Source organism: Ixodes scapularis, unplaced genomic scaffold (genome assembly GCF_016920785.2).
Source record: "Ixodes scapularis isolate PalLabHiFi unplaced genomic scaffold, ASM1692078v2 PGA_scaffold8__174_contigs__length_109621045, whole genome shotgun sequence".
In the NCBI taxonomy this organism is placed as follows: Eukaryota; Metazoa; Arthropoda; class Arachnida; order Ixodida; family Ixodidae; genus Ixodes; species Ixodes scapularis.
The window spans coordinates 46,181,769-46,325,947 of NW_024609883.1; the positions used below are offsets into that span (position 1 = coordinate 46,181,769).

Consider the following 144,179-nt stretch of genomic DNA (forward strand, 5'->3'; position numbering starts at 1 on the left):
TGCGACGTCAAGTTTCTGGGCGAAATTGCCCCATCTGAAGCGTGCCTGAGTGGCGTGAGGGCCATGAGGGTTGTGAGGGGCGTGAGCGCGAGAGGGGCGTGAGGGCCATGACTGCGTGAGGGGTGTGAGGGCCGTGAGGTTCAGTGAGGGTGAGTAAAGGGCCGAAGTTGTGTGTGACTGTGAGGATGAGGGTAAGTGAGGGGCTGAAGGTAAGCGTAGCTGTGAGAGTGAGGGTGAGTGAGGGGCTTAGGTGAGTGTGGCTGTGAGGGTGAGGGTGAGTGAGGGCGACCTAAAATGACGATCTCTGCTCGCAACGCCCCATAACCTGTGCGACGCTGTGGCTGGGGCGGCGACGCAAAGACAGACCTTTTGCGGAGACTCTCGTTAAACTTTAGTCCTTCTGGCACTAGTGGCGGGTCGGAAATCCACTAACAATGACGACCATGCGCGGGCCTTAATTCTCTTCTAGGTAGCATTCCAAACTTTCACGGCCAATAGGGGACGGGCTGGTTTTTATCAAAATGGCTGTCATCTGGATGATCATCGTAGACGAGCTGTAGGAGTTTGGGTGTGCAACGCTTAAGTAATTCTAACTTTGTAAAAAAAAACATTTAGTGATGTATAAGATCCGTACTTGACTCATCGACCATAGTAAGAGTTAGGCAAGCACCTTCATTCGGAAGCCGATCGTCCAGGATCATAGGTGGAGCGCGACTCTCACACCGCGGTACCACCATCGCCGAAAGTTGTGAATGCCCCCACGATGTGCATGTCTTAGAAGTAGCGTCAGATGCGCCAGTGTAAGAGGTGCATGCCTCGTGCGACTCTTTGAAGGAAATGGCGGCGCAGCGATGAAATAAGTGGTCGAAGCCAATGCCGGCGGAGCACTAGGCTCGTGGCACGTGCCTTTTGCGTTCCCAGAACAATCGTTGGCGGTACCATAGCCTCCTCAGCCATGGCAGTTCGATGACGGAGCCACAGAATGCCCGGTCGCAGATTTGGAGCGCGAGAATCTGGTAGCACAGAGCATTTCGCGAGGAGTCTGGTATTCAGCGCACATCTTTTGCAGCGGCGAGGACCCGAAACATGGTTTTCAAACCCGACGAGAAACGAAGCGGTAGCTCGGGGAACGCGAGAACCACGGTCGGACATTCCATCGCTCGGGACAAGTGTGTGTCGGTTTCTCGCCGCAGCGGGGCGCCCGTTACATGACTCTTGTCTTTTCACTTTCGGCGGCCGCGTCACGTGACGATCTGCCAGGCTTTGTCAGTATAGAGAAGGCTATGGCGGTTCTTGTAAGATAAGCGAAGCATAAATTTTATCGAGGGGCTTTAGTTCGAGTCCCGCTTTAGCGACAAACGGAGACTGCCGACAAGCCTCAAGCAGGTGCAGCCTCTATGTGAGGGTACCTGAGGCAGCCTTGCAATCTCTCGGTGCTTGTGATATTGGCACGAGTGATAGCAAGTCTGCCAAAGACACCTTTAAGTACACGCTGCACGTGTTTCAGACGGCTGGTCGGTGTCCGTTGTTTCTGTTTGTCGCTCTAGTGTGTCACGGGTATCAGGATTTCAAAGGTCCAGGAATAATTAAATATAGTTTTATTCGTAATGCTTGAATGTACGTCTACTCATATTTGTTACGTTACATCAAAATTGTGGCGGTGGCTATGGATTGGAAGCAACCATAACTGTGCGGATGTTTTGTTTATTCACCTAATAAATAGACTCCTGCGCTCATGTGGAACACCTACAGATCCCATGAAGGAAACCGTGCTTGTTTATAGACCGTTTTTGTGTGACAGTTGTCATGTTGAAGTGTGACGTAGCTGGGTTGGGCGACAAAAACTAAAGTAAATAGTTTAAACATAACTACAATAAAAAGGTATAGGCAAGCGAAAAATATACCTAGTTATTGGCACTAACCATTTGTAATTTAGCGCCTTGCAATCGGCGAATAAAGCGATCTGGTTTTTTGGCCCTACTCAGCTACGCCAGAATTCAACATGGCGGCCGCCACGAAGAAACGGTCTACAAGGAGCGAGTTGATCTACGAAGATAATTAAGAAGTTATGCGCAATCCGGTTATTCTAATGCTTTTGTTAGTCGCACTGTCTTAGAGCCTTTTGTACGACGTCGCTGCCTTTTCAGTCACTGCTGTGCAGGTTTGAAGTCTGAACTTGTTACGTCAGTTGAGCTGCGATTGCGGTGAGAGAAACCATGGCTGCCACACTTGTGATTTGCTCAAAAGAAGAGCAGCGTACAGTAATCAGTTTCTTGTGGTCTGAGGGTCTGCCTGGTGCAAATATTTATCGAAGGTATTTTCCCAGTTTGAAAAACAAAAAAGCGTTTTGTCCAAATAAGTGTGTTCTCATTTGAATTCTTACGAAAGCTCAAGAAAGGACACAGAAGTGTGAGCCATGGAGAAGGAATCGGACGCACCCCCTCGCCCAGGACCGATGACAACATTGAGCGGGCACGTGAACTGATTCTGTCGGACAGTGGATGATGAAATTGATGACAAACTTGGCTTTCTAAATGTTTTCATTATAAATTAAATTAAAGAGACAGAGTGCGGATCATTTTTACTCCCCCATGCATACAGTGCCTAAAGTAAGTTTCTCCCATTTCCTAGTGAACAAAAACTATATAAAGAACCTACTAAGTGATCACTGAATCTTGCCGCTTCGGGTGGACTTTGGGTCGTCTTGACTATAGTACCGTATACAAGGCTATCGCGAGATAAGGATGCCTTGGGCAGAACGAGTGTTCTCCCGCGGGTTTGCACAGACGCACAAACACTTATCCATCAACAATCTTTCTGGATGGATAAACGCTGGAAGGGTATATAAGAGAACGCAAAACTGGCCTGCCTCGTCGCAGTCTGCTTGGGTATTTTGCAGGTAAAAGAAGAGACATTCTATTCCGAGAGGGTAACCGTATTAACGTCCTTTTAAGATTGAAGTCATGAATAAGGTTCTCGTAGTCCTCTGCTTTATTCTCCTGGTGGTGGCGGCGTGGCCGGATGACGATAACATACAGCAGGTGGCCACAGGACCACGAGGACAGGTGAGTTGGTGTCCTAATTGAGGCGGAAAGACGTTTCGATGATGTCTTTTCTAAACCAATTGGCCATTATCATGGTATGATTAAACTGACAGGTTCTTGCGCCCACAACATATTGATAACAAGCTCTAGAAGAACTTGAGAAAGAACCTGCCTGAAGTCCCAAAGCTGCAGCCCCATGCTTTTTTTCTTAAATAAGCTTTAGTACGGTGTAGTGCTCCTTGCTCGAGTCATGGACTTCCTTAACCAGAATGTCCGCATATTGCACATGAAGCAGTACAACCCAGTCCCAATGAAGGGATATTGCTAGTCAAATGATCGAACTTGCCTTAATCACACACTTCTTCGTGATCACTAATGCGCTGTGCTGTAGGCGTTACCGAAAAAAGTAACTCATTGCGTTACTCGTTACTTGCAGATAAAAGGAACGCGTGACCGACCTACGTTACCGTAAAGAAAAGAAGCGCGTTACCGTCACCGTTACAGATAAAAGGTAACACGTTACGTTTGCGTTATTACATATGCGTTACGTGATACTGACGGCGACGACGTTTCTCAACACTGGGACAATGGGCGTGCGCTTTGGAGTCTCTCTAAAGTTGGAGTGTTTGTGTGGAGAAAAGGGAGGCAACATTTTGAACGTATGTAGCATGAGCGGAACTAACGCGTTACCGGTAACGCCGTTACCTTAGCGCGTTACCGCCAACAGTCCGCTACTGTGTATGTGTGTTTCTGTGAGCTGAAATGTTAAAACGGGGGCTGGGCGGGCATGCGGTTCTGTGGCCGTCAGTGTTCACTCCGCGCTAAAGAAAATAAGCTTAGCGAAACGTTGGCTGTTCTTTCTCAAATCCGGCTCCACACGAAGCTCCTGTGCGGCGGATCGTATAAAACCCGGCTCCTGCCGGGTTTTATACGATTGAGCGTCGTAACTTGTGCATATTCGTGTAATCGCTACTACGCGATGAATGACACGTCTGTACCGGCCAAATATTCTGTAAAGCTCTGAATAAGAACATGGAAAGCTTTTCGCTCCATATGGACGTCCACGCAACCTATTTGAGTGTTGAGAATGGCGGAGGGGGGGAGGTGAACTCGGCAAGCGAGCGAGCTTTCGCTTCACGGGCTGTTGCGTCTGGGTGAATCCACGGGTTCAGCAGCGGAACGCCCAGCGTCTCTAGTGCGGTCTCTCGCTCTGGTTTTAGAATGCCGTGTTCCACTCTCTCCTGCACAGGACCTGGCAGATGGTACGATCTGCTCCACGGGCGACGAGTGCGCCAGCAAGTGCTGCCTGAAGCAGTTTACCGTCACGGGGAGCGATGGTCCTGCCCAGTGTCACGTTAAGAGTGATCTCGGAGAGAGCTGCTCTGACGACCAGGTGAAAGGCGGTGCATCCGTGAACCACTGTCCTTGCTCCAGAGGTATGATCGATTCCTCCCATTCCCCCACCATATTCTATGGAACGTTCTTATCTGATCCGTGAAGAAGCAACTCCTGTCGCGCAATCAGGGTTGACAGTGGAGTTTTAATTTAACCGGATTTGCCTGGTAGCAGACAACTTTTATGTAACACGGCACAGCAGAAACAAAGCAATGTAAAAAATGGCGAAGATTGATGATGATGATGATAATAATATTAACGAGAAAAGAGTCAAGGTACAGGCTAGCTGGTGGAAGTCAACCATTTCGTCGTTTACCCTGAGTCTGGGTTTTTTTTAGAAGAGCAGAAGTAACAGAAACCTTTGAGACCTGTCTGTTTTTTCTGTTACTTCTGCTCTTCTAAAAAAAACCCAGTCTCAGGGTAAACGACGAAATGGATGATAATATGTTGGACAGTACAGCAGAAAGGAAGGAAGTATACTTGAAGCTAATCTGTACGTCATACAATCTTTGGTACCGCCGCGTGATTACCGCCGTCTGATTAGCCCATACGAGCTAGAATACTAAAAGCTGCGTTTTTCCTCCTCTAACGTCGTCACTAACGGATCCACATACAACTCAGTATCTGGCGTCCGCGTCACCGCCAGTGCGTCTTGCAGTGTCTTACAACGAGCGTGATGGTCGCTTGCGACGACACCAAGGGGCACGCGTCTGCCGCTATGTCGCGTGCCCTCGTCTAGCTTTCAGCGTGTTTGCCGCGCTTGAGGTATAGGTCTGAAATGTAGTAACGATGACGTCATGCTCAGGCCTTGTCCTCCACGTGACCGTTGTGCTTGACACTGGCTCGACTGTATACGCAAAAGACATGAATTTCGGTAAGGTGACTAAAATAATAATAATAAAAAACATCATCTTGGCTACGCGGACAATTTCCTGCGGTACAGTTTGTAAACAACATTGTTCGTTGAACAGTTAATGATGCTTAAGTAAAAAAAAAAAAGACTACTAACAAAATATATATCTCACATGACTGTGACAACTATCAGGTGTTTTTCCTGTGACGAGGCCCTTAAGGCCCGTCCACACGCTTGCGACTTCTTGGAACCGAGTTAAGGCCGTTCACACACTTAAGGCCCATGCGCACATTCGCGTTTGAGCGCGGTGCGTTCCGTAGCGGCAAGCGGACGCGTTGCGTTGCGAAGACCGCTTGCGCCAAACTTGTACGCACAGTTGCGTTGACACGCAGTCAACCGCAGTCAAGAGCCAATAAGAACGCGCTATCGTCGCTAGTGGCTCACCAATAGTAAGCGAAATCCAAGGCAACATGGCGGCGCACAGCGACAGCGTCGAAGTGTTCGATCTTGGGACAATCTCGCCGGCTTCCCCGATGTTTTGTCAAGCTTGAACCATCGCAGCCTTGGAAAATACAGTCCCCACCGCTCCCCAAAACGAAAAAGCAAGCTCTGCGACCGGCGAACCGGATACGTCTCCAGACGTCTCGCCGAGTCGGCCGGGTGGGGCGAGCGAACACGTCACCCCCTCTCCTCTTTCGGCTTCTGATTGGTCGAACGCACCCGAACGCACCGCAACGCTTCGGAAAGTTGAACGAGTCTCTACTCGCTTGCGTCGCGCTACCGAGGGTTGCGGGGAGGCGCGCGTCGCTCTGCAAGCGACCGCGCCTGGCCGCAAGGACTCCGCAACGCACTCAAACGCGTTCAAACGCGAATGTGCGTATGCACCTTTACAACCCAGTAGGACGGAGAGAGACGAGACCGGTTTTTAAGCCTCTTGCGACGGCGTAGGACCTGGTCCGCAACAGCGCATCTGGGCCCACGCCGTCGCAAGAGGCTTAAAAAACGGTCTCGTCTCTCTCCGTCCTACTCGGTTGCAAGTGGGTGAACGGCACTTTACAACCTCTTAAAATCTCTTACGACGAGTGTACACTCTGACATGCTGGCACCATCTATGCGGTGATCGTGGAATTGTACCTCACTAGAGCGAAGGTTTTCCGGAATTTGCGATCATGGCTCCCCCCTTTCTCTTCACCCCAAATTAAACAAACAAACAAACAAACAACAATTTGCGAGAACAAATGTATTTACTACCTATGAGAACCGGTTGTTCATAACACGCACAAAAGTTTTTTGAGCCAAGAAAGAAAGAATGACGCGCGACAAGATATAAAATATATGGGACCGCCAACTGTTTCAATGCTATCCGATAGGTAGTGCCAGTGTGTGTCTTCTGGTTCTAAGAGATTTTAAGAGGTTTTAAGGCATACGGTTCTAAGAAGTCGCAAATCTGTGAACGGAGCTTAACAGACGTGTGCAACCCTTTTTGCAATGTAAGGAAGCATGCTCTGGGTACTTTTGGACACCACTGTGGTATTTTAAGCTCAATAAATAAATGGTTCACCCCTTGTTGTAAATAACGAAAACCGACTTTTTTTTTTGTTGTTTTTTTTACAGGGTCTTGCGAAAACAACATCTGCACTCTCGAAAACACCGACGAAGATAAGGACGATTGAAATATAGAAAGAGATCGGATTTCAAATGTATATAATAAGTAAACATACCTTTACTGTCTTAATCCAGTACTAAGAAACTTGAAGAAACTACAGGGATAATTGTTTCTACTCGTTAAAAGAGAGCTTCCACTCTGTTTACGCCGAGTGCGTGACATATCATGTCACCGACAGTATGATGGTTAATAAAAGTGGCGGTGTCCGCATGCTGGAAAATGCAGTCGGTGTCAGTTTCATGGTATATCGGTCTTCAACATGAGCAAATGACCAAGAACAATATAAAAAAATATTATTAAGTTGTTAATTGTTTTTATTGTTATATTAAAAAATTGTCTCGAACCTTTTTTTTTTAATATAGGGTGCACAAAGTTGCTTCATGTGCGCATCGCTCACGATATGATTCGTTTTGCTTTGTCACAGGGAGCGTTGAGTGGTATTGGATCTGTTGCACACACGACAGACACGCTCATGGGCTCACCCGGATTCATCGGAATGATCGAGACGATTTATCCGAGGGCTGAGTGCGTTAGGTAGGAGTTTGCTTTGATGATAAGTTTCCACGGGTTATGTTTCTTTCGAAGGAGGAGCACTTTCCGTTCTTGGGACCTATAAATTGCGACGAGACCTTCGTGGTAGCTGAAGTGATTGCGAGAAGGAAGAGGTGTATGGCGCCCGCCTTTGATAACGCATCGTCACACACGCAGTCAAAGCCGGGCGGAAGGCAACGAGCGCATGCTGGGAGTGGAGCTTCTGCAGGGTTCGTAACCTGACACCGACTATGCGGAGAGCAAGTCGTCTGCTTCATGCGCAGGAGTTGGGGGGACGTCAGAACGACACCTAGCTGTGTTTGACTTTGACTGAAAGAATAATGATGCCTTTAGGGCTACCCACTATTTTTTTGTATCAGCCAATCAGAGCGCGGCGTTCTGACATCATCGCAACCCCTGTCCAAGGAGCAGACGAACTCGCGCTCCTCATATGCACCAACACACTGTTCAGAAACAAGCCCGCTTTGATCGCGCTAGAGGTGGGTAGTGCGCGTGCGGAGAAACCAAATTCGTCTGCGCGTGCGCAGTGCCGACAGCAGCGCAACCGCAGTGGTGTGACGTCAGAGAGCTCGGTTGGTCCGTAGCCGCCAGCAGCTTCAAAAACGCAGGGCGCGGCTTTTACGTTTGTACTTTTCGCCCCGTGTTTTGTTCCACGTACTCTGCTCGTATCGGCGAAGGCTGCGATCTGGTTGGCTGTTGGTAATATGTTGCTCGGGACTTACCACGACCTGCCTTTCTTATGTTTTTATCAGTGGCTATTACATAGCTTTTTCCAAAGAAAAGGGCTCCTGGCCTGTTCCATTTTCAGTGTTCGTGCGTATATGGCGCGTGATTTGCACGTTCTGCGAAGCGACGCTGAGGAGCTGAGGAGATCGCACACTGGGCTGAAGACTGCTGTACATTGGAATGGTGTACACATTATTAAGGGGGTTTGGGAACCAAATGACGTGAGCGCGAGCTCTCTTACTCCTCTCTTTTAAGTTGGCCAGCGAGAAACGCAATGCGTATCGCCCTCGTGACGATTCGTGCGTGGTCAATAGTACAGTAGTTGCGAGCCTTGTCGCTTGGTGGCCTAGTATTAGCGACGAGATGTTTCGGTGGCGCCGTCGTTCGGTTACCTTTCGTGACGTCATTACCTTGTGAACAACAAGTTCGATGGTGTTTGTAATGGCATGGTGGAAGCCTGAAATTGTAGCGCTCCCAAAGCAACACTGCCAACACCGTCAAAATTGAAGTTCTTACATTCCTCTTATTTCCGTCGATGAGACATCCTTTGCTGACGTCATAGTCAGCATTCAGCCAATTGTGGTGGGTAAAGCCCCTCGATATGATTCCGTTTGTCTTGCAAGTAGCGTCAAATGCGCGAGCGAACGTGGCCCGTGTCTCGAGCAGCCCTTGGAAGCAAATGGCGGCCCAGCACTGAAATGAGCGGCCCTTGGAAGCGAATGGCGGCGGAGCGCCCGCTCGTGGCACGTGTCTAGCGCGTTTCCACAACAATGGTTGGCGGTACTTGTAAAAAACGACTTTATCAAGGAGCTTTAGTGGTGGGCCGACCACAGCGACGCTTTCGTTCGCTCACGTCGTCAATAGTAATATACGACGATTGTAAGTACACCCTATGGCCTACACATAGCTTGCCCGTAACGTCAATGGCGGCATACTGATATTTTCTGTTCCACGAGCGTTCGGTTCAACGTGGTATTTCCACACCGAAAAAGTAGGAGCTCTAGGGAACCAGTAAGTAAAAATAACCGTCAGTGCACACCAGTGGCGACACCTGCAAGCTATGCATATAAGGTATCCACTGGGTGCCGCATTTGAGCGCGCATACGAGGGGGGAGGGGGGTGCGGTTGGCCTGGCTTAGTCTGGCTTAGTTCAAGCTCCAATACCTAAAGTCTGCAAAGAACAACAATCTTGATGGTGTGGAATGCACGTTGCGGAAGCATTGTGGAGTTGAAATAGCAGCCAACGCCACAAACACGAGAGCTCAAGGTCGCTGCTTTGAAACGTTTTTTCGCACAAGCGCTCGCGCTAGAAATGCACGTCTCAAAGCCAGGAGCGCGTACTAGCTCGCGCTTGTGGCTTTGGTTGCAGTCTCAACTTAAGGCCGGTTCAGGCACTTGCGTTTGAGTGCGTTTGACTGCGTTGCGTCGAGAACCGAAAGTGAGTCACCGCCACATCTGTGCTTCATATGAAGCGTGGAATTCAATTCAAGGAATCATCTTGGCACGCGATATAAGCAGCAGGAATGTCCTGGTTTCTCGCTGCCGCAACGCAGTCAAACGCAACTGTCTGAACCAGGCTTTAGAGGTCAATGGAGTATTGAGGAGGATCGAACAAACACCCTAGCTCTTGCGGCACGCCTCAGCTGTGGGGAAACACAGAATTTTCTTGTTTCCAGCTGTGGGGAAACACAGAAATCGAAAGTGACGATTCGAGGGCCGCTCCTCGTGCGACTAAAGCACCGGTCAGAGCGAAGCGCTCGTGCCCAGACAGTGCTATACTCTGTTTCACCTTATGATGTACCGCAGGGAAGGCTTCGAGCGCGAGCTCTTTGCTCTAGTGTGCATCTTGGAGGCTCAAGCTCTCGTACATAGCTGCCAACGCTATAAGCTCGCGCTGCTAGCCTTCACTGCGGTACAACATAAGGGGAAACGGAGTATAGGCGAGGTTTAATTCTTTTTTTATATGCTGTGCCAGTAAACACCGGTCTGTGGGGACAAGTAGGGACAAGTAGGGTGCCTACATGTCTGTCTGTCTCAGGTTGAAGACGTCCATTGTTGCCCTGATTGTGCCATCGCGTGATGCCCTCGCGCAGTCGGTGCCTGACTTGGGCGGTAAAATGGCGTCTATGCATTAGCTAAAGCTACGCGCTCGAGCTGAGTGACACCGGATTGCGCGCACTGGAAAATGCATAAAAAAAATATTGGGTGGAAAAATGGCTGAGATGTCACCACTCAAGCAAAAGCGCGCGTGTGTATGAAGATATAGGACAAGCTCGATGAAGCGCCGCTGTAGTTCGATATCCCGCTCAATAGTAGACGTGTTAGCGAATTCCACCAAGTCACATTCAGGACCAAGGACGTTTGAATAGGGCAGGACCCGACATAACGTCTTGCCCAACGACCCTAAAAAAAAAAAAAAATGCATTTTACATTGCTTTGCGCATCGACGCGCTCTCATCCAAGTTCCCATCGTCTGCTCGCAGCTCGGTCGACTACGTTAGGCTTATGCTACTACGTGTGCTCCGTTCCTGCGGTCTGCTCCGTCTGCTCCCTGCCGCGGCTGGTTTTCGATACGATTGGCGCACCAAAAGAAGTTTCAATGTAGGCTTGCATTCTCATGACGGCGGTGGGAAACGAGCACCTACTGGAAGCAGGGCTTGTACGGTTTTGTCGACCCATGATGCATTCTCAGCGTGTTCATACGTACGACGACTGACACGCTCGCTTTCCAAAGTCGCGCTATGACGACTTGCTCTAGACGAGGCTCCCGGCGCAGTGTCAAGAGCGTCCGCTACACGCCGACTTCCTACTGGTCAGGCAAGTGTTGGGCTCCGAATCTCGCCTCTTCCACACTGACTCAGTGGACACCGCCAGGAAAACATGGGGTAAACAATCGGATGTTTGCCCCATATTCTCATGGCGGCGTCCGTTAACTGAGTTTCCCAATCACGATGAAAATTACCCCAGATTGTGGGAAAAGATGGGAACTTAGTAAAAGAAAAAAAGACACAAGGAAAGAATCGCCTCAATGCAGAACGCAAGTTCGTCTGCTTCTTGACGGCTTGTGATGATGTCAGAACGCTGAACTCTGATTGGCTGATTGAAAAACCAGTGGGTAGACTTCAAGGCATGTAGCACTGAGGTCTACCCAGCATCATTTCCATCAAAGCCAATCAGAGTTCGGCGTCGTTCGGACGCCACCGAAACTCCTGCTCAAGAAGCAGACGACTTGCTCTCCGCATAGCCGAGAGGACATTTCGTGGTCACGCCTACTTTCATTACACTTCGCTCCATCTGTGCAGAATATGGACGCCCCTTCCTGCCCACTATAACCTCGTTGTTCATGACTAAGTAACTCCATGAGCGAGCCATATTTCCGCGAACTGGCGCTACTTCTTAGGAGCTCACAACTTGAGGTATTTTAAAAGGAATAGACCCTTCCCGAAATTCAGTGACATCTGGTGGCTATAATGGCAGTTTAACTTTTGCCGTATTAATGGCGGCAATGAAAATGGAGTCTGCCGTATTTTATCGGGCACCGTCACTTTGGCACGCAAGCGGCAAACGAGAGTGTGCGCTTCACAGTACATTTCCTTCTCAATCTCTTTCAGTGACGACAGAAACAAAGATGCAACCAGTCAGAACGAAGCGTCAACCCACGTACACGGCTTGATAAAGTTCTACAAATCAAGGGGCTTTGGAGCACCTTGATGCTACCAACGGATTGGCTGGGCCCGAGCTAGAAATGAACGCTTACGCAAATCTTGCTTTCATTTCCTGCTTCGCATCGTGCTAACGTCACGAATGTATAAGCCTCGAATTATATGCCGAGGAGAATCTTCAACTTCTTCGTTCATCAGTCAACAGAAGGCAGCCATTAGTACGGCACATATGCCATTTTTCCGATGATGATGGTGATCAAACTGGCCAGACTGAATTTCGGAAAGGGTCTATTCACAGATCGCCACCCGACGCAATTTTGAAATCCGTTAATTCGTCTTAAAATTAGTTTTCTTGACTTCTCTGCCTGCAGCCCAGAAATACTAGTCTATAGGCTAGTGTTTCTGGGCTACCGGCACAGCGTAGACCACATATGAACAAAGAAATAGGTGCAAACATTTCGTTTCCGTACCCCCCCTAAAAAGCAAATGTTCTTTGTAGACTTAAAAAAATAGACAGTACATTTTGGATTTTGAATTATAAATTATAGATGATTAAACCTAACTATGTCTCCCATTTTTATTTTATTTTCATATTACAGTTTGTGTGCGATCGTAGAATTATCCCCCACTTCATGTTCGATTTATGATCAATTTGAATAGTTTTCTTTTTCTCCTTTTCAGTTGTGCGCAAGGATGTGATGCATTCATTCGAGCGAATCGTTCACTAATAGTATCGTATGCCTCGACTGCTGTATGGTGCTGGAAAGGGGGATGGAGCCACGTCAGGTGACCTTTTTGCTACGCCCTCCCAGACGCGGTTGTCTATAATCGTTGCCAGCTAAAAAAAAAAAAAAAAAAAAAAAAAAAAAAACTGCAGGTTTTTGTTTATTATGTTTACGATTCTTGCTTCGAGATTAGGTCTTTGGCATTTTTGTCGGGTATTGTCGCAATTTCGTTGTCTCCGGAGCGATACTAAAGCAGTCGGGTCTCGAGTCGCCACGCCACGCCTTTGTTAAGATGACAGTGACTTTAGGAAACAACACATTCGTTCATACCCTTCACATGTCCGGGACATCTGATCTGGTTCAAGAGGGCCATGCTGCTGTAAACGTAAAACATGAGGACATCTGGATATCCGACTCAACGGAGTGCGTGAGTTACGGCTTCGCGAGCAAAATGTCTGCCTCGCTTGCATCTCTTCTGACACAAAGCGCAACTCTGACTCGGCACTATATATGGACGTATATCGCTCACTTTTACGCGACATCAGGGCCGGTTTTCTCGAAGTGATGGTAAACCCATTTTGGTAAACCACGGTGCCTAGGAAGGAAAGAGTACCTAGGTACTGTAATAAACGGCTGGATACAGAACAACAATAATTATTTTTCATTGGGCAGTAAGATGCGCCATCTATCGGTGAAACAAGCCAGTGATTTTGTTTATCCTCTTTTTTCGCTGGTTGTTATCGATCTAGTATGGTATTTTAAGTCGAAATATAGTAATGTTGTACTTGAAGACCAATTTATTTGCTTCAGAAGGTACGAAGAAATTTTAGCTACTATGCTAGAGTTTGTCGACGAATATTCGAAAATGTAAGAAACATTTCCTTCAATATGTTTCGCCATAAACAACGCATAACTTTCCCGTGTGCCTTCCAGTCTGACAACGCCGGTGCTGTAGTCTCGTTTTTGTTCCTTGCGACTACTTGCGACGCACGTTTCTGCGATTCCTGCTGATCTTAAAGGGGTCATGAAACGATTTTCCTACTTCTTCCTCCTTAGCTTTAATACTCAACTCAAATGCGAATTGTGAAATCACGTGGTCGTGACATTCCTTCGGCACCGGTGCGATGACTCCTAGCTTCCACCGTGCTTTTTATGCACACCATAGAACTTGTCATTCCCCAGTGACAATAAATTCCGTCAGGGCACTCATTGGCCACGAACGCGAATCCAAATATTCGTCGACGGATTGATTGCTGACGAGCGCATACGTCCGAGTGACGCAGTTCTCGTGTCTAATGCGTGAGCTGGGCTCTGCTGACGTCAGTTTGGCGCCGGTGACGCGCTTTTGGAACCGCGGATGTATCATAGGGAAAAGGCGGAGAGCTTTCGAAGGCAAGAAGGTACAAAATAGTCCGCTATATTTTCAAATGTTCGTACCGAAAAGCTGGCTTTTGACTTTCTAGCCTCTTTCTTTTGGCCAACTAAACGATATGCGATTAGTAAAGTCCCAATTTAAAATCATTCATCCCAACCCAAAATTCGTTTCATGGCCCCTTTAACTGTTTGCCCTCTCTTCCGTTTGCCCAACCGATCCACCGGTAACGAGAAGTTAAGCTTCTCGTCACCGTTGAATTGCTGGCCACCGGGGATATGTAGAAACCTCGATGCTGTCGGCATACTGTCAGCGCACTGCGTGCAAAAAAATAGTACAATGTCCCAGCTGTTCACCCGAAACGAGGACTTTATGGAGGATAACCCCCTTTTTCCGCAAAGTAATCGCTGCTCACGAGTTGGCGTGCATAGTGTAACGAACTAAACGTGTTAGTATAAATATATACCAACACTCGTTCGCAAAGCATTTTTTTTACTCACCATAAAAACACTTGCAAGGCTTATGTACCATCATATGTCTTGGATCCCGGACTGCTAAAAAGTGATGCGTTCGCGGAATGCTGCCGTCGGTTAGTTTAGTAGTCCCTCTGAACTACCGCTTTGCTTGATGTCCTAATAGGTTGATGGTGCGTCATTTATAAAACAGCCGGATCGAAATGAATGTTCAGCAGAACCAAGCAGAACTATTAGCCCTCATTAAGCGACGTCGCGGCCATTTTGCTTGTAGGTACTGCTCCTCCCTCAGCGCCCCTGCTCTCCCAGTCACGTGACCTAGAATTCCCCCTTCTAGGGACAATAGTTAACTTTAACCCACAGTTTGCGTTCGAGAAAACGGGCCCAGGGCTATGTCAGCGCTCCGCTGCTTTCAGACGGGAGCAGATCGCGGCAACTCGTATACGCGCTCACATCGATGGTCTCCAAGAGAAAGAACGAGAGCAGAAGAGCGACAGAAAAGCGGAGATAGGAAGCAGAAGTATATAGGTTAGTTGTGTTCGTCGTGCAGCGACGGGTTAAAGTTGCTCGAGTGCTTGTCAACGTATTTCTTTGCATGCACATATATCGCGCGATGTCGTCGTCTTCCTGCTAAATAATGCTAGATGGTACAAGCTTACAAACAAAATTTAGCTTTTTTTTTGTTTTTTGTTGCGTATGTTAGAACGTCGTTAGTAATATCGGACTATCGGTACCATTGATTGATGCCCACGTCTATGCCCCGCCGTTTTGAAGCAGACGAAATGCATGTGCACGTGATTAACTTTTTCCTCTGGATTATAATATCGATTCTATGCCTGCATGTGACCCGGCCTTCGTTTAAACGCATCGCTAACTCATCGTTGACCCGACGCTGGCAGCGCTGACGCAGAGCTAACTTGGCGGCATCTCAGTGCTGCATATGTAAAACGGCATCATGTAGCTTCCGCTACGCTTAAAGTTAGTGACACAGATGCTTGCCAGATGCACCCGAATTGTGCGTGAAACGTCGGAAATGCGCCACCACTGGGAAATGCCGACAATGCTTGTGTTCGCGCGTGGCCTCGGAGGCCATTGTTTATTCATACAGAATTTGTCCGCTAACCATTGATAGACAAGGTGATATTTGAAGTTTTTACTGGCCAAACCAATGAAGGACACCTGGCACTACCCATTGGAGGTAGTGCCAGGTTTCGACCATCGCACACCATTCGAAGGACCAGTAATGGAGTCTCTTCAAAAAAACAATGCAGCTCATTATATGCCGATTCCTTATCGTTCCTTTATTCAAGACCGACTCAAAGCATCGACTCAATGGTGATTCCAAACACACAGAAAAAAGAAAACAACAGAGCATATATTCATTCGGGAGTCTCCGAACAATAGACAGATAACACAACGTGGGTTGTATTTTTGACGCCGCCAAAAACATGTTTTTTTGTGTGTTTTTTTGCAGGCGCTGAAAAGCCTTTGTTTTAATTGCAGATGGCGTCCCCATCTTCCTCGCACTTAGTCGCAGCCGACTACGATTGATCTGATATCTTGATTAGTGTGGCAAGGTTAACGAGCCTTAACAAGGTGAGTTAGGCGTGGCGCTTCGCTATTAAGAAGGCCATTCTACCGCTGCGCCCATAGAGGCCAAGTTAAGATATAAACCCATGGGGACAACATAAATCACCCTATGTTCTGGCATATGTTACGGATTTTTTTAACCAGACCCATTGTCTGTGCGTCAACTTTTGCAACTGTGCGATGTTTGTTTTCGTTTTAAAGAGGATGAAATTTAATAGACTACTTTCGAAAACCCCTGCACGCAACACGTTGCATTATGGGACTCAGTTGGCAATGAAGAGGAGTAGCGTAGTTTCAGTTTCGATCGTTCCGTTGTCGAAGGAGTGCATCTCAGCACTGCAAGAAAATATAGTTAGCGCTCCTTCGCATCGGACCCATTCACCTTCTTGAGAGCCCTCGTTGAAAGTTGAAACACGGGCCTTAGTGGCCGTAAGGACCTACCTAGGCTTTGCGAGCAGTAGGAGTACGGCCTGCCGCGTCCCACCTACCTCTTCGGCGGCCAGGCTAGCACTGCAGAAGGTAACATGAGACACCACGCTCACGGATTATTTAAAAAGCCCGGGACATTGAGGAGCCAATGGTACCGGATGGCCAGCCTGCTTTTTTCATGTGTCATCGTCGTCCCTTGTTTACCTGCACACAAACTCCGGCACGTCAGGAGTCAGAAAAATAATACGCGCCGCAGAATTCCATTTGTATTGGTAGGCAACACCCCCAATATTACAAATTTAAGAAATGTCGAATATTAAAAAAAAAGAAAAATAGCAAGCAGGTCGTCATCTAATGTCACGAAGTGAGGTTGACCAACCGAAACCAAGACTTGGTGTCCACGTAACCGGTACCCAAGATTCCTCGCGTGACATTTGGCCGCTCTAGGAACGCTTAGAGAGTAGAAGAGGTCCATTGTGTAAGATGCGGGCCTTATCGGCATTCACTAAAAAATAGAAAAAGGCAAAACACCCGCCGATGGCCCGCTTTTTCGGTGGTCCGATATGACGGTCCGAAGTCTCGGCGGCATTGGAACCGCGGCTGCAGCTGCGACTCCGCGTGCCATCCTACACACCGCTCCGTGCCCTATGGGCAACTCATATACACACTTCGTCAAAAAAAAAAAAAAAAAGAAAAGAAAAAGCGCAGTATAACAGCGCATTCTTCGTGCGTGATTTCGGTTAAGCCGGTGATAGGAAACGCAAAAAGACGACGAGCGCTCTGACGAGGCACTTTTGGCCCGGCTTGTTCGACTTCATAGGATTGTAGTGTTGGCTGCGGAAACGGAATATGGACCAGAACAGAAAACACGGTTTTTGAAATGTTGGTGATAGGGACGCTGAGCTCCCCCCCCCCCCCCTTTACACGCAAATATGAAGAAAAAGAAAAGACAAAATCATTGAGCCATTCTACTCTGTGAAGGTAGATGACCAGCGAAGCTGTTAGCACACGACACAGACGTGACAAAGAATTTTGAACAAAGGTTCGAACACATTTATTGCCTCGATCGGTGGCCATCATGATAAAAGGTACGCACACACATGTTGAGGAGCCGGAGGAAACTAGACACGTGCGACGGGACCGCCACCTGGCGGAAGCAAAGGAAACTAGTTAGAGAAGCGGCTTGGAACGACGACAAAGCGAGCCCTTTCTGATTTTTTTGTTGACGCACACCAAAAATCCACGGAACCCTAGCCATAATCAGCTTCGCTGTAATAAGATCCAAGATGTTTGATTTTAATTCGTAAAAAAATATTTTAAGACAACCCGGGAATTCGCAACTTGCAAGATCTATAGGGGGCGCACTGGCGCCTATCAAAATGGTCGTCATCTCGATGATCGTCGTAGAACAGCGGTACGAGGCTGGGTCTGCAATGGGTAAGTAATTCTAGTTTTGCTACATATGAAGAGTATTAGAGCCGTACTTTATTTTATATCTTTTTTTACATCAGGAAGGTGAAGGCAAGTACCTTTATTGTGAAGTCCATCACCCAGGACCAGGAACTAGAGAGCACGATTCTCACACCGGTACCACCATCGCTGGAAGTTGCAAATTGTACACCGGTGCTATCTGTGCAGGTGAGTTAAAGCAATATACGAGCAGGGGGACATGTTATTGAGAGTTATTCCTCACCTTACGTCGGATAATTAAAGGGGTCGCGAAACGATATTGGGTTGGAATGTCCGTGACTTTGCATAGACAACAAACCTTTCGTCTAACCTAAAAAAAAAAAAAAAAAAAAAAAAAAAAAAAAAAAAAAAAAAACGTAAGTGACGTAAGTGACGATATCGCATCTGATGGGTTAAAGATTCAAATGACGAAAGTTCCCTCTTTCGTCGTTTGAGCTTCTAGCCAACTAGACGCGATATCGTCACTTCCGTTTCTTTCTAGGAGAAATGAAATATTTCTCAAAACATAGCCCCCCCCCCCCTCCCCCCCGCCCCCCCTGTCCTATAGTCTGGCCCAAGTGTGTATTCTCGCAGAGACCGCCGTTGATTTGGAAGCTTCTTTGTCGCGGTGAACTGGCGAAAATAAAAGAAGACTATTTCTTTCAGTCTTCCATTCGCAAGAGCTTAATGATGTAATTGTGGGATCGAAACCACCCGCTTGCCGGCAGTCGACCGCGGCTCATGGATTGAACACGAGAACCGTGTGTGCACCCGACTTCGTCTCGTAACAATCCATGCTTCCGTGGACGCTCGGGTACTGTCCCGTGTCCAACCACTGCGGTGATAAGAATAGACGCGGGCTCTAACAATGCCTCGAGCGCAGCATGCGTTTTCTACTTTGCCAACCCCAGCGCGTGGGTATGATTAACATTGGCGCCATATGGTAGGTACCAGGGCACGTGACCGGTTGTTCTGCATCCGAGGGGGGGCATGGACGATGATCACATTTTTCGAATTTGTTTTGGCGACTGTCTTTACATAGAAAGAAAACCTAAGTGAAGTTCATACAGTTATTAACGTTAGGGAGTGCCCCTAAATAGTATTTAGCGAAAGTAGAAACGTTGTTTCATGGTCGCTTTAACTAAATTTTGTTGATTCACTTTTTTGTTAGGAAAAATAAACGTATGGTTATTATTAAAAACCTTGGGAGCGTCAACGATAAACCGATTAATAAATCAATTTTACATGGACTTGAGGCACGGGGGAAGTGTTGGGCTGCGCTCACGTTAGCGCTCCTGCAACAGGCAGAAGGAAAGCTTTTGGAAAATCGCGGATGATTAGGTACTATCTGTTTTTTTTTTTTTTGCACCGCTATCCTTGCGCCTGTTCCACGAGCGGTAACTTGAGCGAATTCTAGCGCTTACCACATGACTCGAGTTCATCTAACAATGATTGATTTATTGGCGGTCAATCAAACGTCGGACGACTGGCTAACTCCCTAACAAAGGTCGCTTTCTTTCTTTATTACATCTACAGTGGAAGTGGCCGTTGATACAATCTCGTAGACAAAGCAAAGGACGAAGATGATCGAAGCACGTAAAAAAACTTGAATAGACCGATCTCACTAAGCGTTCCACGCATGCGCGATGCAGCAAAGCACTCTGGAAGCCAGCGAGCTCGCGCTGAAGGCAGTGCTTCCAGTCTCAGCGTAAAGGGGCGATGCAACAATTTTTGTGTTAGCATAAATACCGCTTAGAACGAATTCCTGACGTTAATGATCTATGAAACACGCGTTCGTTTTTCACCACCTGCAAAATAAGTAGCAAAAAAAAATTAAAGAAAAAGGAGCGGCGTTCTCCACCTCAACTCGCAGCCAGAACAAATGGCCACGTGATCTGGAGCCGATTATATGCCGCCAATATTGATTATAGCCACGCGCTGGAGTTGGCAAAACACGACACGCGTTGAGTCCCAGACATTGTTATGGTTCGGTTACTATCGTCATTGCCGCAATCGGACACGGTAACTACCCGAATGCTTGTCAAGCTACCGTTTATCACGAGCCCAAATGGAGTGAACACGCAACGCTCGGACCGAATCTATGACGTAGGTGGGGGATACTGCGATCCCCCACCAACGTCATTAAGTTTTGCGAAATAGAGACTGAAAGAAAATGCTGGCTTTCGTCCTTGAAATGATAGGGCAACAAAGTATTTTCTTGGTCAATGGCGTTGCGTGTGAGTGTACTTGGGCCACGGCGGAAGAAATACATTTGTATTTCTTCCACCGTGACTTGGGACCACTATAATGCCAGTCAGCTCGTGCAAAGTGAAAAACACTCTAAGCGGATATCGTTGCACGGCCACTTTAAGGGTGAACGGTTTATAGTGAGACCGGTCTTTAAGTGTAAGATAGTTAAATTCTTAATTGGGAAGACACGTGCCAATGGGCAACGCGTATCATTGAACTCACGTACAATTAATGCCATCTCTTAACCTACAAACAAAAAAGAAAAAAAAGAAGGAAGATAAAAAAAAAAAACACCCCAGAACGTTGCTTGAATTTTAATCGAGGTAAACGGCTGATAGCACAACTCAAACACACTAAGGCAAAAAAAAAAAAGAAAAAAAACAAAACAATTTACAACCTTGGCTCAACAAAAACATGAAACTTTATATCGAAGGACGCTGAAAAAGAGTCACGTTTTTTTTTTTTTTTTTTTTTGTTTGGTTCAAAGAAAGCTGTTTCTTAAAGAAGCGATACAATGCTCTACTCATTAAGAATGCAGGCGTCCGGGGTAGTTTCCATCTCCTTTCCCTCACTATAATTTACACTATAATTAGCATCATCATCATCATTTTTTTTTTTTTTTTTGAGAAAGCTAGAGAGCGCAGATATAAGAGAATGAGCAAAACAAACCACGGATAGCGTTTGCAATTTAATGGCTGACACCTTCCGCTCAGACTGGTTGTTTGTGCACGTGCTAGCCTTGCCGCTTGGCGAGGAGGACGCCGGGTGGAGACTGAGTAATGCTGGAGAACCTTCGAGACAATCGACGCCTTCGCTTTCTCTCCTCGCGCCTCGTATTACAAACACGCAACCCACAAACCACGTGACCTCGATCGTGCGGTTGTGTGCACTCTCAAACCTAGGCACACCAGAAAAACCAGACGACCGTTGCGGCGGTCGTGGGCAAAGGTCTGACGTCTCGGATGTTCAGACGCGCACTCGGGGAGACCAGTTTATTTTGCGAACGCAGCACGTATCGCTTCGTGTGTTTCCGAACGAGTTTGTGGCTATCGTCGAAAGAGCTAGCAGAATGTACCCGGTTTCGATCGTCGCCCTGATTTTTGTCGCCACGGCGGTGGTTGCTCTTTCCGACCGCGCGTCGGCGTTGACGCCGGACCCAGGTGATGTGCAGTACGACATACTGTTTGGAAGGGAACCAAGGGTGAGTGCATATGCTTTTTAATTTTTTTTTTTCAATTCATGATTTTGTTTTTAACTGGCTACGTCTCGTTTCGTCTCGAAAAGCGGAAACGCTTTTCGCTTCTCTCGAAACAATAGAACTGTCCGCAGCAGAGCAAGGCGATATCGCCTTACCTTTCTGACACCGCACCTGAAGCTCAGAAAGTCGAATATTCGAATCGCGACGATCGCTAATGGCGCGTGCGCACTGCATCAGGTACCGGAATGGCGGCGCCCGTTAGATACGCCGGGGAATGGAGGGCCGGTGTTCTAAGCGTATATTGCAGAGGCTCTTGCCGAATCGTAAAGAAGGTAAACTTTGACATGTCGCTCTAGCATGGCCAGTAGAGCAGCACAAGAACTGCGGGACAGGCTCGTCTTCCACATTCGCAAAGACAAATTGAGTCACTAGGTAACTCGGTACGAACGCAACATTTGCTGACGTCACGGAAAGAGAGGTGCACTTGCCAGCTCTATTTTGTCCTAAAATAAACCATTCCCCTAAAAAAGTATATATTCACCAAAATATTAAGAGTTAAGGGAACCTTGTGTGTGTGTGTGTGTTCTTTCGACGATGTTGCAGGGACCTGTAAGGGAAATTTGGAACTTAACCATTTGACCACAATACTACGCGTCAGCCGATTCTGACTATGTTCATGCTGGTGAATAAGCTTATCAGTTACGCCTTACAAAAATTTGTTTCGTAATATAGATTTTTTTCGTAAAGAATAGGGTCATTACGAAGTTTTATAGGAATATATAGTGGGAATACGGCACATACATATCGCTTCTCTAGTCACTGCGAGATTAGAAAACGCGGGGCGTGACCTATTACGACCACGCCCCTCGCCTCGTGATTTCTTGCTCGACCTTCGTATCGTGTGATGCCGCGATCTGACTGGCTGTCGGGCGATAACAAGATGGTCGGGACCCATCTCACTGTGTTCAATAGCTATTAGCGACGTGCGCGATCAAAAGCGTCGCTGTGGTCGGCATTCGCGATTGGCCAGAGCAGATCTTACCGCTCATTCACACATCGAGTGCGCGTGCAATTGTACTGGATCTTTATACAACCGCGTTCGAAACCGCTTTGCGAACGCGGATCCGCTTCCAATGTGAATGAGTGGTTATTTTTGACTGACTAATGCCTGCCCAATCGCGGGTTCACGGCGAGGCAAATCCTGCCAATCACAGCCAGGAAAATCTTGGTCATGACGTCAGGGAAGGAAACCGTAAGAGGACGCCACCGCGACATCTCGGCGCTAAGAACCACTTCTCTACTCTGTGTCAGACGTAATAATCTACCACGTCGTTAAATCAACTGCAGCGAGCGAGTGACTGCAACTGGCGTCTCACTTGCACGACATCGCATGCGTATTAAAACCTAGATAAACGGTATACTTCTCTGAGGAATTCTGGCTGACGTCAGTGTTTTGCTGTAGTCCCTCCAATTACAACCTTTACTCGCCTGTCAGAATTGAAATACGATTCCTTCCCTGTAGCGACGAGAATAAGGAAAATTCCAAACGCATCAGAGGCGTCGAAAGCGATAAAGAACCATCAGCTATAATAGTCGGTTTCATGTTAACGCGGAAGGTGCTCTCGCGTTTCTTCCGAAGCTGTTAAAGGTACTTCTAGAAAGTAATAAAGGTTACAAGAGCTGACTGCTAAGTTACCATTAAACATGTTTCGTTTTTCTTTTATAGCGACAAACCCCGAAGTAGGGCGTCGTGTACAAAGTTTAACCCGATTAGTCGTCACGTTTTAATCGATAAATTAATCGATTAATCGGTCTTGATCATTCCCCGGCTTAATAGTTTAAAAAGAAATTTAAACTACTTTTTTTTTTGTCTTTGGTGGATATGTAATAGCGGTGCAATGCACAATTTCGGATTTTTAATCGACCTTTATCTGTAGTTGAGAACATTCGAGACATCCAGGCACAAATTATTACTGCAGCCGTAAAGCCATAGAGGTTTGTTGATGATCTCCGGCAACAGGGAACTCCTTTGATTGTTCGCAATAGTTGGTGCTGCGCTTTACGTACACTCGCACGGTGTTGAAGTGGCGGGGCCAGGTCCAACGTTCTCCACTTATCTGGAGTTGACTCTACAGTTGACTTTAGTCAAAACTTCTCCTAAATTTTGCATTCGTTCAGGTGTACTCGTCCACGTCTGCGTGTTCAAAGCGTTTTAATTTTTATGTTTGTACAAATTTAACCGATTAACCGCTTAAAACCATGATTTAAGATTAAAGTGTTAATTGATTAATCGGTACGCTAATCCATTAGGTACCCAGCCCTAAATGTTACCGATCAAAGTGATTTTGTCAAAATCGGAAAAAAAAAATCGAAAAAAACCTTCATTTGGGGCTGTCGCCGAATAAGAGAACCTTAACGGCGTGTTGTCTATTACATATAGCTTTTTTTATTTTTTGTGTGTTGACTCGGAACACACTAAACTTTTCGCAATGCTGCCCTCTTTTTTTTTTTTCGGAAACCACATACTTTTTTAGTACCGGGGCCATCTTTTAAGTATTCAAGTAACGATCATATTCATTGAAAGTCAGGGTACCCTAAGCCCGTATCCTCGATTCTTCGACGTAAATAACGAAAAATGGCGAGTTTTTTGTCTGGAACCCCCCCTTCCCCTTTGTAGAGATGGTCGCATTCTTGCGCCACGCCGAGACGACATTTTGCTTAAAGAATTTGTTTACATGTTAGGGTAAGTGTTGGACCTATATATTTTGTAGAAACGGCGAGGTTGTGTCTCTTCCACGGCGGGTCATTGCCCCCACAAGTCTTCCTCCTAACTCAAGGGCCGATGCGTCCGGACATACAAACCTACACAGCCAGCATAACTCCTAAGCGCACTTGTCAACGGGCAGGCTTTCTGGTAAACAAGACGAAGTGCCGTGGACGCGAGGTTTGGGCGGAGGCCACACCGGGGGAGACCATGGATCAAGTGGCAGCGGTTGTGGGGGCTGGCTGCGGGGGTCCGTGCGCGACAGAGGTTTACGCACATGCGTCGATGCAGCATCGAATAAGCCCCGCCCCCCCCCCCCCCCCCCCCCTTACACACACACACACCCCGTGCCCCCTCCTAGGTGATCCCCGTATTCTTAGAATCCAGTGTCACCTTTCGCTGAGCTTGTGTTCGCGAAACCTCTATGTGTTGTGCCTGCCAAGTTCTCCGTTTATCTATTGATTTTAACGTACCCAATGCTTACACTCTGCGGGACGGTTTCCCCCTGAGGCACGTCCTGGCGATTTTCGCTGGAAGCGTAAGAACCAATTAATTTTCTCTGACCATAAACAAACCAGGGCTCGTGTCTCAATGTTTGGGTTCTAGCCGTGGGACCTGTCCTTGCGACCTGACCATTTGGCCTCCTGGCGAGGGTGGGTTTGCCCGTCCGATTGGTTGATGGAATGCGTCGGGGCCTGTACCCAACGGGATTCTCAATAGACCCCGATTGGATGAAACAGATTGCGGCGCACTCTAATAAACCCCGACCGGACGCAAAATTGTCGAATTTGGACGGGCCCGAGTGACCCAGCAGTTCTCACCCGTGGTTCGCCGCCTTACTCCCGTTGTGCGCGACAGCCCCTGCTCTGCGGCTTAGCCGCCGTCCTCAACATGCGCACATGCGCGGGAAAACAATTGACGTCGAGGCTTTCGTTTTTGTAACTGCTGAACTATATGCAACCCGTGAGCGGCAGTTAGTTGCGGTGTCATTTCCCTTTGTGTAACAGTTTTTTTTTTTTTGTTGAAGTAAAGATTATTTTTATAACTTAAATTTATTACAACTTCGTCTCCAAGTCTACTGACTCTCCACCATCGGCCACCACAAAAAGAAGCAAGAAGGCAGTCTTCAGTCCCACCCAGCATCCTGACCCACCTTCCACGATCACGCCTCGGTCCCCGACGGTAGACACACTCTAAGGTGTCCATCGAGGTCCGGCACCAAAACAACCTAAACAACCTAACATCTCTACTACCCCCGCCCCCCCCCCCCCCCCAATACACACACACACGCACACACACAATAAATACACCCGAGATCAAAGAAATATAAAAATCCTTCAAAATGTCTATTATTGATGTACAGTCGGGGACAAAAGTCTCCAGGACACGCGAACTGCGACTGAAACGCATTGCTCTGCCATCTGCCGGCGGGTCGCCTGGTTTCGAGATCAGAGAAAAGCGCATGCGCGTAATGTGCCTGCCAACATGTGCGCTTTCCCGCTCTTCTGCGACGCGGCGCCCAACTCGGAATCGGGCGCGTTTTACCACCTCGGAGATAGCGATTACTGACATGGCACCTATACAGCAAGAAGTCACGGCAGCTCAACTGAGCGATAAGCTGAACTGGTTATAAAGCAAGGTGTGCTGACACGGCGAAATGCGGCGCAATGCCCCAGGCGGTATCTTCAGTTTTGGAATGTGTAGCAGACGCTTGTCAGCCGCCAGCGCTATCTCCGAGGCGGTACCACCTGTCCTATTCCTAGTTAGGTGCTGTGCCGCAGAAGAGCGGGAAAAAACACATTTTTGCAGGCAGAGTAGGACGCGCATGCGCTTTTGTGTGATCTCGAAACCAGGCGACCCGCCGGCAGATGGCAGAGCAATGCGCTTCAGCCACAGCTCGCACGTCCTGGGGACTTTTGTCCCCGACTGTACATTCAGATAAAACGTTACTAGGCTGCGAATCCAATTGCAATGGTTTTGCAAATGCATTAGTTGTAGTGAAATGACTCACAAAAACGAACTGAACGTTAGGTTCCATTCCCTTTTAAAATACTTGATGATGTCAATAAGGGCTAGGGTTAGTGACCAACAGGTTCAGTTTTCTGCGCGGAAGAGGTAATCGTACAATTCTGTTTTGATTGGTATTCTATGTGCGGTAATTTAAGGCTTGGTCAAGTGACAGCACGAATTTGTGTGCTTGTTCAACAACAACCGAACTAAGCTGAAGTTTGCTTTAAAAACGTAAACGAATTACAGCGACACATACTTAAATTTGCGCTCGAATTGAGAAATAAATTATTTCACTGTGTCTTTGCTCGGAGCTTCGATCACACAATTTAAAGCACGCGGAGTCGCACATTGCCCAGCCCACTCATGGACACCGATCTCGTGTGCAACTATGGAATTTCAGACGCCTTTCTTCTTGCAGTCGTTTCACGTTGCACTTCCGCTGTATGAGCGTACATGAGCTCCGATCGTGTTCTTCAAGGTCCTGCGTGGGATTCTCGAAGAAGAAAAGGGCGCGAAGCTATACCGTGTGCGGGCCGAGGGAGCAGTCACTTCATAAGCTATACGCTTCAAAGTAATGACGCATCAGCCATCTTGGTTCTCAGTATCATGGTTGCCAGTTATCTGCAGTTTCATCTGAAATCGCAGGAAATGCCTTTTCGACCCTCAGAATTGTTAAAAGAGTCCGTGACAATGCAAAGCGACATCGTCTGAACTTCCTTACGCTGTATCTCAAGCTCAGGAAATCGCGTTTTTGAATTGTCACTTTCACCAGTTGCGCCCGATGTGCTCTAAGTACCAAAATGGCGGTGCCCACAACAGAATTAGGGAATGTGCCAATACTTTAAGCGTAGTTAGTATAGTAGCTCTAAAAACTGTGACAAAAAACAGTCCATCAACAATCTTCAGAAAAAAAAAAAAATCAAAAACACAAAAAATCATCGGGCTAGCAGCGGGACAGAACACTACATTTAGCGCCCAACGTGATTCGAAACGTAATGTTAATTAGTGGTACTTAGTAGTGCCATGCCGAACGTTTGACGAATCGAAAGTTTGGTGCCGAATCTTGGAATTCGGCAAAGCCGACATTTTGCCGAACTTTCCTAAAGATTCAGCAAAAATACATTGTTACGAGACTTAACGGTGATAATTAGATTTTTCTGTCGAAAAAAGATTTTATGTTTTTTTTTTCTTAACTTAAATGCGACATGTAATGCATATTGACACAGTTATTACTAAATAAGGTAATATTGTACAAGATAATTATATCGGTGTCGTTTTTGTGTGTTTACTAGAAATTTTAGTGACTGCTTGCAGTAGTGGCGTGACAACGAAGTTGAATAGTAGCGAGTGTGGCACAGTCACGAATCACGCTACGAGAGTTTCGGTTTTGAGGCATTATCAGTGCAAGCCTGCATCTGTGTGTATATTGTTAAAATGAAGGCAATAACGCTGCGTTCTGGTTTTCTCTAAGAATCACCGTTTTGTGCGTCAAAACGAATGCAACGGTTCCTGAGCCTTCCCCTGAAGAGATAGTAATATTGTCAATATGCATGTTTTTCAATTTTAATCACTTGACGTCAGCTTTGCATGAAAGTGGGCGTCCTATATTCGCAACGTCTTGTTTTTAACTCTTAAAATGCTAGTTTCTGGTGTTAGGACACACACGGACGTTTAAGGAGATACGGGGAGTTAGGAATGTCGTATGTACGTATGTGCAACGTCGAGCATTATAGTTATGTGTTTAGTTTTATGCAGATACAGGAAAATCGCGAAATAACGCTAATTGAAAAAAAAAAAAAGATTGTTTTGTTTTTGTACACACTACTTCTGAGCCGAAAACAGCATTATTATAATTGCGAGGAGTGCTTTAAAGTAATTGTCGGCCAATGTTTCAACTACCTCGTTGCATCACTGGAAATCTCAAATGAAAATCACGTTATCCAGACTGTACCGCATCATTTGTCACTTGCGCAGTGGACTGCGAAAACTACTGGTCAATCTCGCCGTAATCGCTGGTTGTACAACACTGCGGTACCGTGCACTGCGCGATGGTAACCGCACGACTGCACGGCGTCCATTTGCAATCCACGGTCCCGTCGCGTTCTCGCGCGTGCGCAGACATTTGCCGAATTTTTTTCCGAATCTTTGTCGAACTTTCCTCCCGACGGCATGTGCCGAACTTTGCCGATCCTGAAGCTCGGCAGATTCGGTCCATCACTAGCAGCTGTAAATAGGCCTTCAAATGAAACGTTAAGCGCTTAGGCGTTAAGAGTCCGCTTCTGACATATGGCGACACTAGTTCACGTTGTAGACGGGCACTGTAACCGGTGTGGTGCGACCGAAAATGAGGAGTGTTTAACGTGCGTCACCCTCACGGTCGGGATACGACCTATACAGTGACAGCCGGAGAGCGATAGGACGGCGCTTCCCCATCGCATCTATCGCGCATAGTATAACATAGTATTTCCTCAGTTGACTCAAGATTGCGCGTCTTGCTCAGTTGAAAGTGTCGCTACGCAAATGATCTCTCCTTGGGTTGCAACTCAAATAATAACAAACTTCAGCCCGAAATAGGTTTGTGAACGTCGTACCGGCGTGCGCGAGCGTGCAATCACTATTAAATAACTCTGCAGATTAACGGTCGTACTGCGTTGTCTGGATTTCCGACCTACAGCCTGAAGTATTGTCGCCGTAACTCAGTGGCAGAGCAACCTCACATTAAATTTCTCCGCTGGCTTGTCAATGTTCTTGAAAATTAATCGCTTTCTTGACGCGGAGACGCTGCTTGATGCATCAATTAAAAACCATTGTATTGTTGGGATTTGCTTTGGGAGGTGTGGGTAAAACGACGTCAAAAAAAAAAAAGAATTAAGCAAATGTTATATATCCACACTGAAGCGGCAATCTCAAATTTTAGATGAGCGTAAGTGTTGTAGCCTATAGGTGGCGCAAGTTGCCGCTCAAAACAAAGGGTTTCGCCGCTACAGTTTATCCATCCAGCCAACACGTAGGAAAAAAAAAAAATAAAATTAAAGAAACACGTACGTTGATGTACACGTAGACGCGCTTTCGTGTAGAATTTCTCGTAAAAGGAAACACGCTTTAGACAGCAGATACAACAACTACCTTTTGTGAAAGGACTCGCGTGGAAGGGACACGTCGACAGACAAAAGAACAACAAACGCAGAAAGTTCGCCGTAAGGACGAGCTGGCCGTAATGATGGCGCCCAAAATGGGTTCCGGCTCAAGGGCGCGTAATTATAGTACTTCGTGCGTTCACTAAATCTTCCAAACGTCTTTTGGCTTGGACCCAACGCTTAGGTGAAATCTACATTGATGCGATGGATATAATGTGACTCCTCTGCATTTTGCTTACACCAATGTGAAAGTTCTGCATATGCCCGTGCGACGCGGAACGTTTCATCTCGTTTTCAAATGTTCAAAAATGCACCACCCGTTGAGCTACAGATTACCAGTCTTATGCACGTTACTCGAAAAAAATCAATCAATTTAAATTACAATTACTCTTCGCTAAGATGTTTTCAATCAGATGACTTGATTACTTCAAAATAAAAGTAATTGGCTGTTAATTGAAAAAAAAAGTAACCGTTACTTACCCGATTACTTCAGATTATTAAAACGAACCATTTTCTGTCGGTTCAAAAACTTGGCCTTCGTACTGATCATCATTGAATTAAAATAGCCGAATTACAAGCTACTTATCTTCTTAATTCACCAATTCTGGTAAAGCTTCATCGACTTGGTTCTAGGATTTCTTGGCAGGGATTTTGTAGAAACTAAGGGTGCCATTAGAAAGGGGAGGAACAAATAGTAATAATTACGTGTAATTTTATTACTTAGAAAATTGATCACATCACTATTGTGATAACTTCCTAATATATGTGTTCAAATCATTTAAAATGAGTCCCAAAACCATCGATTACAAGTAATTTGATGACATTACCATTGGCCATTGACGACTGGAACTCACTGCCTGACGTAATTGTTACCTTATCTGATACTAAGAAATTTTCTGCAGCCATTAGCTTATTTTTTCTAACCCATAACTAGATTACAGCGTGTTTTTGTAGATAAATAGTTTTGTTACTTGTTTGTTTTTTAAGTGTTCACTCCCTTGTGTAATGCCCCCTGGGCCTTCAAGGAATAATAAATGATGATGATGATGACATGTAATGAGTACCGCATAAGTATGCGATTGGTTACTGACACCTCGATCGTACGAGTCATCCTATCTTGGTCATTGTACAACGTGGGCGTGTCTTCGTGTAAACCGAAACACAACATTGCCGTTAATTCAAACACCGCACCGCGCTTCCTTTAAACCACCTTGCAGCGTACACTCGGTGTTAACATCCGACAATAGTGTTCCTCATTAAAAAAAAGTCTAAGGAGTGTTAGCGTTATAGCATTTCGTTAAGAGACTTTTACGTTGTAGGCTTTGTTGTTTGTCGTTTGAATATTATTTCTTGTAGCCCCCGATCCCCTCTGTAATATCTCCCCGCACCTCGGATAGATAAGAACCAAACAATTAAATAACCAGAGAAAATAAGACATCGCAGAAAGGGTCACTATATACCAACTCATGTTTACAAACAAAACCGGAGCGCCCCTAGCGGACGCCACCGGCGCCGCGCATGCGCGGTGGACGGTGGGCAAGAAGCTCGCCGTCGCCCATAAACAAACCATTGAATTGCGTTGTTGTCGGCGTCGGCGTGCGTCCCCGTGCTCTTTTTCACGTTCGAATTGTTGATTCTACGTCCTCCTAACAATGGGTGACTACTTGAGCGGCTTCAGCAAAATTAACGAGGCTCGTTACACCGCAAAACTTTGCGTGAATAATGTGACGTGTTGCGATTCATTTCACGTGGACGCCGCAGAATTTCGTCTCGCTATTTTCAGTCGCGACGTCGCTCGGGCTGCAAAAGCGTGGCCCGTAGCTGAGATGGTGGACGTCGATACTGAAAACCGCAAGTAAAATCGGGCATTACAAGTCGGTGACGGCCACTGTTAACAATGATCAAAATCTTCTTGTATCTACCGTTTAAACTTAGCCTACTTGCCCCAACCAACCTTCAAAAGTGTTTTGAGGCCTGCACGTACTTCTTATTGCAATTACCGGGTCAACGTTTGGTTTACGGGCCGCTGTCGTTTGAACGAGCTGACGACAAAAAGCAGACAACTTTGAAAGAGCAGACGACAGTTCGAACGGATGCGCAATGGAGTGCGGGCAAGAAGCACCGTTTCCCGCGTCCCAAACCATTGGAATGTCACGTTGTCGGCGTCTGTGTGAGTCTGCATGCTCTTTTTCGCGTTGGAATTGTCGATTCTACGTCCTCATAGCAATGTCTTACCACTTTATTCGCTTGAGCGAAATTATCAAGGATCGCTACGCCGCTAAACTTTGCGTAAATAATTTAACGTGCGGCGATTCATTTGCGTGAACGCCGCAGAATGGACGCCAAAACCATGATGAGATTTTTCTAGCCATTTTTATCGCAACGTCGCTCGTGTTGCAAAAGTGTAGAAGGTAGCGGCGATGATCGACGTCGATAGTGAAAATCGGAAGCGGGAAAAGACTAAGCGTAACAAGTCGGTGATGGCCACTGATACCAATGATCAACATCTTGTATCTACTGTTTACACCGAGCCAACTTAAGTCTTTTGTGGCCTGCAATTACTTCTTAATGCAATCACCGGGTCAAAGATTGTCTACGGGCCGCTTTTGTTTGAACGAGCAGACGACAAAAAGCAGACAAGATCGAAAGAGCAGACGAAAGTTCGAACGATCAGGCGGCCGTGTGAATTTAAAGACGCATTGAACCCGCGGGTGGTCCGGACAACTTGGCAGTTTTCTCTCGTTCATGCTGGAACACAGCAACTACATCTGGCTAGCACAAAGTGCTGCGTCTGGTTTGCCCTTGTCACGGCTACTATTCACGTTCTCGGACGATCGGAGGGGGCAGAAACACATTAAAACTGATCTTCAAACCTTTCCAGATTCTCTAGGTACAACCCCGTCGCAGCATTTTGATGAGAAGGCAGGTTTTTTGTCTGGTTTCTCCCAAAAGAACGGAGGAATACATGTCTCGCACCGCGACTTTTGCCCACCACTCCAGACCGGAAGTGCGCCCGACGCACCACCACCGTGGCGTGGCGTAGGAGGGTTGAGTTCGTGCATAGCTATGGAGCCATGGAACGCGCATCCAACTGGTGTGTTTAGCGTCCTATCTCGCCCACATACATCAGATGTGGTTCCAAAGTGGCAACAAATGACGTCACAAAAACTGGAGTGTCATGCTAGACAGCCAGTGTTGTCAACTGCTGAATCGGGGTCACGTGGTTCATGGGCCGCTTTTGCAATATACGAGTTGCGAGGAAGTGATGAACGCGTGGATCGTCTGCGAGCGACTCCGCCTTTCCGCCTGCTTTCCTCCTCGCCACTCGACAATAGCGCATGCGCACTTGCGCGACCAATCGGCGAGGAAAACGTGCGCCATTAAATTACAAAACGCTCACAATGGTTAGAGATGGACCCTAGCTCTCTTCAATCTATATGCTCTCTATGTGTCATGCTGTTCAATGTCGCGATCGTGGCGACGGTAGAAATGCCGCCGAAGAATACGAGCGAACGCAAGTGCGGTCACGGTCGTCGCGGCGTCCCAACTCCTGCCTGCCGGAAACCTCCGTGGACTGTCAAGCTTCATAGAGTGTGACCCCATGCATAAAAAGAGGCAACTGCCACATCCACCACCGCTGCTGGGACACCGCCAGGATCGCGACCGGCGACAGCGTGATACTTGTATGACATATCCAACGAAAATCGAGGGACCACCTTTTTTTTTTTTTGGAGAGAAGGGAAGCTATAGCTTTAGGTCTTCCATAGCTTCCTCTAAACTCACAAAGCCTGGCAGTTTGACGATGGAGCCATAAAATGCCCGGTCGCAAATTTGGAGCGCGAGGATCTGGTAGAGCACAGAGCATTTCTCGGGGAACCTGGACGTCAGCGCACAGCTTCTGCAGCGGCGAGGACCCGAAACACACTTGTTCGCACGGGAGAAGTGTGTTTCGGCGTCTCGCCGCAGCGGGGAGCACGTGGCTCTCCTTTCATCCGTTGTCTGCCGCTCCACCTTTTGCATTTCGGCGGCCGCTTCTCGTGGCGATCTGCCAGGCTTTGTCAGTATATAGAAGGCTTTGGGTCTAACCACTATAGTCACTCCAACCAGAGCTCGTCGTTCTGACGCTCCCGTTTGCTCTTCATCTCCTCCTCTTTCTCAGTTTCTCTGCGCGTAGACACACGCTGCCTAACAAGCGCGGGGCGTAACCTGTCATAATTACTCTGCTGGCTTCGCTTTTTGATCTTCGGCGTTCTCATCACACCAGACTCTCATTGGAGAGCGATAATAATATGCTCGGGCTTGGCCACACCCTACGTTTCTTACGCTCTCAGTGAATGGCTCACTATTAGTAACTGACACTCTAAGAGCGCAGAGAGTGGCTTAGCTATATCTTAAAAATCCTCACTTCTTGATAAGTTTCTTTTCGGCGTTCTTATTGACGATTTTCGATATCGTATTGGCTGTTGTGCGATAATAGAGAGTTTTAGGGAACCGTCTTTGCACATCCGATACTGTACGACGGTCTTACCGATACGAACTGCGCATATGTGAGTCTTTTGCTGTAGCGCATGCGCAGTTCATACCGGAGTGCCCATCGTACTTTATCGGATGTGCCAAAACGGTTCCCTGAAACTCCCTAATGAGATGCTCGCAGCCCGCCACGCCATACGTTTTGTATGCTGTCCCATAGAGCGAGGATGTTAAGATACACCATTCCCGACATGACGTCATGCTCAACTACGCGAGAAGAAAATAAAATAAAAAGAAAGCAGTTACATCTTAAATTGCCTTGCGCACCGACGCTGCCCTCAACGTCTTCTCGACGCTCGGTCGGGTACGTTAGGCTTAGGCTACGTCTACTTCGTGCCTGTGGTCTGCTTCGTCTGCCAGCTGTTACGGTTGGCTTTCGATACGACCGGTGTATCCTAAGAATTTTCGCTGCGCACGCTGAAGTCACAGCAGGACGGAAAGCAACGAACGAAGGCTGGAAGCGGAGCTTTTATAACTGCATTCTCAACCCGGTGTCATTCTGTGTTTGTGCGTACGACATCTGATATGCTCGCTTTCCAAAGCCCCGTTATGGCGACTCGCCCCAGACATTGTTTCCAGAGCGCTGTCCAGAGCATCCGCCCGAACGATTCAGTGGACTTCGCCAGGTAAATATGGGTCAAACAACTGCGTTACCACGGCAATGCCAAGGTAACGCGAATATTTACAGCATATTTACATGGCGGCGCCCATTAACTGAGTTTGCTATTGACAGAGAGAGTCTCAGGGGGCATTTCGTGGCCTCGCCTACTTCCGATACACTTAGCTCCATATACGGAGAATACGGACGACACCACCTTGCCCATCGCAATGGTCACCACTGATCTGGATGTTGTAATCATGAACAATGGACGATTGAATCGAATTTAACAGGTTTGCTTTCCCCCTCCTTCTTTTCTAATGTCAGAACGGAAACGTGGGTGACGCGTGTCGGAACAACGACCACTGCAAGAAGAACCTGTGCTGCCTGGCGTCCAGCTGCCAGCCACGGTCACCGCCTGGCCATCCGTGCAGCGACGAGCAGATAAAGGGCGGGACCTACGTCAAGCACTGCCCCTGCCTCTCAGGAGACGGTGCGTATTGCTTGTCGCAAGCCTGTTGGGAATACCATCTCACTCCGCGAAAATTCAATGGCCTTGGCTTCGATAGCTCCGTCAGCTTTCGGATAGTTGGAACGGCTGGACACGCAAAGTCTCGGGGTTTTTCCCTTTGAATTGGGATGGGAAGCTGCCGCCATCTATCGTCGTGAAAACCCCTTGAGACAGCGGAGACAGCCGTCTCTGCTGATTTTGCGAATCCGGTATCTCTGTGCGTCGGCAGCAGCACAAAAGCGACAGCGTCGACAGTGCGATGCACATGCGTGCTCTCGAATGAAGAGTTTACCCCGCTGCTCGGGGAGGATTTGGCGCTGTCGCGCTGTCTAATACGATTGAGCGGAGAGTAAAATGTATTTACCGAGTAAAATATTTCCTCGCCTTTTGCTTGCTTGTACTGCGACAGCTGGTAATGGCGGGGTTTGGCAACGGATCATCGTGTGTGTTTCGTGTAGGATGGTCATTTCACGTGACGTCGCAATGTCACGTGATACCATGGTGTCACGTGTCGTTGCGTTGGTAAGCGCGCCAACTGTCGTCACAGTTTGTAACTCTCGCTACAGTTACTCTCGGGGGTAGAATTACTCTCGAGCTGAAGGCCAGTGTCCAGCATTGCGTTAGACACTGGGCTTCGTGTCCAACGTCACGTGACATCATAACGTCACGTGACATCATAACGTCACGTGACATTACACTGTCTCGTGACCACGTGACGGGGCGTCGCGTGGTACCATGAAATTTTGTGATAATTTTCCCGGCTAAATAGCGGGAAGAAACATTTCCCGCCAATTGTTTAGCGGTGTCGTGTTATAAAAACGGAATCACGTCAACATGTCAAAATTACGAGACATTAAATTGCGAAGCATCCTTCGATATTACAGTTTACAGAGCTTCCATATCGATATATTACACGCGAAGAATGTTATTACACCTCAAACTTTTCTCATTCAGTTACAGTAAGTTGCAGTTTCTTAATATAAAATACAGACGATGACACGCGTTCACGAATAGATTAACGTGCATTTCCCGGCATGTGCCGTTGGAAATGCCGCGTAAAAGACCGAAAAAGCGCCAGATGTTAGTGTGTCAGTGTAGTGTATGTAGTGTAGTTGAATGTAAGATGAAGGAACGCCGATTCAGTTGTACGCCTTTTTCATCGTCTTCTTCCTTTTTCATCTCATTTCTGCTTCGTCTTTCTTTTCTTTAAACACTACATTTCCCCCGTTTTTTAAAGGAAATGCACATACTAAAACAACCAAAGCAGAAAAGAAGCATCTAAATAAACAAAGTTGTCGAGTCAACGAAAACCCGAGTGCCTATAATGGCAATGTTCATGTCACATAACTTCCTAGTCATTCCGGAGGTTTTCGTTGTCTGCAACTCCTGCGAAGAGGTTGGAGTTGAAGTTCTTGTCGGTGGGTGTCTGTACCATTTGACAATGATCTCGATTCCGGTCGGTCTCCCGCCGGGGAAAACTCGTGTGACTGGGGCGTGTTTGGTGGAGGATTCCACGAAGTGGCAGGTGACAGCCCGTTGTCTGTCCCCGAAGTAAGTCGTGGCAGGACTTCTTGTGGTAGTTTTGAGAGTTTGCTTGCATTCCACACCTTGTAATCGTCGAGCACGAATGCATTCGATCCTCGACGCTCCAGTATCTTGCGTGGCTTGGAGTATCTCAAACTCCCCTTGGCGTGATGACCTGGCAACTTCACGCGAACGAAATCGCCTGGCAGAAAAGCTGGCGTACGTGCGCCTCTCTTCTGGTCTACGTACTCTTGAGCAGCAAGCTGCTGTCTTCTAATTCGCTCTCTCAGCTCCGTCATTGCTCCGGTCGGTTCCGTGAAAAAGATTTCTGATGGCCATCCGACGACATTCAGCTTGGTCCGCGGATGCCGATTGTGCAACAGGAATGCGGGCGACACACCCGTAGTTGAGTGTGGTGTTGCACGGTATACTCCGACATATTCGGTCAGTGTTTCTTCGAGGTTTCGTTGTTCAAGGAGAGCCAGCTGAATAAACCCCTTCAGCACTCGGTTAAATCTTTCAATCATACCATTTGACTGTGGGTAGTAAACGGATGAGAACGTATGTCGAATGCCACGTTCCCGTAAAAATTCTTCGAATTCTGCCGATGTAAATTGGCTTCCGTGGTCTGAGACGATTTCTGTCGGATATCCTTCACGGCTGAAAAGCGTCTGCAGGGATGCAGTCACTGTTTCGCTGGTTACCGTGCTAGCCAAAACAATTTCAGGCCAGCGACTGTAATAGTCCATGACGGTGACCACGAAACGATGTCGTTGGGGTGCTTTTTCGATGGGACCAACGATATCGATGCCCAGCTTCTCCCAGGGACGTGCGGGAAGCGGTATTGGTTGTAGTGGAGCAGGAAAAGTCTTTGCAGACTTATCAGCTGTCTGGCAGGTCAGGCAACCACGAACAGCGTGTTCCGCTGCTGCATCCATGGCTGGCCACCAGTACCACTCTCTCAATCGTTGCTTGGTTCGGACGATTCCCAAGTGTGAATCATGAGCCAGGGCGATGATTTTAGTAGTCATTACAGTTGGAACTACGATTCTCTCGCCACGTAGGAGCAATCCATCGACCTCTGACAGCTCGGATCTCACTTGGTAGTAGGGTAACACTTCAGTAGTTACCTTGGTCTTAGATGGCCAGGTTGTAACGACGAAATGCTTGATTTTTTTAAGTACCGAGTCAGCGGCTGTAGCAGACTGCAGGTCGTTCTTCGAAATGGGTTGTTCAGTTATGACGGAGATAACTTCCTCTTCAATCAGGTCAGGAGACGCATCAGGTAATGGTAGTCGGGAAAGTGCATCTGCGATGACGTTGTCTTCGCCCTTCTTGTAGTGCACTACAAAGTTATAGTTGAGCAGACGTGCTGTCCATCGAGCGATTCTGAGCGGACGGTGACCCGTGCCTTGAGAGCTCAGTAGGGTGGTAAGTGCTTGGTGGTCTGTGCAGAGGGTGAATGGTCTTCCCCAGAGATACACGTGCCAATGCTCTAGTGCCCAAACGCATGCGAGGGCTTCCCGTTCCCCAACAGAGTATTCAGATGCCTGAATGGCCGCAGTGAGCGAGTCAAAGAGATGTTAGAATAAGAAGCGCGAGGCTGCAAGTGCACTGCAGAAAGGTTTGAATTTGGGCTCTTTGGTTGGACATGTTTTGGGCTTGTTTAATGGAAGAGAAATTCAGGGCAGCATGCTCGCGCTTATAGGCTCAGCTGCGCTCGCACGGTGAAACCAAATACTTTACTGGTAAAGTATTTGGTGAAACAAAACTTACCTTCTGCATGTGTGCAATGCCTCAGTTCTCACGTGACTACACACTTGTTTATCATTATTGTTTTCGTTTGCCACTGCGATTGAGCTTGTGATCTTTTGTATGCGACATGCATTAGAGACCAAAGTAACCTAGGAAAAACATATTTCGTGGATTGCAAAAGAACCCATGCTACTTGCCACGTGTGCCAGAATCAAGATAGAATAGTCTAAACTTCACATGGGGTTGCTTGCGTGGGTAAACCATGTTGTTTGTCAAGAACAACGGCGATTGTATGAATGCGTGGAAAAGAGTCGTTGTCAGCGCGCGACCCTTGGCATGCAGTGAATACTGGCAATCGGCGCCAAGGTGATCGGTAGCTGTCAGCGGGTGGAGTTTTTTTTATCCACCCAGAGGTTTAATATTTTCTTCTGTTGTAAAAGTCAGGACTAATTCTAAAGGTAATAAATTACTATGAACAGTCAAACATTACTGCCTCAGCAGTATATGTGTACCAAGTTTAGCTTTCGATGCGCACTTAACTTTCGATACGATCAGCGCTAGTGTAAAATGCAGCTCTGTTTCAGTCTTAATCAGCCTGCGATGTGCGCACTTGCACCATATTTTATACAACCTCACACTCTACCCTTTGAATATTTTTAATTTTTGCGCGCCACTGCTTGCGAGAAAAGATCACTAAATTAAGTAATTACCAAATTACCTAAATTCTGTGAAAAAGCTATCCACAGACCCATAATCTTTGCCTGGCCAGTCAATGCATTTATCACTTAACTCACATTAAATTTGAATATAATCAGTTTATGCTGTGAGTGATTTTTTAACCATAAAAATATTTATTTAAGCGTCCTACTCCTACTTTGGGTTTATCAAATTCAGTATCTACACTTGGGTGTGATTTCTTGTGTTTTCCCATCTCGTATGGTTTTGGTCAAAATAAATATCCATTTACTTAAATAAGACAACAGACTACAGAAAAGCAGTTTATATGTTCTAATTTGTGAGGTATTTCACTCCTCAACCTAGAATTTTGGAAACTGATGTTTATTACGGTATCACGTTGTCTTTGAAATCCATAAAGAGCGTCCCGGCCGAGGTGCCCGCAATCTGACGGAGGCATATTGCGGAGAAGGCGCCGTGTAGCCGAGCTTTCGGTTGCACGTCAAAAGATCCCCAGGTGGTCGAAATTAATCCTCAGTCCTCCGCTGGGGCGTGCCAGATGCCCGTCGCAGGTTTGGCACGTAAAACCCCCGAATTTGACATTTTTTTGCGAAAGACATGCACGACAAAAGGGCGGCCCGTCGTATGAATCTTATCACATTCAAATACTGTGTGGGATCGGCCTCCGAAATCCCTAGTGTAGTAATCACACGCATGCCATTTTATATTTTTACTTGCGTCGGTTGTTTTGTCAGGCCATTAGCTCATGACGATTTGCGTTTTGTTCTAACCCTATTTGCTCGAGACGTGAACTCGGAGCGTAGGCAACTGGCCCCCACATGAGAACTGGCGCAGCCGTGCGCGTTCTACAGAAAGCCCGCGCAGAGAAAAACAAGCAAAGGGCCAAGGATGTCACTTATAAGGCCGGTTCAGACACTTGCGTTTGAGTGTGTTTGACTGCGTTGCGTCGAGTGCGGAAAGCTAGTCACCGGCACATCTGTGCTTCGTATGAAGCGTGGAATCCGATCCAAGGAATCATGTTGGCACGCGATATACACTCTAAGAAAAAAGCGTGCCAACTAGCACCTTTTAGGGTTCTTTCGCTTGTCCAATGGGCGGCACCCTTAAAGGTGCAGAAAAGAACCCACAAAAAGGGTTCTTTCTAATGAACCCTATTTCGGGGTTCTTTTCGGATCGTTTATTGGTTCTTCTTAATGAACCCTATTTTTGGTTCTTTTCAGAACGCTTCTGGGTTCTATTTAACGAACCCTATTTAGGGGTTCTTCTAGGATCTTTTTTTGGTTCTTCCTAATCAACCCTATTTCGGGTTCTTTCCCGAACCCTTTTTGGTGCTCTTGATGAACCCCATTTCGGGTTCTTTCTAGAACCGTTTCTGGTGCTCTTAATGAACCCTATTTCAGGTTCTTTCCAGAACCGTTTCTGGTGCTCTAAATAAACCCTATTTCAGGGTTCTTTTCGTATCCTTTATTGGTTCTTCTTATTGAACCCCATTTGGGTTCTTTCCAGAACCCTTTTTCGTGCTCTTAATGAACCTTATTTCGAGGTTCTTTACGGTTCCTTCCTTGGTTTTTCTTTATGAACCCTATTTCATGTTTTATTTGGAACCCTCCTTGGTTCTTTTAATAAATCCCGAGTTCTTTAGATTATGTTGGCGTTATTTTAGTAAACCATATTTTGTACTTCTAACCCTCTTTTATGACAAATGAGTTTTTTTTACATTCCTAGTTAGTTTTTAGTAAATCGTATTTCGTATTTCTTGCTTTACAAGGTGCATTTTTTTCTACCAACCAAAGTGTCTTTAGATTGTTCATTAATCGCTAGCACTGGGCCTTTTCGACAGGTTGACAAACATCAGTCTGGCCAGAGTCAACACACTTCATTCCTGTACGTAATTAACTAGGTGACAGACAGAACAGTAAACATCATGTCCAATCATATACTTTATTGGAGTAGCAAAAATTGATTCTTCTGTTCGCAGTAAAAAAGCTAACAAAATTCGAAACAGTTTCAAGACGAGACGGGTATCACTGCCAGCAATGTGCACACAGCTTCTACTGTCGTTCTGATGTCGCTCACTGTCAGGACACCGTCCAAAAAGTTGTCAAATTCATTTTCCTGGAGATGGATAAGTGGCATCAGTGTCCGGACTTCCTACAACAAGAAAGCAAGAATATGAACACATGTATTTTCCTCTGTATTATTATGCTGCGAGTTGCTCATTCGCCGCGCTTTCAGATCAATTATAATTGTATAGGTTTCACTAAGCATTTTATTTCTCGTTTAGCCTTACGCTCTAAAACATACCCGCAGATATGATTTCCTTCAAAACATTTAGTGGGTCAATCAGTGCGATCTAGAGAGCGCGACCAGCGGATGACGAAGCGTCCCCTTCGAAGCCCCCTTCGCTACAACAATGTGTAAAAGCGAAAAATGGTACGCAGCATCAAGCGTTCCCTTTCCATCCAAGAAGTAGTAAAGGAAGAAGATCGGAAGTCAATGAATTACAATATATGTGCAGTACACACGTAAAACAATGCCCAACGTGCCACCGAATTTTCTCTGCTTTTAAAAATGCCCGTGCGTCCACTCGAGGGGCCGATCAATGCAATCTACGAAGAAAACTCGGCCAATGGAGAAGCTGAAAATATGTTTGACTTAAAAATAAAGTCTGTAACGTGACACTGAGCATGAAGTCAGTACGTGAACCGCCATGCTCAGTGACATCTCTCGCTTCATTCATATGTCTAAACATGCTTTGGCCTTTTTATTCGCCGAGCTCTCTTCGTGGATTGGTGTGATTGGCTTCTCGAGTGTTCTGCGGGAAGTAGATGCACAGGAATTTTAAGCATGTTTCTAGAAACGTTGGTTCTACCCATATTTAATCCTTCTTGCCCTACAGTCAGTAACAGGTTAAGAAAAAATCTACGAGCTGGAGAGGAGGAAGCGGACAGAAGCTTGTAGGGGAGAGGAGAAACCTTCTCTCCATTTCAAGCGTCCATCGGCTTTCTTCTTTTAGATTTTTCTTAACCTGTCATTGACTTTAGTCGCTTATATTTCCTCTATATTATTTTTAGAAAATAAAGCAAGGATGTGTTTTATATTACTAGCTCGTATATTGAAGATATAACCCTGACAAGTTTGCATTACCATCTGTGACAATGCACTATACTCGGGGGTGACTTGGGCGACTTTTTTGGCAATGTGTAGTCGAAGTTAAAAACGCCCGCGCATCTTAAGCAATCAAGGCTATGCACACGCACTCTTCACTTCAGAAACGCCACAGAAGTTGTTTCTGAGTATAAGTTAACCCTGTATTAAACGAATGGCCCCGATAAGCGGTCATCAGTTCGTAATGATGTAGTAAGTTAACCCAGCATATTTATGGTGGACGAAGGTAAACCTCTGCGTCGTCGCAGTCTGAAACTTGTGCTAGATTACAAAAACACCAACTAAAGTATACCTTCAAGCAGCTCTTCGAGGTTCAGAGTGACGTTCTTTTCCTTTGAGGAGCACCTGTGTAGAAGCTGTAAATGCCTCAATCTTGGCTCCCATGTCCTCCGGATGTCTTTGCCGAACGGCAGTTTAACGTCTTGTAGTATAACTGAAAAATAAACAACGAATGGACAGTGTTGCTGGTTTACAAAAGTACATTTATGCGCTATGAATTTGTACACAATGATTGTTTACACACACACGCACACGCACACGCACACGCACACACACACACACACGCACACACACACACACACACACACACACACATATATATATATATATATATATATATATTAACTAAATGACCACTTACTGTCACTATAGTGGAGTAGGGCTTGGCGTCAATTAAAATAATTTCGATTTACGTTTTCTTTTATATTGACTAGTTAATCAATTTATAGGTCGCGCTGATCTCGAGGAAAGATATTGTGTCCAGAAAAGGCCTAGAACAACCGATTTTTTCTTTGACAAGTTTTTACTACGTCTTATAAGGCTTAGTACATAACAACTTGTCATTGTGCCTCATACAGAAGTAAGGCATGGCTAACATTTAAAATAAAATATATGTACATATTTGTACAATAACAAGTTCAAATATCAACTTGCCGTTGTGCTCATACACAAGAAAAGCATGGAAAACAATTAAAATAAAATATTTGTACGTTAAAACGGGTAGTAAGAAACTTTTGAAGTCCTGATGATCTGTAAAAATCTCGAAACTTTAAGACTAAATATAAAGAAGATAATATTGAGTTACCATTCCGGGAATCGTCATTGCCGGAAATTCCTCAAGGACTGTGAGGGCTCCAGCATCGCTGAGGATCCATTCTTGGCAGGACTGAAACGTCCGCATCATGCGGTCTTGTATCAAGTCGACGTTCAGGGGCGCTTTAGTTATCTCTTCGTTCATGAGCAAAACATGACGGCGAGCACTCACGGCGTCTTCACATTTGTGAGTATCAACGAATCCCTAAAACAAAAACAATTTGTTACGTTGATGCGCCGTTTACGCATGTAAGCTATTTACATAATAGTTGCAGCACTGAATATAGGACCAAATATAACAGTTATTTTTATCAAACATACGTCCACATTTGTGCAAACACAAAATGCACAAAACGTTCGCGCCTGTCGATTTCCGCACAACACTCCGAGAGCCAATCGTTGCAACCTGCGAAGTCCTCTCAGCGAATGACGACGCGGAACATACGTTTAGACCAAGAAATGCAATCTGCGCTGTTACATTAAGCAAAGCAAGCGGGACGTTTTGCATTCCCTGATGTCGCAGACAGCATCTTTGGGTCTAACCAAATGTTCGGCATCCTCATTAGTTGAGCGGTGCCGTAAATTGCAGTGATTGGCTCTCAGAGTGCCATGTCCCTGGCCGGTCAAAAAACAAAAACGTTTACAGCACCTATTCGCTCACGTTTATTGGGGCCATAAATACGGATACATTAGCTAATTAAAGCCCGGTAACATACGTTGTTACATTTACGAAGAGATATCATTGCTCATTTCATTCGCGCTGTAAATTCGAAGTTCTGTTCTTGAGATCTTTCTGGCGGAAAGCTTGAACTCAGCATTTTGTCATATTATATATAGTCAGTATTGTAGTAATGAAATCAGTGTTCGCTTCAAAAACGTTTTTTCTTGTGTAGTTCAACATACAAGACTGTAAAATAATGTTTTTTTTTTTTTTTTGCAACGTGCTTGTTTGGACAACTCCAAGTTAAAATAGCATAAAAACAAATTTCAAACGACAAGTAGCTTAATTAATAAGAAGCCGCCCCCTGTCCTACTTATTCTGCCTATGCATCAAACAATTTCCGGCCATTTTGAGCACTACTGTACTTATAGCAATTTTCAAGATAAATTATAAATATTGCCTGATTAGAAGAAGTTTTACCTTGAAATGATGAACAGGCCGATTGCAGTTCGTTTTCAAAAAGCCACCAGCAGACGTCTCCAATCGTCCATGTGCTCATGTCCGCTGACATGTTGCAAGTGATGGCTAAGAGGAAAGGGAGGAAGGTACTTCCTTCTAGAGCTTCAAACCCAAAGGGAGAGGAGGTCAAACATTGTTCCGATCCGCCACTCGTACGAGCGAGTGTGGCACTCCCTCGAGCAACGAAACTAGATCCTACCGAAGAAAGGGTAAAAGCACAGGCGAGCTGGTGAAGAACTTCCATCGTAAACCGGAGACACGGAAAAATAAAAAAACGGACAAAACAACAACTAGATCCTGTTGTCTCCAGTGACCTTCAGCGACCCATTCCTGTTCACCGCTAAGCTGACAGCGCGGTGGAAGCTACGTGCTTGCCGGACCAATTAGTCGCCTGGTTTTTATCACCTGACACCTTTCTCTGCGGTTGTGATCACATGGTGCAAGGCAGAAGGTTCACTGGTCAAACGAGCATGACGTTCCCAACGAACTGTCAGCCTAGTGGTGAGCAGATTAGCCCCCGAAACGTCGCTTTTGAACAGATTACGGCTTATCTTCTGGGGTGCCGTTGAGCTGCCTGAACCATGGTTCGCTGGCGAAGATAATATGCAGATGTCATCGCTTTTCCGTCCTTGTCTGCCAGGAAACACGGCGATCACGTCACCAAGCATGTCCGTCAGCCGCCGGTAAAATTGTTGGCAGTTCACTCTCTTGCCAAAAATAAACACAAAATAAACAAGAGCGAAATTCTCGATTCGGCGTGACACCTTCCGGCAACGGAAACAATCAACACACTGTGTTGAGCAACGCGTGTTGGCCTATTTGGTGGCTGAGCGACTTTTGTGCCGGCAGTACGACAACGCACCTAGATTCGATGATTCAGTGTCCGGTCAGTGACGTGTTTTTTATAGGAATTTATCAGAATAGAGGGCTTGGAAACAAGATTGAATGATAATCGAGCCTATTTTGGAACTCGAAGGAGAAGTGATAATAAATCAATCAGAGAGAGCGAATTGATGTCGCTGACAAAGAATTTTTCTTCCAATCGGAGCCACCTCCGAACCGTCGATTGCCATTTCTGAACAAATATTCGCTCAGTTAAGCGCCACGTCACGGAAATGCTGGGCGTGCAGGCGGCGCTTATCCCTTTTACACTAGAAATGGGAATCGAAAACATAGAACCAGCCCAAAAACCGGAAAAATGGCCCCGGACAAAATTTTTCGAATAGAAAACTCGGACAAAATGGTTCAAATAAATTTTTTTCGTATTTTTTCTTGCTCCTTATTTTTATTAGCTTTAATTGGTACAATCCCAACATATAAAAAGATAAATATTCGTATAATGCAATACATTTTTTTTGTGAAATAAACATTTCATTACACAAAGAAACTAGTTGTAAATGTGTGCTACGTTTGGCTTCACTCAAAACGTCTTCTTGTAGCTCTTTTCAACAGAGCTAGAAGAGGGAACTCCTTTAAAGTAAAACATCAAGTTCACAAAATGTAACTGTACGGCATCAATTTAAAGCTTCGAGCGGGAGATCGGAAAGAGTTGTATCAAACAGTAAAATAGATTGTTGGGCTAGTTGGTTGATCGGCATAATGAAAAAGAATGCAAAATAAACGGTACAAAGTCGAAGAAAAACACGCACGAGACAGGTGCCTGCCCTGTGTGTGTGTTTCTCCAACATTGTCGCGTCTATATTGAGCTTCTTTTTTTTTATAGTCTCTACAAAAGTTGCATTATAAGAGCATTGAATGTACTTAACAGAACTTCAGAGTAGCACCTTATTAAAAGATGAGTGTCTAAAAATCACTTGGGACCATTCTCTCCGGGATTGCACTTGGGACCATTTTGTCCGGGGCCGTTTCGTCCAGGGCCATTTCGTCCGAGGCCATTTGTTCTGCATCCTATCATGCCATATTGCTCGCGAAAACTACGAGAACAGCAACGACCACGTTTCTGTGTTGTTGTTTTTTCCTCATGCCATCCCATTCTCCTAACTCTTGGTGGGCGACCTCAAAGTAGCGAGCGGGGTTCAACGGCGGACGGAGCACTCATTTCTTACACTGCACATAAATTTGAACGCACAGCATATCGAAGTTTAGTTTTGCTTCACTCAAAACGCACTTATAGAATATGCCTATGGGATTATTTCGGGGTATCCTTCTAGACATAACTGCTCCTTGAAATCGAAAAACCACCATTTACAGACTGATTTATTTTTGAAGATAAAGATGACTGCAACACATCACTTGAACCTTCCGCGCAGCAGGATTTTTGATGCCCCTCGCGGGGTAACCGGACAAAAGCTCACCGGACAAAAGCTCACCGGACAGAAGCTCACCGGACAAAAGCTCACCCGTTTTTTCACAGACCCGGACAAAAGCTCACCTCATTTTTTTTTTTTGCTACCCCGGGTGAAACACGGGCTGTTATAAAGTACGGACGCGATGGACATTCCACCATTTTTATGACAACTGGCATCCCATTCCATGCAAAGGTGTCGACAGATAAGCCATTACAGGCAGTGAAGCAACTATTTGGGACCAACATTTTGGTCACTGAAATTGAATGGAGCTGTTAAGATCAAGCTACCTTGACTCAAGTTATGCCGGAGCACCCGTGTGCCACGCCCAAGAAACTTCGTGAACCGAAGTTTTTGAACCCGAAGAGTGACCGAAGAAGCGAAGTCACCCTTTCTTGACCTCGCTTTGTCATTGCGCTTATGTGACGCTAAACGCGCACATAAAGGTTAGGCACAATGCCACTTCATTACGAATGCATGGGTTTTCTTTAATTTAATTTATCGTTGTATTTTAGTGTCGTACGCATGCACCTAAGTTGTCCGCACACGTGTTAAGACCAACATGAAATTTTTTCCTGGTGAGCTTTTGTCCGGGTGTGTGAAAAAATGGGTGAGCTTTTGTCCGGTGAGCTTTTGTCCTGTGAGCTTCTGTCCGGTGAGCTTTTGTCCGGTGAGCTTTTGTCCTGGATTCCCCTCGCGGATGGGTCCCAACTCTATTTTTGCGGCTCGACGCGTGCCGCGAAACAATCAGAGGCGCCGTATTGGGAGACGGGTGGTGTCATGACTCATGACCACAAGCTAGGACAACTGCATTCTATACTAAAACAAAAAAACCAAAAAACGTTCCTCTGTTCTATTTTTTTTTCATTCACACGCGCAGTTATACGTATATTGTTTAAACACGAAAGCAAGTTAAAAAATAGCTTTTGTTACAAAAAAAAACACGACGCCGCTTAATCACCGTATCACTCATTCATCGCAACATGCACTTTTTTGTGTGTGTTGCTCATTCATCGACGTTTTGCACCTTTGAAAATTTGTATGCATTTTTTGGGGGTTGGGGGAAATAAACCACACAATCGATTTCCGGAGGTACAGATTTCTTCAAATAAACTTTAATTCAATGACCCGTTTGGTTTATACAAATGAGTACCTAAGAGTAGCTTTATACTAACATTTCTTATTAAATAAAACACGGCGAGCAGTTACGCTTGCAAACGAACGCCAGTGTTCCAACCGCTGAAGCAGGTGGCCCGGGAGTCAAAGGCATCGAAGCCTGTTTCATCTGTGGTCCGAGGCGAAGATTTTCTCGGTGTGGTAAACAACACAACGCGACTTGGTAAATAACTACGACATTCCACCTCTCTAAGCTTTCAAGGACTTGACAGCTCGCACGGGCAGCTTTGTTTCCACAGAATGGCGCACCCAATTTCTCGCGTGCAAAGCCTTTCGAGCCTGGTCATTGTGTCCCTCTATCCGGTAGAAGACTTAAGTGACCTCCTTTTTCCAAAGATCGCTTTATCTCTTTCCTGGCTGCAACAAGAACCCTTTTCGCTCTCTCCAGGCCGGAAACTAGCTCTGCATTTCTTTTTTTACTTTGCGAGGGGTGCTTTTGGTTGAGAAAGCACGCTTCTAAAGGATCTTCCCCGAAATCGGTTCTTGTTTAGCGAAAAGAACCCTTTTTTGCTCATTTGGCTCCTTTTTTTCTGAGAGTGTAAGCAGCAGAGATGTCCTGGTTTCTCGCTGCCGCAACGTAGTCAAACGCAGTCAAACGCAACTGTAGCGATGTGCGCGGTCAAAAGCGTCGCTGCGGTCAGCTTTCCACGATTTGCCAAACCATGGGCATATGAGCATTGTCAGATTGCCAACTTTGACGGTGTAAGTTTCGCATTGCGATGGCTCCTATAGCTTCTACTGTGCTTTTCAAACACACCACCGAACTCGTCGTCGCACCTGATGGTAAGTAGCCAGGATAACAACTGGTGACGTCACGGCGAGGCAAATCCCAGTCGTGACGTCACGGAGGGAAACCATTAGAGGGCGCCACCGAAACATCTCGGCGCTAATAGAAAGAGTACCACACGGAATTGAAGCGCCACCCCACACGATTTCCTGCATTGAGGTCTGGAAGGTGACCCTACGGCCACCTGTTGGTTCAGAATCACACTAACCAAGTGTGGGGTTAGCACTTCATAGGAGATATTCGAAGAATATTAGGCGGAGGCGGGATTCGAACCCACGACCTTTTGGGTACGAGCCAGACACGCTACCAACCAGGCCGAGCCGACAAACATTCACGGCTTAGGAACGAGCGAAATTTATATTTAGCTATCGCTTTCCACTCTCAAGGGCGAAGCCTACGCGTATTTCTGCAGTTTTGACGTCATCAGAGCAAGATCTAGCAATGACACGGGCTAGGCACGATTACTGCGTCCACGTACGAGTGTTACGACGAGTGGGGTTTGTGTCCATCAAACGCGTCGAAGGACTCTTGACATCGGGCTCGTGTTCAGTTATTGCTGAGTTAGCCCCGTCAGGAGGAAGAAGAGGTGTTTCGCAGGCCTTGATTATTCCACGTGGTTGGTACAGCAGGCTGTGCAGCGGCTCGTCTGTCGCCACATTTAAAGGTACCATGAAATTAATTTCGTTTAGTGCCCCAACAGAAAACTAGTCCACGAGGGTAGAAAGCCAAACGTCTGCTTTGCGATACAAAAGATTGAAAATCGTGCGGATCTATTTTGTCCCTCATTTCCTTCTAGAGCTCTCCGCCTTGTCATTGTGATGCATCCGCGGTGCCCAAGCACGTCGGCCGAACCCCACTCACGGATTGGAATTCGAACGCATATGCACTCGTCAACAATCAATCCGTCGACGAATATTTGAATTCGCGTTCGTGACGAACGGGGGCCGCGACGGCACTTGTCATCACTCGCCAAGGACAAGTTCGACGGTGTGCTTAAAAAGCACGGTGGAAACGTGGAGTCATCACATACAATGCCCAAGCACATCACGACCAAGTGATTTCTCGTTTCGCTTTTGAGTTGAGGATAACAGCCAGGGAGGGAAGAAATTGAAAAATAATTTCATGGTTCCTTTACATGCTAAGACACGGGCAGGGAACGGGAAAGTTTTGTAGTTGTATACGCATTAAGCTTCCCGTGCGTCTCCCCTCAATAGCTCATAGTATACGAGGACAGCTCTTTTCCTTCTCTATCGTCATCATGCTTGTTAACAGAGATGCGCTGCAAACTTGCACTTTAGGAGCGTTCATGGATTTTTTGCCGCACCCTAGATTTTGCTATGTCCACAAATGTGAACACTACGAGCAAACGTGATTGGGAAATGTTAGCGTGGCTAAATATAAAGGTAACTATAAAAAATACAGTGCGTGTATTTTTGTTTTAAATAGGGAGCCAATCACTGCAATCCACGGAGGCAACTCGACGAAGGACGACACTGAAAATATATTTCGACCTAAAAGAAAGAAAACGGTCTGCGTTGTGACGCTGAGCTTCGCAAGCGTTTGAAGCATGTGAAACCGAGACGTATGGTAATACGCCATAAATATTGCGTTCTAAAACACAAGTTTCGCACATGATTTAGGGAAGTTGAGCCTTTGCCGATGCATGTGAAAGCTGATATATACTGTAACCTGAAAGTACACTCTCCAGAAAAAAGGCTGTAAAAGGGTGTATCGTTACACCCTTTGTCCCATATAATACACCCCAAAATGTCAATTCGACGTACAGCGCCCTATAGTCGAACAGACGGCCCGAAATTTTACGATGGGCTTGATAGCCGTCTGGTACAACTTTTTAAATAGCTAAAGTACGCTTCAAAGACCACAGAAAGAAAACACCCAGCTTTTCCAATAGGGCCAAGAAAACCCCGATTATTTTTTTTTGTAGTCAGTAAAACGTACATTAGCTATTTTAATAAGTTGTACCACACGGCTATGAAGCTCCACGCAAAATTTGGGGCCGTCTGTTTAGCTGTCCGGCGCTGTACGCCGAATTGAAGTTTTGGGGTGTATTATATGGGACAAAGGGTGTAACAATACATTTTACACCCTTTTTTCTTGAGAGTGTACTCAAGGAAGCAACCCCTTATTTGACTCCAGTATATGAGCACGTTGATATACTAGGTACAAAATACGAAAGAAAAGAACGCGGTGAAGGAACATTTATAGATGCCGAACAGATGTGTACCATTGTCGGTTTTCTCATTTCTGTTGTTTTCTTGGCTTTTTCTTTTTACCTTACCTTATTTTGTCTGTCAGTTCTATTAAACAAACTGCAAAAAAAAAAAAAAAGACACGCACCGCGTCGCGTCATTTGATTGATTTGGCATTCTTCCGCATTTTTAGAAAACCGGAAACGACGGACGAGAAAAAGGACAAACACAAGTCTCACAAAACGTCTCAACATCTGAGTCCTTTCTTACATTGATTGTTACATTAAATCAACAGGCCCCTCGGCGCTTTGCCATCCGCCCTCGTCAACGGGCTTAGCGATATCACCAACCCATAAAGAAATGCAGCATGGTAGACGACAAAAACGAAACAAAACACTGCTTCTCAGCGGCCATTGCAACAACAGTCACTCCCGTAAAAGAGGCCGAGAAGGCCTCGAAACGTCGGGTCCTTCTTAGGGCTCGATTAAACGCCCCCCCCCCCCCCCTTCCCCCTTCCGTTTTAACTAGTCTAGCCCCACCCAGACAGGTCTCTGTCAAATGTTCACGTTAATATACATACATTTGTCACTAGAGAGAGAGAGCTAAACTAAACAATGGTATGGAAAATCCTCGTACATGCCAATGAATCATCTGTGTATGTTGTCCATACGGGCGCAAAGGATGCGGGAACTTTTCAGATTGCCACCGCTGAAGACACAACTAATGCCGCAACCTCACAGACAAGGGAGCGCTGACAGGACGCAGCTGGGGCTTGACACGCGCTCCGCGTTTTCTAAACGGTCAATGGATGTCGTCAATATCGGCCTTTTGGTTTATTTGGGACTAAGGTGTCTTAGTTTGTGCATGTCTGCTACGACTTCTTTCGGAAATTTTGAAAACTAAACAGCACCGAAAGTTTGCACAAAAAAAAGAAGTGGATTCTCAAATTGGAACTTAATCTACGGGCTCTATGCATCATGGAAAAGAAATCGAAATTTTATTTCTGAGCTTCAGATTCCCATACTAAATATCTAATCAAAGATTGTGACATATCCCTTTCCTCGCACATTGAAGCAGACTCCAGGGGGCGCCGTCAGAAGCGTTTTCAAGCAATAATTACTGTATTACGTTTCGTACACCCAAAGATTTATAGTTTTTGTCCAAATAGAATGCGCCTTGCGCCTAGAAAGAACGGTTATAGTAACATATTCGGAATCTACACGCGCAATTAACTATTTTCATTGGTCAAAGTTTCATTGGTCAAACAGAAAATAGTGCCCGTGTATTTTCATGGCTGCGAATCTTCTAGGACGTCTTACCATCTATAACTGGTCATTTTTATTGAATAAAGCCAAACAAACAATATGCCATCAAAAGCAAGCTTCTACAAAAAGCAAGTCAAAGAAGAATATTTATGAATAAAAAAACAAACAATACAGTTCTTAAAAAAAAAGCAATTTTGTTACGACAATCATTTAAGTGCCACTGTAATGATAAGCGTTTATAGACGGTGCAAATACGTGCACAATAATTTTTTTTCTGTATAAACACAGCCTAAGAAATATGAAGCGTCTGCTTTCCCACAAAGCACTTGGAAGAACAAAAATCGCCGCAATCTACGACGGCAAAGATATGTAGACCTAAAATAACACCAGTGTATGACCATGGCACTGAGGCTTTGACACTGAGCATGAAGCTTCGCCATCCTCACATTGCAAATTGTTGTTTTAAGTTTAAAAGTATTATCTGCCTCGCTATTGACCGAGCTCCCTCGTAAAGTGGAGCGATTTGCTGTCTCAAGTACTTCGTGGAAAAGCATATAAGACCAGTGCCTGCTCTGTTTCATGGGCGCCGCCATGTTTGTTTCTGTTTACGCCACGACAAAGTAGGGGGGTGCGCTTTTTTGAAGATTTCGTTTTAGCTTTTAGAACGTTCGCACATATCGCAGTGCAAGAACGTGTCAGGAATGCATTGTCACAAAGTTCCAAGGACAACACCAATGCCAAGAGTGCTGTAAAAAGCAAAAATGTTGTTTTATGCACAACAGCACCCCCCCCCCCCCCCCCCCCTTTTCAAAAGAGCCTGCGCTTGAGATTATAATTTCCCATTTTTGTGGCTGGCGACTAGGGTTTCCGACACTGGTCTATAGTCACTTCAAGTTCTTTAGAGTGGAACGAGAATAATGCTTTATTTAGTCTTGTGCCCAAAAACAACCAGATTGTTATCCCGTGTGGTGCGCGTTAAACTAACATCAAACGCAAAATCTCCATAATAGATATAAAGCAACAAACGCCAGAGAAACACACACACAAAAAAAAGAAGAAAAAAAAAACATGCTGAGTACGCCAACTGGAAGAAACCGTGTGCCTTGGAATTCACGTGAATCTAGAATAAAATCACAAAAGCAAGTAAAAATATCGAAGTCACAGCTCGATGTAAATGTGTATAATCTTTTCGAATTCTCAAAAAGGCAACATAGAAGAGGAGGTACGTGTCGGATAAAAAAAATTAAGACGGAATGGGTGAGACGAGACGGAAGATGAAAGCATATCGAAGGTTATAAATTAATTCATTTTGCTTCGACATAAATGACCTTGTGTCTTAGATAAAAAGAAATAAGTTCCTAAGTTGCCTTCTTCCAGCCAACTTAGACAATAAAAACAGTTGTAGCAACGTTTCACAATAAAATAAAATAATACAAACACGTACTTCTTTTGAAACTGTTACAAACTAGTATTTTTGTTTGTTTTCTATATTTTGAATCGAAAGGATTTCATATACGTTCGAAGAATTTCAAATGACGGAGCCAAACTCCAGCTGTGATCGAACTAAATATTTGTATAGGTGCAATGAGTAGAAAGGGCGTTGAAAATTGCCGACACAATCGTGAAATTACGCCAAAAATTAATTGCAATTGTACCATAGACATGGTTATTAAAAGAAAGTGAGCTGTCATCATTACATACACCAAGATCATTAATAAAAAAAAAAATCAGCGGGATGTGAGTCGCTTTCCAGAGTGTAAAGAAAGGAAGCGAATTCGCAGGTTTTTCGAAAATACGATAGATTTTGTTTTCTGGGGGTTTAGGGGGAAGCAATTTATCGCGCACCATTTGACAACCGCATTCTATGTCGGCTTGAAGGCAATATAGCAGTCAGGTACCAATTTCACACCTAAAAAGAGCTTAACGTAATCAGTGTAAGTTGCAATCGTTGTGGCACCGGTTCGAGACTTGACGAAGTATGAAGTTGCTTCACAGCCTATACTTCGGATCTTCAGGAAAAGACGTATGGCTACGCTTGCAGGGTAGCGTCTACCTTTGTGCGATACGAACATTAAATTTTCGACCCGGAACACGCAACTTCACGAAATTTCGCATGGCAGCGTATTTTCCCGCGGGACATTGAGCGCTCGTGAAACCCATCGTTCGAGGTATCTGCAGTCCTACATGCGTACCAGCTGCCCACTATAACCGTTCCCCGAACCAGAGGAAAACAGAACACAACGGGACGACAAAATCCCATATTAAACGAAGCCGACCTGTTCCACAAAGCGGTGTTATCCTAAGCAAGATCTCACCTGTTCGGGACCGGAAGTCAGCGGGAGTACCTGTGCGACGAGGACACGGTCCTACTTCCTGTAGACGAAGCGACACCGTGCGGAAGTTAGGGTAGCTTTTCACTCGCCTCCCACGACGAAGCCGTCTGCTTTCACCAGTCCACACACGGTGTCAGTCGCCGAAGCACGATGGTGATATGCCGCTTGGTGCCGACACCACGTCAAAAACTGTCCGAATCCTTAGGATTGTAAAAAGAAACGTATTAAGGGATAATGAACGAACTTTGTTTGTCGCATTGGTAGCGTAGAATAAGCTTACGACGCACGGCATCTGCCACAAGAGTCTCCGCTTTGCATGACCTGGTTTTGCGCAAACAGCCACGGCCAAGTCCAGGGAGGAAAGAGTGGGCAGACAAAGTCACGTGGGGCGGGACTTTTTTTTTTCTTCTTTTTTTTCGAAACAGGTTTTTATTGTCGGTTTTCTCTTTCGCTTCTCATAGCGGAGAGAACGGTGCTCGCATTAGGAGGAAACTCCCACAGCTGCTGGCGTTCGTTTCTTTGTTTTACTTGTCCTTCATGGACGTACGTCAGACGGGGCGTTACTCCGGTTTGTGGGAAACCCGTGTCACCATAACGGGAGTCACTTTACGCGTTGCTCGATGATGTGAAGCCGCTCGGAATTTGCTTGGATAATGCATACCCGACCGACAGGTGCTTCCTTTGGTTGAGTGGAATCAGAATTCCATTAATCCGGATGGATTCAGGGAGAGAGTGATTAAGTAACGGCAATCGAAGAAAAAAGAAAGGAAAATAATTATATATCCATTTACATCTTAAGAACCGAAATGGGAACTTAAATAGCAAGGCCGCGGCGCTGGATCTTTATACGTCACCTAGTGCGGGCCAGCGCGGGTCACATATTGTACACGAGTGCTGTGTCGACGTTCGGCAGGGACTCGTGTTCTCGCTGATTGGACGCGAGTTTCAGCCGAACGCTGACGTCATATAGCGCTTGAGACCAATTTATGATCCCCGCGTTGGCCTCCAGTTGGCGACGGATAAACTCCAGCGCCACGGCTTTCTATCTTTAAAGTGTAACTAGATGAGTGAGCGACTGACAAAGTGAGAAAGAGATAGTGAAAGGTTCCAGCGGACTATGCGAACAATAAAATCGAAAAGAGTGGGCGGGGTCAGTTTTATAAAACGTATTCCCCTATGGAATGTTTCAATGACGTTTCTTGGGTAATTGAATCAAAATCTTCCCTCTATGGGTATGTGAGTAGAATACGGATACACGAAGGTGTATATGATCGGTGTTTTGAAGACAAAATAACCGCGTTTTTCTTAGCTCAAGTATAAAATATTGTTTATTTTTTTCCAAATGTTCAATATCAATTGATGGGCTAGTTGTTTGAACTTCTAGACAGTGATTTAAAAAGCGCGAATGACTAAGAAGAGAAGAACGGGACAGGATAGACCGCTTGTCCTCTCCTCTTCTTCTCTTCTTAGTCATTTGCGTTTTTTTATATTCCCGAATGTTCATTGCCGAACGTGCGTTATCGAACGTTCAGTGTCCGCTGAATTGTAACTTGAAAGGTTGAGACCAGCTGCCAAAGCTTTGGAATTTGCCGTTATATAATTCAAAAGGTGTAAGCAAATTTCAATTATAATCGAGTAAAAAAAAAAAAATGGCGGCCAACAAATTTCACGAATACATGGAGACGAACGGCGTCGAATACCGCGCGAACAAGCACTATTTGCTCGTATAAAAATTAAAAAAAAAATATATATATATATATATATATTTCGTGGCTTTTTGTTAGACAACGCTAAGTTGTTAAACTCTGACTTTTCCTTCCAACGCGCAAGCATTACATTTGTGTGGAGGCTGGGCGTTAGGCAATATATAGCTTATTTTTGTAGTAAAGGAAAAAGCACGTGTAGCTTTTTTTTTTCTTCTTTTTCTAAAAACCCGGTGTATTCTGTTCACGTATCCGCACAGTTCGAAAGAAGGTACTGATCTTTCGCGGCATTTGAGTACTGCAACCGGTATGAGGCAAGGATGATCTTGCGTTCTCGGTGGCAAAAAGTGGTAGACGTCTTTCTGCTCTCGAGAGTAATTGACTATTGGGTTGTGATCACGCTACGTTTTAAAGCATTTAGCAATTAGCTCTCTTGGGATCAGAAGGTCACTTCGAGGTACGTTTCTCGCCTTTTAGTTTCCACGCTAGCAGGGAAAATGACGTCTCATGACTCGATGTTACGTGACCATTACAGAAATTCAATTTCCCCGCTAGGTTTATCGGAAAAAAATTGACGTTACATGATTTCAACATTAGAGAGTTTTAGTAGACCGTTTTCGGTTTCCCGCTCCGAACTATGGAAAGCGGAGTCGTCATCGCGCATGCGCGACCCGCTCTGGGATTTGAGCGTGGAGCGTCAGCTCCGCTATCGTCGCCATTTTGAGAAGTACGTTCCACTCTCAGTGAAGGTTCACTAGATGGTGCTTTTCTGGAAAGGTGGGTGCTCGCTTTTTGAAATCATGCTTGGGAGCGCGCTTGACCCTTATGAACCTCGCTGCACTAAGAAGCTGCGCAGACTTTGTTTGAAAAGGCGTCCCCCAGAAAACGTTTCACGGTAGTCAAGAACCTCTGGCTGCTTCGAGAAATCGCTGGCCGCAATCCTTTTACGGCCCCTGAACGATGGGAACAGGTGCTGCCTTGTCTAAGCCAGCGGGCTCGATTTTTCCATGCGAGATGACGACGACGACGTTGAGAGGATGACACACCGGGCGACGGCGGTGTCTCAATCTGAGCCCTGGGCCTCGGTTCCTCGGAGGCGGCAGCTTCTACTTCATCTGGACTACCTCCTTGGACCATGATTCTTTGACCCCAGTGGACCCCAGTGAGCAATAGCGCCATTATGTTCCTGGTGCTCCTTCATGCACTGATCGAACGGCGTGCAAGATCTTCATAGCTCGCTGCTCACCCGCCCAACCCGCCTCCACGAAGTCTGGACTTCTGCGAATCGGACTGCCACCCTCCCAACACCAACAACCCATGTCGTCGTCGTCTTGCACGTATATACTCATCACATTACCATGTTCCCTAGACGCGGCACCGCGGGCCTCGGTGGTACGGGCTGCTGCTTTCCGCGGTGCCACAGCTCTCCAGAGCCAAAAATTAAAGGTTAAAGACCAAAGACTAAAGCAGTCGGCAAACGGACAGATATTTTGTTTGGTTACTTCAGGCAGCAAGACAGTGAAAATTAGCGAAAGCGAGTGCTCCATTTATATCTCTACTTTTTTTTTTCCCCAATGAAATGAGTCTTTTTTTCTTCGTATGCTTCGGTTTGGGATATGGTGCCTTGGTGTTTATGTACACTGCGCGGCACTGTTAGCGGGAGCATTCAATATCCTGTTTTCATTTTTCACCTTAAATTCGAGGGGCTGACATTTGCCTATTGGTGTGGAATAAAGCGCTCGTTTGGGGCACCAATCTGAGCGACAAATTTTCAGCTTTTTCAATAGCTGTCAAAGAAATAAACTGCAAATAAAAGCGATTTTTTTCGTGTTCGTATTAACAGTGGAGCGCAGTGTATGTATCTGCTTTGGGGGGTGACATGAAACCATTTTGCTTCACTATACACTTCTTTTTATTTCTTTTGTGTGTTTATGAAAGTGCGTTTTTCAGCTTAAGCTCCTGCCCAGTTTCTGCCTCACTTGTGCTACGGTCTTTTCTTGCAATAGAAGGCCACGCAACATAGTCTACTCTTACAATGCTGAATTCAACAGTAACACTGTAATTTGGTTAGATGCAATATTCACACGCACATCTGAGAAGTAAAATGGGAGTCGTTAGTAAACGTTTTTTATTAAAATATTTCTAGATGCCTTTCAGCCGAGTTGGACAGGTATTTCGCTCAGTACAAATGCTTGAACATGATTTACTGTGATAATTTTATGCATTCTAATATTAAACAAACAAAAAAATGCCCATGGTCTTTGTAGGTTTCGTCCAGCCGTCAAATTATGCCGTCTGCGCACATCACTGCTTCACGACGAGCACCCTCTTGTAGTCTTCTTCTAATTTTTTTGATGGACGGCATATGGGCATGCTGTGCGGTCAACAAAACCCTTGTCCTTGACGGTCCCTTGTCCTTGACGGCCTAATAAAAAAGACAAAGAAAAACACTCTTACAACATGGCAGTATTTAAACACTACCAAAACATATGATATGGGACTTGTTACTCCTCTAAGATAAAGCGTATTTCCATTGTAGAATTGTAAAAAACTGGGTATCGTAAATTAATATATATATATATGGGTGGTTTCATCTCAAATCGTGCAGGCAAAAAGGGTCGAATTTTTAATTTCGGTGAAAAAAATATATGTTATGGCGCCGTTTCTAAAACCGCAGTCGACACAAACCGATGGTTCGTCGGATTTTTTGTTCTCGACTTATGAATTTTTAAAGAGGCCGCGTCGAAAAGCAGTGTTTTTCACACCCGTCGTGGGTCGGATGTTTCGCTTGATCTACCGCCATGGATTTTCAGTCCACATTATATTATCTTTTTTGAAGCACTCTGTGGACAAATTTAAAAGGCTCCAATACCATGAAATAATTTTAGGCCTGTTGCTTTTTTTCTGTAAAAATGTCAAAAACGCCTCCTCGGTCAATTGTTGACGAACTTTGACAATTAATTACTGGCGATCTACTTGGGTTACACTGATATTTTTTATGTCCACGGAGAGCCCAAAACACGCTCTTTATATTTATTATAAAATGCCTTGGCTGTATAAAACATCCTTTGCGGTACGTTTACGTTAATATTATGCAAAAACCAAAAAGTACCATTTTTGAAATTGTTTTTCTCAAAAAACCCATTTTTTATTTTTTTTATTTTTTGTTCAAATGTAGATATGATAGTTGTCTACACGAAAATGAAGACTAGAAAGTGTATATTTTGTTTGTATGTTTTACATTTAAGCATCACTATCGTACAAAAACGTGTTTTTACGGCTCGAAGTGGACTTGCGAATTGCGCGTGTTCACAAGCTTGGAAATAGTTTTTTTCTTTTTTTCAACGTTTCCACATAAAAATGAAATACAGTATTTCCACCCTGATATATTTATTGATTATTTAAATTTTATTGTAGGTGGCAAGCTACATCGGAGGAGTTCCAAAAAGAGAAAGCAACACTTCTTAACACACCAGCAGGTGTCGTAAATTTTTAACGTGTAGGAGTCGGCAGACGTCTTATTGATTCGGGGCCCTCATAGGCCTGCATGAACGTCCCGCCCTTTCGGAGCCAGCAGATGACCACGACCTTTCGCGCTCGTTGTGTTAGATGGGACGGCCCGTGACAGTAAAGCGAGCAGCGCACCCTGTGTCACCAAAAGTGAAATGGTACGATTGTGTCGTTAACGCGGCGAACAGTGACAGCCACCCAGGAGGAGTCTGTCAGAGTATTGCACAAGGGAAAGCAAAGGAATCGTTGCCTGAAAGGATGAGGACACCACGGCCTTAGAATGTCGACGGTCAACAACTGTTCTGCCAGCCAAAACAACGCCGCGTGCGCGCTAAAATCGGCGGCGCGGGACAGAAATCGCGCAAACGCACACACGAAGATGGGCCGGTTTCGTTAGGGATGTGGGGAAATTTGAAACCAGCCATCCGTGCATGCGTGAAACGATACCGCATGTTTGCCCTAGCTTCGAGCGCCCTATCCTTACCTTGAAACGGCCGTGCTCTCTCTTTCTCTCCGGGGAGATCCGATAGCACCGAAGGGTTATCTATTAAACTTGAGGAAGAAAACGAGAAGGGAGTGTTTAAGTTTAATTATCCCCACCAACCCGCTCGTTCTGTCCCTATAAAGGGTTATCTCTTTTGGAAACAGCAAAGCCCGGAGACTGACATTAAAACGAGCGTGTTGGTAAATATACTTGTGTTTGTATTCTGCCCGGAGACTAGTTGGGTCGAAGTCAGCCTCCTTGTCAACTATAACCGTTTGTGAAGAGTGGGCTTCTCCCGAGATGAAACGTTAGCGCCGGCCGACGTGTTCTTTTGAAAAAGGGAAGGGGAAAGAGAAAGTTTGAGTAACTGCAGAAACTACCTCGAAAGCTCCTCTCCCGATATGAAGCTTGAGGAATAGTCTCGGTTACCTTCTCGCGCATCGCCTGCTCGAATCTATTCTTCACTTTCTTTCGTACAGCCACTGTTCCGCACAGCCGTCGTAGATGTGCGTAATAGAGGGAGGAACAGATTCGAGCATCATCTGGACGCCGTCATCATGCCAGACTTCAATGTCGTGGGACCGACTCGTGTGTGTTTCTTCGCCCCGCTGAACTTTGTTTCTCGAATGCAATTTTTTCTGAACTTTTTTTTTTTTTTCAATGTTTTCTTATTAACTGTTTGTTAGCACTGTTCAGTTGTTGGGTTTATTTCGTCATGGCGTAGCGGCCTGGCGGTGATGTAGAGAGCGTGTTCGCACGCATTTGGTTGCGTCCCGTTTAGGGAATGCCCGGGGGAGTTGGTTTTTGTTCTTGCCATGTGCGGCTGAGTTTATTAAATTATTGATTTTTTTTTTTTTTTTACCTTTACGTGCCGTTGACTTCTTTGTCTGACTCTCCACCAGGCGTGGACCTATCGCCTTGCCACCGCTCGAACCTAAATACTTTATTATTTTTTTTAACGCAATTTTCGTTAAGATCGGAGTTGGGCAATTTTATTCCTATTTATTTATTTTTATTTCCTACCCCTCTCCATGACACACTCTCTGTGTGTTTCGGACCGTTTCTGTGTCACCACTTTTGTGTATTACGGAAGTGAAAGGACATTCCCTGGTGACCTGTGCGATGTGCGGTGAACAAGCCCCAGTGTTTGGTTTCGTAAAGAATTGTATATAATATATCGACGATGTGGTGACTTTCTTTGTCTTAGTAATATGACAGCTGATAGTCGTGCTAGTTTACTTTGAAAGGTTTATAAATCGAAACAATACAACGTCTGTGCCTTTTGGTTATTGAAAGTCTACTAGGCCTGCTGATTTGGTTAGATATGTATCTCATGGTTCCCGCTCTTATCCAAACATACATAAATATTCAATACCACAAAATCCGTTTATAATTGATTACAAAATGCAGAAGAAAATTCAAGAAAACTTTTTCACAATTCATAGCGACGCATGGGTCGCTATGTCTGACTTAGGTCTTGCAAAACATAGACGTCTTTTTCCGATATTGAGGCCTAAATATAAAACATGCAAACAAAATATACACTTTCTAGGCTTGATTTTCGTGTAGACAACTATCATATCTACATTTGGACAAAAAATAAAAAAAATAAAAAATGGGTTTTTTGAGAAAATCAATTTCAAAAATGGTACTTTTTGGTTTTTGCATAATATTAACGTAAACGTACCGCAAAGGATATTTTATACAGCCAAGGCATTTTATAATAAATATAAAGAGCGTGTTCTGGGCTCTCCGTGGACATAAAAAATATCGGTGTAACCCAAGTAGATCGCCAGTAATTAATTGTCAAAGTTCGTCAACAATTGACCGAGGAGGCGTTTTTGACATTTTTACAGAAAAAAATCAAAAGGCCTAAAATTATTTCATGGTATTGGAGCATTTTAAATGTGTCCACAGAGTGCTTCAAAAAAGATAATATAATGTGGACTGAAAATCCATGGCGGTAGATCAAGCGAAACATCCGACCCACGACGGGTGTGAAAAACACTGCTTTTCGACGCGGTCTCTTTAAAAATTCATAAGTCGAGAACAAAAAATCCGACGAACTTTCGGTTTGTGTCGACTGCGGTTTTAGAAACGGCGCCATAACATATATTTTTTTCATCGAAATTAAAAATTCGACCCTTTTTGCCTGCACGATTTGAGATGAAACCACCCATATATATATATATAGTTTCTTAATTCTGCTAAGGTTTGAGGCCGTCAAACTGCATGCGAGGCCCGCTACGCCGGAATTCGAAACGAAACTTCTGAAAACTGTTCTAATCTACCACTATTGCTTAGAAGTCCAGGGTTGTGTTTGCTAAATTTTGCATTGTTTATGCCTGTCTGGTTTTCACCAGACAAAAAATTGACGTGGAATATTCTTTCGACCGTTATTGGTAACTCTTTTCAAAACACCACCGGGTAACATATTCGGCCGCCATATTTTGGGCATCGCTTTTAGTGCGAGACTTGTGACTAGAACCCATTTCATATTCAGCATTGACGCAGCATTCGTGTCTAATACATTTAGACTCGCATCCGCGAGAAACAATGACGTAGCTCTCTTGCCCCCTAGACACTTGGCCAAAATAAGGCGGCCTCGAAGACTAGCGGCACCATGGGTTGCACTTTTAAAAAGGCCGCATTCAAGTTTCTATTATTGTCTAAATCTACCAAGGAAATCCAACGCAAACATTTCTTGAGGACAGTTAAACAATTCAAAAGTTGCGAGCGAGTGTGAATAAATAAAGCTGAGAAGAATGGTTTCTTTGGTGCAGCTTGCGAGTGCTATGCTCGTGGTCAGCTTTCAGTGGCATTTTCGACAGGAGGGCGCATGCACAGATATAATCGGCGTTCAAGCACGCGCACCCGTACATCTGACTGCATTGCCATAGGACGTCCACAAAACGCGACGACTTTACCGACGCCGTGCTGGTTGCAAAGTGATACTCGTTCACTTCGTTTGATTATGCTGTTTTGTGTTACATTGAACTCAAATCGAATGGTTTACTTTTTACGCGCGGGGCGTACGCTTTGCTTTTTGATTCGACCTCTTTCAAGCTGAGGTCGCGGTCAAAAACATCGACGCGTATTGAGTAAGTGCAGCCATCTTGAGATCTAAGCGATCACGCTAAGGACGCTGAGGGCAGTCCGCTCTACAACTTGTGAAGCGGAGCGCACGCTCACTCCGCTAACTTTACGCTCCAACTCAGAGCGGGCCACGCATGCGCGGTGGGGACGATGCTTCTCGCAGAGCGTAAAGTAGAGCAAAGACGGCTCATAAAAGTGGCCTACCAATACTCATAGATTACGAACGCGCTCGTCGTGACTTCTCCTGACACTGCCCATATACACCTTTGGCGTATAGAAAAAAGTAACTTTTCACCAGACAGAGCAGCTGTGCTAGAAACAATGGAAACGCAAAATTTAAACAAACCATGCAGGGTCTCACCTGTGAGCACAGCTCTAGTTTCGCCAGGGTCAACCACCTATGTTTGTTCATGTCAGCGAGCAGGTGGCCGAACCTCTCGTTGATGTGACCCACGATGAGGTTCACAGAACTGAAGAACACCGACAAGTTCCGTCCAAACGCTCAACCAAGTACGAACAGACGGTTGGGATAGGCCAGTCGAGGAAGAACCATGCAAAGCGTCTCGCCAGATTGGCAACACCCTGCGCCGATCTGTCGGGTGCCGGTATTTGGAGGCCCGCATGCAGAACAGCCAGGTCCTTCTTTAAGCAGGATAGCTTCCTAAAGGGTTTCTTTTCTGCGTTGGAAATATCCAGAAAACCGCGTTCGGAAAGGAAGCTTCGGCGCTTGATGGCACGAAGGATACGAATCATAGATTCGATGTCTCGCCATCTTAATCTCGTTAGTAGAAGTCTCCTTCCTTGAGAACAGCGGGGATTCATCGTGCAGTTGCCTTGCTAGCCATGAGCAACACTGTACTCGTACTACGCAAAAGGATGTACTCCCAATGCGCAAACTTCGTCCTTTTCTCTTATTTTTCTACTTCGAATAAGTAGATCTGTTTCAGTTTTAATTCGAGTGGAGCAGAAGCTACAAGAGAGAGTGCCGGCCTTTCAGCGTCCTTGATAAGCACGCGCGCTCGTGCAGTGCAAGTACCGTTTAGAGCAACATGCTCATGCTTATACCTTCGGCTTCACTCGCACACAAGGTGGAACGATTATATTTATATTTTATAGCTTAATATTTCTTCAGGTGTGTGCCTACTCTTTTGTGCTCAATATTGTCGCCTTCGTTTTTACTACCTCTGCAATCACGCTCCCTTTAACTCTTTTGGTGTTAACGCTTAGGTTTTTTTGTCTTACTAGTACTATAAACGTCCACTTGTGGGGCTACGCAAGCAAATTTTTCGAACCCGCTCAAAACGCTCTTACGCTGAAGAAAAGCGCTCTACTAAAACGCGTTTTTGGACCTCCGCTTTCCATTCCGGCGAAGCGGGCCGCGCATGCGCAGTTTGGCACCCTCCGAGCGGAGCGGAAGATGAAAACGGTATACTAAAACTCTCTAATAATTCAGCGTCCCCGCTAAATGTAGCGGGAAGAAATGACGGTACGTGACTGGATCTCACCTGACCTCAACACCAATTCAGTTTCCCCGCTAAATTTAGCGGGGGAGATTACGTCACGTGGCTCGATGGTACGAGACTTACACAGGAATTCAGTTTACATCCGCAAAACTTTAGCGGGAAATACGACAAGTGACCGCCCGAGGCTCTTTCAATTATGTATGCAGCTCATCGCCTAATTCGACAACAACATCATTGGTTCTGCCAGAATATTGGCTTCGGTATAATTGATTAAGTGAAGAAATGGAGTCACCGAATAATGTATACGCTTAGAATATCCCCACACCGTTCCCAGAATTCATCGCGGGCGCCGCCATTTTGGTGCTCGGTGCAGAGCGGGCGCCATAGGGGATTGAATCAATTTGAAAATGGCACTTCCTGAGCTTTCGATACTGTGTCGGTAAAGTCGGGAGAGATATCGTTTTACCCTGTCGCGGGGAGGTTTAACACTTTTTGGAGGCTCGGAAAACCGTTTCTTGCAATTTCAAACAAAGGGAAAAAAAAAAAAAAAAGAAATAGCGCGGAGCGTGGCGTATTTAGTGCCTCTAGGGGAAAAAAAAAATGCTCGGAGTAGAGTGCAGTGCAGAATAGCCGCATGATCTTCGGGGAGAGCGACGAGAGTTTTATTAAAAGGAAGACAGAAACAACAATTGTCGTTATACGAATTGAGTCTTTATAGAGCCTATCGTTTATTAGAAAAGTGGGGCATAAAAAAACGGTTGTAATTACAGTCGCAGCTGTTTTAAACCACGACTTAAAAACAACAACAACGTCGCAGCTGTTTTAAGACACAACTTAAAACGAGAAGAACAGCAACAGCAAGAGAAGTGGTGATGAAGCTTCATTGTGGGCTTATAATGCCAGACCATTGCTGAACTGAATGCTAACCGGTCTGCTGCCGGGATCTTTTGTTAGAACGATACTTTTTCGGGCTTTGCTCGAAGCGCTGGACGTAGCATATAAAAATAGAAAGTGAAATATCGCCATAAGTGGCAAGATTTAAATTTAAAGAGATAATTATATTACACGCCCGAAATTATTTTTGTGGCGCACCCATTTTATGTTCCTCGCAATGTTTAGTGGGCGGATATTTTTTTTTCCCCACTAGCCCAGGAATTTTGTTTAGAAAAACAAGTGTACCCTGCGGGATCTTGAAGATTGCAAAAGTAGTACGTAGGATATAGCGAGTGAGTCGGGGCTCACGCTGGATCTTGAAGAGAATCGACTTAAAACAGCACCGTCTAGAATATTCTAAGCCTGCGAACAGCTTTTTCTATTCCCACGTGACGTCGTCACATGCGGATGACGCCAACTCGGCAGGCGGGCCCGAGCCTGACGACCTTCGTTCTTCGACGCATGCATTGAGTCGACACGAGGCAGACCCGAGCGTTCACGCAAACAATCGCGTCCAATTTCCGTTCGGGCTCCACCTCACTTTAATGACGTCTAAATTATAGCGCACGAGTTTTGATTATTCTCGGTTTTTTATTGCTTGAACCTTCGACTACTTGTACTCTTTTCACGGTTGAGCACTTTATTTTCCCTCGGGAGTTATAAAATGGTAGCTCGTCTAATGTAAGTCTAATCAGTGAAAGCCGCGCCGATGGATGGTCGTGCTAGCGCTGTGAAGCTCTGTATATACACATCCCAAATGAAAAATTTGTTCGTTTAGGCAGGTTGTGGCCATATTCTGCCTTAGGATTGGCCAGTGCACTACATTTATTAAACCGTGGACTTTAACGTCAATGACTCAGCAGAGATTAGAGGCGTACACTACATATAAATTTCAATAGTGTATTGCTCCCTGCGGCTATCATAATACGAGTTACCTCCAGGAGACGGTTAACGATTTTGGTCAGCTCGAGTGCAAGGAAATTTGTTTATTTTCCCTAGAGCGAAAGCGGAAGCCTCGATAGAATATAAAATAGTCTTCAAACAAAACGAAAATTGCACCCAATGGTTGCTTGCGGCTTCGACCGCGTCACTGGAAATAGGAATGACGTCAAGTCCGCGTAATCTTGTTGTGGCGAGAGAGAATACCAGGTTTAATGGTTACGAGTTTTCGTTTCTGGTTCGTTTTAAACGCTTTACTTGTAATTTGTTTTCTGACTTTGTTTCGTTTCTTTCAGGCACGTGCACCCGAGGTGTCTGCCCCCGCGGGAACGTGAAGAGAGGTTGATATTCTGCGCAAAGAATCTGGGGACGAAATCTTTGAAATAAAGATCTCAGTGACGTTGTTTTGTTTATTCTTTATGACTAGTACACAATATTTGAGCGCAAATATTTTTTTGTTTATAAATAATTGGAATAAAGACCTGGTCCGACCAGTGAAACTCGGCAGATTGCAGTTATACCACAGTTACATGGACACCGGTAACCGTAGCTGAGTCTAGCTTCAGTTACACTGAGCTGCGGTTAAGAGTGCCCGTGTAATTAGGTCATAAAAGTGTATCGAAAGTGAATATTTTTTTTTCAGTAGATCAACTCAAAAAGAAATATTTTAGTCAGTACTTTGTCCCACCAAGTCAGTAATTGGACATAGTTTTTCTAGACGAATTACTTACTTGTTTCTATAATTAATGTCGCTACTTCTGCCATGGAAGAAGTTTATCGAAGGACATTGATAGGAAAGAAATATACTTTACATCAACAAAATTATTTTTTCTTTAATTTGAAAGGTTACTAATGAATTTTATAATAAGGTATGCGTTCTTGACCAATTAGAACCGAAACCGAAGTAAATATCACAAAAACATTAGTCATGCCAATGAGGACCAGGTAAGATTTTGACTTCAAAATAGATATAAAAGGTATATAACGACTGACTTCATTGCTCATTACTACTTCGAAGCATTTCGCACGATTATGACTAACACAGGTATGAATCAGGATGTAAGTTTGTTTATTGAATACATAGTTAAACCTTTCTTATTGAAGCTCATTTACGAGATGCGAGCTACTGAAGTTTGTGGTAGGTTATATAGATTGCTGTGCAGCACACGCGACTCGGAGGTGTAAAACGAAGCCATCGGTTTCAAGGACAAGAAACTGCATTCACTTGAAAACCGACAATCCTTTTAGTCTCCGACAATGTAAGGAAAAAAAAAATGCCTCGCAAACTGCTAGGCAATAGTGTTGCATACGTGAAACGTTCTACCATCACAAACGTTTAGCGATACTCTGTGTTCCACGTACTCAGGGCGGATAAACCTGGCGATCTTCCAGACCTTTCCATAATCTTGAGTTCCCCTCCCTCAGTGCGCACTGGTGGTCGAGTTCCCACCTTGCCTGCTTCCTTCCTCCTCCCCTACCCTTCTGGTCACGTGACCTCCCCTATTAACCAATCAGCATCGAACTTCGGGGCCACTCTTTTACCTGGCTTCAGGGTATGCTGAGCATCTAGCCAAGGAACGTTCCACGTTAGAACGCAGGACCGTGGGTGGCTACATGTTCAAACTCAAACTTTTTGCTTCGTGGTTCTTTTTTGGCGATCGTATCAGTTAAGGCCGCAATCTCTGGCTGAGAAACGATAACGGTTTGAGGAAAAGTAACCACGCCATGCGTTTTGCAAGCTGCAGCCATTGACCATAACTACTTGACCAGATCGCAGCCACTGAGTATAGGCTTCGCGCCACATCTGTTGTGCATGCGAACACTATATACTTCGTCTCACCTTAAGTCCAGATTCCAGACGAAGCCGACGTGACGAGCAGATGGGACCGATCAGACAGCGTCAAAAGTGCGCCATCAGGCTGTCCCTTGTGTTTTTTTTTTCTGTATACGTCAATACTATTATCGCCGGACCGACCGTCTCCAGAAAAGGCTTGTGAATTCCGATTCTGACGCTACCTGGTTGGTTCCCTTTAACTCGGAGCGTCGGCCGCGTCTGGACTTGGCTGAAACGAAGTATAGCCACGCTATGTGGAGAAAAAGTCGCCTGCTTCTAGCGCAGGAATTGCGGTGACGTCAGAATGACGCCGAGCTCTGATTGGCTTTGATTGAAAGAATAGTGGGTGGACTTTGATGCTAGATGCCTTGAGGTCTACCCACTATTTTGTCTTTCAATCAGCCAATGAGAGCTCTGCGTTCTGACATCCTCGCAACCCCTGCAAGAGAAGCAGACGAACTCGCGCTCTGCTTAGTCCCAGAGAGATTAAGAAACGCAGGGAGTGGTTTGTCACGTTCCCTCCTCTTGCTTTCCTGATTGGTCCTCGGGCGTTCATATCGACCGATGCCGCAACCTGATTGGCTGAGGGGAGATAATGAGATGCTCGCCAAGACCTGCGTTTCACAAGCTGCCGATGACTACGAATAAGCCAAGCTTGGAGTGTCGGCGCTCCGTGTTCCGATTTTTTATTTTTCTGGGGCGCCGCCATTTTGCTGTTTGGTGCAGAGGTATACGCGCAAATGCGATCGTTATGAATTAAATGCGACTTCCTTAGCCAGCACCAACAAGCTCGGGTGATGTCAGCTAGCTTTGCGATTTCAAATAAGGCTTCGAATAACTGGCAAGAATGATTGTAAGCACCAACCTATACTCTGTTCCCCCCTAAGCTGAGACTAAAAAACACCACCTTCAGCGCGAGCTCGGTGTCTTCCGCAGTGTTTTGGTTGCGCTTGCCTGCGCCATCACACTTGTGTTAGCAAGGGCACAAAGCTCGCGCTGAGGGCGAAGGTTCAAGTCTCAGCATAAGGATGAACAGTGTATAGGTGGCGCAAGGTACCACACGTCATAAAGGTTACAGCCATTACAGCATCCGTCCATCCATTCATTCAGCGGCTGAAGGTCCATTTTCTTATGGTGCCTGGATCGCGCCTCCGACTGGAGTGTTTAGCGTCCTATCACGCCCGTACCCCAAAAGTGGTCCCGAAGTGGCAACAAATGACGTCACACAATTCGATGTGTCCTGCTGTCGGAAGTCGCGATCCTGGCGGTTGGTCGTAGAAATGCTGGCGAAAAGCACGAACGAACGCGAGTGTCGCTGTCGTCGCGGCGTCCCAACTTCTGGCTGCGGAAGCTTCCGTGAACTGCCACACTGGAGAGCGACCCGCAGCAGTACAGGCGTCTGCCACATCCACCATTGCTGCTGGGACACCGCCAAGATCGGGACCGGTGACAGAGCATATGGCACTCTTATGACGTCATCAGGCGGAAATCAAAGGACCACTTTTCTAGACGCGGTTAACACATCAGTCAAAGATGAGTACGAGGTACCATAGTTTTTGTGAAGCGTTGCTTATTCGGCGGAGTGACGACCAAGAGCGTTAATGGACGCTCTTGGTCGCCTCTCGGTCAAAGCACATGGCAGGCTGGTCCTGGCGTCGGGCAACATGGCCGGCCCGTAACATGGCAGCCGTGAAGGAGCAGAAGACACCATGGGTACCGAGGAAAACCGAACATTAAAGGACGGGACTGTAAGGTTGTGTTTCTAAACCCCATTTATTTTCGTTTCAAGTGGTTCCATGTTATATTAAGCGGCGGAGTGCCAAAGAACGAAACTGGCTCGGACCAACGGGCTTTGCTCGAAGATGCGCCTGGTGCCCGGTGTCATGCGCTTGCTAACTAAAGCGGGGGCCATCTGGAACCTGGCGACCGTTCGTGTGAATTATGACCGGGGCGCGGGGCTGGCCTCGCCTCACCACAGCGACCCTTCCGCGGCTCCCAGGACCCCACCTGCGAGGAAACGGGACCTTGTCAGCGTATTCCTGGGAAACGCATTTGCCACTTGCTTTGGTTCTGTTGTCGCTAGTTTCGCTTTCAGGAGTTTGCTTTGGCTTTGTTGTCGCCTGCTTCGCTTTTAGAAGTTTACTTTGGTTTTAGTTGTCGCGTGCTTCGGTTTGAGAGGTTTGCTTAAAGTTAGTTTTAATCGATGCCTTGTTATTTTAGTATTTCAAAAATGTTGTGAATTTTGGAATTTGGGAAAGTTTGGTGCACAGAAATTCGCCGAATTTATTCGATATGGCATGCAATCGTTACCAGGGATATAATCACGTGGCACAATTTCGCCAAAAGTTTCCGCGACATTTTCGAAAATTAGGTTCTTGGAAAAATTGAGTGACTTACGGCTCCGTAATCTATGTAGTCAGTGCAACACTATCTAAAGCCATACATACGAGCCCGAGTTTTTCCATGCAACTGTAATTTTTTTACAAGAAATCTGTGCGAAGTAATTAGGGGTGACCCGAATTTATACGATGACAGATCAGCCAAGATTTTCGGGAAGCCAAGTGATCTAAGACCGGTTGATTAATTTACAAAGGACTCAGTATGTGCTGGGTGAGGCCGTGAGGACTAGCACATTTGACAAGCCCGGAAAAATTCGAATTCTAATCGTACATACCTGAAACCGTGAACGAGAACGACGCTTTGTAACTCATTTTATCGATAAGGTTTGTGGGGCTCAAACCAGAGCTAGTAAAATATTAAAACAGAGCAAAAACGGCGACCGTGCATTTACCATGTCCCATATGCGGGATGTTCGTCATCTGCACACTGCATGGTTTGCGAGTTCGCTCCCAGCTTGTCACTGCGGTTATCCTGCTGGGCGCCAGCCTCTCTTAGGCATTCTCATCTGTTTCTGCATTCAGCGAGCCACCAGAGAGCGAGCTCGCAAACCATCAGTGAGTGGACGACGAACAGGCTTGGACGGAAAACACACATCCGCTGTTTCCCTTTTTTATTTTAATATTTCAGAACCTCTGAGACGAGCTTTAAGAAAATTGACATATAGCACTTCTTGCGATTAAACGAAGATCGTGTTCCCAGTTTCAAATATATGTACGTCTTGCAATGCGAATTTCGTTATGCGTGCCAAGTGTGCTATAGTCCTTAAGGCAAGTCCCTGTACGCAAGGCAAAAAATAGTTTCCCAGGACAACCTTTATTTACGTAAATTCAATGTAACGACCGTAACATGCTAGAAATTCGCTGTTTCTTGCTGAAGTAAAATGTAGAGTATTAACCCCGTTTAAGCAAACAAACTGGTGATGGCATCTATACGGACACTGACTGCGTAGGTGACGGAGCAATGGCGCGGCAAGTCCCGAACATTTTAATATTACTTCACACTCAATGATATCGCAATATGTGTCAATAAGAAGACCACAGAACGAATAAAGAAGGAAGACGTGTTAACATTATAAGCCACGGTCTGCGTTTCCGAACTTATCAGGGGCTCTAGTTTCACTTATTCTGAAGAGCACGTACATACTCCCCTTGTTTGCCCCCGACCGAATTGAAAGGATTTTTGGTTTTCCCCGTTGCATCATTTTAATGAATGAATAAACATGTGCAGAGCGTAATACTGGAAACCTCGAAACTAGCAATCGCCATATTTCTTTTCAGTTTTTTTTTCTTCATTTTTTTTTTTATTCCAGTAGAACAACAAAACAAAAAAGTCGAAACTGACAGTATGCTTATAAAACTCCCTTTCTTTCTTGGACCTAGATTTCATCTTGAACAGTCAACGAAGAAACCTATATGAGATGTAAATAAGTATCATGACCCGGCGTCGTATAGTATTTGAAAATAATGCATCTTATAGGAAGAAAACGCAGGCGTTCTCTAATCAATAATGAAAGCAGGTGCAATCAAAAGAATCAGCAAACTTACAAAAAAAAGTGAAAAGTGACCTTGATACTAAGAAGAAAAAAGAAGAGTGTGAACAAAAAAGTGATAGCAAACATTGCGGAACATATAAACGGAAGTAAAACTATAAAATGTGCAGTGGCAAGCAATATGAGCTGTAGAATATGCAAACGGCCACCTGGCAGTACAAACTACGCTGTCGCACGGCTGCCGTGCGTGCGGCGAGGGTGAGGAGGTAAATGTGTAGACACAGTTAAACATTTCCACTGCCGTTCTAACCTTCCTCTCGCTGCCTGCTAAACCGAGTGGTCGGTACTGCCTGGTCACCGTTTGCGCATTCTCCTGTCGTTAGCCGCTGTGTATCTCGAACGATTAAAAAAAGAAAAAGAAATCGTCGAGCAACTTTAGGTTGCTGCGCTGGATTCGCTGAGGCAAGCATTGCTTGAGCTGTGAAAAAATAACGAGATATTGTTCTATTTTATCTCTAAAAAATAAATTGCCTCTGCGGAAATCGTGCTTAGGATCACCGCATAAACTGCTTCGGCGAATGAGTCCTTTTTTTTTTTATTGTGGGAGACTGTACGGGATACATGTGGTGCGTGCGCGGTTATCGTGTTTGACATGCTACGGCTGTGCGGAAATATACGCATAAATTAGACAGCGAAGTAATTTGGTCTGCGATTTCTGACTATTTTTTTTTGGCTAACCTGACGGACGAGATAGAAAAATGCTAACTCGTCATGCGGTGTCAGCTTCCTGTCATCATAACCCTCTGCAAACGATACCAAACAAGATATCTATAAATAAAAAAACTGCATTTAAAGTTTGTTCTTTTTTTTAGCAGGTGCTTTGTTTGACTTTCTTTACACACAATCTTTCTGTATTTATGTATTTTGAATACGTAGCATACGTGAAGAAATATATTTATCCGTGTGGTCGTAGCTTAGGTCGTTTAGGCGTACATCTCCGATGCCTCTTTTGCACCCCCCTCTGCGATTTGCACTTTGAATACCTAGATATAAAGAAACCTTTGGCACGTTTGTACTAACCTTCAGTCTTGGATTCATAAACTACTCAAGTAAGCTCAAAGTAAGATAACAAGAAAAAGAACAAAACGCTTCAACGACTCATAGTCCACGCGCGACAAACCATAGTACGGTGGAAATCTTCTTATAAAACAACACGAGAATGGTTTTTAGGTGAGAAGGCTTCTGTGCATTGCTACTAATCGCACATAAAAAACACGGAGATGAAAGCCCCAAGCGCAGCGCTTGCTTTGACCGTTGTCGTGACAGCGCTGGTGGCCCATGTTGGAGCCCAATATGACGATAGCGACTATCGTGATAACTATGAGGACTGTGACGATGACGATGACAACTGTGACGTAAGTTTTTTTTCTTCCTATTTTGTCACCTTAATTGCCATAATAGTGGTTCGCTTGGTTCGCTTGGTGCGGTTTTTATCTTAGTTTGCAGGCAAGCCTTGTTTTAAAGTAGCATTCGCCCCCTGCATAAATATACAGCACACACTGCTGAAAAACATATCAGACGCATCGTGGTACCGACTTTGTGACTTCGCTTGATCTTAAGAAACTGATCACCATACAAGACGCTTGCAATCGATGCCACAGATGATTGCTCGGATTACGAGACAAGCTGATGGCGTTTCGTGAGCGTACAAAAGTTAAATATGTTCACCCTATTGCTTGAAATTTTGTCGATATAGGCAGAGCTGGGCACCATTTCGGTCCCTAGCTCTGTCTAAAAGTGAGTGGCATCAGTAGAAAACTTTTATAGGGATTGAAATTCGTTGTTGTTGCATGTCTCATCGAGGTGATCTCAATGTTTTCGTACGTGATTATGTGACTGCAACCGTAACAACGTATCGTATTAAAATAATGTTGTTTCATTTGACTAGGGTATTTGGGGAGGGGATATGCTTTCGAATACGTATATGATCTCCTCGCAAGTTTAATCTTAAATCGAGATATGTTTTATATCTACAGGAATATTACAGTTCTTGTACATGCCGTCATCAAGACCTGTCGGTGGTCGTTCTGTACTTGTTCTTTGCAAGCAAAAGCGAATTCGGTAGCGTGGAATGTATGACGCAGGAGTTACACACTCAGTGGAGCTGGCACCACCATGGCCGGTGACGTAACGTCAACGAAAGCCATGCATAGCCTCGAGGTAGCAGTATATATCTTACCTGTCCTGCCCTAACCCCTATACTCAACTGCAGTAAAGGGGGCCGACCAAACGTTCCACCCGTAACCACTGAATTCCTAAGCTACATGTAAGAGTAACGGAACGGCACTTCAGCCATCTTGGTGCCTACAACCACTGTTGCCAGAATTATCTCAAGCTTTATTGTAAATCAGACAAAAAGATCTCCGTCCTCAAGGAATGTTAAAGCAGACCGCTACCGCTTAGCTGCCTGACACAATAACTGAAACTTAAAAAGTAGTATTTTTCTATAACAATGCTTTCCAATGGCACTTACTCTGGACCTTACATCGTACTCTGGACTGAGCAAAGAGATGTTGGCGCCCACAAGAAAATTGGAAAAATCTCGCTAATTTCTGGTGTTTTGCAGTTACAGAAGACAACCTACCCCGGCGGTAATCCTCCCCTTCTGAAGGGAATAGGCGAGATATGCGGCGCTTACAGCGAGTGCCAGGATCACCTGTGCTGTTTGCAGTCATACGACGGCAGAACCACTTGTCAGCCTAAATCGGAACCCGGTCACTGGTGTTCGGATGAACAAGTCAAGGACGGAGTAAATATAAATCTGTGTCCATGCCTACAAGGTGATGCTTCCTTCTTATCTCTTGCGTTGTTGTCTCGACTAGTCACTAACTTAGCTTCACTTAAAGGTATACGTAGGTTCCGCCATCTTGGTGATTACATTCATGATTGCCAGTCGTCTGAATTTTTATCTGAAATCGCAGAGAACGAATTCTCGTCCATCAGGAATGTTAAGGCAGCCTGTGACATAGCAGGAGTATTGGTGGAACTTCCTGACACCGTGTCTACGCTTAAGAAGCTTAATGGCTGGATGGATGAATGTTAATGGCCATACCCTTTGTAACGGGCGGTAGCTTGCGCCACCTAGCCTAAGCATAAAAACAAACATATTTTAATCGTGGTGGTTGCCAACTGCACCGGGCCGCTCTTCGCTAGTTACAGGTGGCGACCGAATTTTGGAGCCGGGTGGCGAAACCCGCTCGTCGCTGTCGAAAACTCTGGGTCGGTCCTCGAGAGCCATATCCAGATTTTGCTCCAGTGACGAGTCGACTTCGCTATCCGGCTCCAAAATCCACTCATTGTCAGCGCGATTTTGGCCGCAAATCCGCAAGTGTAAATGCTCTGTTCTCCAGGAAAGCGAACTTGGAGGCCTTCTTTAGTGGTTTGTTGTTCTCTGTTAAAAAGGAACACTTCAGCCAGCTCACAGCGAAAGATAACCTAGACTTCTCGGGGTCGAGAGTCGCTAAGCCTGTGTGTTGAACGGCTCAAACGTACGCAGGCTATTACGGGAAGGTTCTCCTCAAGCTTTGACTTATACCGGGTCTGTGAGAGAAGGGAAAAACCGGCTTTTTCTTCGACCCGCATACATAAGCAAGGCTTTGCAGAAACCTGAAACGCCTTGAGACTGCGACTTTGGTGGTGGTAATGAAATGAGAATATTCAATATCATATTATTACCTGAAAAAAAAAAAAAACCTCTTGCATGCGCCGACATTTACCTAATTTTAATACCCGTCAAACCAGGGAATGTCGTCCTGGGTACCTTTATAATTAATTTGACATAAAAAAAATCGCGTAAGCAAGATAGAAAACTACTTTGCCTTGTCGACGAGAGTTTTACTCAAATAAATGCCACAGGCGCCCACAGTGGCGTTTTTTGGTTTGAAAATGTTAGGCTTAGGTAGATGGCGATTCATTTTTTTTTTATTTATGCTCCAAGTGATATTGCTTGACCCTAAATACAAGGACGTCTTGTGATCGCACATGCAAGTCGGACACTGTAAATATTGCACTGCCTTTTTTTTTCGGGGAAGTTTATTTTACGACGTGCGTGTCCTAAGCACAAAAAAAAACAAACAAAAAAAAATATATATATATATATATATATATACTAGGAAAGGGGATGGGAGGTAAGAGAATTTAATGTTCTTTCAAATAGCATTGTTCGTCTAGATATCTGTCACATTTTTTGTTATTTATTTTTGTTCGTTTTTTGTTTTTCAGGTACGTGCAAGGATAACATCTGCTCCCTTTGAGGCTTGAATGAACGTCGAGATCCCCATGGAAAATATTTTAAGGCGTTCCATGTTTGTCCTGAGGAATCAAGAGGTGTTATTCTTACAAGAAATTTTAATTTAAACGCCTGTCACAAGTCCGACGCTAATAAAATCCTTGGTATATTATATCTTCTCTATTCATTTTTTTTTTCTTGAGGGGGGGGGGGGGGCAGCAAGTCAATATATATATTGCGAGGTTTGCCTATATGAATCTACGTTAAACTATGTTGTTCCTGGAAATAAAATAAAAAGCCTACGTTTCTCAGGTGTTGGTTGCTGGTAATTAATATTGTATATTTTTCAGCTTTAATTCATCTGATGAATATAATAATGTATGTAGTTGTTTGAAAGGAATTAATTTTTTGACGTTTTCCTGAGAAGTGAATGCCCAGAATATTATCAATTAGCGCAAAAATAAAAGGGAAGGATGCAAAACCATACGTGCAAAAACATTTTTTTTTTCAATTTTGGAGACTGACGGAGATACCTGAAAATTTGCATTTGTCATGTGAACTCTATACAAGATGTAAAAAATAAAAACACATCTTGACCAGTGTAATAATTTGTCGACTTGAAGAATCACTTCAAATGAAATCGCTTTTTTTTTTTCTTTTGGGGTTAACTACACAGCGCAATATTAGTTTTTGTTCAGTTTTTGTTCGCGTCTCGCCTTACCAAAGTAATAATCAGGCACATCGATTTTTATAATTTTTTTTTCTAATTTCTCAAAACGATCCTGCTAACCAAAACAAAAACGCCTATATTTATAGAAACCGGGTTACACAATTAATTCAAAAATGCTCCTGAAAAAAAAAAAAAGTTTCACGGGCTTCGTAAGGGAAGCTATGCATACTGTTGCTGAGAAGATTGCATATGATGACTAACAGAAATCAGGATGTTCGTTCCGTACTGTGTAAACTGTTGATGCTTTTTATTGGTCCAACATAGATTAAGAAGCGTGGTCTAATAGACGTCTGCGATAGACAGTATACGGATATTAATAGGAATGAAGGCATCTTAAGAGGGCGCGGTACCGCTATTTATTCGTCCGTTTCAGCCACCAGATGGCGCGCGGCTCGTGACGTGGTTGAACGCGCAACTTCTAGATGGCGGCAGCATCGAAGTGTGAAAAGGCCCCGTTATCCGCTGCGTGAAGTAGATCGCCGAAATGTGTCGTATTCTCCCGGTGGAGGAAGTTTCTCCCTCCCTCGCGCGCGCTAGGTATGTCGGCGGTCAGTCAGCTCAGTGTGCATGGCATCGGACGTCAGTGATAATACGCGCGGTGGCCGAGTCCAGTCTCTGCGCTGTGTGATGCCGTGGGTGGAGCTCGTTTCTGTTCGGAGGTAGGAACAAAAATGTCGGTCCCCCTTTTTACGACACTCGTTTCTATAGCTTGAATTTTTTTTTTTTTTATCTCAAGTGACATACAGTACCGCCTTTTTGAAATCGTCCTTTGCGGCGAGCGATTGAGAGTCAGGTTAGCATTTAATTTTGGTCAGCACTACACGTTCAATAAAGACCTCGGGCGGTGATGTAAACATGCATTGCTCCCCAGAGTCTGTCCAAGCTGCTCAGTGACAGTTGGAAATGATATTGAAGGCGCGCGACCGTCGGTTAGTAAAATACGTACGTTAGATTCACTTATTCAGTCTAATCATTTTTGCCAACGTCTTTTATCTGTTTCGACAAATGACATGGTCCAGTCTATTGATAATCCTAGCTAGATTGGACGTACGGAGTGTCCGGGCTTTAAAAAAATTGCTTCGTCGTACGGAATGTCCGTGCTCTAAAAAAAAAAAAAAATTTGCTTCATTTATTTGAATGAATAACTGTTTTCTCTTTCCCGTGCTCGGTGCTATGCGAAAATTGCTTAGATGTTATGGTAGCGTAGTGTGGCGGCGTTTTGCACGCTACCTTTTTATTGCATTCACTGTGCACAGTATGTGTTCAGATGGAATGTGTCAAATCGTATTTCCGATCGATATGATGGATTTATTTTGCTACAGTGTTAATTATATTTTCCTGATTTAAACTGGTCCGTCCCTGATCTAAGCTAAGTTCAAATTGGAGGGTGCAGCCAGACTTAGCGTCGTAACAGCCGTAATGCGAAGAAAGAAATTAGTACCATGAAAGAAAAACGAAAGGATACGAGGCGGCTCGGTGTTATAGAAGTAATGGGTGTACGAATGATGCCATCGTACGCTTTTTTTCTTGCTGAACGCTCCGCATCCGCAAGGTACCAGGAGCTCCTAAACGGAATCGGAGATCGTCCATTTATGCTGAAAACTCCATCCACGGGCTCTAAGCATCCGCCGCCGTCAGACGACTTTTTCAAGCAACAATTTCTGTTTTACGTCTCCTAGAGCCAAAGTGTTCACAGTTTCGGCCAAAAATTCACAACGCCGTCCGAAAATAACAATAAGTAATAACCTTAGAAATTTCCATGATTTTTTTTCCATTGGTCAAGTTTTATCGAGGTAATAAAAAACCGAAAAGAAAAAAATTGTGTCCGTGTATTTCTATTGCTGTGAGTATACTATTACGCTATTCTATTGAATAAATCCCAGCAAATGATTACTATCAAAAACAAGCTTCTAAAAAAGTACTTCAGTGCTCCGTTAAAGAATGGCGCGAAAAACATATAATTCTCTACATCTTTCCGAAATGTTTCCTCACATCTTGCTAGCCATGGACCATTTGCTATATTACCCGAGCATCAAGGAGAATCAAGGCCAAGGCCCATGTTTGCCAAGCTGTCGATGACTACGAATAAGCCACGCTTAGAGTTTTGCAGTCCGTCCCACGATTTTCTTATTTTTTGGGGAGCCGCCATTTTGCTGTTTGGTGCAGAGGTATAGGCGGAAATACGGTAGTTATAAATAACTAAATGCGACTTACTTAGCTTTCGATCCAGCGTCAAGAAGCTCGGGTGATGTCGGCTTCCACTGCGATTTCAAATAAGGCTTCGAATTACTGGCAACAAGAATTTTTGAGCACTCAGTTCTAATCAAAAAAATTTCGGTGCTTATTCTTTTGGTCTATACTCTATATGGTGTTCAATGGAGCAGTATCACATCGAGCACACCAAAATCTTGATGAAAAAGTCTCGAAAAGGAATTTTAAAACAAATTAAACGATTAGCAAAGAGCACCTGGGGGATGCCGCTAAGGCCTCGTATGTAGTGCCCGTCTAGGAACCTCGAGAGGTGGTGACGATAACTGTCTCGCCCGGAACTATACATGCTTTGAACTTGACGTCATCGCGACAGCTCCACGGCCAGCACAAGATAGAGGGGAGAGAGGAACTCCCCACTCAACGGGACTCTTTCGTGCGAGTCCCAGACGTCACGACTTTACATCTGACGGAACCCAAAATATTACCCTAAGGTTTCGAGTTACGTCCGACGGAAATAAGTTACGGCCTGTGTAACCTATTATTGAATGTTACGCTTTGTGGGCGAAACACGACGTAAACATAAAAATATATATAATTAATTTTTCATCACGTCCGATGTAGCGTTGGTAAATCGGTCAAAATCGTGGCTCTATTTGTACCTCCAGGTTTGTTGAAGGGATTGGAGTGTGTTCCTCCTATGTAGAGGCTGCGTAGGCCTGGTGGGTCACGTACGTTTTTTTATCTTTTTTTTTCTTTCTTTTTGGCGATCTTTTTCTTATTTAAGAGGATTTTTTTTGCTTTGTTTTTAGATATGAAATTACTTCTTCCTAGACGCGACACACAAAAGAAAAGAAAAACATTAACAAAATGGAAACCGCAGCACGCGTGCTGCGAGCATGAGACTGTTGAGACCCTGAGATAACAGTCTTGAGGTGTTGGTTCGTACGACAGATTGAGGGCCCGTAGTCTTGTTTAAAGCGTCGAAAGCCCCTATATGTGCCGTGATCTCGAAAAATCGCGTTGCTCGTATTTTAGACACTTTGGATGCTATAACACGCCTTCACGGGTGGCGAGAAAGTTAGCCACTGCAGTACAACCGCTAACCAGTGCGGTCTTTAACGTGCACCACGCAGTATTAGTTACACGAACACGTGCCGATACCACGACCTACGCCGGTACGAAACTCATCCAGGTCGAAACGGGCAGAGGGTGGGGGTAACTTTATTTTTTATTTCGAGTTCCGTCAGACGTAACTTTATTTTTCCGAAACCTTGGGGTAAAGTTACGTCGGACGTAACTTTAATTTTTATTTGGAGTTCCGTCGGACGTAACTTTAATTTACATATTGGGTTACGTCGGACGGAACTCGAATCCTTACGTAAAGTTACGTCGGACGTAATTTTAATTTTTATTTCGGGTTCCGTCGGTCGTCGGACGCAACGCTAGACACTGCGATGTTCGCATCCGCTCATGCACGACGGGGTCATTATCATATAGTGACAGGACTGGCATATAATCAATATATAAGCGCCACCGGAATGCTGGCGAGCCTTGAGCACACTCTTTATTCCTTTCGATTGTAATTTTGCTTCGAATCGTCGCTTGTTTTTACACACCTGCTGCGGAACACGCATTTTGGGACTGAAATGTAGCGAAGTTAAACATCGTTCACTGGCGAAGAAAAATGCGCTAACTAAAGCAATTACACTTTTAAAATGTTAATAAAGTTGGATACTATTCGGTACGACCGAAATAAGCAATGTGTTTCCTGTTATTTTCCGGCGAAAAGACAAAATGCACGCGCGTTTTCCCATAGGAATGCACAGGAGCGCCGCAAAAGTAGGCTGGTTGCTGTCTGCTGCAATTTGCCTACCGGAAGTCGCATGGACACTAGCGCCAGTTGAACCTTTAGCGTACATTATAATAACTCTATGGCGCGAACGGAGGACGGCGAGCGGGGGCGCGCGTGCAGCGCGAGGGTTCATAAATAAAGGAGTTCCGTTTTTGTGAGTGCCTTTGTTCCGACCTGCAACAGAACGGGTGTCTGCCACATTTATCATTGCTGCTGGGACACCGCCAAGATCGAGACCGGTGACGGCATATGCCACTCTTAAAGGCGTCATCAGGTTGAAATGGAGGTGCCACATTTTTGGACGCGATAAATATACCAATCGAAGACGAGTTCGAGGCACCGTAGTTTTTCTGAAGCGTTGCTTATTCAGGATAGTGATGACCAAGAGCGTCCTTTTGATTACCACTCGGTCAAAGCATATGGCAGGCTGGTCCGGGCGTCGGGCAACATGGCCGGCCGGGAACATGGCAGCTGCGGGGGGGGGGGGGGGGGGGGGAGCGAGCGGAAGAAAACATGGGCACCGAAGAAAACCGGGAATTGAAGCCAGGGGCAGTCACAAAAGTCCCAACATCATCTGTTCGAACTCCTTCTCGGAAGCATTTAGTGTTGTACACACTACAATAAAAATAATTTACAAAATCGGCCTCAATAACAGCTTTGATTAAGTACTGAAAACGCAGTGGACTAGGAAGGTGAGAATAGCTTTCCGAATTGAATAAAGTGGTATCATTTCTAGTTTTCACACTGTTAAAAAAAATTGGTAATTTAATCTCTCCTTTGATCTGTAGAGGTTATATATGGCTCAGTTGTCATTCGATTTGGTTCCACATTATCAAATCCTTAAATTTTGTTTGAATTACTGATTACCTCTTTGCAAAACTTATTTTATATTTACTTCGAAGAGTGACCGTTATTCTTTTTTATTCAAGCAGATGTGATTATTACAAGTTGGTGTATCATGTCGTATGTAGACGATATGGAGTAATTTTGTTTAATGAAAATAGATTTTTTCCAAGATGGTGGTAACAGGTACGTTTCTGCCGTCTGTTTATTGGGCTCTGCTGCCATTAGGCAGGAAAATAATCCTCACGATCAGTAGGCTAGCTGACCAAATATTCCGATAAACTTTGAATTGATGCTTTCATATTTTAATGTTTTAAAAATGTTTTGAATCTTGGGATTTGAAAAAAATTGGTGCGCATGAATTGGTCATTATAATTAATAGGCTATGTAATTGTTACCACAGGCTGATAGAATCGCGTGGCACAGTTTTCGTTAAAAGTTGTCACAACATTTGCGAAAATTAAGTTTTTGCTAAAATGAAGGGCCTCACGGCACCGTAATTTATGTAATAAGTGCAACATTGTCTAAAGCAATATATATAAGCACCGATTTCCATTGTGAAGTTAGTAATCAAAAACCTTATGTACACTATATTTACAAACTAAATAAAACCGTCCAAGACATCGGTCGATGGAACCGCTGGAGCAGTTCTTTCTCCGAACCTCGTGTTCCGTGGCGTTCTGGACGTCATTGTGCACCTGCACACCGACTTCGTCATTTTGGACTTGGAAGTAGCACAACCACTACACCATGCAACTGCGGTTGTGTACAGACGTTTATGCGAAGTAATTATGGGCTAGCCAAGCCTGTACAAATATAGATCAGCTGTACAAATATAGGTTACGCTTGTCCGTGTCTACTCGCTTGTGATTGTCCCTTGTGTTGCGCAAAGAACCCTCTTGACTAGATCAGCCAAGATTTGCTGAAAGTTAAGTGGTCTCAGACAAGTTAATTAATGCACAAAGGCCTCATTATGTGCAGGACGAGGTCAAGGACCAGCACATTTGCCAAGCCTGGCGAAATTCTAATTCTATTCGTAAATATGTGGAACTGGTAAGGCGACGCCATTTTGCAAAGCATTGTATGAATATTTTGTTTAGAGATCAAATTGGAGGTGGTGAAATATTAAAAATAGTGCAAAAACGGCGACAGTGCTTCTACTGTCTCCTATATATGGGATGTTAGTCGTCTGCACCCTGGTTTGCGACCTCGCTCCCAGGTAGTCATCTTCCATAAATTTCGTTAAAATTGTTGCTCATCGGGATTATGCTGCTCGTCGCCAGCCTCTATTAAGCATTCTCATTCATTTTTGCGTTCAGCAAGCCACCAGAGAGCGATCTCGCAAACTATTAGTGAGCAGACGACGAACAGGCTTTAGTCAGTTACAGATTAAGACAAGCTTACGAGTGAAAGGAAGGCTGGGGAGGAGGAAGCAGACGGAGCGCTGGAAAGGGGAAGGTTTCCTCCTCTCCTCTCAAGCATTCCATTTACTTTCTCCTCCCCTGCCCCCTTTCCCTCGAAAATATTTCTTTACCTGTAACTGACTATAGAACAGAACATACACGGCCGCCATGTTCGCTTATTTTTTTTTTATTTCTCTATCTTTGAAGTAATTTGAAAAAAAAAAAAGAAAAATTTACATGTGAAACCTTTTGAGATTAAACGACGTTCGCGTGGTCAGTTTTAGCTATATGTACATTTTATATTTCTATTTCCGTAAGGCGTGCCAAATATGCTATATTTGGCACGCCTAACGGCCATATCCTGTACGCTAGGAAACAAAACAGAAAGGTTTTCCCACAACAACCTTTATTTACGTAAATTCAATGTAACGACGGTACCATGCTAGAAATCAGCTGTTTTGTTCTGAGGTAAAATGTGCAGTACCAATTCTGTTTAACCGAATAAACTGGTGATGACATCTACAATCAAACCCGTCTATAACGAACAGCAGGAAACGCTAGGATTTGTTCGATATAGCAAGTAATTTGATATAGTAAAAACCATTTACAACGAACTTCCACGATGCGTTCGTTGTAAGGCGAGAGCTTCCCTTTCTTTCTCATCTCTTCGCTTCGCCTTTTAAGAACGCGCAAAGAAACTTTTTTGTTTGTTTTGTTTGCATGCGTGCAGTTTTTTTTTTTCGGTTTATCTCCAATTCTGAATCGCTTCTCTTGATGGAACTTAACCCGAGACTGGGGTAGAAACAGAAACTTAAAAGTAGAAGGGACAGAGACAAGTGAAGAAGAAAACGTCTCAAAGACAAGTGAAGAAGAGAACGTCTCAAAGACAAGTGAAGAAGAGAACGTCTCAAAGACAAGTGAAGAAGAGAACGTCTCAAAGACAAGTGAAGAAGAGAACGTCTCAAAGACAAGTGAAGAAGAGAACGTCTCAAAGACAAGTGAAGAAGAGAACGTCTCAAAGACAAGTGAAGAAGAGAACGTCTCAAAGACAAGTGAAGAAGAGAACGTCTCATAGACAAGTGAAGAAGAGAACGTCTCAAAGACAAGTGAAGAAGAGAACGTCTCAAAGACAAGTGAAGAAGAGAACGTCTCAAAGACAAGTGAAGAAGAGAACGTCTCAAAGACAAGTGAAGAAGAGAACGTCTCATAGACAAGTGAAGAAGAGAACGTCTCAAAGACAAGTGAAGAAGAGAACGTCTCAAAGACAAGTGAAGAAGAGAACGTCTCAAAGACAAGTGAAGAAGAGAACGTCTGAAAGACAAGTGAAGAAGAGAACGTCTCAATTTACCATATTTACCATCATGGTAAATATCCACCAGCTCGCCTGCACTTTAACCGCTTCTCTTCGTTAGCAACCATTTTGGGATGAAAAGTTTTTTTTTTTTTTTCTGTGCGTGCGTGCAGAGTGTATTTTTTTTTAACTTTCTTCCCTTCTGAACCGCTTCTCTTCACTCAATTTGTTCCCAACTTGAGCTTTTACGATTTCTTTGTTTCCCACTTTTTTTTTTCCTTTTTTTTTTGGGGGGGGGGGGGGGGCAGGGGGAGGACAGGCTAGAGGACGACTGTTTGCGCGGTCTTGGAAGCCTTCCCGGAGGAAGAGCTCTATATATCCAATTGTCTTTATAAAAAGTACCTTTTACATTAAATTTTTTAAAAATTTTCCGTGAGTTCGTTCTAAACGGATTTCATTTTATATGGACCCTGACAGCATGGCGACGCGCCAATAGTGCCGCAAGTCCCGAACACTTTAATATTACTCCACAGTAATTGATATCGCAATATTTGTCAATAAAAAGGTCGCAGGTCAACAAAGGTCAATAAAAAGGTCACGAAACAGGAAGGAAGACGCGCTAACATAAAAGCAACGGCCTGCGTTTCCTAAGTTATCAGGGGCACTAGTTACACTAATTCCGAAGAGCATGTACATACGCCCCTTGCCTACCCCCGAACGAATTGAAAGGCTTTTCTGGTTCAGCCTGTTGCATCATTTTAATAAACTAACGAACATGTGCAGAGCGTGATACTGGAACCTCGAAACCAGCTATTGCTGATTTTTTTCCAGTTTTCTTTTTAATTTTTTTATTCTCTTAGAAAAAAAAGTCATGAAGATTATAGTATGGTTATAAATCTCCCTCCCTTGGACCTAGGTTACATCACGAGCTGTCAACGCAGAAACCGACCTGAGATGTAAATAAGTATCACGACGCGGGGTCTCAGTATTTGAAAATAATGCAACGCAGAAATGTTTTAACCAATACTGAAAACAGATGCGATCAAAAGAATTCATCAAACTTACAAAAACAAAGTGAAAAACGACGGTAATATCAAGAAAAAGAAAAAGTGTAGAAAAGTGACAGCGAACATCGTGGAACAAATAATCGGAAGTATACCTATAAAATGTGCAGTGGCTGTAGCAATGCGAGCTACAGAATGCGCAAAAAAGCGACCATGCAGCATAAACCACGCTGTTCCACGGCTGCCGTGCGTGCGGCGGAGGGGGAGGAGGTGAATGTGCAGACACATTTAAACACTTCCAGTGCCGTTCTGACCCTCCACGCGCTGCCTGCTAAACCACGTGGTCGGTACTGCCTGGTCGCCGTTTGCGCACACTCCTATTTTTAGCCGCTATGCATCTAAAAAAAAACAAAAAAAAACAAAAGACAAAAAAAAAACATTCGACGAGTAGTTTTAGTTTGCTGCGCTGAATTCGCTGTGGACAGCATTGCCTGAGCTGAGAAAAATAACGAGACATTGTTCTATTTTCTCTCTAAATAATAAATTGTATCTGCAGAAATCGTGTTTAGGATCACCGCATATGGAGAATGAGTCTTTGTTTATTCTGGGTGTCTGTACAGAATATATGTTGTGCGTGCAAGGTTATCACGTTTGACATACTATGGGTGTGCGGAAATATACGCATAAATTAGACAGCGGAGTATTTTCATCGGCAATTTCTGGCTGCATTTTTTTTTTGCTAACTTGGCGGATGAGATTGAAAGATGCTAGCTCGTTATGCGGTGTCAGCTCCCTTCCCCCCCACACCCTCTGCAAACGATACCCTATTCTATATAGGTTATATTTTGGGTTATCTTGCAAAATGCAAAGCTTAGTCGGCCGAACATGCAAAAATATTACGACAAAGTATATATATATATATTTAAAAAAAGGCCTTTAAAGTTATTCTTTTTGGCAGGTGCTTTGTCTATTGTTCTGTTGATATTTCTTTACACGAAATCTTTCTGTATTTATGTATTTTGACTGCGCAGCATACGTGCAGAAATATATTTATCCGTGTGGTCGTAGCTTAGGGCGGTTAGGCGTACATCTCCGATGCGCAATGCCTCTTTTGCACCCACCCCTGTGATTGCACTTGGGTACCTAGATATAAAGGAACCTTTGGCACATTTGTACTAACCTTCAGTCTTGGCTTCATAAACTACTCAAGTAAGCTCAACGTAAGATAGCAAGAAATAGAACAAAATGCTTCAACGAATCACAGTCCACGCGCGCCTCAGCATAGTACGGTGAAAATCTTCTTATAAAACGACACAAGAATTGCTTTTAGGTGAGAAGGCTTCTGTGCATTGCAACCAATCGCACATAAAAACACGGAGATGAAAGCCCTAAGCGCAGCGCTTGCTTTGACCATTGTCGTGACAGCACTGGTGGCTGATGTTGGAGCCCAATATGGCGATAACGACTATCGTCATGACGATGCCAAGTGTGACGTTGACGGTAACGGCTGGGACGTAAGGTTTTTTCTTCCTCTGTTGTCACCTTGCCATCAAAGTGTAATGAAAACGATGTTGGGAACACACCGCGGGACTTTTTAAACAATAAGCTGGGAATACCACGGGACTTCTTAAACTATAAAAGTAAATAGGGAGAGAGAGAAAACGAAAGTTCAGAGGTATCGTGTTTGGCTGAAGGGGCAGCGGGCAAGAAATACTTGATGGGTAGTCCAGTAAATTCAGTTCAAAATAAAAACGGTTAAAAACGCCCTACAAAAACACAACTCCACTTTGACCTTGTTGAATGAAAAATTTTGTTGTTCGTCTTTTCGCTTTGGCGAATATACTAGCTTTCATAAAAATCTTTGTCTTTAGGGTGGGCTTGGTTCGCTTTGTCCTGTTTTATCTCAGTTTTCAGGCCAGCCTTGTTCTAAGGGACATTCGCCCCCTACAAAGAAATACTGCACATACCGCTGAAAAACATATCACACGCATCGTCCCAGTGACTTTGTATCTTCGCTTCATCTTAACAAACCGATCACCATAGAAGATGCTCGCAATCGATGCTACAGATGATTGCTCGGATTACCAGACTGATGATGTCGTTTTGTGGGCTTTCAAAAAGTTATTTTTTGACCCTGCTCCTTTAAATTTTGCCGATACAGGCATGTGCTTAATACCATTTCGGTCCCTAGCTCTGTCTAAAATTGAGTGGCATCAGTAGAAAACTTATATAGCGATTTAAATTCGTTGTTGTTGCATGTGTCATCGAAATAATCTCAATGTTTTCGTACGTGATTATGTGACTGCAACCGTGAACAACGTACCGCATGAAAATAAAGTTGTTTATTTGACTAGAATGTTTGGGGAGGGGATATGCTTTTGAATACGGACATGACCTCCTTGCACCTTCAATCTTAAATGAAGATATTTATATATATATACACAGGTCCTTGAACATGACATCATCAAGCCGTGTCGGTTGTCGTTTTGTACTTTTTCTTTGCAAGCAAAAGCAAATTCGTTGGTGCGCAATGTATGCCACAGCAGGAACACACTCAGCGGAGTTGGCACCACAATGACCGGTGACGTGAAATCAACGAAACCCATGCATAGCCTCGAGGTAGCAGTATTTTACCGGTCTTGCCCTTAACCCAATCAGCAACTGCAGTATAAAGGGGGCCCCGCCAAACGTTCCACCCGTAGCCACTAAATCCCTAAGCTACATTTTAGACTTTTAGAGTGACGGAACGGCACTTCAGCTATCTTAGTGACTACACTCACTGTTGCCAGTTATCTCAAGCTTTATCCTAAATCACCCGAAAAGGTCTCCCTCCTCGAGGAATGTCAAAACAGTCCGCTACCGCTTATCTGCCTGACACAATAACTGAAGCTCGGAAAGTCATGTTTTTCTATAGCAGTGCCTTTCAATGGCACTTACTCTGGACTTTACAGTGTGCTTTGAACTGAGCAAAAAAATGTTGGCGCCCGCAAGAAAATTGGGAAAATCTCGCTTATTCTGTGTGTTTTGCAGTTGCAGAAGCCAATCTACCCCGGCGGTAATCCTCCCCTTCCGTGGGGAATAGGACATACATGCGGCGCTTACAGCGAGTGCAAGGATCACTTGTGCTGTTTGCGGTCATATGACGGCACAACCACCTGCCAGCCTAAATCGGAGCTCGGTCAGTGGTGTTCGGACGAACAAGTCAAAGGCGGCGTCAATATAAATCTGTGTCCATGCCTAAAAGGTAATGCTTCCTTTTCATTTCTTATGTTGTCATCTACACTAGTCACTAAATTAGCTTCGCTTAAAGGTATACGCAACTTCAGCCATCTTCGTGATAACATTCATGGTTGCCAGTTATCTGAATCTTTATCTGAAATTTCAGGGAACTTCTTTTCGTCCACCAGGAATGTTAGGGCAGCTTGCGGCATAGCAGGAGTATCGGTGGAACTTTCTTACACCGTGTCTAGTGCTTAGGAAGCATGATGAATTGATGGATAAATGTTACTGGCCCTTTGTAACGGGCGGTAGCTTGCGCCGCCAAGCTTAAGTATTAAAAAAAAAAAACTTTTTAATTGCGGCGGTTGCCAACTGCACCGGGCCGCTCTGCACTAGTTGCCGGGGATGAGCGGGTTTTGGAGCCGGATTGCGAAACCCGCTCGTCTCTGGCGAAAACTTTGGGTCGGTCCTCGAGAGTCATATCAAGATTTTCCGCCAGTGACGAGTCGACTTCGCCACCCGGCTCCGAAATCCACTCCGTGCCAGCGTGGATCCGCCGCAAATTCGCAAGGATTGCAAGCGGTCTTGCAGGCCTTCTTTTGAGTTTTGTTGGTCTCTCCTAAAAATGAGAAATTCAGCCAGCGCAGTGCAAAATATAATCTACACTTTTAGGGAGAGTCGCTAAGCTTTTCTGTTGAATGGCTCCAACTTAGGCAGGATATTACGGGAAGGTTCTCCTCAAGCTTTGACTTATACCGGGTCTGTGAGAGAAGGGGAAAACCGGCTTTTTCTTCGACCCGCATACATAAGCAAGGCTTTGCAGAAACCTGAAGCCCTTGAGACTGCGACTTTGGTCGTGGTAATGAAATGAGAATGTTCGATATCATATTATTACCTAAAAAAAAGAAAACACAACTTTTGTATGCGCCGACGTTTACCTAATTTTATTATCCGTCAAACCAGGGGATGTCGTTCTCGGCAATTATATAATTAATTTGACTGAAAAAAAATATCGCGTCAGCAAGATAGAAAACTATGTCGTCTTTCCAGTCGACGAATTTTACTCAAATAAATGCCACAGACGCCCGCAGTGTATTTTCTTGGTTTGACAAATGTTAGGTTTAGATAGGCGGCGGTTCATAAATATTTGTTGTTTGTTTTATTTCTGCTCCAAATGATATTACTTGACCCTAGTTAGAAGCCCGTCTTGTATTTGCACGTGCAAGTCGGCCAACGTGAATATTGCACGGCTGTCTTTTTTGTTTGTTTCCGCGGTGAAATTTAATTTTCGACGTGCGTGCCTGATTTAAAGACCGACGACCAGTTCGCGCTTTCCACTTTTCCCTCGCTTCCTCCTCTGCCCCCTTTTACCCTGCCCACCGTTACCTGTTTCCTCCTCCCCCATGGTGAGGAGGATTTTCTGCCTTGCAGAATCTCGAGTCTGGTCGTCGGCCTTTAAGCACAAAAGAATTATATATATATATATATATATATATATATAACGGGCATGGTGGCGGGAGGCCGAAGGCGTGGGTATATAACTGAGAAGAAAAAACCCTTAGTGAAAACAGCAACAACGGACGATTTAATCTTCGACGTTTCGGCCGGAGTCCGGCCTTCGTCTTCCTGACGAAGGCCGGACTCCGGCCGAAAAGTCGAAGATTAAATCGTCTGTTGTTGCTGTTTTCACTAAGGTTTTTTTTCTTCAAGTTTTATATATATATATATAGATATATATTAGGAAGGGTTAGAGGTGGGGGAGAGAATTTTTATGTCCTTTCAAATAACATCGTTTGTCTATACTCTGTTGCAATCTAACAACGAAGGGCGAGGGTAAGACCGGCCGAGGAGGAGGAAGCAGACGGAAAGCTGGAGCAGAGAGGGGGAAACCTCCTTTTCTCTTTATTGTTCCGTCTGCTTCCTCCTCCCCGGCCCGTCTTACCCTCGCCCTTCGTTGTTAGATTGCAACGGACTATAGATATCTGTCACATTTTCGTTAATTTATTTTTGATTTTTGTTTCTTCAGGTACGTGCAGGGAACACATCTGCTCCCTTTGAGGCTTGAGTAAAGGTCGAGATCCCTGTGGAAAATATTTTGCGACGTTCCATGTTTGTCCTGAGGAATCAAGAGGTACTATGATTACAAGAAGTTTTAATTTAAACGCGCGTCACAGGTCCGACGCTAATAAAATCCTTAAAATATTATATCTTTTTTTTCTTTTTTTTTTTTTTTTGGGGGGGGGGGGGGTGCGGAAGCAGCAAGTCAATATATTGCGAGGTTTGCCTATAGGAATATACGTTAAACTATGTTGTTCCTGGAAATAAAAAAAAGACAAAAAAACATACATTTCTTTGGTGTTGGTTGGTACTAATTAATATTGTAAATTTTCTGCCAGTGATTCATCTGATGAATATAATAATGTATGTATCCTTTCAAATGAATTCCTTTCAAACAACTAGATTGTATTTGTTTGAAAGGAATTAATTTTTTTAACGTTTTCCTGAGAGGTGAATGCCCAGAATCTTAGCAATTAGCCCAAAAACAAGGGGGAGGGGTGCAGAACCATATGTGCAATAAAAGCAAAAACATGTTTTTTTTTTTTTTTTCAGTTTTGGGGATCGACAGAGATACTTGAAAATTTGCATTTGTCATGTGAACTTAATATAACTAACAAAAGGAAAACGCATTTTCACCAGAGTAATAATGTGTCGACTTAACTTGAAGGATCACCTCAAATGGAATCGCTTTTTTTTTCTTCTGGGGTGAACTACACGGCGCAATATTAGTTTTCTTTCACGTTTTGCCGTACCAAAGTAATGACCAGTCACACCGAATTTCATAACTTATAATTATTGGTTTATATAATTTAGTTATTTTTTCTAACTTCCCAAAACGATCCGGTTTGAACTAAACCAAAATGCCTATATTTATAGAAATCGGGTTACACAATAATTCATAGATGCTCCTGAAAAAAATAAAGAGTTTCATGGGCTTCATAAGGCAAGTTGCGCATACTGTTGCGGAGAACATTACAGGTGATGGCTAACAGAAATGAGTACGTGCCTTCCGTAGTGTGCAAACTAATCGATGCTTTTTATTGGCCCAACTTAGATTAGGGAGCGTGATCTAATAGACGTCTGCGATAGACATTGTATAGATATTAAAAAAAAAAAAATAAACGAATCTTAAAAGAGCACCTAAACGGAATCGGAGATAATCTATTTATGCTGAAAACTCAATCTACGGGCTCTAAGCACCCTCCGCCGTCAGACGAGTTTTTCAAACAATAATTTTTTTTTTACGTCTCCTGCACCCAAAGAAAATGTACAGTGCGCCTGAAAAGAGCAGTAATAGTAACCTTGAAAATCTTCACGATTTTTTTTCTTTACTGGTCGAGTTTTATTGATGTACTGCAAACCCGAAGATGCCCCCCCCCCCCCCCCTTTCTCCAGCAAGAAAAAACAGTGTCCGTGTATATCTTTTGCTGTGAGTTTACTAGTACGCTACTGGAAATTTTTATTGACTAAATCCTAGCAAATAATGACCATAAAAAAACAAGCTTCTACAAAAAGCGCATTAGTGCTCCTTGGCAAAAACTCTACGCTCGCACCACCGCACGTGCCGCACGCGCACGCCATCCCCGTATAAAAGATTTGAAGGAAATGACCCCAAAATAAAGCGTTGAGGAATGCGCGTGCAAGATGCCATTTTTTAGGCTTTTTCTTTAGAACACTAACTGCTGCAGACGCCGGCACGTGCGGCGCGTGGAACCCCATTCCCGGCTATCTTCTCGATGCTTGGGTAATTTAGAAAAAAGGTGTATTCAGTGGGCCTATTCGGTACATTAGTTATCAAAAGGCAACATTTTCAATTTCAGTATAGCTCTCAGATAGATAATCAAGGTTATCTTAAAGATTTGCCACTGGGCGACCCTCGTCGGCCATGTCTACGCTCGCAGCGCCCTCTCTTCGTCGTCGTTCCAAGCGCTTGTGTGGCTAGTTTCCTTTTTTTTCCGCTCTCCCGGGGGTGGCGGTCCCGTCGCGCGTGTCGACTTTCTCCGGGCGGCAACCCCGCCGCTCGTGTCTAGTTACCCCCCGCCTCCTCGGGACGGAGATAGTCGTCCAAGCGAAATAACGACCACCGATCAAGAAAACAATAAATGAGTGCGAGTGCCTTTCGTCACGATGACCACCGATCAAGACAATAAATGTGTTCGTACCTTTGTTCAAAACTCTGTGTCACGTTTGTGTCGTGTGCTAAACAGCGAAGCTGTTTAGCACACGACACAGACTTTTACAGCGTGGAATGGCTCATGCTTTTTGCTTTATTTTAATTACTTCTTCCAAAGATACTTTCATGCTTACTTTGCAATACCACTGCACGTTTTTGTATTGATTTGAATCACAGGAACATTGCCAAATGACATTTAATGTAGTACATAGTGTATTTATAGGCACAACACTAATTTTATAAGCTTCAGCCATTCGGTTTTTTTTTGTATCGAGGCTTTCTGGTTTCATTTTTATCATTTTTATGTACAACAAAATGAATGATGCGTTTAAGATTATCAAGTTAGCCTTGATTATAGCGAAAGGCGCAGAGGAGAGCGACGAGAAATGGGACGGTGGGAAGAGTGGGACAGTAAACATATTTCTTCGGTGAATAGTTCCAAAATTTTGATTAACTGCGAGATTGATTACACCATGGTAATGATACTTTCAACTCTAATGGCGTACCTGCTTGATGTCGTGTACACAAATGGAGACAGTGGTTGCTACTTCGGCACTCAAAAGTAAGTAGCACACCTTGGTTTTGCTCCATTCTTGAACCGAAACGGTGCGGCCAATGGCTGTAGCAAACTAACATTAAAAAAATGTGCTAATGGTTGTTTTGAACCATCGCTATCTTAAAGGGACACTGACAGTGTATTTATGCTCGCCGATGTTTTTAGTTGTATGTGACATATGAGAACCCAACTACTTAGAACAGAGTTTGCAGCTCGAATTTCGGTTTCTTTCCTCCCGAAAACCCTCTATTCTCCCTGGTTACGAAATGGGTCGGGGATCAGAGTCATCAGACTATATGGACTGGCCTCCACGATCCCCCGACTTAAATATGAGCGAATTTTTCGTATGGGGATTTATAAAAGGACTTGTCTGCAAGAAGAGGATCCCCAGCATCGAAGAGCTGGAAGAAAAAAGTGAGGGCGCGTTCCTCGAGATTGACGATGGGATGCGCGAAAGGGCTTTCCTGGCGTACGAAGCTCGACTTCGGCTTTGCGTGTCTGTGAACGGCGGACACATCGAATCGGCCGAACCCTAGTCGTTTAAAAGGCCACTGCAGCATCAACATTATTTCAAAGCGCCGTGACAGAACAGGCGTATCAGAAGATGTATTTCTCAAGAATAAACAATTGAATGAACGCACAACTTCCAGTTCCTGACGGAATTTGATCTATTAGTTTCCCTCTTACTTTTGCCTCTCGTGCTGCTTGCGGCACGCGGAGAGCAAAGTAGAGGCTGCTGATAGAGGTACCAATAAGAAACCAGCAAAAAGACGACCATGTCTCACAAATACCAGTCATTTTATCACCGGCCCGCCGAAATGACTCTCGCGCCGTAAATATTGCCCCAATTAATATGATTTTTTTTTAAATATGTCTTGCGACATGAGCGTTATTTATACCTAAGCTGTATGAAAAAAAAAGATTACGTTGTGAGCTACAGCGGCCTTGTAAAAATCAGAATGAAATGACAACTCAAAACGAACTTGTCTGCAACGGTAGCAGCACTACTTGCTATTTCAGGCTGTTAATAAACGATCTCGTCATATCATGGTGACTTCTCGCTTGCATGACGATCTGTCAAAACTTGACTTTTAAAAGGTAATTTCAACAATCGTTCATATATTTCGTTAAAATCCCTTTTCATCGCGATTATCTTGCCCGACGCCAGCCTTTCGTGCGGCGTTTCCCGCGCTTTTGCGTTCTGTGCGCCACCTGGGAGCGGCGTCGCGGAGCAGATTGCAAACGGCGAACGGGCGGCTATAGGCCATAGGAAATGCACGTCTGCCATTCTTGTTATCTTTCAAATAATTCGCTACTCCCAAGTTGACGTCTGAAAAAATAGGCAAAGAAACTTTGCAATAAACGACGGTCGTGTGCCCAATTTCAGGTATGTACGTTTGAAATTCCATTTTCCCTAGGCGTGCCAAATGGGAAAGTTTTTACGGCCGCACACTGTAGACGAAGTCATCCACTCGTAACCCTAGAAACTCATCATTGTGTCGCATCTCAAAGTGATGTTTCATCTCATATCGATATTGTTCTTGTTGAGCTGTAGACTTTCTGCATTCTTTGATAGCCACTTTTCGCGCAGTCCCGAGCAGGTTGTCAGCCTTCAGCAGCATAGCTTTTCGTGAGATCCCGAAGAAACGACTGCATCCTAACCTTGCTTTGTACGACCAATTATGATGGGCTACAGCATCCTCAAGCGAGCATTTCTAGCCACGGGGGAAGTTAAAGTATATTGTTTGATATCTCGATGGCTCGCTCTGCTAGGCCATTTGCAGACGGATGGTATGGTGCTGTGAATCAGAGGGTTATCCTGCGGTCTTCTGCCCAACCTTTTAGTTTTCGGCTACGAAAGGCGGGTTCATTGTTCAAAACAATAAACTTGAAATTTCTATACATATCGCTGCTGAGCAAAGGAATCACACTGTTAGCGTCTTCCATACCCGGATTTGCTACCAGCATTCGGGCGCACTCTCAATGCACACTAGAAACACCTGGGTTTTCTTCACTCCCTCGCTTTTTTCTTGATCTTCACAAAATCAAGTTAAAGCCCTTTGAACAGTGTCTTAGAGTGATCATGTAGCGTCATTTTGTCGGTAGGTTGTTTGTACTTCACTTTGTACATCTGGCAGAGATGGCAGGATCTGATGTATTGTCTAGTGTTGTCTACCAAGTGTAACCACATGAAGCGCTGGATCAGCTTCATATAAGTCCCCCAGAACCCGTCATGACCACCTGACTCTGGGCTTCTGTGGTACAATTTTAGAATTTGAGGAGCCATTGTGGACAGAACGTGAAAGTTTCCATTTGTCCCAAGTTTTATGTGTTCTATTTCCAGAATTTATTCACCGCTTAGGTCGCTCCGCAAAGGTCGGAACCAATAGTCGTGACATCGCGTCGACGTCTTTCGAGGAAGCACCAGGACGATGAATTACCTCGAAATCACACTGCTGCAGCTCATTTATATAGAGAGCATCTTTCTTTTTGGCTTAGTCAGTTTGAGTAGGAATGCGAGTGCTTGATGGTCACTAAAGAGTTTGAATTTTGAACCTTCCAGGTAGGAGCGAAAGTACACTCTTAATCTGGGGCCGTCGAACGTCACGGCCATAGCCGTGACGTTCAAAGTTTTCAGGACTTAGCCGCGAACTGATCCGGCCCCGTCAAAATAGCCGTGTACAACGTCACGGCTGCAGTTGGCCCTTCCCCTCTTTGATGGTGCGAATGGCTATATAGGTGGCTCTGTAGGCGGCCCTGTAATTTTTGGCGGCCCGTTTGTGCAGGGCCGGCAAAAGCGGGCCGGCTATGCACATAATAGCGGGAAAAAACAGTCTGCTCTCCGCTAGATGGCGGCAGTAGAGGCCGCCCAGTGCTCTCCGCGGGCGCAGCCAGCGTGCAAGGACGATGAATTTCGAACGTGCGAAGTACGAATCTAATCGGAAGCACCTGCGGGTGACATTTGTTTTCTTATCATGGTGATGTAAGCCTATGTTAGAGAATGCGCCGAAGCCGCGGGACAGTGCGCTAGTTCTTCAGGATGGTCACGTCGAAAGATACCAAAGATACGATGAGGAAACATGTGAATGCGATGGGTTCACACTGCCCGCTGATATGGCGGCACGACCAGCACGACCACCCCTACTGAGCCAACTTGGCTGGTGCCGTTACTGCGGGCACAGTCCTCTTCAGCATAACCGACTGGGTAATTATGTAACTCACTGGCTAATAACGAATTAGAGTCTATTGCTGAAAGTGTTCCTAACTATAGTAACTTGTGTTCTCGCCAACAGAGGTCAAACGGGACCATGTCCTGGACGATACAGGTATCTATACACAATATTTTTGTACTCTAAAAAGCACGTTTGGAATCGCCTTTTTTTCATATTATTAGCCGCCTCGGTGGCTCCGAGGCGAGAGCGTCGGCCTACGGATCCCCATGTGGCGGGTTCGAATCCCGGCCGAGGTGCCCGCAATCTGACGGAGGCTTATTGCGGACAAGACACCGTGTAACCGAGCTTTCGGTTGCACGTCAAAAGATCCCCAGGTGGTCGAAATTAATCCTCAGTCCTCCGCTGGGGCGTGCCAGATGCCTGTCGTTAATTTGGCACGTAAAACCCCCAAATTTGATTTTTTCATATTATTCAGATACCCACTGGCGTAGCCGGTGGAAAGCGGAAAACAGGTTTACTTCGTTTCACCTTAGCATGTACTTACCATAACGGCTACAAGCGCGGACTCTTCGCGTTTGACGCCGGCTCGGCTGTGCACAAGCACTCGTGGTGGGTGACAATTTTTAAAGTTATCGGGTCACAGTCGCAGACCTTACGGTTTGCCTATGGTAAGGTGAGGCAATGAAAGCTAGCCGGCTTTGCCTCGACGGTGGCCACCAGCATTTTACAGCGACAAGGTGTACATAGTTTATAGGGGTGTACTTTTCTCTTGCCGAAGTGTCCGCCGATAGAGCACGGCGTATACGGCGCACTCATCAGCTAGCCGTCCGAGGTATATAGTCGCGCGTCTAGGCCGGCATCGACAATCGCGTTGAGCCAAGGAGGACGGCCACACAAGGAACTCTTATACTAAAATTGATGATGAATGAAACATCTAAAATACACCAAGTTTGCCCTTGTGCGTCCACCCTCATTTGCTCACGCGGCCGTCGACGTCGGCCGAAACGTTCTTTTTGTGTGAATCAGTTTATAAGCTTTCATTAGGGTAAGTGAATTTAAGAAATGCATTGTATTAAACAATATTTTTGGAAATAAAATTTCAAACTATTTGTTTTACAATATTTGACGCCGTTTAGCAAGGTCTTTACCCTGACCTGACCGTACTTTGAAACTTAGTAATTACAGAAAGTTAATTGTTCAAAAATTTTTGACACTATAATTATTTGAACATGAAACTTTATAAATTTCATATTAAACGAACTTAGCTTTTTATGTGCAACGTGTAGGTTTTTAGCAATGATTTAGCCAGCGTTTCAAGACGCAGCCTGTATGATTCAGCCATGGACCTGTACATCCTGGCAAGTGGACCACCTCAGCTCCCCTGCCTGCAGGTGGCGTCAAAATGTACTGTTTTGTTCCCACTCTTCAAACTGCCATGAAAGCTACAGGGTCTATCCATATGACGTCAGACTGCTTTTTAATGTCGAGTAACTACAAACAAGCATGGCCGCCGAAAGCAAAGCGGTTATCTTATTGGCAAATTTTTTTTGCTTTTTTTTCCGTAGAGCATATGAATAAACGTTATGTTAGCGGCCATGTTTGTGGCCGATAACTCAGCATCTGAATACAGTCTAACGCCCAGCAAGCTACTTTCTAAAAAAAGCTGTTTGATAAATTTTAGAACGTAATTAATATACAAGACATGTTTTCTCTCCCTTATTCTCTTATAATAAAATGCTGAAAACTCTTAATCGCAGCAGCATCGTGCCTTGACGACAGAGGCAACTGGCCTTCGGACGTGCCGCGGGAGACCCGTCTTGTGGCACGAAGCTCCGGCTGACTGCAACACACTTGACTCGGAGAGCGCACCTTCAACTGCGGCGGGTCCTAGTTCGCCAAGTGTGTCAAGTGAAAGCAACGACCATGCTTCCACCAATGTTTCAGCAAGTGACACAAGTTTTCATTTACGTTTCTATTGTATTGTTTGGATTTGGTATTTATTAGAACAAAGCACCACCTGTATCTTCAGCTGTGCATCCAATTTAAACAAATTAATGGATTGTTTACCTGCGGACCCACTGTTCTTTTAAATGTTTAGAAACCATCGGCCTTGCCCTTGAGACAATTCCTGTATATTTAATCTCCCCTAGAGCACTCGGGAGGTCAATCTCTAAAGTATACAAGTTGAGCTTGGCAATGCTTTTCCAATATATTTTGCGACTCAAAAATAAAGTTGCGACGTGACTATGTGCATGACGTCTCACAAGAAGACGCCAGACTCAGTGGTACGTCACAGCTTTATTTTTACGGTGAATATTTGCTGTACTTCTCAATTTCCTGGCTTTCTTCGTGGATCACAGTCCCGGACCCTCCGAGGGGGAGTGGACGACGGGACATTTTTATAGCCAGCAGAAAACGGGCCACCTGGAAGACGGGCCAGCTAGAAAACGGGCCAGCTAGAAAACGGGCCAGCTAAAAAACGAGCTAGATAAAAAACGGGCCAGCTAGAAAACGGGCCTGCTAGAAAACGGGCCAGCTAGAAAACGGGCCAGCTAGAAAACGGGCCAGCTAAAAAACGGGCCGGCAAGATCCAACTTGTCACGGCAAATTTTGGGGCCACCTAAAAAGGGACGGCAAACGGGCTGGCAATTTTAGGTGGCCCCAAAATTTGCCGTGACAAGTTGGATCTCATTTGTCACGGCTATAGGTGGCTCCCTAGGTGGCCCCAGATAAAGAGTGTACCTTACCGCCTTCAGCACCACCAGCGCTTTCTTCTCAGTTGAAGTGTAGTTCACTTCGGTCTTCGTAAAAGTTGAATTGTGGCATCCAACTACATGAAGCTGTTGAGAAGCCGGGTTTTCAAGGTTACGTTGGTAGAGCACTGCACCTGGAGAATAGCGGGAAGCGTCTGTGTTGAGCTTAATTGGTAGCTTGATAGCAGGCAAGCGAAGAACAGGATCTTATGACATAATTTGACAAAGTTCTGTTATGCGTCTTTGCACTCCTGGTTGCAGTAAAGCTTTGCATATTTTTGAGTCGACTTTCTGAGGCACCGACATTTTGAAGCATAATCTTGATTAAATCCTCCAAAATGCCCTGCCAGGAAAGAAAAACACGGAGCAAGTGCACATCATTGTGCTTTGTAAGCTGGGATATAAGAGCAACTGGCTCTTGCTCTGTATTTTGGTTGCTTTGCCCAGAACTGTGCCTAAAAATACAACTTTGTTTTTGAAGAATTCACTTTTTTTTTAAAGTTGACCCTGAGCTAGGCATTACAGGCGCAGACAAAACTTGTGCCATATGGTTCTCGCGGTTCCTTTTTGTCATTGAATGTATGAGGATGTCATCAACAAAGACATTGCAGGACCTTTCAGTACAAGGCTGCAATACTGCGTTCATCATCTTCTGGAACCAGCTGGGTGAATTTTTCTATCCAAATGGTAGGCGTATATGTTCAATTGACGTTATAAACGCCGTAAAAATCTTGGTGTCTTTTTGAAGAGGCATCTGCAAGAACCCTTTGCACAAATCTATCCTTGAGAAGTACTTACGACTTCCTGTGTCATCAAATTTACTATCGATGCGGGGCATTAGAAAGAGGAACGAGTGATGTCTGTTGGTTCACTACTCGATAGTCCGTGCAAAGGTGGAATGTGGCATCGTCTTTTCGGAGCGATAGAGATGAGAAATGCAAAGGAAGAAACAGAAGGCCGCATGATATCGGAATCTAGCATGTTTTGCTACTCTTACTTTAGCTATATCCTTTTTTCTTTCTTCACGTTGTATGGTTTTCTTCTCACTAAAGACAAGCTCGAAGGGTACTGAAGCCCTGTTAGTATAATGTGGGAATCTCCTACAGAAAACAGTTCTGAATTAGCTTTAGAAACATCGTCAGTTCACTAGATGTTGCGAAGTGTAGTGGTAGTAGTAGCACCATATGAGTCTGTCAGGCATTCGGTTGGTGGACCAACCGAAACCATATTACTCCAGTGAAGATTTAGCTTTAGTTGTTTCATGTCTGGGCGTGACAAATTGATACCGTACTTCACTTCGCCAATCGTCAAGGCTTGGATATACACTGTGCAAGGCAGGAACTTTCGCCTCTTTCGCAAAGCAAGACTGACCAGCTGTTCAAATATTTGGGAGAAGTATTATAATTGCCTTAAGGATTATGTTCATCTAATAAAAGCTTCAAAGAGAAAATATTTCAATCAGGACCTTCCAACTATCCTTCAGGACAACCCCAAAAAGTTTTGGAATATAATCACGTCAAAAAACAACAATGATATAATTCAACTTGTCGATGAGGGTGGCAACCCAGTTGAGGAAAAAATGTGCTCAGAGGTAATGAATACCTTTTTCGCATCCATCTTCACGGACGAGTGTCCTTTAAATGTGCCTGAGCTACCCGCTGTTCACTACGAGCCCATGGCCCCTATCAACGTTTCATCGGCCGGTATTGCCACTCTTATCGATGGGCTCAAGCTTTCATCATCCTCAGGGTCAGATAACATATCATCGAAGATTCTGAAAAATACTAAGATTGTGTCTAGTGATATTTTGCAACTGATATTTAATCAGTCACTATCCGAAGGTTGCCTCCCATCCGATTGGAAAGTAGGTAGGATTGTTCCAGTCCACAAAAGTGATGATCGTTCCTTGCCTTCTAACTATCGTCCCATTTCACTAACTTCCGTTCCATCTAAACTTCTTGAACATATCATTTATTCGCATATAATGTCACATTTAGATTACAATGACTTCTTCTACCATCACCAACATGGCTTTCGCAAAGGTTACTCTTGTGAGACGCAACTCTTTGAATTTACACATGACCTTCATTGCAGCCTTCAATCCCGCAACGAAACAGACGCAATATTTTTAGACTCCTCCAAGGCATTTGATCGTGTCCCACATATTCGTTTAATCTCTAAACTTTCTCGCCTTCATTTAGACCCCCACGTCTTAATGTGGATACGTAATTTTCTTGACTCGCGAATGCAGTACACAGTCTTAAATGGGTACGAATCTGATTTAATTAATGTCACATCTGGCGTGCCCCAGGGCACAGTCCTTGGGCCTCTTCTTTTTCTAATATTTATTAATGACCTTCCAAATTCTATTTCTTCTCACATACGTATTTTTGCAGACGACTGTGTTCTATATCGCGAGATCACTTCACCTAATGACCGCAAACTCATCCAAAAGGACCTAGATAATATATCTCAGTGGTGTAACACCTGGTTGATGCCACTAAATAAATCTAAATGCAAATTAATCCACTTTTCTCGTAAAAGAGTTCCTTCCTCCTTCCAGTATGTGCTGGGCGACGAGATCATTGAAGAAGTCGATAGGTATAAATATCTCGGTGTCGTACTAACTTCCGATATGACATGGATTAATCACATTAACACAATTTCTTCGGACACAGCAAGGACCCTTGGTTACATCCGGCGTTGCTTGAATGCTGCTCCTCCAAAGCTTAGGAAACTTGCATACGAAACCTTCATTCGACCAAAATTGGAATATGCATCTACAATATGGAATCCGCACCAAAATTACTTAATCACCCGACTGGAAGCAATTCAAAACCGAGCAACCCGCTACATTTTATCAAACTATGACTATAAAAACAGTGTCTCTGCCATGAAAACGAGCCTAAATTTACTAACTCTGGAGGTACGCCGCAAGGTTGCACGTCTTTGCTTACTCCATAAACTTTACCACTACCATCCCACTGTTCGAAGCTCATTCCTGCGCACTCCCGCACGGTCATCTCGTCGGCTCAATAACTCTTACAATTTTCAACGTATATCGGGTTCCAGTAATGCCTTTTACAAATCATTTCTCCCACTAACAATTGTGGACTGGAACAGTCTTCCAGAATCACTCATTACAATAACTGACCCTGTGGTTTTCAAAAGCTCCATCATGTCGTATTTTTCCACACCAAGTTAAGTTTTTTAGCTACGTTGCATGAGAGTGCGTTGTTATGCAATTTTAGCTACGTTGCATGAGTGTGCGTTGTTATGTAATTTTTATGTTGTTGTTTTTTTCATTTCTTGTATAATTTCTTGTGTTGCCCCCTCCTTGTGTAATGTCCTCGACAGAGGACCCTTAAGGATTAATAAATGAAATAAATGAAATGAACTTGACTGTCGTGTCCACTCACTCTGAATGTTGGTATGTGTGCTATCGTGTCTTCGAACTATGACTGCCCTTCCTTTGAATATGTAGCTTAGGTCACTTTTGCCTTTCTTGATTATGGAAGTGGAAACTCCAGTATCTACAGGGGCTTGCGTTGGTTGACGATTGACTGATATCTGTATATGTAACAAGCTTAAAAATGTTAAGCAGCAGTCTAACTTTTGTCTCGGATGGATAGAATGGTCTCTGCCTACATATCTGGTCAGCTTCGAGAATTTCTAGCTTAAAAAATGGTCTGCTGCCTCTGTTTTCAACAGTCACCGAAACTCGACTGAACAGCCTTTCGGATTTATGGTCACCAAATGTGCCTACAGTTAGCCTCTCACAACCTAAATGTAGGCATCCAAGTTCTTTGGACCTTTTTCAGTTATAAGCGATCGTTAGCTTCCTTCATCGGAGAGAACTCTTGTCTATGCACGCTGTTTGGAGCCTGAACTCCACAACGTAGCTGTTTGCAGGATCGCCGTCTTTCTTTATGTTGTCGGTTACGTTTGTTTGGAGTGTTACAGGACTGGTCGGAAGTTCACCCTTTTTCTGCGGTTGCATCGGTTTGTAGTTTTATTTCGTGACCTTCGGATCGCACATAACTGTGGCCTGCCGGCCTTGTCACCTTGACATGAAATCCTGCTTCACCAGGATTTCATGTTCAATGTGTAATTTCGAATAGTTCAAAGCCACTCACACTAACAACTTTTTACTTCAGTTGCATGAGGCAAAGAGGTGAGGTTCGTCGATGATCTCCGGCAAGAGCAACCTCCTTTGGTTATTAACAATAGTCTCTGCTGAACTAAACGGACACTCGCACGGCATTGAAGTGGCCGGGACAGGTGGAAACTTCTGCACTTCTCAGAAGTTACAAATCTCGCCCCTACTGTTTAGTTTAGGTTAAGGTTTTACCTAAAGTGTGCCCTTCTTACAGGTGTGCTCGTCCAAGTCTGCGTGATGAAAGCGTTTAAGCTTTACTTTCTTCAGGTTTGTCAAAATTTTACCAATTAAAAGGCGAAAACAATTGATCACGATTAAGGCGTTAATCGATTAATCGGTAGGTTATATACATAATTGTCCAGCCCTAGTTGAAAGGGCTGTAATAATTTTTTGTAATAAGAAAATAAAGATGTACTTCCACACACTGGCAGGAAGCATGAAGTACGAGGTTTGGAACTAAAGTTGAAGTCTGGGCGAGTTGGTATGACATACTTAGAAGGTTAAGCAGCGCAAAAAACGACGGACAGGGTAAAGAAGGATACGGACAGAGCGCTGACTCGCAACTAAATTTTTACTCGACTCAACGGTGCAATATATACGCCCAATTGAGAACAAAAAGAAGAAAATCAGCCTGAAAAACACCCAAATCAAAAGCACAAAAAACGAAGTATCACCTCTAAAAAGACAAACAAAGGGCACGCGCTACAACCAAGCTAATCAAGTGGCCAGAAAATGAATCTCCTTCCTTGATAAGGCAACAGAAGGGCTGCTGACACACATGACACCCAATCTTTCTATTTCTAGAGCCTCCAAAATTTCACGTGTCAGCTGGTCCCGGTGACGTTTGACGACCTCGCACTGTTGAAACTGAGGCTGGCATCTGCAGTCACGGCAATGTATGCCAAGGTGACCGGAAACAGTCGAAGAGACGTTGTAAGCATGTTCCCTTAGTCTGTCATTGAGACAGCGCCCTGTCTGGCCAACATAACGCCTGCCGCAAGACAGAGGGAGGGAATACACAACTACCTCAGCGCAGATGACGTAACGATTGCGATGCTTCGTAGTGCAGGCCCTCGCCTCCCTATCAGAGGTTTTAACGGCTCGGCGCAATCTAGAAAGCTTGTCAGGAGCGGTGATCAAAACGTCCACATCGCATCCGCCTGCAATACATTTGAGGTTATGGGCCACACCATGCATATACGGAATGACGGCGAATTTTCTTCTTTCTCGTCCTTTTCTACTGCTGAAAGGGATATCGCTCGTCTCAGGCGAAGTTTTGGTTGTGCCCACTCCCACTTCAAAGTGCGTCCCACAGGGGACATCTTTTTGCAACCCCTTTTTGACTATTTTTTCGTACTTGACACTTGGGACCCTTCTTTCTGGGGATATTTTTTGCGGGGCCATTTTTTTCCACGCCAATGTTCTTGTGCTGGCAGCTATTAAATTATAGCTAAGCCTGACTGGATCTTTTGAGGCAATCAATATATAGTAAATGAATTTTACTACTGAGATAGAAGTACATTTTTTAAATGCATCTAGGTACAGAGATACAGATACTTAGAAGTATGTATAAAATACTATTCCGATACTGCCCAGCTTTTTCCGCGTGTCGCCTAACGTCGTGTTACGTAGTTCCGCAGACGGCTGCTTGCAGCATCCCCAAGTGTCGCCCAAAAAGAAAAGGTCACGTGGCCAAGGAGGGCGTTGCGAACAACAGAACAGAGATGGCAACGGGGAACAGGTCTCTAAAGAGGTTTTGATATATTGCGATTTATAATGGACAGGTCTATTCATACTGCGCTTCACTTTGAGTGTTAGCGTAGCAAGAGCTATTCAAGAGCGAGCCCCGGGCTTTCAGCGTTCCTGCCAACCACGCGCGCTCGAGCAGTGCAAGCACTCTTCAGGGTCACATGCTCGCGCTTGTAGCATTGATTGCGTCTGGACGTAAGTTCAAACGAAGTCAAGGGGTTTTATATATTGAAAATGTAGAGGTTTGATATCTTGGTCGTTAAAAATCGTCTTGCGGAAAAACATATTTAACTTTTTGAACTATTTAATTTTTTATATGGTTAGCAAAACCTGCGAATGAATTTAGATCGACATTTTTTTTTCTGCAAGTGGAAAAACAGTTAAACAAATTTGGACCGGTCTCTTAACATCCGGCTTTGGTATTTTTGATTTATCCCAAGGCACACGGGATCAGCAAGAACAAAGATCACGGAGAAACGTCTTTTTTCTTTATTTATTCTTTGCGGTATGATTCTCCCAATTCGAGTCATACTTGGAAAGCACCGACGATGAATAAAATGAGTCACTAAGATCACCACAAACCTGAGGACGAAGCGAGTCATGCTTATTTTAATTTTATATTGCTTACCTTAATAGCACGTTAACGGCATTACGTCAGCAGGGCGTAATCTACCTTATAAAATATGCAATATTTTTCAACCCAGAATAAGAGCAAATACACTGAAAAGAAATCAGAAAAATTACGTAAGCAATATATAAAAAAGTGAAAGCAAATAAGCCGAAACAAAAAATACAAAAACAAGAGCGACTGCGACTGCAACGGTAAAATATCTTCACTAAATATTAAAAATAGAGTGCCCATAGGATATGTGGCGCATGCGCCTTAACATGTTTGACAAAACAACGCGTGTGCAGAAATGTTAGTATAAACTAGAGAGACATATTTTGCTAAGCGGTTTACGGCTGCTGTTTCTTTCGTGATATCGCGCACCCTCGCTTCAACTTTGTACAACATAACTTGATAATACCTTGACGGATGGGATAAACAACAGTCAACTCCACGTGAGTTTCTAGACATTTATATAGGTTGTCTGTCTCAAAGGGCGAACCTTAGTTGGTCTGAAATATGATCGGATTGTGTCAGAGCACCAAGAATAGGCAACTGCGTTCAAAGTCAGCCATTTTACCGACTTTTGTGTCGCTTTTTTTCACGAGGAAGCTCTCTGCATTTATATCTTTTGAGTATGCAGCATAAATGCGCTAATGTATTTATACATTTAGTTGTATATAGCTTGGGATGTTCAAGGCTACATCTTCGATGCATACTGCCTTTCTGCGCTCGCGTCAGCAAGCTGCACTTTGAGCACCTCAAAATAAACGCACCTTTGGTACATTTCTATACCAGCCTTGAGAAGGTCTCGGATTCATAAATTATTCGAGCGAACTTCGTAGAAAATAAAATAAAACACTTAATCAAGTGATACTCTACACGCGCGGAATCAGAGCCGGGCTCCACGGGTATAAATTAAGACAGGAATTGCTTTTAGCCTAAAAGGTTTCTGTGTATTTTAAATAATTGAACTACAAAAACATGGAGATGAAGACCCTGGGCGCAGCGCTTGCTCTGACCTTTGTTGCGGCCTCACTGGTGGCCCATGTTAGAGCCCAGTCTGTCAATGACGACCATTACGTAAGTTTCTTTTTTTTTTCTTCTTCCTATTCTGCCACGTTGCCATAAGCAGTTCAATGCGAAGCTGGTAGAAATGGAGTCATAGATTGAGAAAGTTAGTAACAGGTTTGGTGCTTGGGAAGTGTTCAAGAAGGACTGGATGGATATCCCAGTTAACTCAACTCTTATTTTATCTCCCCTTTTGCCTGGAGACAGATCAGAACCATGCTCACCTTTCCGCGTTGATGAATATAGTAGTTTTAGCAGTAATCTTACTACATTTTTAGGGTGGCCTCGGTTCGCCCGCAGCTGTTTCTACCGGGTGTCTCAAATAGAGGCCAGGCTCTTTAAATCGACCGCAAAAATTGGGTTCTTCTGCAGCATTCGCTCTCGTCCTCTGCAGCACCGCTCTGCCAAAGTGAAAAGAGGGAAGGACTTTGTCTCCTTCTATTCTTCAGTTGCACCGAAATAAAGTTACAATAAATGCCAGTAGAACAGTTAATAAAAAAAAAGGTCCAAAGACTCCCCTAGATATAAGTGAACGAAAGAAATCACAGTGTGCAGCCGCGCGCGAAAAAATATTTTTCTTCTGCATTTTACGTAAAATGGGTCATTACCGCTTGCAGTCTATTGTTCCTTGGTTTCAAACAGCGCTAGAAGACAAGGACAAAGTAAAGACGAGACAGACGACAGCGCTGACTATTAACTGAAAGTTTATTTCCACCACTCCCAGTATACATACACATCAGCAACAGCCAAACAAACAGAGTGCGAAAGAAAAGACGCGAAAATATATGCAGTCTCAGCATCTTATTAGTTAGAATATATCGCGATGTGTCATAGTCGGCAGTTCAGCTGTCCCGGTGGATGAAATCATTATTGCCTGTTATCTGGTGCTATACCGGGAATTACAGAAAACATTTTTTCGCCATCCATAAATGTGGAAACAGTTCGCAACAGAGGAAAACGATGTCGCTCGATCCTCCTCACACCATATCTAAAGCCTATAGGAAGTCGCCTTTTCGAATCGCAACGATGGCCAATAGACCCTTTTCAAAAGGCTGCGCCATCGTTTTCCGCCATTGCTTGATTATTCGCGTCTCCAGCTCGACGCTCGCCCTCCCGCGGCGGAAACGGGAGGGTCCTCCGATTCTCCTGCTCAGCGGGCGCCGCGAAACTGCTCGCGATCATGGCTCGCGAAATGCCGTTTCCGAATGCAAACAACACTCTTCACTGATCCAACGTAGTGCTGCAGCCGGCATGGGATTGTACCTTACTAGAGAGTTTTAGTATTGCGCATAGAAGCAAACGCAAGCGGTGTGCGTTTGCGTTAGAGTTGTGTGCCCCACGTTTTGCGTGCGCCTCATCGCCATGCGCTATCCATGACCGCACTTCTGGGCTCCGCGCACGCGCAGTGTTGAACACGCAAAGCTAAAGCAAACACACAGCACTTGCTTTCGCTCGTATGCGCAATAATTAAACTAACTACTGTTTCACCGGCTTTTAACGCCAAATAAACCTGCTGCAGTGAGCAGACGTGCAAGCAGGTAGGCGTTCCTCCGAACTGGAAAGGCTGAGATTGGCAAAACGACGCAGCATAAAATTGAAAGTAACTAAATGTTATAAAAAGATAAATAATAATAAAAAAAAAAAATATATATATATATATATATATATATATATATATATTAATTTGGGGGCCTTTGGTATGGAAGGATATTGGCGGCGACTCTGGGACGTTTTTGCCGATTGTCAAGAGTCGCGACTTTTATAGCACAATATACTTTACCCACAATTAATGTAATTTTACATTAATTTCTCACATTAGCTAGAATATCTTCATTGATTTTAGACTATTTTTTATTAGTTGGTAATTAAAAATGCTGCAATGGCACCAGTGATAATAATTAGCACGCTTTTGATTGCCATATTTGTTCGCACGTTTGAAATTAGATCATGAGCAACAAATTATATTAGAGAATTACGCATTACAATAACTGAATTTTAATATTATTATTAATACCAATCGCGGCAATGTATGCCCCTATCAACGCCAAGATAACGAAAATACGCCATAATAGTCTATCCAGAAAGGTATAATTTTGTTTTCTTTTTAGCATATGAAAACCTCTGACACCGTTATCAAGATAGACAAACAGTCAAACAATGAATGTAATATGAAGTACTATGCGCCACGCGTTGCTATAAAACACACACACACACACACACTTCTGCTGTCTTACTATGATTCCGTATTTGGGTTGTTGCGGTGAGAACAGTGTTTATTAATTTGTACGTTTTGTGGACATATTGTAAAAATTAGAATTATTTTCTTATTCTTGTGCTGGGAATAATGTTAAAGCAATTAGTCATCTAAATACCCCAAAACCCATTAAAAGGCCTGCAGTTCATTATTTGCCATGACAATTATCTGTGCGAGAAAAGGCAGCATGTACGCACAAATATCGGCACTGATTTTTTCAACAACTACAACTACAAATATCAGTCTGGATTGAACATGTCACAAAATAAAGTCTCCGCGAAGAACTTCTCTAACTAAATAATTACGATGTGAGACACATCTCGAGTTATGAAAGAATCCGAAATTAAGACCTCTATCGAAAAATTAAATCCGAAATAGAGGTTAGTTTCGGTTGCGCTCCAGAATTAAAATGCGCATCCTGTCGTAAATATTCCGCTAACCACCGTTTTAATTTTTAAGGTAAAGGGGTGACCTGCACTCATAACACCCTAGCTTTCTCGTTTAAGCAGAAATAATTTGTGTCGCTCAGTGAAACCAGCACACTAGATAGGCTCAACAGCGGCACGCATCTCCGACCCTCACTATAACGGCCATTTTCAAAAATGAGTGGCGCCACCAATAGTTAGATGGAGTCGCGAATATACTTCACTCACGTATTGGACACGAGGGCCGCGTCGGCGTTCGGCGAAGACTCGGGTCTCATCACACGTTTCGTGTCCATGCAATGGCGACCGCCAATGTTGTTTGATGGGCTTTTCGAAAGGGTTTATCGCGCCCGCTCTGCACGAAGCACAAAAATGGTGGCGCCTACAAAAAAAGTCGGGGCATAGAGTGTGGACGCTCTAAGCGCAGCTCGTTTGTTATTTAAGCCTAAACTTCGCTCGTTTTGGACGTTTTGCAGAAAGAAGTACTGGTCGACTACGAAGAGGCTACTCCCACTCCGAGAGAAGTAGGCCAGTCGTGCAACGCCTACAGCTTGTGCAAGAGTGGCTTGTGTTGTCTACAGGCGGATCTAAGCAGTCCAATTACAACCTGCCAGCCTAGATCGGCGCCCGGCCAGAGATGTACGGGGGTACAAGCCGAGAGTCCCTTCTACTTAGATTACTGCCCGTGTCTGAAAGGTGACCGTCTTTTTTCTCCACATTGCTGAAGTCTAGACAGCTCTGGGTTGCTTTGCTGCAAAAGGCGTCCGATCTGTCTTTACTGTTGATAAAAAATATAGCCAGTGCAGTACGGCGGCTAGCCTGGGGTGTCTGGCGGGGCCCACGCAGCAGCGATACACGACCCTACGCCAGTTCTTTGAAGAAAATCGGACAGCGTCATAAATGCATCGTCATGGGGCTCGTGTTTTCTCGCGTACGTTCGCTATCACAGGCCGGAAAAAGTCACGGATAGAAAATAGAGAGCCTTTACTTTGCGTTGTGGATATGGAGTAAGAACAAACATACAAACACAACGAGCACCGTGACGCTGCAATTTTGATGTCGCCCTATTTGTTCCATCGGATTGAAGAGTCGAGTTACGGTCGGAGCTAAGACTTAAACGACACGGGGCGGAGATCGATCCCAGAATCTCTGGATTTTGCAGCGCGAGCACTCCCCCCGCCCCCCCCCCCCCCCTCGCTCTCTGAAAACTCTGCTGCATCTGCTTTCCCGTAAAGCATTTGAAAATGCTTGCAACCTACGGAGGGAACTTAGTGTATGACATTTTAGGGCATATGTTTATATAAAAAAAAAAAGTCGACACTGTTACACTAAGCATAAGTTAAGCGCGTGAAACGTCGTGTCTGTAGTGCCACTGCAGCGCAGATCGTTCTTCTAGGTCTAAACAAATTTTCAGTCACGTTTAGCATTGCAGCGTCTAGCACGGCAGCGATTAGTTCTCTCAAAAGCTTTGCGGGAAAGTAGGCTCAACAGAGTTTTTAGAGCGCACGTGCTGCGGTCTGCGGTGCGGTACTACCCTCAGCCCCCGGACTCTCTTTATCTATGCGGAGTTCAAGTTCATCTGCTTCGTTTGCAGGGGTTGTGTGGACGTCAGAACACCGAGCTCTGAATGGCTCTGATTAAAGGATAGTGGGTAGACCTCAGAGCAAGCCGCTTGGAGGTCTACCCACTACTCTTCAATTAAAGCCAGTCAGAGCTCGTCGTCCTGACGTCAACACAATCCCTGCAAAAGAAGTAGACGAATTTGCGCTCCGCACCAGGGAAAAAAGCTTGTTGCATTTATTTCTTAAAAAAGAAAAAAAAAAACACTAGCCAAGAAAAAAAAGGAGTATTGCTTTTTTTCTCGCTAGCAGGATTTCGCATTGATATAAGTGCAGAATATTATTTTTTGATTACACGATTCTTAGACCTAGGTGGGCGTGAGCTTACAGAAAAAGTATTTCTAGGTTTTGTATTTTTGACCCAGGTAACGTCATGTTCCCAAACCTTATCATTCCATCACCACCGCTAACGCAACTTTCACTCGGAGTACGAGGTTTCTATGCGTTATTAATGCCTACCAATAAATTGGGTTTAGTTTCTCTGACGAAGCCGGTATACTTGTTTGCTCGGTTTATAAGTAAGCGAAACAGTAGGGCAGCGGTAATAGGTAGGAAGCTGAAGTGCTTGAGGTCACATGCTCCTCGTTCCGTAGTGGTGTTGCTTGCATTGCTCTAACGAGTATGAACAATTTTCTCGCTGTCCTGCATGACTCGCGTGGCAGTCAATAATAACAAAAAAAGGTTTAAAAAAGTAATATTAAAATAAGTTTTAGAAACGTTTAAAATACAGAAGCCATAGGTTGTATAGTGCTGTTTGCTATTTGTTGCGTTAATATCTGCATGCATCCAAGACAGCAATTTATTTTACATCTGACATGCTTTCCCAACAATACGGCTTTGACTGCTGTATTAACAGCAGAATACGATGTTAGTCAACGAAGACATTGCTCCGCTCCCGTAATACACAGTCAAGTATCCACTACTGCACCGGAAAGTGCATACCTTTGAGTAAGATAACATCATGATACACGAATTATCGATTCAAGTTAACCATTCAAGTAAAAGCAATACACGATTTTTATATATAATAGAGCAAGTTGTACGTTGTTTTCCTCATTCTTCCAAGGGTAAAACTGCTATTTCAAGCAGAACGGAACCAAACATGAAAGAAATTTCAGGAATTGATCAAGTAGATATTTGCTGACTAGATTAATTTTCTCAAACAAGAAGCATGTTCCAAACCAGTAGGCTAATTAAGGTTATTATTACGCCGTGCTTGAGTCATTTCCACAGTTGTATGTCAGATCAAATCTCTTCCGACCGAAGTTGGAGCGCACAAACACCAGCTTTTGCATTCTGTGTCCCTTAAGGCTGTTTCTACGCTTTTGGTCTGGACAAAGCCGAACTTTGATCAGTTTCGTTTGCACACAGTAGTGAATGGTGGAAATTAAAATAGGTGACCACAACTTGGTGTCAGAGGCTCAGATGCACACAGCTCTTGCCACCAATGGTGGAATATGCTTTGCCGATTCGTCTAGTTTCTTGCTTGACCACGAACTTGAAAGGGTTCTGTATTCAACGAGATTGGACAGCACTTCTTTCGCATCAAGACAAACCTCTCTCTGACGATTAGGCGTTCCACTAGAATATATCGCTCGCTCGAGGGGATCATCAAGCTTCCTTTGGTACTTCGGTGTCATTCTGCCCACAAGTGGTTATATAGAAGTACGCTGCTTGATATAACTGTCTGGTTCTCTTCGAGAGTTTCAGCTTTTGTTATCAGGCAGTGGACGTTCTGGCCGCACAACATTCACCGAAGGGTTTCTTCTTAAAGGAAACATCATTCCAGATTCCGATTTTGCCGATTTGACTGATCCTGCCGCAGGTCCAATGTTTAGAGGGCACTTTAAATATCTTGCGATGCGAAGTCTCGAACTGGTCGCGTTTGGTCATTCGTACTTGGCACAACACAACGTACGCACAGCTAGCCTTTTACCATTCTTTAGCAAATCGAAGTTTACCCACATATTTGAACGTGGTCTCACCATGGTACACACCTGAAAGTTCAAATATATCCAAATCAAACGCCGCTACCGAGCTTCGAGAACTGAGCGCGTTGCGCACCAGGGTTCGCAAAGCTAAAAGGATCTACTGGTCGATTGGATTGGATTCTTTTAGATTTCCCCTTTGGATCGGATTTCCTCTGCTGCTAACAGTTGCCCGACGAGTAACGAAGAATCCGCTAAATTGACAAAAGTTCGATTTAACGCCAAAATAATTAATAGAATATGATAATAAATACAACAAGAATTCGCAAAAAAAAAAAAACTCTTGACGTTACTGACTTTTGAACCTAACTTTTATATTATTTTTGGAGTGTTCCTTTTCACACAATTTTTCTAATGTTTTGAAAACTCCTAGAAAATGTTCCGTTCGTAGTTGTCTTTCAACCTACCAAATTTCCGGAAATTTTTTATCTCTATATTCCGTGTCACTAGTTGTGTTTAGTACAGGCAAAGCAAGCGCCAGGCGAAGGGAGGAGGGGCAAGCACTATGAAGGCTGAGTTGAAGGAGATAAACCTCCTCTCATCTCTAACGTTCGTAGTGCTCACTTTTTTTCCACTCGCCATCCATTGTCCCCCCCCCCCCCCCCCTCTTCCGTCTCGCCCTTCTAGCCCTCGCCATTTCTGACTTCGCATGGCGTTGCCTTCGCCTGCACAGCACAGTATACACTCCGTGCGGGAACTATAGGGGGCGCTTTGAAAAACGCGCGTAGCGCCGCTGGTGGAGAAGCTGGCGTTCGACAGTGAGGCGCGCTCAGCAGCCTGCGGCGCTTTTTCGCGTGCGAAGCTGTGGCGCCGGAAGCGCGCACGGACGGAACTTTTGATTTTTGAGCCGATAAGTTGAGGGTGACGTTGCATGAGTGCTGGGGAAGATTTAAGAAGGGCGTTTAGCTGCTCTCCGCTTCTTATATATTGAGTTCAAGTCGTTATTAGGGGTAATTTCTTTAGTTGCGGTAAAAAAAGGGGTTTGAGCATTTTTCCAAAAAGCAAGATGGCCCCCACCATAATTGCTCTCAGTGGGAAATTTGTTTCGCTCGTCTTGGTAAACGTAGGACTGCTGGGACGATGATATTTGGAGGCGAGTGAGATCTTCACTAAATTTGTGCTCTAAGTGGGCCAGGTTTTATTAAGACAGCAGGTGTGAAAGTTATAGTTCAAACAAATAAGGGAATAAAGCTGTCAGGAATATCCAATATTGGACCCAAAATGTTGTGTTATAACCGGGCTGTGCGAAGTGCAGATTTGGACACACAGGTTCTTGGACATAACCGCAACTTGTCACCACCGTAATACCAAAATTAGGTGGCCTAGGGAAACCAGGTGGAAATTTGGTTTGGGCGGCGTAACTGAATGGGGAAACGGTTTTGACCGTGAAAGGGCTGCCAAGAGAATATGCACGCGTCGGGGGAGATGGAGACCTTACAGGTAAAAAGGGACTAGTGCACTGTACTTCCAATTGAACCAACTTTACGAAAGGTGGCTTCAAAGCCGAGAAAACCAAGTTGCCGGCCAACACACGGTTTGACCGTCAAAGGCTTTTGCAGTCAGCTGTTGTGTAGTAATCTGGTTGTGCGAGGTGCTGATTTTCGGCACACAGGTACTTTGACAACCGTAACTTGACAAAGCACTTGTTATACTTAAAAGAGGTGGCATAGTTTAACCAAGTGGAAATATTCTGGGCGGCGTGACTAAATGGGAACCGGTTTGGCCGTCAAAGGCTGTCAAGAAAATACCTCTCATCATTGCCGGGAGGTGCACACTTTACAGGTAGGAACGGTGCTTAAAGTCCACGTAAATTGAGGGGGGTCCCTACAAGAGGGTAGGGGAAAGGGGGGATTTTTGATGAGATGTAATAGATGCACATAAAATAAACCCCACTGCTGACTCTGTCCACGCTGTACCTGCAACCCTCAACCCCAAATGTCACATCCCTGAAAACAAGCTATATTATTAAAAGATAAGATTTTGATTTCATTAATGCCGGGGCTGTGGAGGAGGGTCTCAGACCATCCGTTAAAATAAGTGGGGGGTCGAGACCCCCTGAGACCCCCCAGACTTTAAGCCCTGGCCGGAAAGGACCAGTGGACGGTACTTCCAGTTCGAATAACTTTGCGATAAATGGCTCTAAAGCCAAGAGAAAAAAAAATCGTTTTCTATAAGACTCGGGGTGTCAGCGTTTCCACATCCAAAAGGAGGCTGATCAAAAAAGAAAGCACACCACATAAACTTCCATACTCAAACATCAATTGTCCAGTGATTCCAAGTTTCATTGTAGTTTTCCTTAAATTCATATTTGTCAATTTTTGTGCCGTCCGAATCTTTCTTTATGAAGTACAGACCGCGTGCCATACTGGTCCGGAAAGATCATCGACACGTACGATGGGGACGAAATTTCTTTCGAGGGCATTTCTTCAACGAAATTCGCACTGCAAACCCGCGAGTGTGGGATGGAATTTCAGTTCGAGCTGAGACATGTAGGCGTCACTGGTACGAAAACAAACGCAGAGCGCAAAGCGGCAGTGTAGAATATGTCAGCCGTGCCGACACAGCGGCAGACATGATCGGGAGACCAAATTACTCGTGTCGTACGGCACGGGTCCATCGTTGTCGCTGTCCCACAAAACATCGGCGAGGTGAAAAACTGCGAAACTTCGTCCACACGAGATACGACGCCTAACTATTGGAGCACTTAACGACGCAACAGTTCATGCCGTTAACCCAGCGCAACCGCACCGCTTCGACTTCAATGCGTACCAATGCACGCGGCGTGGTTTCGTTTCGCAGGTGCTCTCACTGCCTACCTTCAGCAACGGCCGCGCGGCGGCGCGCCGGTCGCGTCGCACGGAGTGTATAGTGACACGGAGTGTAGTTATCACATGTTGGGTTGCACGACTAAAGCCCTGTGAGGATGCCATTTCATGGTTTAAAAGGCTGCAAGCAGCTGTCCAGGCGCGGGTGTTAGGCACTTCTAGAAAGCTTTCCAGCAGTGCATGAAGAGGCTGCCACATATGTGGTGCAAGGGCATTTTGCTCCAGGGAGAATCTTTCTAAAAGGCTAACATGTGTGCCCAAGTGACACGTATCTGCAGCAAAGGAATAAATTGCAAATCAATGTGGTACACCTCTCGTAATACCCAAGAATTCCAAGAGCTCGTCAGTCTGCAATAGAAATGTTTCATGTATACAAAGCTGTTGGTGAGTTAAAAGAGCGGGAATTTAAGAATTCCCAAGATGACGTCCGGTGTCAACGTTGCAGATAAGCATTTTATCCAGCGCAGTACAAAAGCTAGCCGGTGCTTTTTGTAGATGGGAAAGAAGTGCCAAAGTTCACATTAAACGGCTCAGCAATACGAGCAAAATTCCGGCAAGATTCTTCATAAGATTTCAAATATATCTGGATTCGTGAAAAAAAATAAGCCAGTTATTCCGTCCTCCTAAATAAAATACGTATCGCCGATACGTATTTTACTATTCTATTTACGTATTCTATGTAAGAATACGATACTGGTCAAAGAATGAGAAAAGTATTATTATTATTATTATTTTTCTATTATAATCATAAAATTTACCAGGAAAGGTAAAAAAACGCAGGCGAGCTGGTGAATGGAACGCATAGAACAATAAAAAAATGGACAGAACAACAGACCCAGGCAGCACCGAGTTCTGGGCCAAAACTTGGCTTACGTCTGGCAGTTTAGGGCATTAAAAAGCCCGAAGAAGCCAAAGTAGCGCCAAACCTGACCTCCCTTGGCAACAGTCTGGGTATCTTGGCCCTAATTCGCCAAACAAGTGCCAAACTTAGGCTTCGCTGCCGGGTAGTTCGGCTGTCGTCTGGCATCTTCGGGCCTAAATCGCCTAAAAAATGCCAGATTTAGGCTTACTGCCCGGTAGTTCCGCAGATCTTTGGCATTTTTGGGCCAAAATCGCCAAACTAATGCCAAAGTTAGGCTTCTTTTTTGATAGTTCGGCTATCACCTGGCACATTCGGGCCAAAATCGCCACAGATGTGCCAGAGTTAGGCTTACTACCTTGTAGTTCGGCAGAGCTTTGGCATTTTTGGGCCAAAATCGCCGAACTAATGCCAAAGTTAGGCTTCACTTTTTCACAGTTTGGCTGTCACCAGGCACATTCGGGCCAAAATCGCCACAAATGTGCCAGAGTTAGGCTTACTACCTTAAAGTTCGGTTGAGATCTGGCATCTTTGGGCCCAAGTCGCCAAACGAGCGCCCAAGTTAGGCTTCGCTTCCCGATAGTTTGGCTGTGATCTGGCAGCTGCGGGCCAAAGTTGCCAAACAAGTGCCAGAACTAGGCTTACTGCCTTAGAGTTCGGCTGATGAGGTATTTGATGTACGCGGGTGGTCTTCATCTTAATTAAATAGAAATCAAGTTTTATTCGGCTGGCAACTTTATCTTATTTTGGTTGTCTCTTGATTTCTGCAGTCCAAAGGTTGGCTGAATGTTTTGACGCGGCTGGAGCAGGCTTTGCAAACGCAAATAAATTGTGCCAGAGGTTGCACTCGCGCGTAGCGCGCGTAGGTACACAAGCCAATATCGGGGCGCGCCGTGAGACTGGTTCGACATTATGGCGCGTTCACGCCGGCGATCCGATCTACTCGCGCCATACTTTTCATCGCAAAAGCGACCATCGCGGGCAAAAAGTGACGGGTTTTGAGCAGTCGCTCGCTGACCCGACTTTTTACGATGCACTCTAGTCGCGGAGAGGCCGAGCCAACCAACGGCGTTCGGTGCGTGAGTTTTTGAGAAGCGACTCGCCAACGAAGGCGTTGGACTCGCTCATCGCGCACGCCAAATTAACCAACTAATTACTTTTATTTTTTTTTTTTTTTTTTGCGATGCGATTTAGTTGGATCGCACGACTGCTTACGTCCCCGGTGTGAATCCGCCTTTACAGAAAGTGCTGCCATTGAGCTAACATTACGCAAGACGGATGTGCGCACGTCTCCACAAGAAATATCATTATTAGGCGGCGCATTGCAAAAGCGAGCGTGGCTCTGTGCGTGTCTTGCATTTTGATTGAGCGCTGTCCAATCCTGTAGTGATAACAAAGTGACAAAGCGCTTAAACGACCGGGGCTCCGTGGTGCGCCTCCCGCATCTCACTTGGGGAACGAAAATGAAATCCCGGAAATTGTACTATTTTAGCCTGTTGATACTTTTTAAACATTAAAAAGTGGAGACACAAAAGGGACGATACAGACGGGACAATCTGAACTTTAAAGGCCGCTGTACAAACGGGACGTTCTACAGAGAAGAACCTTGTCTCCCGAAGCTAGAGGACGGGGAGGGAAAGGGCCATCGTTGGGTGGAAAGAGCGTCTAGAGAATGGGATTAGCCTCGGGGCGAGCCATCCTGTCGAGAGGGAGTGGGGACGGAACAAAGCTGGCCGTGGGAGTTCCGGCTACCAGGTGGAAGAAAGATAAGCTTGTCCAACGGCGACCTCGGATCCGAGGACGGGCACGTTAGAGAATTTGAAAAAAGCTGCTTGATTAGCCGGACGACCCAGTGCGGTCTACTGGTTCTAGAAGGTGACTCGGATGAAGAAAACTCGTTTTGCTCGAAAACTCTAAAAGCATTCTGGACGTGAACTCTTGCCACAAATAAAAATAACACATGCATGAAAAACTACGAAGGCAACTAAGCTTTCTCCTATGATGGGAGAATGCGTGAGCATTACAGGCAGAGTTATGTTGGCGCAACTTGCAATAAAGAAAGACAAAAAAGTTATGTTGGCGCAACGGACAGCGCGCTAGTTTCATGATCAAGCGGGCCTAGCTTCGAAACCGGGCTGGTTTTTTTTTTTCTCGTGTCCTTTTTTTTATTTCGTTTATTTTTTTATTTTTTCTTTGTTTGGTCACGTAACAAGAAAAATCACATGAACAGAATTTTTTTTTTTGGCTACGTCACCATATTTTTTTCTTATTTCTCCTTTCCTTCAGTCTTTCTTTTTTTTTCCTTTTTTTCGGTTTACGCTTCCTATCGCAAAACTCTTTGCACCTATTTCGCGTTAAATTGGCGTTAGCCAAATAATTTTTCTTTATGGCAGGGAATTCTGCCGTACGTACCCTATGTTACTATTACCAACCCTGGCTTGCAATTTCTGCTATCCAAAGGACTGGACTATGCCCTTGCTCCACGGTACGTTCCAAAACGTGACTTCATAATTGAAATTGAAGAGAAATTACTCAGACATGTGCACGATGTCACAGGGGTAAATTTTGCGAGAAGCCGCGTTGTCAGTGTTTCGAACAATGTGAAACCGGCCGGGTCACATTTAGATCAACAAGAACGCATTGCTTTTAATGAGTTGAAGTCAGACAGCTCCATCATGACTTTAAAGGCCGACAAAGGAAAAATAACCGTTGTGCTTGATAGGGATGACTACATGAAGAAGATGTATGAGGTTATAAATGACAGTCGCTATTTCGTGAGGCTATCAAGAGATCCCGCTGCTAAGTCCGAAAGAGAGTTAGCTGACCACCTTCGAGAGCTGAAAAAGAAAGGACGCATCAGTGACGACCTATACCGTCGTCTCTTCTCCTTTGACGCCGCGACACCCAAGATGTATGGACTCCCCAAAATTCACAAAACCGGGTTGCCCCCTACGCCCGATCGTATATGTTATTGGTTCATCCACTTACAGCCTTTCCAAATATCTGGTTATGATTCTGAGCCCTCTTACGGGAAACAATGAGTTTAGCGTCCGGAATTCCCGTGACTTTGTTGAACTTATACGCGCTCAGACCCTGCTACCGCACGAGGCTATGGTATCCTTTGATGTGATTTCATTATTTACGAATGTCCCCAACGCCCTGGCGGTTGATGTCGCCCGTGACCAGTTGTTGGCAGACCAGTGGTTGTCCACTCGCACAACCCTCCTTGTTGATGACGTAATACTCCTTTTGCGTTTTTGTCTCAACCAGTGTAATTTTAGTTTTAATGGGGACATATATCATCAGGTCAGCGGATGCCCTATGGGGAGTCCAGTTTCCGTAACCGTCTCGAATCTCGTCATGGAATATGTTGAGGAAAAGGTAATGTCTGGCATTGATTTCCCCGTGAAGTTCTACCGTCGCTATGTCGATGACACCTTTGTAATAGTTAACAGAGAGAACGTAACCGATTTTCACCGCAATTTGAATAGTGTCCACCCCTCAATTCAGTTCACCTGCGAACATGAAACCGATAGTACCTTGCCGTTTTTATATGTACGTGTCCATAGAACTAGTGAATCTTTCTTTAAGATGGAGACATCCGTACATGGTAAACCATGTGACAGACAAAACTTTCTTGACTACCACTCTCATCACCCTACTCAACACAAAAGCTCAGTTGTAAGATCGTTGCCTTCATCGTTCAGAAACAGTCCCATCTAACTCAACACTTAGCGATCAAGAACTTAGCCATGTGCGGGAGGCTTTGAAGAAACGTAACTACCCCGACCGGTTTATCAATCGCGTTAAGGAACAAATGTCCCGTCGGCGCCCGGATCGAGCCGAACGAACACGTGACGTCGTGTGCATCCCGTATCCCGTACGTTAAGGGGGTTTCGGAGGCATTGGGACGCGCCCTTAGGCCGTTGGCGTACGAACTGTATACAAACCCTACAGAACAATTGCCAATGTTATCTCCAAGCCAAAAGACCCGACCCCGCCAGAGGCAGAAAGGGTCGTGATCTACCAGGTGCAGTGCAAGGAATGTGACGCTTCCTACATTGGAGAGACGGAACGAAAAAGAAAAACAAGACTAAAAGAACACGCACGGGATGTCGCCAATTCCACGAACGCCACCCGCTTCAAGTCCGAACTCGTCGACCATGCATGGACGTCAGGACACCAATTTGACTTTGACAAGGCGAGGGATAAAAGGTGGGGACTGAGGAAGCTGCTGGAATCTTGGTTCACCCAGAACGACAAACGCGGAAGTGATTCATCGCTGGTAAACAAGAACCGTGGCCCCCTGCCGGACGTGTACACAAACTTTATGCCTAAATAGCCGAGCTTTTTTGTGCGACTCTCACTCGCTCTGCTCTCTACTGAAGATGCCTCCCGCATGGGAGGCGAAACGTTTAATTAAATTGTTATTTTTGTGATGTCAAGCCGTTTTTGTTATTACATTTATCATGTCTTCGCCCGGCTTCTGGAGTATTGTTGCGCTCCTAATTTCACCGGTACGACAGCCTTGGGAGGCCACTGCGAGCGAGTGGGGACAGAATAATTGAGGCTTATCGGATGGCGACAAGCCCGAAAAACATAACCACCCCGTCCATTCCGCTCTCAAGAAAGGAGATTATCTTTCTGAGGCCCTCAATGGAAGCCGAACGCTGACAGACTAGGCAAGGCGACAAGGTCACCGCAGAAGCGGCCTTTCCTTTTATGCGTTGTTGATTCCCCTTCGACCTCGCCTTTTGCAAATCCTCCCCACCTGCTTTTGTGTCTTCGTGTGGCTGTCAGCGAGCGCGACAGCCGCTTTAAGCAAATCAAAAGGGTGAAGCGAAACGCGTGACCCAGCGTGACCTCTCTACGTAGGACGCGTAGGACAAAAACGTTTGGACGAAACTTTTCACGTGACTTTCTCTGTCACGCTGATGGGATCTCTGGGGCTGTCGTTTTCGCCGTTTGCCTAGTTATAGAAATAAGCGGGCCACGTAGGTCCGGTTTTCGAACTGCTCTTCAGTGTTCTGTTGCTTTCGTGCGCTGCAGACGCGGCTGTGTTTTTTCGTCGTAAACGGTCGGAATACGTCCATGCCAATTTTTCGGTAACAGCCATTTTTTGCACCGGAGTTCGTGGAATACTTGTGATGTGTTTGTTGGACACGCTTCGACAAAAACTGCTCTTCGCCGACGACGAGACGTCAGTCCTCGAATCCTCGAATGTGTTTGTGGGGTGCCTGAGTTGGATTATGCATCTATCAAGGATTACATGATATCGCTCTTTTATTAGTAAGTGCACTGCAAGCATGATTCTGATGGTCGTCCTGCTTTGCTCTCAATCTCCGCGGTTTTTGTGTGATGAGTTTTGCTTGGCATGAGGACAGTGTTAATTGTATTTTATAATTTGCTTTTCGTTTTACAGAGAAGTGTGACCTTTGTAAATATGTTGAGAATACACTGTGTGCAATGATAGTTGTTTAATAAACTTCTGGGAGCGATCGAAAAAAATTTGTTTGTCCGTATAAGTGATTGGATATGCAACAAATGACATGCAACGTACACATACTTGCACGACGTTCGGCCAATACGAAGCAGACGCATCGTAGAGTTTTCGCACAATATTGCGCTAACGCGAGGCCGGGGCGAAACAGCTGTACGGCAATACCGGCCGGGTATCAAACGGTGGTACAAAACTGCACAGTTGAGCAATATTGGAACCGACTTTCGGCCGGCACTGGCACGATACTGCAAGGTATTGCCGTGCTGCTTGGGAACGGAGGTGACGACATCTTACCATCGTGTTTCCAACGCTTGTTTAATTTACTTCTCTTCTGGGACGCGTGAAAGAGCACTTCTGTGACACACCAGAGATATTCGAAACTTGCGCTGGCCTCTCGGCTTTCTTTGCCACTTTTGGCACTTATTTGGCACTTCAGTGGGTAGCCAGAGAAAAGCCAAACTTCGGCATGCCCCGAATCGACAAATTAAGATTTACTGCGGCAGTTATGGCTCAAGTCTGGCACCTACTTTGGCGCTCCTCTGGCGGACCAGAGAAACGCCAAACCTTGGCACGTCCCAAATACCGAAATTAGGCGTTGCTCTGGCAGCTATGGCTGAGGTATGGCACCAACTTTGGCGCTCCTCTGGCGGATCAGAGAAACGCCAAACCTTGGCACGTCCCAAATACCGAAATTAGGTGTTGCTCTGGCAGCTATGGCTGAAGTATGGCACCAACTTCGGCGCTCCTCTGGCGGACCCGAGAAAAGCCAAACTTTGGCACGTCCCGAATACCGAAATTAGGCGTTACTCTGGCAGCTATGGCTGAAGTATGGCACCAACTTTGGCGCTCCTCTGGCGGACCCGAGAAAAGCCAAACTTTGGCACGTCCCAAATACCGAAATTAGGCGTTACTCTGGCAGCTATGGCTGAAGTATGGCACCAACTTTGGCGCTCCTCTGGCGGACCCGAGAAAAGCCAAACTTTGGCACGTCCCAAATACCGAAATTAGGCGTTACTCTGGCAGCTATGGCTGAAGTATGGCACCAACTTTGGCGCTCCTCTGGCGGACCCGAGAAAAGCCAAACTTTGGCACGTCCCAAATACCGAAATTAGGCGTTACTCTGGCAGCTATGGCTGAAGTATGGCACCAACTTTGGCGCTCCTCTGGCGGACCCGAGAAAAGCCAAACTTTGGCACGTCCCAAATACCGAAATGAGGCGTTACTCTGGCAGCTATGGCTGAAGTATGGCACCAACTTTGGCGCTCCTCTGGCGGACCAGAGAAACGCCAAACCTTGGCACGTGTCAAATACCGAAATTAGGCGTTTCTCTGGCAGTTATGGCTCAAGTCTGGCACCAACTTTGGCGCTCCTCTGGCGGACCTGAGAAAAGCCAAACTTTGGCACGTCCCAAATACCGAAATTAGGCGTTACTCTGGCAGCTATGGCTGAAGTATGGCACCAACTTTGGCGCTCCTCTGGCGGACCAGAGAAACGCCAAACCTTGGCACGTCCCAAATACCGAAATTAGGCGTTGCTCTGGCAGTTATGGCTGAAGTATGGCACCAACTTTGGCGCTCCTCTGGCGGACCAGAGAAACGCCAAACCTTCGTATGCCCCGCATTCCCAGATTAGGATTTACTATGGCAGTTATGGCTCAAGTATGGCACCAACTTTGGCACTCCTCTGGCGTACCAGAGAAGAGCCAAACTTTGGCATGCCCTAGGATCGCCCAACTAAGGCTATAGTTAGGCACCGTACTTTGGCACTGATGAGTGCCATGGTGCAAAAACCTAACTGCGCCAAAGTTGGGCCCTTATGTTTGCCAGACCTTTCCCCAAGTTGGGCATTCCTCTGGCGTGCTACCTGGGGAGTGTTCTGTCCGTTTCCACCTACACGAAAAAATAAAGTACAAAAGCAAAATTTTTGTATGAGCCGACGTCCACCCAATAGCGAATTTCATTGAACGGCACCGCCACCGACCCACGTTTACCGCAGTGCAGCCAAAATATGTCATGGTTCGCTTGCGAACGGTTAGTGTTTTTTTTTAATGGAAAATGAAAACTCTCCTCAGGCAAGAGTTGTGTGCGTTTTCACGTTTTATTTACATGAGACTGAAATTAACCGCCGTGTCGCTTGACAGTAGTCATCTGAAACGGTGGCGTGGGGAGGGGGAGATGGGACAAAAAGGACAAAGATAATGATATAGAAAGGGAGAGAGAGAGTTATTTGTACAACGTCAGGTAAGCGTACGTAGGTGAGCGCCTACTCTCGCGCCATCTATGTAATGAAGTGCAAACTAAACGAGAAGGACGACCGTGTAGCGTTTTTTTTGCCACCCGTACATGGTAGTCGGATGTCGACCGGCAAAGCGACGAGGTGCAGGAGTTTTGAGTTTTCAAGGCTTGTATATTGTTCAGGCTAGAGAATCAAGTGTATTGCTAGACTTCTCCGGCAAAAAAAAAAAACCTGCTATTTTATTCAGAGGGCTTACAACCGACGATGATTGCAGGTACATGGAGAGGAGGTAATGTTTTGTTGACATACGCTACTCCCCTTGCCTTGTCGTATAGCAAACATTCTGGCCTGCATTCACTTGGTATGGCTATGTCAGGGTATGTTCTGGGGTGATTTCAGATAAGATCGACCAAAGGATGGCTGGTCGACATTTTTAAATCAACTATTGTTTTTATATGCTATTGTCTAGTGTCTGGTATAAACGAATCCAAGCTTTGTTTTGACCAGGGAAAAAATTTGGGGACAGGAAAAATCGTAAGGCATGAAGAGCTGGACACTTGCATTAACGCGCACTGATGGAGGGGGCATGTTTAAAAGTGAATAACTGAAGCGATAAATTTAGTAGAATTCTAATACTTTTTAAAAACAAACTATGGGTACATTTGGTTTGTAATATATAGTAACTGTATTTATTTCTATTATATTTCATTTTCTGTAAATTCCCAAACATGCCTGCTCGAACGACAAATGGCGAAATTTGGAGGCCTGTATCTCATGAAATAATTTAATCATCATCATATACTTTTCAGTTAGCATTGTACTTATATGTGGCTATTATTTAAAGAAAATATATGAGGTATATGAGGTATCTGAGTTATATGATAGTCAGGATTTATTTAGGCAAAGATGGGAAAAAACTTAAACAACAAAAATTTCCGATGCAAATAAAACAAAAAAAAAACCTTCGATTTTTTTTTTAAATTTGGGCACCCTGTCATACTCTATTTCGGCATTCATTTCTATTAAAACGTGTTGCATTATTTGATTGAGAAAGAAGACACAACTCCCAAAGTAGGGTCCTTTTTTAAAGCCTACACTTAGCAGTGCCCTATACGAGAAGTGACTCTGAGTTTCAGTTTCATGAGACTAGCTAACACAATCTTTTATATATTTTTATTCAGGTGAGACCATTCATAGCTATATCAATCGTTGACACAGTAAAAGTGAGTAGAAACTGCTGTGTACAAAGAGCTATCATATCGCGAACTAGTGATCCTGAAACGATCCTGCAGCCATCGGCCACTGGGAACTTCGTTTACTTTATTTTCCTATGGCACTATATGCTCCTCTCTCTTCCCCTCTATCTCCGTCTTTCTCTCTCTTATATATATATCCCTGAGTTATATCTAGAATAAAAACATATGCAAGCATTCCCTTTCGGCGCGATAGTGTTCTCTGGCTAGCAACAACCATTTCCTCGCGAAGATCACGATTGTAAAGCAGTAGTTGACGGAAGTAGCAGACGACACTCGTCGCAAGTTCTGGCGAGAAGGCCGATACAATCGTTTTCGCATTTCCCCACTCGAAGTCAAGGTTGAGGGAGCTCGCTTCAATTAGCAAAATATGGCCGCCGATGCCTGTTTACTGTGCAGTTACGCCTGCCGCCATCCCACTCGCTGGCTTCGCGGGCGACAATATCAGGCACAAAAAGGCACACCGACAGACAGAAACACCCCCGAATACTCGAGCCCCACCTGAATACAATAGAACGTAAACATCGTCGTAATGCTAACCTAGGAAAGGTTAACATGGCGAAAGTGATAACGCTTTAGGTAAGGAAAAGCATGGCGTGTGGCGTGAGCCGGATCCTTACACGAGGTCCAAGGTGAGCACAGAGACCATGTCTGCTGCACTAGAGTACTTCATGAAAGTCGACTTACAATGTTCGCGCCAAGGTCCCAACCAGAAGGATGCGATCTCTGGCATGCTCGACGAGGAGAAAACGTTCGTGCCAAAGCGCTTCCTGCAACGCTAAATCCGAGAGGCCTTCCGTGTATACAAAGACAAGCATCCTGATTCCGGCGTTGGGCTAACGAAATTTTATTCCTTGCGCCATAGACGGGTCAAATGTATTCCACACCAGGAAGTGTGCGTTTGTGTGTGCTGCCCCAATCATTCCCTTTGTATTGCCGCTGTAGAGAACGCTACAGGCTCAACATTCAACATTGATGAAATGAACTCAGCCTTCCTGTACGACTTAGTAACAAGACTGTGTCTTTGAGGAGACTGTGATCACTGCCCAAAAGGCCAGTCTCTTACATTCGAAGAACTTCACATTCCAGAGGATGAAGAGATTGTGCTTACAACATGGGAGTCCGGCGACCTTGTGAAAAAAACAACAACAAAAAAACATTAGATCCTGAGGCTTCCCTAAAAGTTGCTGAAGTAACGGTTGAAAGTTGGATATTTCACAACCATATCCGACAAACACAAAATAAAGCGATATATGAAGAAAAGCAGTGCATGCAACGCGGAAGCATGGTCTTTCATTTTGACTTTGCTGAAAACTGCACCACTGTGCTTCCTGACATGTTCAAGCATACCACTAAAAAAAAAAAGTTACGATACGATATTTATATCTGTAGTGACGACAAGAAACTCTACAAACTGCTTTGCTATCATCAGTGAGGACCTGCGTAACGACGGCGCTCACACTTGTTTGGCTCTATAAAAAGTGAAAGAGTGAGTTAACGACAACGTTGCGGTATACTCGCACGCGACATGAGTAAGTGGCGGAGCCGCAAGTCTTTTTAAGAATCGCTACCAGCTTCACCAGTTTGTACAGAACGATTGCCCACACGCCCAGTTGTTATTTTCTGCATCTGGACATGGGAAAATGCATGCGACGGAGTTGGCGGACTCGTAAAGCACCAGGCGACACTGAACAACCTGAGAGAACGTTCAATAAACGCAGTTCAGACGGCCAGGACAATGGTAAGCGTTTTATCCGAGAAACTGGGTGCATCTTGTGTATCTGGACGAAAATGAAATTGTTCAATATTATTAAAAAAAAACAAAAAAAAAAACAGTAAAAAAAAACAAGAGTGGCTGACGGTGCGCGCTTTTCCTGGCAAGAGGGGATTGGTAGCCGAGTGGTCTAGCGCACACCAGCTCGCAGCACATGGAGCGAAAGATCGCGTTGCAGATCCCAGGGATCCTGGGTTCAATCCCCGCCCCTGTCCGTTTCGATCTGGATGAGCATCGTTTCCCTGCATGCACGGTCGTGTATCACTACAGCGCAGTGCACGTTAAAGACACCAGGTTAGCGGCTTTACCGCACTGGCTATATTGCTCATCTACAGCTGAGAAACCAGACGCCCACTGTGGCAGACTAACTTCCAGCTGAATAAACATAGACACAACAATTTTTTTTTGCTGGTATTTAGTTTTGGCTTGCGTGGCGGCTGTGCAAGGCCTCAACAGGAGGAACCTGTGACATATATGTAGCACGGACAGTCGGATCTGGTTAGAAGAAACTTTATTAAATGGGTACATCGATGAAAGCTTTACCCTAAAGTGTCGAATTTGATTCCCCAAGGACTGCTCGTTTCGAATGCAGGGACATCGTATTTATCACAGTTTTTTTCGCGGGGTATTTAACCTACTGTTTTACTTGGTGATAGCTTATAATCTTTATTTCATCGCCATATGAGAATCACAAAACGTTATCTTCGCGCAGAATAAAATATCTCGGCTTGCCACGATCCATTCGTACACCGAGAGTATCGAAGCTCTTACAGTCCGGCGCAGTGGCACCCCTCACCTGAAATGGTTTGTCCCCGGAAATTCATAGCTAACCTAAACAATTTTATCATTCTTTACTTTTGTGTGTAGAAGTACACTTATTTCTTTTATTCTAAATATAGAATACACCGGAAAGTAAACCTTCACACTGCATCATCTTCTCTCGAATCACTAGTCTCTAATATGATACCTCTTTGTACGCTGCATGTAAAATGCTGTATATAGTTTCTCCACAATTTTTCTGTGTGAACGATTGATATAGTTATGAATGGCCTCATCTGAGTAAAAATATATAAAATATGTGTGTAAGTATAATGAAACTGGAACTCAGAGTCACTTCTCGTATAAGGCACTGCTAAGTGTAGGCTTTGAAAAAGGACCCTGCTTTGGGGAGTTGTGTCTTCTTTCTCAATCAAATAATGCAACATGTTTTAATAGAAATGAATGCCAAAATGGAGTATGACAGGGTACCCAAATTAAAAAAAAAAAATCGAAGGTTTTTTTTTGTAATATTTGCATCGGAATCTTTTGTTTGAGTTTTTTCCCATGTTTGCCTAAATATATCCCGACTATCGTATAACCCAGATACCTCATATATTTGTTTAAATATAAGCCATATATAGGGTGGTTCAAGTCACCAGGCTCGATATAAAATGGACCGTAAAAATCGACGCCTGCACGTAGCAGTTTAAACTTTTCGTCAAAGGTGTATTTCACAAGTCAGTTTTTTCTTGTAAAATTACAGAGCGTAGTTCTCTTTTATTAGAAAATAGGGCCAAGAAACTTGCCAGGGTCTACGGCGCGCGGTGACCCAGACTACCAAGTCCAGTAGCGGGCTGTGTTTGCCATTCGAATTGATAGATGGCGTCGGGAGCAGTTTCTGAAGGTGCAGCTGACCAGCAAAAGATAGCAGACGACACGCAGACGAAATCCGTTGGCAGCAAAAGCGCCGCCGTTATGCAGACGCGTTTTTTTTTTTTACTTTAAGCTTTGTTTTTATAGTTCGCATTTATTTCTTAACCGAAGGTACATTTCAAAAATATTATATTTATTTTAATAAACCACGGAGGTCGCGAGCCGTCGCGATTAGGAGGTAGCGCCATCTATCAATACGAACGCCAAACGCACCCCGCTACTGGACCCCTGTCGTCTGCGTTTGTGCCCGCCGTTGACCCTGGCAAGTTTCTTGGCCTTATTTTTTACGGAAACAGAACTACGCTTTGTAATTTTACAAGAAGAAACCGACTTGTGAAATACTCCTTTGACGAAAAGTTTAGATGGCTACGTGCAGGCGTCGATTTTTACGGTCGATTTTAGATCGAGCCTGATGACTTGAGCCACCCTATATAAGTAGAATACTATCTGAAAAGTATATGATGATTAAATTATTTCGTGAGATCCAGGCCTCCAAATTTTGCCATTTTTCGTTCGAGCAGGGATGTTTGAAAATGACTAGAAAACGAAATTTAATGGAAACAAATATAATTACTATATATTACAAGCAAACTGTACCCATAGTTTGTTTCTAAAAAGTATTAGAATTCTACTAATTTTATCCTTTTAGTTATTCACTTTCAAACATGTCCCTTCCATCAGTGCGCGTTAATGCGCACTCATGGAGCGGTCCACCTCTTCATGCCCTACGATTTTTCCTGTCCCCAAATTCTTTTTCTGGTCAAAGCTAAGTTTGGATTCCTTTATACCAGATACTAGACAATAGCGTATAAAGACATCAGTTGATGTAAAAATGTCGACCAGCCCCCCTTTGGTAGATCTTTTCTGAAATCACCCTCTAGTAATGTATGCTCTAAAACACTTTCAAGATACGTCGTTGGAACCTATCACACCGAACTATCACTGGTTTGCTTCCGAAAGGAAACAAACCAGTTGTTTCCTTTCGGAAGCCAATCGAACGTTGTACTGGGATCGCTGTCACGCGCTTTCTAGAAGCTGAATCGTAGCCAGCCGTTTCCCTCCTTCGCAATCATTGGCCCTTTCAAACAATCCAACTTTGGACAACGAGAAAAACATTTTTTTTAATGACGGCACTCGTAATCACTGTCTCTTGTCGCATATTTAGGCAGGAAAGCACACTTCACTCAAAGATGTCTCACTTATTCGCTGCTCATCTAACTGGAAGTTGCGCCGCAACAAGTCGAGGAACCTGGCTCACAGACACACGACATATTAGTCGCAGTGATGGACGAACAACCCATAGCTTCAGGCTTTTTTTATCGTAAAGATGCCCTGGGCTGCGATATCAAAACCGTAACCACGTTTCCCATAGGGCGCCGCCATATTGAACTGTAAAAATACTTGTCGACTCTTTCGGTGCTCCGCTGCGCATCACCCATGCGCACGCATGCCGTGCGCGCCGTGAATGGAAGTCGCTCAGTGCGGTTGCCTGGGTGGCGCGCATCCCAATGGAAGATGCGAGGGCTATCCGGTGCACACAAAGGGCACACCGGTGGACCGAATGAAAGACGTTATATATCTAATCTGCGTCAAACCAAGAAATGACATTGTTGGCGTCTGTAGCATTTAACTAAGGTGCCTGTAGCGCGTCTCCGCGCGTCCTACCTCACCCATACATCAAAAGTAATCCCAAAGTGAAAACAAATGACGTCACAGAAGCCGGAGTGTCATGCTGTAGCCTGCCGCGATCCTGGCGGCTGGTCGTAGAAATGCCGGCAAAAAGCACGAGCGAACATGAGTTTCGCTGTCGTCACGTCGTCCCAGGCGTCCCAACTTCCTGCTGCTGTAGCTTCTGTGGACTGTCGAAGTGAGGAGCGACCTGCAGCAGAACAGGCGTCTGCCACATCCACTACAGCTGCTGAGACACCGCCAGGGTCGCGGCCAGCGACAGCATGACACTTCTATGACGTCATCAGGCGGAAATCAAGGGACCACTTTTTTGGATCTTGGTAAACACACCAGTCGGAGACGCGTTCCAGGCACCATAATTTAACTGAAAAAAAAAGAAAACTTCTTAGCAAGAACGGAAATTGTTTCTTGCAGACAAAATATCTTGCTGGAATAATTATGCCACGGGCGCCCACAATGCCATTTTTGTTTAGTTTGACGAATATTAAAATTAAGTAGACGTTGGCTTATAGAGAAATTTTGTTTTTTTCTGTTTCATCACTTGATCCAGGTTACCTCGTTGATCCCGAAATATGATATATATATATATTTTTTTTTCAAATCGCTCATACTCTAAATTCTCCCCAATTTTTTTTTGTTTGTTTAAAGAGCTTTTATGAAACAAGTTCAACTTTACCCCATTTAGTTTTTAGGGCACGTGTTATGATTCATCACACTTCTTGTTTTTTCACTTTCTAATTTTGCTTTATTCCCTTCAGGTGCGTGCACTGAAAACATCTGCTCCCTGTGAGGCTTGAGGGGAGGTTGAGATCCTATACAGTGGAACTTTTGATTTCTTTGCGTGTCAGTACTCGGACTCTGCTACAATCCTTGGGAGTAGTAGAGCCTTTGTTTTGTTGGTGATAAATTAAATATACTCCAAAGCTTGTCCTAGCGACCCAATGATGAATGTACGTCGGTTCTGCGAATAAATAAAAGTATACTTCGTATAGTTCCTAATTACAACTGATTAATATTGTAATCTTGCCGTCTCCAATTCTTCCGGGGTTACATATGTCAATGTTTGAAAATTTTGGGCTGTCTTAATTGCTGTTCTTGGACGTGCATTGGCCAACCCACCCTTGTGAATTCCAGTACTTGACAAAGCAATGGGTCGCGAGCCGTGGCACGCGCAATCTCCTTGGAAGATACCGGCATTGACCTAAGGCTCAATGAGTAGAAAGTCTCTCCGCCATCTCAAGTGTTTCTTTACCCACTTTCGAGAGGGAAGCATGATAACAAATTGTTCTCCGCATTGTCACTGGATCTCTTGTAAACCAAGGAGTACTTTTACGCGGACAAGGTAACAGCCCGGTGCTACAAACGTGCTGCCGCAATAAGCTGAGTGCTAGTCTTTGGGTCCAGTGTCGTCTGCAGTGGTTTGTGATCTTTGATGATTGTGACGTATCGGTCGTAGACCTAGAAATGAAAATTTTTACTGCCAAAAAATATGGCTAGAGCTCCTTGTTCAAGCTGACTGTACTTCCTTTCAGCTTCATTTAATCTTCGGGATGCGTACGCCACAGGGCGAGTGTCTCCATCTTCGGTCACATGAGACAGGACGGCTCCTACACCATACTGCGACGCATCACAAGCCACTTGCCAATGGCTTGCTGGGTCGTAGTGTGGCAGAATTCAAGATATTGACAGCGCTGTATTGATTTCCTAGAAGACCGCTTGAGATGTATTGTCCCAAGACAAGTGGTCATCTTGACGCAGCATGTTATAGATTGGGCTCGTCATGCTGGACATTCGTGGAACAAACTTTTCATAGTAATTCACGATGTCCAGGAATAACTGCGGCTGTTGTTTGCTTGTAGGCGCAAAAACTTGCATCAGAGCTTTGATATTCTCTGGCGTTGTGCTGACGCCTGCAGCACTGATGACATGGCCCAGGTAACGCAACTCCTACTGAAAAAACTGAGTTTCTTTCTCTCACACAAACTTCGCGGTTCGACAACCGATTCAGGACGTCTTCCAGGTTGACTAAATGCTCTTCCGGCGTCCTACCGGGTTTAAGGACATCATCCAAATAGCAACTGACGCCTTTTTGGTTTTTCAACATTGTGTTCATGATTGTCTGAAAAATGGCTGATGCCAAGGAGACTCCGAACGGTAACCTCATTAGTGCAAACAGACCCTTGTGTGTGTTCAAAGTCAGGTTCTTCCTCGACATTTCGTAATGTACACCGTCACCTGGCACAGACAAGGCGCGCTTCTGGGGTGCGGCAAGATGAAAAGTTAACGGCCACAGCTAATGGTGACACCAGCGATATCAACGTTACCTAGAAACTAAAAGTGAAAGCTGTGACGGCAGGTTCGCTTGCCAACGTTTTTCGAGCGAATCTGATACTCGCAGCACTTGGTAGTTTAGACACGAAGCCGTGAAACGTTAGAAAACGCGTAATAAGAATCGCCAATAGCCACCGATAATTTACGAAATGCAATGTATGTCGGGTCCTGAGCACTTCAGTATTTCTCCGTAGCCAATAGGATCTCAAAATTAGCCAATAAGAACACCCTATAAAGAACCGCGAAACAAGACGCGCGAAAATATTACGCCACGTCTGCCGTTTCTCAAGTTGTGAGTTGCTTTAGCTCGCAGGACATTCCGGTTTGTCTTGGTCATGGTGGAAGAACCATATTTAGGTGATGCCACTGGCCGCTCTTCCCGCTGGGAGCGTGCGAACAGACCGTGTTCGGAGCTAGTCTCGAACCAGGAGTAGTTAGTTCCGCGCCGCCGCGGAAGGCGCTGCGGTATGGGGTTCCTCCTCGGCGGCCACAGTGTCGGCGGCGTAGCGTGCTCGCCTTTTTCGCGTTATGGTGGTGTAATGGCGGTGTGTGGCCAGTGGCCGACCTCGTGTTTTGCTTTGGTGCTGTGTCGATCACAGATGCCACCATCGTGCACGAAGGTGAGCCTCAACCCGAAGAAGAAGAAGAGAACACATATTTACGGACTCCGGTGACTTGGTGGCGGTGTGGCGGCGGTAAGGTACAACCAGAAGCGGTGAACGAGAAAATCCGGGACCACCGCTGGAAGAAACAACCGGAGCGGTCGATTTGGGAGGACCCCATACTATGGTGCCATGGAACGCGCCTCCGACTGGTGTGTTTACCGCGGCCAAAAAAGTGGTCCCTCGATTTCCGCCTGATGACGTCATAAAAGTGTCATGTTGTCGCCGGTCGCGGCCCTGGCGGCGTTCCAACAGTTGTGGTATATGTGGCAGACGCCTGTTCTGCTGCAGGTCGCTTTCCACTGTGACAGTTCACGGAAGCTAGTACAGCCGGAAGTTGGGACGCCTGAAGCGACGCCGTGACGACAGCGCTACTCGCGTCCGCTCGTGCTTTTCGCCAGCATTTCTACGGCCAACCGCCAGGATCGCGACAGGCAACAGCATGACACTTGCGTCATTTGTTGCCACATTGGGACCACTTTTGATGTATGGGCGGGATAGGGCGCTAAACACACCAGTTGAAGACGGGATCCAGGCACCATACCCATACTTGGGCGCCATCTATCCCCATGCGAGTGAAGCGCGCTCGGGGCGCCGATCATAATGTAGTTGCCGCGTCAAACGGAAAGTAACCACCTAAATGTGTTTCTTAGACGATGGCCTTGGTAGAAACACTGTGGAACAGCTGTCGACAGGCACTGAAATGTTCGCATTGACAAGCATTACAATATTTTTGGAGGTCTTCGCAATATTCTATAGCACCGTATGTTTACGCGGATGTTTTTGTATGTGCCGCTGTTTGTTTGCGTGTGGGAGGGCCCGGGGGGGGGGGGGGGGGGGGGAGGGTAACGCATTGCAGTCGAAAACAATTTTACGGGGGTAGTTTTCATACTCTCTCTTTTCCTTTTGTTTCATAGTCACTGATATGATCAGAATTGCGGGGCTTCTCTCTTAAAAGTGGGTCCTCCAGCACTCACTCATTGCCTTCCTTCGTGCGTTGGCCTCACAACGTGCACCGTCGAAGCGCCATCAAAGGTAGGAAGCTCGCGCTGGAGGCAGGACTAAAGTTCCTAAATAAAAGCTTCCTACAAGTAGCTTCGCTCTTTGAAGCGACGACTGCGTGACGGTGCATGATTTAGGAAGCGAATGGCGGCGCACAGCAGAAGACTTAACTGATTGACGCCATTTCGTTCGAGCGAAATGTGTTTTGCTTCTTGTATTGGTTGCTTTTACTTGTAAAAATAAGTATTGAGGGACTTTAGGCGGGACGACTGAACAACTGAAGAGGAGGTTCCTGCTGTTCTTATACGGTCAATTTCAGCAAAGAAAAACAAACGATGCATCACGCATTTTTTTAAATATGTGTAATCGTGAGGCGCTGCCGCACCTTGGCTGGTCGGATATTAATGAAGGTCATTTTAACTGATGCTTTTAGAGGCGTAAAAAGTAATGAGTTCTACCTTTTACATTTCCATTCGTGCCTGCAGAAAGTACCGTACCCTTCATAAATATAGATAAATAAATAAATAAATAAAGAAATATATATATATATATATTTATATATATAACTGAGAAGAAAAAACCCTCAGTGAAAAACAGCAACAACGGACGATTTAATCTTCGACGTTTCGGCCGGAGTCCGGCCTTCGCCAGGAAGCTTCCTGACGAAGGCCGGACTCCGGCCTTCGTCGAAGATTAAATCGTCCGTTGTTGCTGTTTTTCACTAAGGGTTTTTTTTCTTCTCAGTTTTATACCCACGCCTTCGGCCTCCCCCACCACGCCCGTTGTTTCCAGACCGGCCCCCGGCGCACCCAAGGTGGAGCAGCTAACACGGATGTACCCCAAGCTTCCTGACGAAGGCCGGACTCCGGCCGAAACGTCGAAGATTAAATCGTCCGTTGTTGCTGTTTTTCACTAAGGGTTTTTTTCTTCTCAGTTTTATACCCACGCCTTCGGCCTCCCGCCACCATGCCCGTTTTTTATATATATACAACACGGGCACTTCACACCATCGTACGTCGTCTCCGAGGAGGATATAAACGAAATTGTGCAGATGAATGAACCGTACTTAATCCAATGAATTAAAGAATCCAAGTTTCCAGGAACCCGCCGAAAGCCAAAAAATGGCGGAGCCAGGATTTGAACTCTGGGCCTCCCAATGTCCGGTCGGGTGTGCTAACCACTACACCACTCCACCTTGGCTTCCTGGCGTTTCCTACCTGTCTTATTAATGCACAAGAAACGAAATGTATCCATTTCGTTTCTTGTACATTACTTTTCGTTTCTTCTGCATACTTTTCGTTTCTTGTGCATTAATAAGACAGGTAGGAAACGCCAGGAAGGCAAGGTGGAGTGGTGTAGTGGTTAGCACACCCAACCGGACATTGGGAGGCCCAGAGTTCAAATCCTGGCTCCGCCGTTTTTTGGCTTTCGGCGGGTTCCTGGAAACTTGGATTCTTTAATTCATTGGATTAAGTACGGTTCATTCATCTGCACAATTTCGTTTATATATATATATATATATATATATATATATATATATATATATATATATACCTAGCTGGCACGTAGCCATGATTTTGTTTCAGGGGGGGGGGGGGGGGGCCGCCCATGGCCAAATGCTGGATGAAGGGGGGGGGGAGAGGATGTCCCAGCAAAATAGAAGATTTCGGGGGGGGGGGCCGGGCCCCATGGGCCCCCCTCCCCTGTGCACGTGCCTGATATATATATATATATATATATAACTCACAGCGCTATTTATCATACTTGTGCATATATAGAAAAGCGTGCTAGACAGTAATAACATTTTTTTTAGTAAACGAAAGCGGGGATCACAAGTGGCAGTCTTTGTACATAGATCCTCCACACGCAAATTTACCCCGAATCTACGCCGTGGCGCTCGTAAAAGTGTCCACAGAGACTTTTAATAGACCGTACACCAGAGCTCCGCGTAGCTATTGTAGCAGATCGTTCCAGGGGACGATATAAGAAATAGAGAGAGAGAAAGAGAAAGAGAGAGAGAAAGGGGGTAGTGATAAGGACGTCGACCCCCCTTCCCCCATCAAGCCCCCCAAAGGCTACTTTCATTTTATAAAAAAAGTTAAACGACATAGGACAGCGTTTTTATTAAGACTAAATGTTTAGCTTTTGGTGGCAAGGTGAATATTAGGTAAGGAAAGTAAATCTCGAAAGGCTTCGCTGATCACGTCACGGGCAAAGGGTCCTACCCTCTGCACCTCTCCCCCCCCTTCCCACTCCTTGCCCAATACGCACCCATAATTCTGTGTGTAACTCGTACTTTACTTTAAATCTTGAATTGCGCACCCGTCTGCTATAGGCCCCAAGTCCGCAGCGTACGGCCTACCGACACTCCATGTCATTCAATGTCGTCCTCGCCGTACAATATAGGTGTCTTCTAAACATAAAGTTTAAAGAAAGTTTCGCGCGATACGATATTGAGTTTATGACAACTGAGTTTGGCTATATGTTTAATTAAACGGAATACCCGGAAACGTTCCAGACTTACGCGTGAAATATTACTGGCGTAAAGTTTAGCAGGCGGAAACAGTGCTCGTAAAATCCGTCTGCCATAACATGCTGACGGTTTTTAGGCTTTTACTTAGTCGTTCTCTGCGACTGTAAGGCAAGATCGCCCCTAGACTCTCGACGAGGCTGTCAATCAAGTGAACTCGAGCCATGAAAAGCTTCATCCCTGCTCTCATCTCGCCGATATTCGTGGTGTGTTTCGCACAAGTAAGTCTGTCGCACGTTTTAGGTTATTTAATTTTTATTGTCACGAATGACAGTTGATGAGGCAACGAAAACTAAAGCAAACTAAATGTTTAACAGAGCGAACTTGTGCCCTAAACAAAATGGAAAAAGCTGGCGTCGCAAGCGTCGATGGCGGCGAAACAGCAGGATCAAACGCTGGAGCGAGACTGCTTCCGGCTCGCCACGCGGAGCCCCTTATGTAGACGCATTGGCTTCTGGAACAATCGGCGTCGAAGGTTCGGAGCGTACAACATTCTAACCTCGAATAAGCAGCAGGGTCCTCGAATTGACCAAAACGCGACATTACAGAAAAAAAAAAAAAAAGGAAAGGTGTACCCGTGCCCAGGCATCGAACCTCGGCTTTTCGCGTGGGAGGCAAGCATGATAACCGTTAGGACACGGGCGCGCTGTCGGCCAGCTGCACGCGTGGCACTCCCCACTTTAAAAAAGTGCATCGCCCCGATAAATTAATCAAAACAAAACAAAGCAAATAAAAAGACCGGTAAACTAAAGAGTCATTTGGAATACGTAAGGTCCACAATCCTATCGACCATAGAGTCGCTTGAGTCGTACGACGTGAACCGTCTCGGGTCGCAGTCGGCGTAAGGATGACGCGTCCATTCCGTCGGGAACCACTTCGTAGTTGAGATCTTCCAGGCATCCAAGGACTTTGTATGGTCCAAAGTAGCGCTTTAAAAGCTTCTCGCTGACGCCGCGACCTCGTATCGTTGTCTGCACCCCTATCCAGTCTCCTGGGTGGAAGTAACATCCAGACGAAGATTGTTGCGGCCAGCGTCGACACGTTGCTGGTGTTGGATCCGGACTCGCGTGAGCTGGCGGACTTCTTCTCTTTGTTGCGCAACCACTTGGGCGTTGACACTTCCGTCCCCTGCTGGCTCGTGAGGTCGCATGGCGTCAAGCATTGTGGTCACCTTGCGACCGTGGACCAGTTGAAATGGTGTAACACCGGTGGTCTCCTTGGCCGCTGTGTTGCAGGCGAATGTGACACACGGCAGGATTTTGCCCCGAGTCTTGTGTTCCACGTCGATATGCATCGACATCATGTCGGCGATAGTCTTGTTTAGGCGTTCTGCAGGGCCATTAGTGTGAGGACGGTACGCTATAGTTCGTTGGTGGTTGGCGTGGCTGAGACAGAGAATATCTTGCATCAGCTGTGCCATGAACGGTGACCCGCGATCTGTAATCAGGACTTCCGGAGCGCCGTGGCGGAGGACGATGAACCCGAGGAAAAACTTGGCGAATTCCCCAGCAGTTCCTGAAGGAAGGGCCTTCTTTTCGGCGTAACGCGTGAGATAATCTGTAGTGACGATTATCCAGAGGTTTTCCGACGTTGATGACGGAAAAGGGCCAAGTAACTCCATTCTGACCTGTTCTAACGGCGTGGCCAGGGGAGGAATCGGCTGCTGCGGACCTGCCGGCTTCCTCGGCTGTTTCTTGCGTCGCTGTCACTTGTGTCACGATCGTGTGTAGAGGTGAACGGTCATCGGGAGCTTGGACCAGTAATGCCTATCACGAATTCGGGCCAGCGTACGGCTGTAACCAAGGTGTCCGGACGTCGGGTCGTCGTGGCAGATTTGAAAGATTTCCTCTCTAAGGGCGGTAGGGATTACTAGCAGCCATGGTGAGCGGTTGTCTCCGAAGTTCTCCTTGTAAAGTACACCTTTTCGGAAGACGAAGGTCGGCAGGTCTCTGGAGAAGACATGGGGGTAGTACGCCGTCGTTCTTCAATTAGCGCGCGCCACTCAGGATCGTTTCTATACGTCGTGCCATGTCATCGGTGTTCACTTCGCCTAGGAAGCACTCGTCGTCATCGTCGTCGCTGCTGCCGGGAGGTGTCTCGACGGGGGGCTCTGAACAGGCAGTCGGCGTCGCTGCGCTTGCGGCCTGACTTGTAAACCACAGTCATGTTAAACTCCTGCAGAAATTGACTCCATCGAGCGAGGCGTCCTAAAGGGTCCATAAGGTTCGCAAGCCAGTAGAGGAAGGGCTGGTCCGTAACTACGTGGAACGGGCTCCCGAAGAAGCGCGGGCGAAACTTCGTGATTGCCCAGGGATAAGATCAACGAGTATGGAGAAATTAGATTTCAAAGTTACGCGGGCGTTAGCGGCGATAATTTTTTTGGGGCTGCCAGTTTTTTTTATCTTCAGTCGACTGCCGTCAATTTTGACGAGCGATATTTTGAACAAAAGTCTGGTGTGTGCATTGGGTCGACAGTTGGCCTTGTTTTGTGTAACTTTTTTTTTTTCATCACTGGACCGGCAAATTTCAGATAGGCTTGCAGATTTCCATGTTTTAAAAACGTATAGATACGTAGATGACTATTATTCAATTATAGATACAGACTGGGGTTTGGAGAAACGGTTGAGAAGATTGTCAAACTGTTTAGGGAGGTGTCAGGTGGACCTAAGTTTACGTGGGAATTGCCTGTGAATAACTGCATTCAGTTTTTAGACATTTTGATTCTTTTTTCTGAAGAACATGTCTGTTGACAGTATTGTCCGCGCACTAAGAAAAGCCTTGTTCTGTTTGCAAGTGCTCACTCTAAACTGGTAAAGAGGTATATAGCCTTGACATATCTAAGTGTGGCTCTGGAAAAAAGTTGCAATTACCAGATCAAAATCAGTTTTTAACGACAATCAAAAAGGTTAAGAGACGCAGGGTATACCCCCCCCCCCCCCCCCAAACCTAATATCTAGTTGTTGTGAAAACCTTCTTCAAAAGCTAAAAAGAAGTAAAAAAGGCAGCGAGGCAAGTATAGAAAGGAAACGAGTGCAAGTTATTCCGTACATGCATACCGTGTTGCATAATCTTAAAAAGGTAGCTGGTAGATACGACACTAACCTGGTTTATTCGGCACCATGTAAACTTACCAGGATATCTCCGATGTTGACAATGCAGAAAAAAGCACCGTGCTCTAAGCAGACTTGTACATGTTACCTAAAAATAGTAAGGATTTACATTTAGAATTACTCAAGGCTGAATAGACCGATCTCACCAAGCGTTCCACGCATGCGTGACGGCGCCATAACTGTAGTTCATAGGAGGCAGACGCCAGTTCACGGGAGAGCTCATGCCGCCTCGTGCTCTGCTCGCGCAGACCTCCAACGGGGTTGTCGCGCGTGCAGAAAGACTACAGCTCCCACGATGCATGGCGGCAGCGGTGGCGTACTCAAACTAGCTGGTGAGATCGGTCTATTGTAATTTATTACAATTACAATTACCCTCCCATAAAAGTAAGTGACCGTCACCCCCAAAAGTAATCCGTTACTTTCGTGACGTTACTTTCAACAATAGCTTCCTCAATTAAGAAACAAAAAGAAGGTTATTCAAGTTCTTATTGTTGCCACCTGTTTCATTGATTGACCTTGAGTATTTTGAGCAAATGCTGACTCTCGAAAGTCTCGTCGGACATTTTGCGTTATTTGTTACTCAATATGTCGACCGCTACACTGAACACCATTTAAACTGAGGCACTGGATGGGAGTGCCATATTGTGCCTCTCGAATGTTTTATGCTCTGTATTGAGCTTTTTCAGCGAAGCAATGGAACTACTATTTACCTCTAAGATAGAGCAAAGCCTCGTCGTTGCAGCCGTTGCCTGATATTCGAGAGTTTTAGTGGAGTTGGTAACAGTAAGCTGATAATTAAAAATTAAATAAGGTTTGGCCCGATATTCTTCTTCCTTTCGTTCTGAACAGGTCGAGCCTCGCTTGAGACGTTGGTGAATAAGTAAAAGTTTCCAATATCGAGAGAAAAAAAACAACAGCACACTACTAAGAACAATTAATTAGAACGTTGGTTAAAACGAGGAAATGTAGACGCACGTTTGCCATGTGTACCTTTCTTGGTGCCGTTCAAAAACGCACGAAGCACGTAACGACAGCAGTTTACTCCGGTGTTCTCCACATAGACGTCCGCTGATGCCACAGGCAGTGGATTGCAGAGAACTAAATAAGCCGCGCTCACGAGTTTCACACTCTCCTCAAGCCCAGAATATCAAGTCTACGTCAGCCACCATTGTGCTTTATTTGTCTATAGACAAATAAAACATAATCTATAGAAAAGGTCTATAGACAGTGGGTGTCGCCCGTACAGGAGACTGTTATAAATAAACCTTACTCTACGGCGACAGCGCAGAGAAACAATCACACACCAGATATCTGTCACCGTAGAATATTTCAATTCATATCATTTCATTTTAATCACCTCAAGGGCGCCCGAAGGACGCATTATATAAGGGGATATTCAAGACAATAAAGCAAAAGTAAAAACAGAAGCAGGATAGCAAAGCACGGAAAAGTGAAATGTAATCGCGGATGCACCCAATGTCGTCGAACAAAGCGAAATAAAAAAAGAATAAAGCACACACAAAGCACAAAAGTTATTATACAAAAACATAATCAAGGTGAGTAATTATACAATAATGAACACTGGTCTCTAAATAAAATGGGATCGCTGTCAGTAACAATATGATCAGGCAATGCATTCCAGTCTCTGATTTAAAGTAATAAGGGGGAGAAAAGGAAAGTGTTAGTGCGACTCAAGAATGGTTCTAGTTTTTGAGAATTATCTAGTCTTGGTGGCAGGGCGGCAATAAACTGATTCAAAAGGCGAATTGCTGTAATAGATGTTATGAAAAAACACATCCGAGTTATTTTACGACTTAGTTCTAGAGGAGAGAGATTATTGCCAGTTTTTAAGGCCAAGACACTAATTTCTGGTGAGTAGTTGCTGCAAATACATCTTACTGCTTTGTTTTGGACAGGTTCTAGTCTTTGAAGAAGGTAAGTTTGGTGGGGGTTCCAGATGGTGCATGCATACTCTAATTTGGGAAGGACTATATTGTCTTGTATGCGAGTAGTTTTGTTTTAGGTGGGGCAAGATATAATGTTCGTCGCAAGAAGCCAAGCTTTTTGGGGGCACTGCTTGTAATGGTATTCAATGTGGTAGTTCCATGATAGAGTGTCTGTAAAATGTATTCCGAAGTACTTATACAATGCTGAAAGTTCCAGGTGTTGTGATAACAATGAATATTGAGATTGTTGTTATTGTTCAAGACTTAGTAACGGACATTTGTTCACATCTGCGAGCGTTTATGTTCATCTGCCACATAGAGCACCCCAAAAATATAGTATTTAAATCGTCTTGAAGCATACTTGAATCGTTATTTGTAATAAGTTTTCGGTAGATGACGCAATCGTCGGCGAAAAGCCTAATTGTGGAGTTTATGGAAGAAGGAAGGTCATTTGTGTATATTAAATACAATAGAGGACCGAGAACACCACCCCTGGGGACCCCGGTGCAACAGTGGACGGACGCGATGATGATGGGTTAATTTTGACTACTTGTGTTTTTTTTGTGTTTTTTTTTCAAGAAAGAAAGAAATTTAGTTAATGACGAAAGGATCGACTTGTAGACATGAAAGTTTAAGAAGATGGCGATGATGGGGAACAATATCGATTGCTCTAGCGAAGTCAATAAAGATGATATCGGTCTGAGTAGTAAGATGCGTATTAAAGTGAAGATCTGTAACAAATTCAAACAGTTGACTAGTGCACAAATGACCTTTCGAAAACCATGTTGATTAGAAAACAAAATAAGTGACACTTCTCTAGGTGAGATATGATATTGTCACGGGTGGTGGCCAAAAACAATAAATAAACAGGAATAAATAAACGTTTAATGTGGCGAACTTGTGCCAAAAATAAAAGGGTACAAAAGATAATAACAGAGCGTCGCGGGCGTCGAAGTCGGCGTAGCAGCAGAGTCGAACGCTGGGGCGAAAACTGACTCCACTCGCCTTGCGGAATCCCTTATGTACCCTCGTGGGTTTCTGGATCGTTCGGCGTAGAAGGTTCGGCGT

The 144,179-nt window shown here is 44.9% G+C and overlaps 5 protein-coding genes across 5 annotated transcripts; all 5 read left to right on the top strand.

Annotated features, from left to right (window-relative positions):
- Positions 1-2,810: 2,810 nt before the first annotated feature.
- On the top strand, positions 2,811-7,182 carry LOC120837822 (U-scoloptoxin(18)-Er1a-like). The gene is made up of 3 exons (XM_040207433.3): positions 2,811-3,065; positions 4,294-4,480; positions 6,907-7,182. Exons 1-3 carry the CDS (start codon positions 2,964-2,966, stop codon positions 6,963-6,965), a joined length of 348 nt encoding a protein of 115 aa, XP_040063367.1. The 5' UTR covers positions 2,811-2,963; the 3' UTR covers positions 6,966-7,182.
- A 13,886-nt stretch (positions 7,183-21,068) lies between these two features.
- Positions 21,069-66,953, top strand: LOC120837502 (U-scoloptoxin(18)-Er1a). Its single transcript, XM_040206917.3, has 3 exons — positions 21,069-21,387; positions 34,751-34,916; positions 66,851-66,953. Exons 1-3 carry the CDS (start codon positions 21,256-21,258, stop codon positions 66,898-66,900), a joined length of 348 nt encoding a protein of 115 aa, XP_040062851.2. The 5' UTR covers positions 21,069-21,255; the 3' UTR covers positions 66,901-66,953.
- Positions 66,954-73,459: 6,506 nt separating this feature from the next.
- Positions 73,460-76,735, top strand: LOC115332666. The gene is made up of 3 exons (XM_040207436.2): positions 73,460-73,692; positions 74,904-75,117; positions 76,559-76,735. Exons 1-3 carry the CDS (start codon positions 73,558-73,560, stop codon positions 76,588-76,590), a joined length of 381 nt encoding a protein of 126 aa, XP_040063370.1. The 5' UTR covers positions 73,460-73,557; the 3' UTR covers positions 76,591-76,735.
- A 10,543-nt stretch (positions 76,736-87,278) lies between these two features.
- On the top strand, positions 87,279-91,176 carry LOC120837828 (U-scoloptoxin(18)-Er1a-like). Its single transcript, XM_040207440.1, has 3 exons — positions 87,279-87,413; positions 88,930-89,143; positions 91,145-91,176. Exons 1-3 carry the CDS (start codon positions 87,279-87,281, stop codon positions 91,174-91,176), a joined length of 381 nt encoding a protein of 126 aa, XP_040063374.1.
- Positions 91,177-107,330: 16,154 nt separating this feature from the next.
- Positions 107,331-110,821, top strand: LOC120837819. The gene is made up of 2 exons (XM_040207428.1): positions 107,331-107,429; positions 110,573-110,821. Exons 1-2 carry the CDS (start codon positions 107,331-107,333, stop codon positions 110,819-110,821), a joined length of 348 nt encoding a protein of 115 aa, XP_040063362.1.
- The last annotated feature ends 33,358 nt before the right edge of the window (positions 110,822-144,179 follow it).

What these genes read in the sequence shown, in the direction of transcription:
- LOC120837822 (XM_040207433.3), top strand. Translation starts at nt 2,964, where the DNA reads ATGAATAAGGTTCTCGTAGTCCTCTGCTTTATTCTCCTGGTGGTGGCG. An exon ending in CCACAGGACCACGAGGACAG is followed by an intron (nt 3,066 to 4,293) that starts GTGAGTTGGTGT and finishes TCTCCTGCACAG; the next exon opens with GACCTGGCAGATGGTACGAT. An exon ending in CCACTGTCCTTGCTCCAGAG is followed by an intron (nt 4,481 to 6,906) that starts GTATGATCGATT and finishes TTTTTTTTACAG; the next exon opens with GGTCTTGCGAAAACAACATC.
- LOC120837502 (XM_040206917.3), top strand. Translation starts at nt 21,256, where the DNA reads ATGTACCCGGTTTCGATCGTCGCCCTGATTTTTGTCGCCACGGCGGTG. An exon ending in TGTTTGGAAGGGAACCAAGG is followed by an intron (nt 21,388 to 34,750) that starts GTGAGTGCATAT and finishes TTCTAATGTCAG; the next exon opens with AACGGAAACGTGGGTGACGC. An exon ending in CCCCTGCCTCTCAGGAGACG is followed by an intron (nt 34,917 to 66,850) that starts GTGCGTATTGCT and finishes CGTTTCTTTCAG; the next exon opens with GCACGTGCACCCGAGGTGTC.
- LOC115332666 (XM_040207436.2), top strand. Translation starts at nt 73,558, where the DNA reads ATGAAAGCCCCAAGCGCAGCGCTTGCTTTGACCGTTGTCGTGACAGCG. An exon ending in ATGACGATGACAACTGTGAC is followed by an intron (nt 73,693 to 74,903) that starts GTAAGTTTTTTT and finishes GGTGTTTTGCAG; the next exon opens with TTACAGAAGACAACCTACCC. An exon ending in TCTGTGTCCATGCCTACAAG is followed by an intron (nt 75,118 to 76,558) that starts GTGATGCTTCCT and finishes TTTGTTTTTCAG; the next exon opens with GTACGTGCAAGGATAACATC.
- LOC120837828 (XM_040207440.1), top strand. Translation starts at nt 87,279, where the DNA reads ATGAAAGCCCTAAGCGCAGCGCTTGCTTTGACCATTGTCGTGACAGCA. An exon ending in TTGACGGTAACGGCTGGGAC is followed by an intron (nt 87,414 to 88,929) that starts GTAAGGTTTTTT and finishes TGTGTTTTGCAG; the next exon opens with TTGCAGAAGCCAATCTACCC. An exon ending in TCTGTGTCCATGCCTAAAAG is followed by an intron (nt 89,144 to 91,144) that starts GTAATGCTTCCT and finishes TTGTTTCTTCAG; the next exon opens with GTACGTGCAGGGAACACATC.
- LOC120837819 (XM_040207428.1), top strand. Translation starts at nt 107,331, where the DNA reads ATGGAGATGAAGACCCTGGGCGCAGCGCTTGCTCTGACCTTTGTTGCG. An exon ending in CTGTCAATGACGACCATTAC is followed by an intron (nt 107,430 to 110,572) that starts GTAAGTTTCTTT and finishes GACGTTTTGCAG; the next exon opens with AAAGAAGTACTGGTCGACTA.